This window comes from Ylistrum balloti, unplaced genomic scaffold (genome assembly GCF_031769215.1).
Source record: "Ylistrum balloti isolate Yb309-2 unplaced genomic scaffold, AGI_CSIRO_Ybal_v1 Utg370054, whole genome shotgun sequence".
In the NCBI taxonomy this organism is placed as follows: domain Eukaryota; kingdom Metazoa; phylum Mollusca; class Bivalvia; order Pectinida; family Pectinidae; genus Ylistrum; species Ylistrum balloti.
The window spans coordinates 451,322-595,500 of NW_026782105.1; the positions used below are offsets into that span (position 1 = coordinate 451,322).

A 144,179-nucleotide genomic window follows, 5' to 3' on the forward strand; every position below is an offset into this window, starting at 1 on the left:
ATTGGATAGTAGTGACTGAATTAAATATTGGATAGTAGTAACTGAATTAAATATTGGATAGTAGTGACTGAATTAAATATTGGATAGTAGTGACTGAATTAAATATTGGATAGTAGTGACTGAATTAAATATTGGATAGTAGTGACTGAATTAAATATTGGATAGTAATGACTGAATTAAACATTGGATAGGAGTGACTGAATTAAATATTGGATAGTAGTAACTGAATTAAATATTGGATAGTAGTGACGGAATTAAATATTGGATATCAGTGACTGAATTAAATATTGGATAGTAGTGACTGAATTAAATATTGGATAGTAGTAACTGAATTAAATATTGGATAGTAGTGACTGAATTAAATATTGGATAGTAGTGACTGAATTAAATATTGGATAGTAGTAACTGAATTAAATATTGGATAGTAGTGACTGAATTAAATATTGGATAGTAGTGACTGAATTAAATATTGGATAGTAGTGACTGAATTAAATATTGGATAGTAGTGACTGAATTAAATATTGGATAGTAATGACTGAATTAAACATTGGATAGGAGTGACTGAATTAAATATTGGATAGTAGTAACTGAATTAAATATTGGATAGTAGTGACGGAATTAAATATTGGATATCAGTGACTGAATTAAATATTGGATAGTAGTGGCTGAATTAAATATTGGATAGTAGTTGTTGTCATGTATACACTGCAGTTTAGATAATGAATTTCGGATTTTATTCGAGTGTTACAACGAGAAAATCTTACTTTAATCCCCAGTATACAAACAAAACCAAGCGTATTTTCCCAATTCTAAAACACTTTGGGTCTAAAACGGATGTATAAATTGTCATTTTAACGATATTCAACAAAATTAAAATCTACGCTTTTTTGTTTGAAGCTCAGCACACTTTCCAGTCAATTTGTCGATAGGTTCGGGTCTGAATGTAGGTTAACACATATGGAAATTCTTCAAGTGACTCAACCGTAGTTTCTTTCCAATGTTCTGTTTAGAAACATTTAGTAAAATTAGGAGACAGCACCATGTGATTGTAACATTGATACGTAGATTGTAAGTATAACCTACTTTAGCTGTTATCATATTTTTCGACATTCTGGCATTGCCAACTCAAGTGGAGGCGCAGCAATGTGAATCGGAATATGTCTGTCACAGAGACATCATCATTGAAATCTCCACCGCACATTTCGATGACACAATTTAGCATGTCGTTTTCAAGAAATCAGGAAAAATTGCAGCCATATTTGGAGTAGCGTCAGAATGATGGCAACGATTGGGTAATTCATGAGAATATCGGTTGTTAGATCATGAAAATTATCAAATAAAAATGCGTTACTAACCATTATTTTCAAATTCCCATTTTATTTACTGATAGGGTTTTTCAACATGTTGAAAAACTCCCCATGTTCACCGATTACATGTGTCTCCAGTCGTTGACTTCATTCAGGAATTGTGTTCATACTATGCTTTTAAATACCTAAAATCTGAGTTTTAGATAGATCCAACTATTCAAATCAACGTGATTCCGCGTGCGACATATTTAATAAGAAGCACATAGTTCATAATTGCGATGTGAAGATTTCCCATGTGAAATCAAACATATTGCAACGTCATAATGATACTATTTTATGCTTAGTTTATATCTATCATCACTTTTCCTACGAGTTTTCATATGATCAACTTGCAGTACATGGCCGATTTCGAACTCGTAAGGTGACTAAATTGTCCTTTTAATTCGATACCATAATACCTGTTCGAAGTATCAGTGATTACCTGTAAGCCGCTTACTGACGAAATGTCTATGTGATACTCAGTGTCACTCTGTATTACAAAGAAACCATATCATACTATTGACTTAATCAAAGATGTCAGGGTTTTATCTAGGTGTTGTGTTGCCTTGTTCATATTCGATCAAATAATACTAATTATAATCATTTGGTGACATTTGAAAACAATTGCGAATAATATCTAGTGCCTTTAAGAATGGGAAAATTAGAAAGAATAACGATAAGTATCACTTCAGCAATCCACGGTGCCAAGCCATTGGGGAAAATCCGACACCAACAAGGAGCAATATAGTACTACAAGTGAAATGTATATTGTGAACACGAGACCCAAACGTGGAATCCGGAAAACTGTAATCAGAGATATGCAAGATATGTTCGGTCAGAGTGACACATGATAGACAAATAAATCATTCCACTCTTAATTTCACTCTTCGTTTTATGACGCTCATCTGTTCGAAGTGAAAGTTGCATACAAACTTTTAGTAATACTGCAGCTGATCTCACATCAACCCAAGACATCTCAGAATAATCTTTGCGCTAATCACTGTTTGTTCTTTATTTGATCTTTCAAAGTCACACCTTTATCCTTCTTTGTTTTGTGTTCCCAATCACCGTAAAATTTTTTTTTCAAATAATATTGATAAATATCTTTCACTGTCAAACCCTTTTGCTGTTTTCCTGATCAGAGACTAAAATTAAAATTTAAAAAGGGAACAACAAGGGACCATGGGGTGTCAAAAGTAAAACTGTACAGAAAGGAACCAGTGGGAACAAACACATGACGGTTGAGAATTATCCATCCAGTATTTAGTAATAAATAACTTCGACTGAAAAAATACAAGATGGCTGTCTGTTGACCAAATTGTTTTTTCTATCAGAGTTAAAACTGAGCAGGCACAACTAGGATTCAAGGGCAACATAAACATAGATTTCAAAAATAGATCGTTTCAGTACCTGTCAAGAATAGCGATTACAATCTTCAACTGTCAAAATATTCAACATGATCGCCTGTCGGCCATTTTGTTTCATTGGTCAGACTCAGATCCTAGGAATCACGAGGAACAAACACATTACGTTTTTTCTTTGCCTGTCGTATTCTTAGTTTCATTTCTAATAAGTCTACAGTTTTTACAATGCGTTGGACAGTTTCTCAATTTCGCTTTTCTGTTTGCTCCATTCCTTTGCCTCATATTGTGTCTAAAATCATGTTTCACCCATTTTTATCATTAGATCGTACTATTGTAATCCAATAGGAACACACACTGATATTTGCTTGTTGATAAATTGTTGACGCTTCGTTACTTTTTACATTTACACATTACCTCTTTCTTCGCTCACAAAGCTTTGTCTTCCAATCATATAATTTTGAGAGACGATTATAATGACTTGGTCACCCAGCAATAGGTTGGTTCTACGATATATATGAAGGCTCCATTGTGCCTATATGTCTTCTGTTTACTGTGTCTATGGGTAAACGATGATATATTTCAACCAAACACATATCAGAAGCATTCTTTTGACTTTATTACATAAATAATTGATACATAATAATAACAACCAGGTGACTAAAGTACTTTCAAAAGTTACAAAAATGATATGCACACATAGTTAATACCAAATGATTGATGAAATACTATCAAGAATTGGATGTTGAAACGGTTTTCAGCTCTAAATAAGCTGGTGGGTCCTTTTCATATGTCGGAAGTGATCCTTCCGTGAAAGATCCGTCATAGTATATGTCCGTAAAAGTGTAAGGAGGAGGTGGTTCACTATGTATCGCGTTTTGAATACTTCCTGAGATCGTGGGAACTGTTGGATTGCCTGCAAAAGCATATGTTAATAAGTAATAGAATTATGTTTAACATTAATGTACACAGTAACCAGTAATGTTATGTTTAGTCATTCTGTTTTGACAAAAACGGTGATTTTTATACGATCCGCTAACTTTTCGAATCACAGATACACAATAACAAGTCACATATCAAATGACAGTTGCTGGAATATATATCAAATATCTTGGGAAATGATGGAGTTATGTTACATAACAAACAGTTCAACGACCAAAACAACAACAACACGTTCACCGTAAACATGTAATGGATCGCGTAAACACTGGAGTGTTCTTTTGTTTTCGTTGTTGTGGTAATAGTTGATGTAATGAGATATTGGCATCTGTGTATATATAGTTATAAATAAATCTTACGTCTATCTATAAATAATGACATACCTCTCTTTCTCTTTGCTCTGCATTGTTGTATCAGGTGATTCAGACAGAATAAACATATGAAGAGTACAACAACAGAAATGATGGGCGACATGTAATACAGGGTGGCTTCTGATAGCCCTCTACAAACAAAACAAACACATATTACTAATAGTGTTTGAAAATCTTTTATTTTCCACGTAAAGCATAATTAAAACACAAACAAGCAATAAATATATGTTGCTGTGTGAAGGCCATTGTTTGTTTACGTGTGAGTAGTGATACCTGATAGTGGTAGGATAAACCAAGTATAATGCGTGTTTATAGACAGAAATAGGTTGATGCGTTGATACAGGAGTTATTGCAAAATGCAATCATGTTTAATTTCATATTAATATATGTTTATGGTAACTTTGAAAATACGTTACCAGATTAAAAGTACATGAATTATTTTCAGACCACTCTCAACTGATTTTGCAGTTAAACTGCCCTTCCGTCTTTCAATTCTGATATTCATCACCCGCACCTCAATTTCATTTTTTTTTCACGTAATAAAGCACAGCAAAGTAACAAGATCAATTAGAATTTAGTTACATTTACATTACCCTCATCTGATCTTATTTGAATTAATTGCTAACAAACCATCGTATATGAACAGAGAAGGCATGGTATGTCATATGCTGAAGTTTACTGGACCAGCAATTCAGAGTTGTATATATTTATAAAGGATAGTACATGGATTTTCATTTGATATGAGACTTACAAAAAGGGTACTTAAAGGATATTGAAGGGTTCACGTTTGACACCGATTATCAGATGAAAAATGGCGACATTATTTGTCAAACGAATGAAGTGTATATGACATTTTAAAGAGGAAAAAATGGGATAAGTTCTTTGAGACATAAAACTTTCTGTCTGAAACATTGCGGGAAACATATTTCTTGAAGTCAGATAGTTATGACGTTAATTTAATGACAAGATAGCGATATTTAATATTGCCAACGATATACAATATTGCACTGTTTTCTACATTTTTTTTCTGTTAGCAATCCATACAAAACTTAATGGGGGATATCGATTTATATAAAAAAAAGAAGAACAATACAACACCTAAAAAAACAAAACAAAACAAAAATCGTTAAATTATCTGACGTCAAAGAATATGCTTAGACATTGTATTTCCCGAACTGTCCTGAGCAACGCTTTATTCAAAATTTGCATATTTTTTGTTTTTTGGCTCTATACGCATGCGTCTATGGTCTTCACTGTGACTTCAGAATATGATTTTACACTGCTGAAATCACAATGGGTCCTAAAACATGGGTTCAGACACATGCTTGTACTCACAGAACAACACAGCAATCATTCAATAAAAAATTATATTACCTTTTGTGCATTCATGAAAATATAAAAAAAATTCAACCCCACTCGATAGAATAAAACTGTTACTCAAAAAGGGACAAAGGCTATCATTGATACTAGTTTCAATTTGTCGCTCTGTCTATATTCATGCTCTTTTATTGATTGTCCACTGGATAATATAGTGTTATATTGATGATACAACCCTTCAAATAATTTTACATAAAGTAAATACAACATTTGAAAAAAGTCGAATTATTTGGTTCAGATGAACATCAGTGCAAAACAGTAAAGCGAGTATTTCCTGACATTGAAATGTCTATCTTTACCAGAATTGTCGTTTCGGAAGTATATAATGTACTCCTGTGCTGTGCTGTGATCTGATTTTTTTTTTTTTTTTAAATGAGTAAAGAATATTTCACCGCTCAAAAAATCACGTATGTCTTGTGTAATATGCGGGTGTACCTAGACTGATACAAATTAGGCGTTGCTTGTGAAATTAGTTACTCAAACAAGAGATATCCATGTTCAAATTACGCAGAAGTACTTACTGTCCTGGGGTGGAACTATCAAAGAAGATCGAGGCATGATGAAAATGTTGCGCCAACGCACCTGAAAAGATAAAGTAATACCTGATTAAGAATAAATCCTGTTGTAATTTCACAAATTGATCGTGGATTTCACATCATCATTAAGAAATGTTTTATTGGGGAATATGACATATATTGATATGATAATTCTCGTCCATGGAACACAAAAAAAACTTACATTTTCGATAGCCTTGAGCTTTTTCCTTTCTGCGTTTGCAAGAGTAATTAACAATAGAGTAGAGTCATGTTATTGTCCAGGTAACATGTAACAATTTAAGAGGATAGCATAGTAGTATTGGTTTCATCTTTGCTCATGTCGTTTCTTTCGCAATACTTACCAATCTAAAGAGCCCGTTTCGTTATAACAGAATTATTGATATTACATCGGTATAAGTAAGTAGTTTAGTCTTACAAATATTACCTCTTGGAGGGAGCTAAGAATGCGCTACCATACCACATTCGTGCACCAGTTAAGTATTATCTAAATAATGTTATAACTCACAAAGGTTTGTTGTATAATAAAAACAACAATGGTATGATGTATACAATTTATTACTACTCATATATGAATAAATTCTTGCACTTTCCTGTTGTCTTGATACCTGTATATGTATACCGGTTACTTACATTTAGTTTGTGCATGATCATGACGAGGCAATTTATTCTTTGTGAACAATATCATTTCGTTTCCTCTAAATTTCTATTGAGATGTTCGTGATTCATATGATAAAATTCAAATAGGAAATTTTATAGCCGTTTTATTCAAACACAAAGTTGTATAAGATACACAGCAACTTATGTGAATGTGCATCTAGTTTGCCTATTGACGTAGGTACCCGTAGACAGGTTGCAGTAAGTGTTGTTAGCATGAAATCTCATATTCAGGTAAAAGTTAAAACGCAACAGCGCATTAAATTCCAGAGAAGTATTTTGGCTAATGCACCCCCTGTCTAGATTTTCACTTTACTTTCAATCATATTAGACTTTCCTCAGTCAACTCCGAGGTTTCTTAAATTCTTTAATTAGGTCCTTAGTATGAATACACATGTATTTTAGACCTGAAAGACCAACAACAGAATATTGCCGACAAAATAATATCACTCTTAGTGTAATATAAATGAAGCAGGCAGGTACAAACAGGATATGCAAACACCCACAGCTTAGATCTCATTACGTAACAATACCTATTAAAGCTTAAGTATAGAAATATGAATAAGATCAATTCAGCTAACACAGGTTAACGACGAAAAATTACATACCTGATGGTAATAATAATGTTAATAGCATGGCTTTCATATTCAGGCCAAACATATCGTCTGCTTGAAAATGACACCCGACCATACCCTTCGCTTCTGACTCTTCAAATACTCAGTGAAGCCACTATGTAACTACACATATAAACATTAATCTATTTTGAGACTATTTTCAAGGTCATTGGCAATGGAATATTTCAATGCGATTGGCTAGTATCAAAATGCTCCAGTATTGTGAAAATCATACAACAATTCGACTCAAGTAACCTATGTTCTCGTATATTCTAGTTAGCATGTGTTTGGAGGATGATATTAATTTAGGAGGTGTGTCTTGAATCAGGAAGTAATTTTAATGCAGTATTTTAGGAGTATTTTGGATTGTGAGCCTCTTAAAGAAACGAGTTTTACTATTTCATATGCATGCTTTATAACTTGACACTTCCATTAATAGTTATTAATTCAAATTTCTTATTTTTCCTTATTTTTTTATCCATACTTGTGAGGTAAAAATATATTTCTTTCGACTGATTTTTTCATTTTTTTTTAAATTTAGTGCGAAAGAAGTCTAAATTACAAAATGTGACTTATACGTTATGCCTTCAAGTGTACCTCTGAAATATGAATAAAATGACACTGTGCCAGACTAAAAAGTTCATTGCCTCTGATTTCCAATCATCAACTTAGGTATGCATTACTCCCTGTTTCAATGTCAATGTCAATGTCAAAAGAACTGGCATTGTTACAGCTATAAAAGTTGGTCTCGTGCAGCGGAATTCGGTATAAATTATATGCGTCAATGATGTTTAACGGCCAAACTAAACCTAGGTATGTATCCTACCCTTTCTCAATGTCAATGTGTGAAAAAAATCAACTTGTATTGTGGCGCGTTTGCTATTGTAAACACGCGTTTAAGGTAACATTGTAGCAGTACCAAACGATCTTATTACAATAGTCTGCCCTGATGATGGCATGCAAAAAGAATGCTTCATGTCATTTTATAGTACGTCTATACTCAGAAAAATATCTGTATCCACATTACTAGGCCTTGTAAACATTCAATGCAAAGTAACTGATACCTTTTTGGCTGGCTACGTAAGAAGGGCAAAGTGATGCGAACATGTGTATAATCTTCACGTGTCGTCTGTTTTAGGAATTTATTTTCTTATTGTCGTATCATGTAGGACTTAATTATTACAGTAGTGGGATCGCACAACGTTACACAATATACTATGTGCGTACGATGTCTGCACAATCTATGCACGATGTGCGCTCAATAGGACCAAATAAGCTATCGCACCTTTGTGCTCACGTTGTGTGGTTCTATCTCACAAATGTGTGATTCCATCGTGGCTGATATAAATTTAGAAATGAGTGTATGGTGGGGTTTATTTATTTTCTAAATATATAAGAATACAACGTAGTATATTTCCTAATTAAGTCATTAATATGTAGGGTGGACACTTGTTGATGTATCAGATACACACTGAATAGCTAGATACACTAGTAATTTTAAGTGTTTTGTTTCCAAAGAGCCACATGTGACCAGCCTTAGTGTACGGATACACATTATATATACAATATATATGTAAACATTAAATTGATGACTCTTTAAATCACAGCAATAAATCATTTAAAATCCTATACCGTCAGAAAGGAAATTTTAATTACTTCTGTATTATTCTCATTTGTCATTCATTTTGTAAACAAAAAATATATGATCAGGTAAATAGTAAGTGTTGTGTTTGTTACACTCTTGATCCTGTGTAGGGGCATTGGGAAAAATAGTCATGTCTTTCAGATGTCGTGAGAAACAGTGAGTATATCCATTAAAAAACAAATCATAAAGTCATAGAAAATTGCAATTAGATTAATGCCTGATGTCACCTCTGTCATTATGATTCCCGATGCATTGTGGTATGATATGAAGTAAGATGTGTTGATCTCGTTGCATTGCTGTGTAATATGAAATTAAATGTGAAGATCCCGTTGATTGTTGTGCAATATGAAGTCAGATGTGTTTATTCCTTTGAATTGTTGTTCAATATGAAGTTAAATGTGTTGGTCTCGTTGTAGTGTGATTCGATATAAAAATCAAATGTGTTGCACTCGTTGTCATTTTGTTAAATATGAAGTTAGATGTGTTGAACCCGTTGCCTTGTTGTCTAATATGAAATTAGATTTTAAAGCTTCAGTTTTTTAATTCAAATCTTGTATAAATTTATCATCTTGCTCATAAACAAGTCAATCAAGTATCTAAAATATGTATCAACAATTATTGTGTCGCCCTCACAAGATTATTCACATTCTGATACATTATGCATGTGCTAATTACGTAATATGTTTACAAAGCTAATACATTGTAACTCCCCTATGCGACGCTGGACCTGTGTGAGTTATGTGGTACCCAGCTAGACGTACATTTATAATCTTTTCAATTCGTTATCAGAGGCTCCAATCATAATGTATTGAATTTCTGTATTACGTGCTTTGTAAGAAAAATTGTCTGAAAACGAAAACATATAAACAGCTTAGGAAATGATCCTATTTCATGTGTATTTGATATTCTTTTAATATGTTTATAAACGTTTTAATCAACGATTCCGACATTCAATTTACATAATATAGGGCTTTTAATCATTTCACGGATAAAATGTGCTCTTCTTCTTGGATAAATTTGCTTTTTTCGAACGAGATAAAAACTCGCACGAAGGAGATAAAAGTCGTACGAAAGAGATGTAAGATGGTATGTTCTGGAGTCATTATGATGTTCATCTGTTCCATTGAAATAGTGACGTTACCAGCAGTATTCCAAATTCAACGACCTTGAAATGTCGTTTTCTGATATATGAATGATGTAATGTCTTTAAATAACAAAACAAAATATTGACGACGTCCACCGTATATACCTAATAGAGTTGGAAATCAAGGACATATATTATTCTACATCCGTCATTTACCTAAATCTTTTCCTGAAACGAAAACAACATTGAAATCTTTCTCTATATGACAATTGTGATGATTCCGGTAACCTTGTTCTGAATTTTTCATTTTCGGGTAGAAACACCCTGCATTCTCAACCAAAGACGTTCACATGTTGCATTGATTGGATATTCAAGGACCTTTTTTCCCATTAACGCGATTTCCGTGTTAGAATTCGTCAAACAAAACGCACAAACTCGTAAAATTGGGTTTCAAAAGCAGGTTGATGAAAATTATGAGAAAGATTTACGGTTGTCATAGTGATCTCACTGTGGAATATTCTATTTCTTTGTGCTATATGAAGCTGACGTGTTTGCTGCTTGCTTGTTAGTTTGTATTGATATATATGTCAGTTGAGAACGTGACTTTACTTACTTGGATTGATCATAATTTATATGGCGGGTGTCGCAAAGGACGGTTACACTCCTTGAACACATAATCTTTTTTTTAATGAGTAATCGTGTCTTTCTTTTGTTCATATTTTGCCTAGATCTTAGAGTTTATAAATTGTACTCGTAAGCATGGTTCACTGACACTGCATTTTTTTCTGTTAAGACTTACATGCCCTCCCATATCATAGATAAGATATACATGTACATACATATTCTAAACAAGTCTTAAATGTATTCGTTGGATACTTCAAATGGTTGAAATAAGGACTCCGTAGTGATTTCATAGACTTACGAAGACACACCCATGTTTTAAACACCTGATTTCATGTACAAGTATACTGTATTTTATGTCATTTTTTCCTTGTTCAAAGCCCTATCTTGTTTGCTGCTACACATCATTAATTCTAGTTACAACAAACAATAACATGTCATAGAATTGTTGTTGAAATGGTCACTAATGCCATCAGAATTCAAATGCAGATGCATATTTCAACAACGTAGGACATGCAGGCCTTTTACATTAAAGTATGTGGTATCAATGAAAAGTTACTGACTTGGTTTGTAAATTATCTTTCTGACAGAATGCAAATAGTAAATATTGAAGGGTATTTGTCGCAGTGTAAGAATGTAAATACAGGTGTACCTCAGAGATCTGTACCGAGACTGCTTCTACATCTCCCTTATATTTATGATACCACTACTGTTTCTTCCAGCATTTCTTTTCTGCAGATTTCTCTCTGTGTACCGTAATGGGACATAAAATTTAATCCTAGCAAAATCAATCAGTTTTTTTTTTCAAGAAAACCATACTATTAATCAACTCCTATATTTTTCCAATGTAATCAAATTGCATCTACAACATCACACCACCACCTGGGACTTACAATTCAGGAAGATGCAGCTTACAATAGAGCTAATATTCTTCGTCATATCAAAATTAACGTTAACGAAACGTCATGAATTAAAGTATAAGCAGAATTTAACAGGCCAGTTTTAGAATAAACCGACATATTTCGGTTGATTGTTCACAGCAAGCTAAAGATCTTGAATCAGTACAACTAGAAGCAGCCAGGTTTTCAACAAGAATGATAACAAGGATAAATGAGAAACCATTTAGCCAGCCATTTTATCAAACTAGCTACAAAATGGACATCGGATAGTTGTGAGCTAGAGACTGCACGACATTTTTGGCATGTTGTTTGTCACCACAATTTTATCGACACTGATGACAAGATACCTTTTGGGTCTCTTGCTATACCCCGTCCTAAGGCTCTGAACTGGATAAATTTTAGAAAAAATCAAATATGACAGATTGTGAGCATGCAATTCTGATTCACATTACAATGTACTCTCGTGTGCACTGCTGACTCCTATTTACACTACACTATTGCATGATGTCCTGACCCACATTTACATTACACGATTGCATGATGTCCTGACCCACATTTACACCACACTATTGCATGATGTTCTGACCCACATCTACACTACACCATGGCATGCTGCGCTGATTAACATGTACGATGAACTGTGGCATGCTTCACTGATCTACATTATGTGCTGTGTACCTCACTGATAAAACCGGAAAGATCCAATATCCCGAGAGAAGCAATTATGTGATATATACTCTGCTGATGTTTCCTAATACGGGCATATTGCTTTTGAAAGGTTGATACGAATGTAGTTTTTCACTGCATCAGATTTCCATCAATCCATTTTCTAATATTTTCATTTGATACTCATCTGGAGATGCTGAAGTCGCGGTTCTTATTCTAAAGCTATGACCTATACCGCGGAGGATATCCATATTTGAAAAAAATGTTAAATGAGTTTAAGGCTTTTGGTAAAAAATGAGTAAGTAACTGGAGACATATCTGCTAATTGAAACAAACCATCTGTAGGTATGATTACAGTGTGAACAGGGAAAACCAATTATATTGTATAGCAAGATTTTCAGTAAAGACAGGTTGTAAATCACTATGTTAAAACTTGTAATTTTAGCTATCATACTAGCAATATATAATGAACTGTTCCACTTAAAATTGACATTGTTGACTTGTGAAATTGTGGAAGCAGAACTATTATGGCGAACTGTAAATTCTCCATTTATGAGAAATGCATAAAATGCTAAAATGAACAGACCCCGATAAAATATTCTTTCACACTTTATTTACGCTTTATTTGGCTAAATGATCTTATTCAATATTTCAAGAGTGATTGGCATCTTCTGTCTTAATTACCTTTGTTGCTATTAACACTTTTCAGTAGTGTTTAAAATTACAAAACTATTAGAGGGGTCATATATATTGGGTTTTTTTTTACAAAACATAATTCTGGCTTATGTAAATAAATGTTATAAAATTTAATTTTTACCAAATATAAGTGAGTAACAGGTTTTGTTATGGAAAACTTAGAGTACAGAATGCTACTTTATTTCTTTGTTCCAAAAGATGAAAGTTAGCATAATGTTGAATACCTCACTTTTATAACAACTGATGCATTACAGAATCAAGAAAAACGTTATAACTTTGACTGGAGAGTGATTCAACCAAGGAGTTAACTGGATATCGCACATAAACAAGATCTTTGTTTTGCTGGAAAGTTTTTCTCCTAAGATTCCAATAGCCAATGCTTCTGGTTGTAAGCAGTGGTTTTAGTTTTTCGGTCCTTCTCCAATATACCAGTTACTCCCTTAAGTGCCGGCTTCATCTTATTGGTTCTATGGTGTCTACTGAAAACAACTCTTTAAATAAAAAGGAGGACTTACCTTTGTGACCCTTCAATAACGACAAGCAAGCTAATTTATCGGTCCGCACCTCAGTGTTTAGGTGAGTGAAATGATGTTACCTCTTTATGCTGAGAGTAAGACCTATCAGCCATCTCCGGAAAGCTCTACCTGGTACTATGATAGCACAACCAATACCATGGGTTGTAATGGTTTCGAAGGCATCACATTTTTTCTCATGTTTGATTGGAATTTCCAAGATATTGGCGAGTTCCAAGAAATTCTGACATGAGTTGGAATCCGGAGGTCCCCCAAAAACACAACATCCAGGAGATGAGATATTTGTATGCTTTGTGATGTTGGGACATACTCGACTTAAAAAGGTGTGCTGATGGTTTCGAAAATTTTACAGACTGATGAGCATCCCATTGGCAAGCATTTAACATATTAATACTGGCTTCGTCTTGTAACTCATAGGAACCTGTAACTGGATGAGTGATTAGGGATCAGATGGAGAACGTCCTCGTGCCTGATTTTGCTATAAAGCATCGATAACAAGATTATCGAACTAATGCAATAGCAATACTGTACTCTAGAAAAGAGTTTTAATTGATTTGCCATCTGGATAAATAAGCCAATGAATCAGCTTCTTTTTTTATTGTGCTAACATTTAAAGAGATCAATGAGAGAAAACAAGGATTATGATCAGGCGTTGCTGCGTGCCCCAGTTCTGGTCATCACCCATAATTCATTTGTTGAAAACGATCCCGAGGAGAAAAGTAAATCCTCGAATAGTGTGAAATTGACATATTCATCATGACTCATTGTCAAGCATTAAATTATCTAAACATTTACAAGATACACGCTACTGATTACTCATTGTTGCAAAAATGTTGTACAAATCTATTTAACATAGGGGGATAAGTATACGTGTCTCTACACATATACACACATATATGAAAACAGTACTTTCTTACTGACAATTCGGGATATTCTTTAGTACTAGCAGCTTTTTATGCAGAGTTATGCCAAGTCTAATCACGGTGAAATAATGTGAGTTCGTAATGTTTGCTTTCAGATCAATTCTTTTGTATGTTAAAAAGTTTTGGAACGTTTGTGACAATAAATTGTTCTCGCATCATATTTCACAAATAGCAATCTCAAATTCTCAGATATTTCTCTACTTATTTAATTTCTACACTTTGAGATAGAAAAGTTGAATCCATTGTTGTTTCTTATAACACAAATACAGTGCAAGTATTTCAAAAGCAGCAATTTTTAATAATTTTGTGACTACAATTCTGTTAACAATATGCATAATACAATATTATCGTTTCTTGCTTTAACTCTCGAAAAATGCACTCACTTTCACCTAATGTATAGAATATGCAACATAATTTCTATATTTCTGTTTAAATGATCACTTCCACAACAAATCAGTAATGAACGTGTTTGACCTACCCGCGATCGTTCAGTAGCAACATCTCGGTACCATATCAACTATATCTGTAGTGCGATATCCGAATGATCATATCACCATTTTTGTTTTCTGATGTACGCTTGAGTCTTCTAGAGTACTTTTCTCTACTTGTTTATGCACATATAGTAGTTTAACTCTTAATCTATATAAATGTATAGTCATGAAAATAATTTTCGTGTAGAGTCCATCATCTTCATGTATAATATGTTGTCTGGTTCCTAGTTTGTTGAAAAACTAAATATACGTCACGAGATAATCTGTTTTTGTATGCATTCAACTGTAAAATCACTGTACATGCAATGATCTATGACATTTACATTGTTTATTTCAAATGAAATTTGTCAGCATAGTTTCTATTTCAAACAAAAATCTTTTACACAGAAACAGAAATGTAAAGCATGTTTATCTAAAATAGAACATAAATTGATGTAGGGATGTATGAAACAATTATAACACTATATCTAATCAGCATTATCATCAATCGCTAATTATCACATCATCTTTATGGAAAAGTATATTCTTTGTTACATTTTCACGATCTATATGTCATGTTTATTCTCGAGGACCGACAATCGTTAACAAAAATGACAAACAAATGTGCATTAGCACAAACACATTATCTAAAGCATGTATTTGCCATATGCAATTTCTTATGAAATAGGTAAATCTGTCATTTTAATAGCAAAACCATAGAAATATGAACATATCTGCAGAAAATATAGAAAGGATCACAATAAGATTATAAAAATCAGAGATCTATTGTTATTACACTTAGGTAAATAAGTATTTCAAAACAAACATCTTATTAGAAACAACGACCTACAACTTGTAGCAGGATATTTTAACATAGAAACATTTACGTTTTCGGATTACTTCGTCAGCTTAAAGTTGCAAATTGAAAAATTAACCATCTACATGTGTAAGAATTGAGTTGTTTTATTGTTTTGTGTTGACAGCTTTTTCCATGTTGATTATTCTGGGTCTGGTTTGCGTTAACTATATGTTAGTGACAATAACATTGACAAAGATGATAAAATTCCAATACCCATCTAGGATTGATATATCGAAAATCAAATCATTAGATAAATGCTGTTTCGCGCATTGAGGATCTTACAAGATTATGAAACAAGACTTATCACCACCTACGAATTTGAAAGTTTATCACATAACTTGAATAATTTTCTATTTGTCGAAAAAGCATTTCATTATACCGATACAAAATTTTAAAAATCTGACTGTATATCTCTTTCCATAATGGATCTACTAAGATGTTTTAGAAAATCACAACATTGCCAGGTCCTATTTCACGAACACCAGGACAAAAATGGATGTAAATAGTGTTATGACATTATAGTAGGACAATTATCTGATAAGTGGAGATACCTGGAAACTTATTATACATTTATTGATTAAACACCAATAGCGGGAAGATTATTTCGGACCCTCATTCAGTATAGTCGATAAAGTTTTAATAACAATTAGAAATACAATAACTTATGTAAAATGCATGTACATTATATAACTTTAATCACATACTTCACACTCACGTCAATTCTCGCTATGTTAATTTTGTACGGGGTCACCAGAAAGGACTTTTTACATCAGTTATATTAAATGCAAATTTCATTCCTAATAATAATATCTGAATCATGCATATCTATATTTAAACAAAACTTAAAGCAAATGTTTTCTGAATAGTAGATTTCGTATTGCTGAAAGTTATAGCTTAAACTTTTTACCCTATACTAAGTACATTTACAAGATACTACAAATTAACTCTATGATAAATAGAATACTTCTAAATCAGTACGTATTTGTTATACCGCAAATAGCTGGTTGTAAACAAGGATATATACTTAAATTGTATGTGCCATTATTAATCAGGAATATAAATTATTCACAGAATATATACTCTATTTTATCAATTGATAAAGCGTGTTCAGAACAAGCATAATATATAGTTTATATGAAATTGTATATTCTTAAAAAAGGAATAAGTGTAGCATGCTTATATGGCACCAACAATACGAAAGTGAATTGATTAAATACCTTTTTTGTGGGACTGCTACTGGTGATATTTTTCAAATAGTTCTTTTAAGTTAAAAAAGAACAAGTAAGAAAAGTAGAAATCTCAATGAATTGATCATAATATGAAATGTGTAACAAACGCGAACGCAACCAAGCTTAGGAAGGCAGTCTGCTGATTTCCACTTCCTGTTTCGTTTTCTAGAGTCATATGTTTTGTCCTTGCAGACAACCAGGAAGCGGCGAGTGCGTCATCAGCCAAGAGTGGGCCAATCGTGTCCTGAACTGTTTTATGGTAGGCGTTGATCCAGTTTACCTACAGGAAAGTCATGTCCATGAAATATCAAGTAGATTTATTCAGTATATCATATTGAATTCCTGTAACGTTTGCCTTATCATTACAATCAAACAAATAAATAGGTCAGTTACCTTGTAATTGTATCTATTGTCGATTAGAAATGATATCGGTAACAATGTTTTGTTTAGAGGCAGACAATATACTCATCAGAATAATTATAATCATAATTATGAATTTTTCGTGATGATATAAAAAACGGGATCAGAAATACACAATTTTCTCCATTTAAAAACATAAGACTAACGTTTAAATATCAAAATTTTACACATAGGTTGACAACAAACCTCTTGTTGACTCAACAGCTCTTTGACAATAAGGTGTGGCTCATAAGGTACCATTGTAACGGTTTCAAACGTTAAGAATGTAGTGCCAGGAAATTGGTACTGAAATATTGGAATAAAAATGTTATTAAACATATTTTAAACGAGAAATGATAGTTTGTTCAAGTATCTTCTCTCCAAATAGTAAAGTGAAGAGATAGAAAGTATGCTATAAGGCGTGGTAGAAGGGAAGTAACTCCTAACACTTCCATTATTATATATTGGTTGATAGGGCAAATATTACACCTAAACTCTACATCGCATATAAATTGAATGTCTTCCTGTAAAAACCTAAAAGCATAGTCATGAAGGAAAGGCAATCTATTAATGTTGATTTTCTTAATATATAGGTTTACATTTCCAAAAACCAAATAGTGAAAATGGTCATTAAAAATGTTGATATGTTCTATACCTTAACAAGAGCTCCGAAAAATATAATTAAAAACTGTAGTAAATATCATCACCAAGTCTCAAACAACAATTTAAAGATATACGAATGAAATGTACTGAGTCCAATATAAATCACTGCGGCTTTTTAGTTTTCTCACCACTGGCATTTTCGCTGATAGTTTAAATAGCATTCATTTTACAAAAGCACAATACAAAAAACATATTTTACAATCTACAGACCCACTATACAGATGTGTTTTCCAAACAGAATTGTGATCATATTTTATCACATCAAGTCTGTGTTCTCAACTTCAGACACCAAATGATAGTTACAGCTTTTGTATTACAACAGATTATACTAAACGTGGAATGAACTTATATGCTTTTGGATTGGCTGATATTGTGGCCGAAATGACGCTGCATGCACTCGAGAAAAGTAAGAAATGCATTAAGCTGTTCACAATTTAAAAAAAATTGTAATGAATTTATTAATATACGAATTTCTAAAGAAAAGTTTTAGAATAATATATTCCCTATAAATTAGCCGCATTTCGCTACAGGTCATATCATTAGGCCTTGACTAATACATGTTTAACAAGACACACCTATGCACAGAACAGGTAATTTAATTGATGAAATAACTCATTTATTGTGGTAGAAACATGACAAACAAATTTGAGGTTTTTGTATATGGAATCTCACTCTCGTTAGTTTTTTGTCATAATGTAAAAACACTCGCTAAAGTTCTTGTTTTCTGTACCTTTAACAAAAATCCAGCTGGAGTGAAATAAAAGCTATATACGACAGCTAATTGCTGCTCTCTTTCCAAGTTCAAATCTAATACACTAACTTAACAATAATAGCACGTTTATATGATATATAAATGTGCGCATCGTCAGTTGTACCTTTGTTGTGGCTTTTTTAACCATGACAATGTTTTCTAAACGGATCCCGAATTGTCCATCTTCATAATAGCCTGGCTCTGTACAAAGGTAGAAATACAATCACTAACAATGTATCACAAAAATAACACATTATATAAAACTAAATGGTAATATTTAACAAAAAAAATCGTTGGATTAAATTTTGATTTGCATGGGAATTGATCGCCTTCAACAGACAATATATTGATAAGTTATTTCTAGATCACCGTTCGCGAAATCTTGTATTTGCGAATATGTCTAAATTTAAGTGATTTTAGAAGTACATACAACTCTTTTTGCTTGGTTAACCATTTAATATCGTTTATCATTAGATCGTGTCATGCTGAATAACAGATGGCCCGTCATATAAAATATAATATTGAATTAAAAATAGACATTGCTTTTCACTTCGAAGTATATTTACCATCGGAGAAGAACTGGAATTCATTAAGCGGTTCATCACTGATAAAACTAGAGTGAGATAAAGATATCCGTCCAGGGCCTGCAATTGACAAACAAAATCCCTTTCAGTGTACTGGTATGTCATTCCGCGTATCCAGCGTATAGAAATAAAGGCAAAATATACCGACATGAATCCTGATTAAAAAATATTGAAACGATGGTAAAATATGAACAAAAAAGACAGGAAAAATAGAAAGAGGTCCTAACAAATAACAAGGGAAATATAGGAGCAGGTTTTAAATCAGCACGAACCGGATGGTTCATCGAAGACATCCACCATCTAAGTATAAACACCGTTAACAAAAACATAACAATGAAATTTTCACATTGAAACATGTCATTAGTATCTAATACATTAGAAATCTGATAACCACTTTACTTCGCGTATGTCTAACAATGCGAGGTTCTGAGACACTTACCAACACACACTACCTAAGCTAGGACAGTGACATGTTATCATTGAGACCTACCCTCATGCACACTCAGGTACATGCCGATTCCGTGTCCGGTACCATGTCGATACTGAAGGCCGACATCCCACAAAGGTCGTCTTGCTATTGAGTCAATTTCACGACCTACATAGATGAGAAATGTAATTATATAATCTAAGTATTACATTGAACACCAGTTTCTGTATTAAACTTAAATGTTCGCTGCATTTACTTACTTAATCAATTAATTAATGGTCGGCTGAAATCTTAAACGCTCATAACATACATAACATGAATTAAAAAAAAAACGGAATTCTGTCGTAAAAATTAAGTTTACTATTTCTATGGTTTAAAAAGAGAAATCCATTAAGGAGACCCCAATTGTGAGATACAATACAGTTTTGATCAGCAAACTTTTAATGAGAATGCAAATTATTCAAATTCTGTATCAATTTTTTCAAAAAAGTTAAAACCTTTTATCATGCAGGCGATAAATGTTCAATGTTATATGTTAAATGGGATTTAATATGATATGTTGACAAAAAATGCCAGTGTTAGTACTGTTGATTATAAGTGATATGAAATGATAAGTTCGAAGTGCATTTTTTGATGTTAATATAACTACCATTTGAACTTGATACATGTTATACGAAATCAAATCTTCTCAGTAATTCACATGCTTCGCATTTTTTCTTTTTTTTTTCTCTGAAAACATGTACTTTGAGCTTCCTATATCAGTAGAAGGGATATCAGGTTCAATTACTTGCAAATTGTCCTTCTACAACAAACATCTATATCTACTGCGTAGCAAGCAAATAAACAACCTATATGCAATCCAACCTTCTTAATATATGCACTGGATATAATTAAACTGACATGTAATGCAACAAAGCTTACATTGGCATGCAGTACGTACTAGAAATATACCACTACAACTTACACAAAGAGTAATGAGTATGTCTTGGCTATGATATTAGGGCACGCAATGCATACAGTACAGTTCACGTATGCGACGGTCACACACATGCAATATCCTTCACACATACACTAATCTAAATAATAAATATGCATTCATTTGTATATAATCAATCTAACAAATATACAACATGTGTATGCAAACACAGATCAATTAATGTTTGCATGCTGAGTTGATAGATATACCAGAGAAGAATTGTTAAACTATCAGTTTCATCACAATACAAATGCTAGTAATACATCAACGAACTCACCCAAGTGACCTCCAGTAAATACGAAGTCAGCTAAATCCACGTGACCCATAAGGACACGGGTGTAGCATTCCTAGAGCAAAAATATATCTCGTTATCAAAATGCCTTAAAGTGATAAGGGGATGTCAAGCCATGCGCAAATGCATGGACTCACCAAATGTTCCCCCGACGATGACGACATCAGCGAAGTCGACATGGCCCATAAGGACACGTGTGTAACACTCCTAAAAACAAGCAAACTGACATAATACCAACTTCAAATTATATCCCTGTATATCCTCTGGTTATATAGGGGGATATCTCTGGCCCATCATACCAATATGAATCCTGGTACACCTCGGTATAACGCCAATGACGACACAGTGAAGACAATAATCATCACCTTCCCTGATTTTCTCCTTTATGCTGATATTTAACAACATTATTTTTGCTTCTTCAGTTCACAAACTACCATGGTCATACATGTAATTAATCTGGTACAGGGAAAAATAGTGTACATATTATTCCTATTCTTAATGTCACCTTACTGGTTAAAGGATAGGACAACCCAAGTGAAATTGATAAAAATATAACCATTCTCCTTCCATACTTATTACTCTTTCACACATCACTTAATTGGTTTCCTGTCCTCCAAATTAAATGTTACATCGGAATCCGATGTAATCAGGTACAGGTGGAAATTACACCTGATTTCGATAAGCAATAAGCTGATATATAGTATTATTTATTTGCTATTGACCTTTTCATCACCTAATTAGCTATTGTAAATTAAATTGGTACGTTGAATCTAGACAAGCATCACTTTAAATTAGAATTGCATTTATCGTTGTAAATTCGGATCAAATTTAATCCATTGTTAGTTATTAGTGTTGGACTAAAACAATTTGTAGAAATCGATGACATATTAACATTACCGGTTGTTATTTGTCTGGTAATTACTTTAGACAGTAAGAGAGTTAAAAAAATATCATAATCTTCAAGTGCTTTATCATTTGGAAACCAAACGTTATCAGGAGATGCATGGATAAAACGGAAGAGTGTTTGGTAAGTGTATCAGGATTGGATTACAGAATTTAGTAATAAATCTAAAATTCATGCAATATTTGTTTTCTTATATTTGACTTTTTCATATGAGCAATTAAAGATCGGTGCCAAACAAAATTTCATCTAAGTTCCCATTTCCAATCTCCTTGAAAATACATGGACTATGGATAGAAATATGTTATAACCCTGGTCGCGTGTCGATTTATGGTAAGAACATTCGTACAGTTTGTAAACAGAGAAAAATAACACTTCTACCACTATACATTTTCGTTTAGTTTACTTATACAATTTATGTGGCCATTTTCATAACCCTTGATTGCACGTTCGAAATATGGTATTGTAGACACGATTTCCGAGCAGACAGAATTATTCAATGAGTCTTGCCTTACACGAATAATATCAAACAAACGCTGATACTCCCTCAGTTGATACGTCAATAAATAGAGCCAATCTTTCTCAATTTACAATCTAACCCATCAGTTATCGCACTGATGTCAACATGTTTTGGTGTGTTCTCCAACTTAAATCTAGCAAAGAAATACGATAAAAAGATGAAAAAGCTTATCTTTTGCAGAGAAAAAGTGCACCATACATCAAAAGTTGATCACAAAATATATGTAAAGTATTAACTAGCAATAATGCAGACTGGCAGATATATGAACCGTCACCAAAGAAGGTAAGAAAGGTTCAGAAAGGTTTATGGATAACTCATTTGTTCACTTACCATACAGATTATGTGGCCAAATCAATATGGCCAAGTTCACATGACCTTTTAACACTAGTGTGTAACACTCCTGTAAAATTCATCCAAAATATAAATTGTACCGGTTACATGAAGTAATTAATGACTGGCTTAGAAATGTGAACAGTAATACTCAAGACTAAAGTATAATTCTTGTCTTAATTTATACCCGAGACCAACCAACAACAGTCAAGTAAACTTCTGTGATCGTACATTAGATTACGTTTACACCTTTGTTCTTTCTCCTCTTGTGTTTTTTCTTTGGTGTAAAAGATCAAAAAGACCTTGTAACGTCGTTAAATTTCTCTTTCAGATTTTCAGATATATTGCTGAGAGAGTCATTGACCATGTCCATCGTACATACCTAACATAATTGGAAATAAAGGAAAATACAAAATCAAGATAGACAGTTTTCAAAACAAATACCTGTATGATAATTGTGTTATTTCAATTTCCCTATTGTGAATTTTCCATTCCTTGATAGCGACAGTCCTGCATTCGCAATTGATTGAACATCCAAGGGCCTGTTCACATCATCATGGCTATCGCGCAAGACGTTGTCAACTGACGGACAAACTCGTTACTCAAGATGCAGGTTAATGTAAATTATTGAGTAGTTTAACGGTCGTCATATTGTTTTCATTGATAAATATTTTATTCTTTTGTGTGATATGAATTGTTTGATTCTCGTTTGTTTGCCTATAAGTGCCATTGTTGAATGCCCTGTTCAAACCTTGACTAAGGTTTACATGACGGGTGTTGTTGGTGAAACAGAAGACGCTTACTGTTCCGGAACACCTGGGTTAATTTTCTTTGTTGGTATTTTCTTGTTTTTTTGTTTTTTTGTTTTTTGTTTTTTTGTTTTTTTGTTTTTTTGTTTTTTGTTTAATCTCTTTTTTTTAAAAAAAATTCAGAAACATTCATAGGGATTATGAAATGTATTACGTTTGTACAACCTTACATTTGAAGTGATATCAGTTGTTCAAAAGTCATGACACAATGAGCATGAATATGCTTTACCTTTTCGTAGGCTGTGGGAGTTCCAAAATGGAATGTTCTGGTAACGTCAGTGGTACCATCCCTATGTAACGAATATCGATAATATAACGTACAGATAAATATGCGATGTTCAATGCTAATATTTAAGCTATTTGAAGCTAGCAGAGTATTGATACCAAACTTGATTAGATTAACTATGCAATACTGATACATAAACGCAATTTCTTATTAACATAACCATAGTTTTACGCAAACTCTTACAAGTACATACATATTTTTCCGCAACCCTTTAGAAATATAACCAGTTTTATACAATGACTAATGAACACTATTTAGCAAGGATTTAAATGTACTAAAACTGTATTTGTTACTGTATTTCATGACTTACAGGTACTGGCCGCCTGAATCGAGGAGAAGCATGTCAGATGTTGTGATATCCTTGTCAGTGTCATTGGTGGGGAAGTAATGGATTACTGCTCCGTTAGAACCGGAACCTGCTATGGTGGAGAAGCTGAGGCCACGATTATCCTTAACCGCCCTGTTAGATAAATACCCACGTTATTAGTCCTGAACGTAATTGAAATAAAAACTGACTAGTTTAGGCCAAGAAAGCTAAAACTTTTAATCATAGATTACACTGGAAAGGACATCTTCCCTGTGGTAGTCAATTAAGGCGTTTTTCAAAGTTCAAGTAAATTTGCCTTATTAATTATACAATATGCAAGTAAATATGCATTTCGTGAAAAGTCTTATAAATAAACGTGTCATATCTGACATATCATCAAGACAAAACATAACAAAACTTACATTCTGTGTTTTTTAAGATCCGCTGCGGCTTTCACTTCTGTCCAATGCTTCCCTTCTTTAACCTTTAATAGTGTGAAAAAGAAAACATTACAATATTTTACCATGAAATCGGTCACAAATTGTTTTAAATTAAACGAATTCGTATAATGTCTAACTATTTAGACTTATTTGAAACTTTTGAATTTCCTACGAACAAGTAAACAATCAGTTATAATCATTACATGTTATATCATCAAGCTGATATATATATATATATATATCCTTAATCATTAAAGGTGTGGTACTTAGTTGAATTATAAAAATAATTCATTGATATCATCATTTGTGTATTAGGATTTATTTTAATATTGCCAAACTTACTTCTTTCTCAAGTTTTGCCATGAACTTTATCAGAGCAACCGCATCTCTGATCTGCAATTGAAAACATAGTTTTAAAAAAAGATTAAGACATGATTAACATATAAAATGAGTTTCAGGTAAAACTGAATGCAAGTGTTAACTTACGTGTGAGTTGCGCATTCCTTGTTGTTCTACCGTATTTTTCTGTGCCTTTTGCAGAGCTATTGGAGTGTTGTCTTGAATGACTCTCTGTAATTAATTACAACAAATATACAAACATTGTTTTTAGGCTCGAGACTTAGACATATGTCATATCGAAATATGCGCCAATACTATTTAAATCATAAGTCATGAAACCATGCCATTATAGACGTTGTGATATATCTTAAATAATTGCAAGACCATGTCAGGTGTGAAGATGAGTTATCCTACCTCAATTTTTTTATTTACACAGCCTCACTTGCTGTATCTTACCTCTGCAGTAATGCTGCTGTACACTGCCCGACTACAGCCGAACGACACCCACACGTACCCGGTTGTTGTTGAGACAGCTGAAGAAATATCATTCTGCAACTGCTGGTTGCTATACTCCTTAACCTAGAACAGGATTTCAGACTAGTACCAATATATGTTCTGTAGTCACTTTAAATGCATTATCATTTCAAAGCAATGGAGTAATGCCCAAGTGATGTAGGAACCTGTCAGACTCTATAGGTAACTTACGGTGACACACATGCCCGTTCGCCCGCTGCAAGACCCGCTTGCTCCTGTATTGAGATGTTGTTGCACAGTTTCAGTTGTAGCGGCATCTGTAGGTGAAGCGGTCAGCTTGCTAGTGGCACTCTTTATGTAAAGTCTAAAACATGAAACATTAAAACTTCTTTGTAGTTGTGTACTTAAATATCGATATCTGTCGACCTTAATAATGTCCTCCATTGTAATGTATTTGTCAAACAATATAAATGACGTTAAATATTTGTTAGCTATATATAAAAGATGTATTGTTTCTTTATCATTTTTAAGTATGGCATTGAGGAAAATGATTTAGTCGAGAGAATCCAGAAACTTGCTTTACCCATCAGTCTATACCATCATAGGTTTTTTTTATACTAATACAAACTGGATATATATCTCTATAATATATTGTGTATAAAACATAAACTATGTGTTGGTTATCCATATTCGGTGTGCACTCTGGTCATTGTTTGGTCTACGTCAAAGTAAAAACTCTTGTATGTTATGCGGTAATAAAAATAATTTCAGTATTTGAACCTTGATGGCGTCTGGTGTGTTGTTGTTTAAAACGGCCAGCAGTGCCCCCCACAGACATAAATAATACCATGCTTAACTACCCATATGATTGGAATGGAGGGAAATGTAAAATGTCCGCAATGTGGGCGCGTTTGATAATAAGTTCCGATTACTTCCTTTTCGAGCAGCACGGTCATTATTATCATTACAATTTTAACGTCCCATCAACACATCAAAGGTCTTTAAAAAAAAAAGAAAAAAGTAAAAAAACTAAAAGGTAAAAGACAAATGCTAAAAATCTAAATTGGTTATATTATCACAAAAGATTAAAATTGTCATAGTCGTAGTCTATAATATAGACCAACATCTTTCAGATAACAAAGAATTTTACAATCGCAGTTTCTCAAAAAGGGTCTTTAGACTTGTAGCGTGACGATAATTTTTTTCTCGGGTAGACAGAAGGTCAATGGAGTCCAATAAAAAAACTCTTTTGAAAATGTAGTTTGTATCTCAAGTTATGTTTTAGTTATTTGATTTGGTTTTAGCTGTCAATTCCATGGCTGTTTTTTTATACGGAGTTAAATAAATATAAGATTATTTACTTGTCTATCAATTAACAACAGCACAATAGTCAGAAATAAAATTATTTCGCTTTCACATCTAACAACAGTACGCTTAAAACAACTTTAAAAGTTGCGCATGTCTTTATATAGCTACAGTATGTGTTACCTAACTGTCATATAAAGTCATAATGATTCACAGTTCCTACCCATATTGCTGTCTCTTACAGATTTGTTCTTAATATGATCTGAATTAATTGATTCATTATCGACATTGTAATCAACCAAATTGAACTGCTATTTTGTCACCGAATTGTCGTGATTTCTATGCCAAAGTAAATAATTGTCACTAGATGGCAATTATCATTTAATAAGTGAAATGTCTTTCTGTTTAGTTTATACAATGGCAAATGTGTGTAAAAACTTTACAAATATGCCAATGAAATTAAGTTACTTACATCGTGGTATTGGCGGCTCTGTTCACAATGGCGTACGAGAGAAAAAATGGATTGTAGTCTATGTCAGAAGCTCGGAGGTTGAATAACCCTATAATAGAATAAACATATAGATATCTAAAAATAATATGATTAAAATTATATAACGCTCTAAACTGAGAGTAGTGTCCGTGGAGCATTGCGGTTAATTATTTCCAATAAAAGTATCAAGATATGCATTGAAAATTGATACGATAACTTAATATCAATCATTATTACATCAGGAATTGCTACAAGAGAAATGTACTTTCTTTTAGTATTAAAAGGCATTAACCGTTTTCGATAAATATTTCAATCGCCAACACAGCACATGAAACTATTCGTCAATCAAAGTAAGTAATGCCATGTTCATAGATAAGAACAGGGTTTACAACAACGAACTGTCATGCTAATGAACATCAAACACCAACCGCGGAATATGTAATTAGTTTGAATAAGGTCATCTATAAAATTATCTTCGTATGAGTACAAACGTCCACCAAAAGAGGGACAAACCCGGAAATCTTGGAGTGTATACATAGCATTCCTTGATATTATGTTTTGATTAGTCTTGTGCTGCCACCCAACGCTGAAAAACCAGCATGCGTCTCCACTGCACCTGCTGTACTTTATAATACCACATACAGAATAATTGGACCAAGTTTACACTTACATGCTGTTTCGTCCAGTCCTGTTACAATCATGATATCCGCTTCTTTCTCTGCCATCGCTACGTGCATATTGTTGATCTTATCCTGCCAGGATTTCCCTGATTGAAAACAAAAATATTTCCTCCATTGAAAGAACTTAATTAAATTTACACGTACAAATGCGAGAATTGCGATGTCAAAATCGGGTTCTTGTACATTAAGGAGACTTTTCACAACAATCCCAATTCTTTGAATTTTCCCCTTACGTAACTGGTTTTTCCTGTTCCTATTTCAGAAATTTATGTTGTGATATACAGCAGTGAAATTATATTAGTTCGTTAAAAATGGAACCAAACATGAAGTTAGAATTTTTTTTTCCAAGATCTGACTTCTGTTGCTCAAATGGTTTGTTAAATTTACCAAGTAGTTAGGGAAACCATGTATCGTGTGACGTATTTTTTCATACCTGAGTATTTGAGAGGTAAGGCGTTGATTGGTGAGTTTGGCTGGTCTGGACGGCCACTTGTCCAGATCTGGTCTATAAGATCCGGCGTAACTCCTTTCAACGTAATCCCTTTTTTGGCGAGATCTTTGGACATTTCATCCCATTCAACTGTAATTAAGAATATTTGCGTTTTGTAAGAGTTTAATTAAGAACGTTACAATATCGAAAGTAAATATCTTAAGTAAGTCAAAATGGTCTATGATTTAACATGGTTTAGTAGTCGGCCTACGCGGTAATCAATGAAATATTACTAAAACATCTTCCAGCATTTCGAAAGACGAAGTAATAGCTTATCTTGATTCAGTTTTGATTTTGAAACATATTCCGATTTGCCACGTAAATATTGCATTTCCGTACATCCTAAACATGGATACATATAAAAAATACTTTATTCCTGGTTCGTCAAACCTTGCACTGCCATATTTAAATTTATCAAATCAGGGTGAGACAAATTGTGATGTTGTATTGTCCAGAGATGAACTCATGGTCAACATAATCAGCATAAACTCAAAGAACGTTTGACCATTTATTTGAACATCCTCTTCAATAGGACACTTATTTTGCGGAGCTATAATTTATAATTCCCCGTGCTTAATTCATAATTTTTTTATTTAACTTAAATTGACTTTGTTTTGTTTTAAGACAACAAAACTCTCCGTGTAAATCCATCCTTTGTCAATATTTTCTCCGTCTTTTCTATTTTGAGTTTGATATTGTTACCATTGATGTTCGAAATATCGGTTCTGTTCTTTCGGCACCGAGATCAATGGATATTATATTGTATCTTAAACAATATACCTTCTAATGACAATAATAGAAATAATTATGTGTTCCTTTACACATCATTATTTCTCTATAACTTTACATTACATCACATAATATGAAGAAATGGATAAAGTATTCACACTTGGACATGCATTGAATGACCAATACACTGTAACTTACCGTTTTTAATGAGATATGTGTTGACTCCGAAACTCTGACCATCCATAAGATTTGCTTCTATCCATTCTGTCACGGTAGGCACACCTTCTTCTCCTAAAATTACAATGATACTATTGTATTATTGAATAATTTATCTCATAATCAAACATCTTAGATACCATTCTTAAATTGAGGATTGAAATATATATCAATCAATGGAAAAAGAAATTAATTTAAGACCAAAACAGATTATTTCAACTTAACTTAAGCATTACATTACCTAGCTTCATCAATATCCAGTGGCAATCCAGCTCGTCCTCAGCTTGCAGAAAGTACCGTCCGTCCGCCCATAAAGCAGCCTTGTTCTGCAAAACTACAGCACGACCTGTCCGGGCCGACAAATAAATATCATAACTAGTGTGAGAGCATACCACAAAAACTATAAAAGGTATCAATATGAAACTTTATAGGGAGATAGATCTCTATAGGGAGAAGTGCAGCATATAAGAACTGTAACTCTTTTTGGCATAATCTAGAAGTTATTGATACTTGATATATACGTTTGTCATATTAACAGAACATGCAGTATATCAAATTACGGGCCGGCAACACTTTAGTACACCATTGTTGGCATTGGATTAAATTTTGTGTTCAATAAAGTCGTTAGTTATTGCTTTATGACGGTCCCAGTTGAATTTCTCAATGAATGAGTAAATTTACAAATTACCAGCTGATCCAGACATGCCAGAAATGAACTCTCGTCGAAGGTCATAGTTCGAAGGGTACTCGCTCTAAAATTAGAAATGAAACAGGCAACAACTTTATTATATACTGTAGTTGAAGTTGATTACCCTTGTCAATCTACCTACTGAAACACGTGTTACTCGTTATTCTGTAACATTCCTGTTATCTCAGTACAAAGCTATCTGTTGGCTATCACAAACGTGAGCCCTGTCAGAAATCATAGGAAGCTATGTAAAATGTTCAGTTGAAAGCGGAAAGTGTAATGATGCGGGCTATATGGCATAGTGTAGGAATTCTTAATCTAACGTATTTGATTGACAGCCCCAGATTTGCATAATATGAACAAAAAATATAATTGTCTGTGTCTCTAATGAACATTCTTTGTACTTTCAGTAACTAAACAAAATCCTTTTTGTTCTCTTGGCTGACGGAAAACTAAGTTGATGAAGGCACACCTAATGACTGGAAGCATTGCTGGTTAGTCTTAACAACGAAATTGACCCTATGTCCACTAATATCTGTTAAACATATTCTGCGAAGCAAAAATGGTATTACAACCGTTTTTGATAAAGTTACCACAGAATGACATTTTTTCATAAATGCTTTCTTCATCAAACAAATTCTAAATACGCTTTCTCACCTGATGAGCGTCCTCGGAAGGCACCAGGTAACCATGAATGCCAGCGGCAGTAAAACGGTTGCGAAGATCAGATAGCCGTTCTGTAGTGTCTACCTGGATTTTGGGAGGCGTCTGCAAAATTTAGTGCAAGTACATAGAAAGACATGGAAAGCAAGTGTAGTTCGGTCTTTATCAAGAAGAGACCTTCAACTGTTACGCCTTTAATATCATGTTACATAATTATGATATTAAAGATAAAGCGGTAAAAATATAGTAAATGTACACTTGTTAAGATATACCGGTCAAGTTATGATAAAAAGCCTTAAAGTGTTTCGTCTTACATTTTTCGAAACGTTTTGTATTTTTTTTTTTTTTTTTTTATTTTGTGTGTATGTGTTATCTTTTTTATCTGTTCTCGGAAAAATGTTGGACATTATGAGCGCGAAGGAAATTTAATGCATTTGTTTGAATATGAAATCAACTGAAGTTAGATTTAACTCATTTTTTTCATTTGGAAATTCAATAGACTTTTAATTTAACCCTTTTGCACCTAAATGATTTCAGTATTTCTCGAGTAAGAATATACAGAGATTATACATCACTACGTGACATGTCTGTATGACGAATGCATTATGTTTTTTTTTTTTTTTTTTAATTCAAAGTTTATTGATTTTCAACACATTTATATGACATCACAAAACATGAAATACATATATGAGATATGGATATACAAGAAATGGTAGGAACACAATATCAATGTTGAGTGCCACCAAATATGATTAGTTACAAAAAATTGCTTTCAAAAACAAAATTACGGACTGTCACGAACTATGTATATGTATCAGTCAACATAACACAATCACGAATGCATTATGTTTCTAATTCATCTTTTCTTATTGCAAAACGTTTTGATATTCTGTTTCCATATGTGGGAGGCACGTATTAGACTTAATATTAGAGGTGAATGAATAAAAATATGATACAGATAGGTTAACACAAAATTCATATGAAGTATTTCTAGCTATTGTTTCACAGGCTTGTAAGAACAATAATTACCACGATGAAGTATGCGGCAGAATACATGCCGCGAAACATAGCTTGTGGATGCATGAAGAATACATGACACGTGTGTGTTGATCACAGTCAGGTCCCGTGTATCAATGTTCCGGTCTGATTTTTTTAATATTGTTAATAACATTTAGTTTGTGTACATCAATTGCTTCTAAATACGAAACAAGTAAATTGAACCATGTATTCTAACTGTGTTCCATATATAGATTAGGAGCAAAGCTTCTATTTTGCGGAGTGCTGTAATTTGGAAAACTCCAAGGAAGGTGAAATAAAATCTGTCTTGTCAGTTTGCTTGACAGAAAATGTTTATTCTTTGGGAGTTTTCCAATTTCCGAAATACATAATGTTAATCCCTGCCATTTGATTGTTTTACTTTCTACTTTGCATGTTTACCTAGACCAATAATAACTGTGCTATAGAACGTTGGGTTACGTAAACAACTGTCAAGGAGATGTAATGAATAAACATGACCGGAAGAATATCAAAGACTTTCTTGATGAATGACGTAGTGACCGTCCTTTTGTACTCAAGACTGTCACAGTAATCTTCCTATTAAGGACTTTCAAGTAGACTTATCAGAAATTTGAGTGTATGTCTGACCCTAACATAGAACGTTTATTGTTTTCGCGATACTGAGAGTGTCAGAAGGCATAGATAATCGTACGGATATCACCTCTACTGTCAAACATCAAAGATCACATGGATTGTGACGACTGGAAATGCTTCTAAATGTCTCGATCTATCTTTAATTCAAATACATAGAGGGGAACATAACGTCAGGGTGTCTGCTGTTTCAAATTAAAGATATAAGGTATTTCAGATAAACCATGGCAATGGCGGTCATAAGCTTGAAAGTAGATCATTTATCACGTCAGAACAAAATTAAAACTTCCGGTGGCAAACACCTCAAAACACAATATAGTTGTATTACTTATCTATGGGCAGTGGTAGTCTCCAGCTATTTTAACGTGTATACGTACCACTCCTGGTTGACAGTTTGGTCTGTCTGAGGGGGACATGTTTCTGATCCTTGTCATTTCAGACTCTGAACTCCTTTTAGATCGCATGTGAATTTCATCGTTAACCGTTAAAACTGATGCATCTGAAATGAGAAAGGGAATACTGAAGCTTAATCTTGAAGAATATTCATAAATATTGATAATAAGGCGGTGTGATACTTATATCTTCAAAAGGCTATAGGACAATATAGTAATTTGTGAGCACATTTTACTACTGAACAATTTTTTCAACAATAAGGACCATCGTGAAAATAACGAGTTACAGATTTAGATAATGTCAGGAATGCAGTAACAAAAATATAACGGTGAAATTTCCTGTAAAGGTACATTGTGGTAACATGATTTAGAGACAATTAAATTGCTTCATGCACAAACATGTTTCTTATCGTTGAAATTTCACACTGTTCTTGTTTTATTGATAAAAGATCTTCAGGTAAGTGATAAGGCACTCTCAATGAGTGAAGACCATCCATTCCTGTTTACAGTCTAAAATTTCTTTGACAATAGATTTCAAGAAAAACAATTAAATCGAAATATAATTATTTTTTAACAATTGCGTATTTTCCTTGTCGGTGTTGGAACGCATGGCAGTCTCATTTTTTTAATATTACAGATTTAGGAATTCTCCCATATTCAAAGGTGCAGTCAGGTTTTTGGTATCGAAATGGTAATCTGGTAGGTAGGAAAACTGTAACTTTCAATTTGCACGCGCACATGGAATTTTCAACAAGAAAACATATCAAACCAACAAAGTTTTTGTGTATTTTACATAGCTTCGGAGTTCTTTCACCATATAATGCTAATGCAAAACGTAGACACATCGAGCTTTGGAAGTAAAATCATCACTGACTCCCTTTCAGGTCACCCATACATGATCATTATTTTATCTATTTATTGATTTACTTATCTTTTATATATAAAGAATACATATTGCGCAATGATAGTAATTTTATGACTATTGATATAACTGAAGAAGACAACTGAGCATAAAGTCGGTCTTGTTACGACTGCCAAGTCTTTTCTCCACGCCTAATTTCTTACCCTTCTCAACTCAAAACCAATAAGGGGTGGTGTTAACTTGTAAACAAATAAACAATTACAAGAAGATATAAAATAAAGATAAGTTCTGATGCAGCTGATTACCAGAGTTTGTCAGAGAGTTTGCGAAACCTTATCTTTTGCCAATTTCCCGCAGGCATTTAGCTGTAAGACATAACACATCACTTCAAAGTTGTATTGATGTTCACGGTTTTCAGTTTATCTGTGTGACGATATCTAATACATGACGTTAATGTAATTGATAAGAGACTGCATGCGCTAGTATATTATCTGGTGTAGCTTACTTAACACTATGTTAAGAATTTAGATAATTATGCCAAATAGGAAAATTATCACAATTACAATTGATAACTGTAAATATTTGTTATGTGAAATGACACTCTATTTTTATTACCTTATTTATGACCTTATTCACAAATACCCGGTGATTCGAGTGACGATAAACATATAACATGTTTATAACCATCATGGCGCCTGCTTGTGTCTGTCGGTTAAATATATACCTACTCAAACAGTTTATGATACCAGCTCATTTTCACGGCACCTTGTTTCTCCACATACACTATTTTCGTTATGTTTACATAGACGAATCCTTACGGCATTTTTATACATTTCAGTATTGGTGCAGATACTGCCAGACCTTTGGACAATGTCTAAAATAAGTATGTTTAGGTTACACGAACTTTTATTAAAAAAAAAAGTAAATATATCTATTGCATTAGTATTGTGATCAATGAACTAATAACGACAGTACAGGCAGGTAAATTGTTAAATTTTGGAGGCAATCTTTCTCTTCATCAAGACCCAAAATCTACATCACATACATAGAACATGAAACAAAGCAAAAGTTACAAACTATATATTATCGAGAACGATAGCACGATAATCCCTTCAGCCAATGGACGCCGAATTCGTGCACTCTTTATAAGGATTAAAAAAAAACAATAAAGTAATGTTTGAAAGATTGTGAATTCTTATCATTAGCACTGATAGAGTCAATATAGATACCACTGAAGTATCCGCGGTAAAAGTATAATAGCTGTTTTCAATGTCTTCCAAATTGTTTTAAGTATTTCGGAGCATCAAATTCTTCGGGTTGAAAGAGTTAATAGAATAGCAGTTCACGACCAGTAGAAGTGTAATGTTTCGAACACAACAATGTCACCTTCATGAGACAAATGATCAGCACGAATGCACTAGCCTATGGAATGTACGAGATGCTACCTCAAAATCATATCATTGACTTGGAAAATTTCAAAATAGTCGATAAGTAAAACAATCTGTTCATATGATTAGTGAAAGGAAGCCATCTGGATACGCCAAACTGGGCTAGTAGTAAAAACAGCTGACGAGGAGGGGGATAGGCTCCCGCATATCTATGACCAAGCGTTTAATGTTAAACAAATGTAGTCGCTAATATATTTTACAATGGCCATATATCTTATAAGGTGGTAGTATTGTCATCGAAACGTCACACTTCAATCTTCTATTGGTTGTGTTTAAATAACTTCATTTTATCGTTATACGGTACTTAAGGCATATAAATTTTTATTATTATTGCCAGTGATAGGAATTTGTCAATTTGATAAACACTGTAGTGACGATACCATTTTCCCAGTGTTGTTTTGAGCATTAAAAGCGATGTTGTCGAGTTACTGGATTGGAAGTAGACGATTGTTGTCTTCGGACGCAGAAGACGCGAAGAGGAGGGGGATAAGCTGATTTTCCATCAAATCTTTCATGTACATTTTAAGTTTTAGTTTGTAAGCGGTTGTATGCTAATATTTCTCAAACTACTTTGAACGTCATTTTTTTATTTATTTATTTTTTTTATTTTTTTTTTTTTTTTTTTTTTTGTCTTGTCCACTTCCTGTATCAGTCAATATATTTAAGATATCCAAAAGTTTTAGTTGTTTCACTGGCTGTCAACCATAACACAAGGCATTTTCTTTCCATTTTCATTCATATTTTTACTGTACATTAGAAATGAGTTAATTCTTTAATCAAGAAATCGTCATTAATGTTAATTTCATAAAGTTATTTTATTTCTACAGAAGCATTACTTAACATATCTTATCCACTTTGAACAGAAAACTGCAGATGGCTCATTCATAATGGACAAAACCCTTTAACATATACAATATGTGTTCCGTTTACATTTGGTGCTCTCGGTACCTTGACCTCGATGATCGCCTCTTTACAAAATGAATGAAAGTTGTGCCAGTTTTACGATATACAGAGAGCGGTCAAACGGTCAATGACACTGTTAACCACTTGAGAACCTGGTGCACTCTTCAGACAAAGCTTAAACAATATAATTAAAATAGAACCTACCACTGGAGAACCCGTAACTTCACACGGTATTAGGCTTGTGTGTTTATGCATATAAGTCCCACAAACAAAAGTGATAAAGAAAGGAAAAAGAATAGTATACAATCAACATTAAATCATGATTAGAGAGTTGATCTTTCGGGCATTCTCAGCATTGAAAGGTCACAAGCATTCAATATGGCGATGAAAGAAACCAGAAGACCCTTTAAATTCGCCATTGATAACGTAGATTTTGGCAAGTAATCTTTGTACAATATCCCGGCCGTTTAGTGAGATTTTATAATTTAATCAAGAAATACATACATCGGTTGTTGATAAATCATTACGGTGATCAACATAACTATTTTTATCATAATACCAATTCATATTTAATCACTGCCATTCATCCTTGCCTTGTCGACACGTTTCATGAAAACCGAGGGTCGAATTCAAATGTAACTTGAAAGATATGCGGAGTACTTTCGACTATTCTTTTTTCGATCGGACATCAAATATGGCCGACAGAGGCTCTGATTGGCTCAAAGTTAACAAGCTATGACCCAAAGTTAACAAGGTCAGTGTCCGTCTCTCCAATGTCATAGGTCGTATGAGTCGCTATGCCAATCAATACATTTACAAACATGCAAATAATTCTATTAATACGTTAATCGTAATTCAAACATTTCTTTCCAATTTTTTATTTTAAAATTCAATTTACAAAACTCATGATCACCAGCGGATGTTTGTTAGTAAAGTGTTAAGCCCAGAATCAGAAAGCTGGTACCGAGTGGCTGGTCAACAAATGCTTGACTACTTCCTGTCCATTTAAAATGCAAATTAAATATGAAGGGGATTTAACGGCAATTTATATTCCAGGCACAGCTCCTTTTGCCTCGTTTTATCACTTTAAAGAAAGGTCAGCACTCCGGTATATCACTTAAAATCTTGAAAGTAAACAGAATCATCGTCATAATTGTGTGCCTGGTATTGCTGTTCTTGTAATCATGCACATCTCACGAGGCTAGGTTTTAAAACGTTTTCGATCATTGGTATGAAATTTTAAAAAAATTAAAATATGTATCTAAACATGTATCAATGTTTTAAAATAACTTCATGTCATAATACTATGATGATGCTATGTGTGTTGTAGAACAGTGATATATATGAATGCTGTAATGTCTCTATATACATGTGTTTTGTAACACATTTGAATATCCGTTTACCTCAAAACATTCAGATATGCGTATGTTGTAATACCTCAAGGGGTTTCTGCGTATGGAAGAACATTCAAATACCTGTGTTATGTAGTATATTCAGATACCTGTGTATTGTAGTATATTCAGACACCTGTGTATTGTAGTATATTCAGACACCTGTGTATTGTATTATATTCAGACACCTGTGCATTGTATTACATTAAGATACCTGTGTATTGTAGTATATTCAGATACCTGTGTATTGTAGTATATTCAGATACCTGTGTATCGTAGTATATTCATATACCTGTGTATTGTATTATATTCAGATACCTGTGTATTGTAGTATATTCAGATACCTGTGTTATGTAGTATATTCAGATACCTGTGTATTGTAGTATATTCAGATACCTGTGTATTGTAGTATATTCAGATACCTGTGTATTGTAGTATATTCAGATACCTGTGTATCGTAGTATATTCATATACCTGTGTATTGTATTATATTCAGATACCTGTGTATTGTAGTATATTCAGATACCTGTGTATTGTAGTACATTCAGGTACCTGTGTATCGTAGTATATTCAGATACCTGTGTATTGTATTATATTCAGATACCTGTGTATTGTAGTATATTCAGATACCTGTGTATCGTAGTATATTCAGATACCTGTGTATTGTATTATATTCAGATACCTGTGTATTGTAGTATATTCAGATACCTGTGTATTGTAGTACATTCAGATACCTGTGTATTGTAGTACATTCAGATACCTGTGTATTATAGTATATTTCAATACATCAATAAATCTGTTTAATACCTTGATATATATATGTGTGTGTGTATTGTAGCACTTTATGATATATATGTGTATTTCAGTACATCGATAAGTACACTTGTATGTATACTGTTATACCTCAAAACATATATGTATTGAAGTACCGTAAACTATCGTTGTGAAACATTACCATGATTTATGTTCCATAGTACATGTGTACTCTCTAAGTACCTTAATATATCTGTGTGTAACATTACCATGATGTCTATATTCCATGTTACATGTGTACTCAAACTTAATTTATCTGTGTGTAACATTACGATGATGTCTATGTTCCATGGTACATGTGTACTCTCTAAGTACCTTAATATATTTGTGTGTAACATTACCATGATGTCTATGTTCCATGGCATATGTGTACTCTCTAAGTACCTTAATATATTTGTGTGTAACATTACCATGATGTCTATGTTCCATGGCATATGTGTACTCTCTAAGTACCTTAATATATCTGTGTGTAACATTACCATGATGTCTATGTTCCATGGTACATGTGTACTCTCTAAGTACCTTAATATATCTGTGTGTAACATTACCATGATGTCTATGTTCCATGTTACATGTGTACTCTCTAAGTACCTTAATATATCTGTGTGTAACATTACCATGATGTCCATGTTCCATGGCACATGTGTACTGTCAGTACCTTAATATATCTGTGTGTAACATTACGATGATGTCTATGTTCCATGTTCGATGTTCCATGTGTACTCTCTGTGTACCTTAATATATCTGTGTGAAACATTACCATGATGTCTATGTTCCATGTTCCATGTGTACTCTTTAAGTACCTTAATATATTTGTGTGTAACATTACCATGATGTCCATGTTCCATGGTACATGTGTACTCTCTAAGTACCTTAATATATCTGTGTGTAACATTACCATGATGTCTATGTTCCATGGTACATGTGTACTCTCTGTGTACCTTAATATATCTGTGTGTAACATTACCATGATGTCTATGTTCTATGGTACATGTGTACTGTCAGTACCTTAATCTATCTGTGTGTAACATTACCATGATGTCTATATTCCATGTTACATGTGTACTCTCCAAGTACCTTGATACCTTTCAGGTTCCATATTATCCATATGATATGTGTGTTGTTGAAGGATAGCCGTACAATTAAGATAACTTTCAATCCAGTACCGATATCATCACGACTCCTACGATTTGTTGTTCTTTCATCTACATAACAGAATTTTTAAAACTAAAAAAGCGAACCCCTTTACCTCAACTGTTACACACAGACTGATGTTCAGAGTCTAATGGAGGTTCACAGAATACACTCTAAGTAATCAAGTGAAATGAACTTTAATGGCATGCTAGTAATTAGTTAAAAAGAAACGCTTCAACAAACCTGTGTTACAGCATCTGTTGAGTTGTTAGTGTATCAGAGTATAAAGATACAGACCCACATGATATTAGGACAGTCTTGTATACAAGTATCATCAGGTTTGAAATCCGTACCTTTTTATCATGACCTCGTTACTTTCTATTGCTTTTTGAAAGATGTTAGTTTGTACTAAATAGCTTGGGATCGTGTTTGTCAAGGCTGACAAGTTATCAAAGTACAAACAAAAAAACTTCATTTCTACAAAATGATGGATATATCATGTAACACGTCAACTATATGTTGTTTGATCAGGGTGATGAATGTATATGATGTATTCCATTCCGTCGTTTTCGTCTTTGTCTCCAGATGTTTAGTGCTGATATTAATACAACGGTTTATTGTCAATTTATGACCGATCCCTCCTGGCCTAAACACTCAATTACGCGAATAAAAAATAAACAGTACCATTCGGTAAGACACTACATTTAAAAAAACGAATTTGTACAAATATGTAATAAAATACAGCGGTGGTAAATAGAATGTATTTGAAATCTTATTATATGTACGATTGAGCTCACATTCCTCAAGGTCATACCCGTCCTAGTACGACTATGTACGTAATTTCATGGCCAGCTATCCTGGCATAGACAAGACATCACGAGACACATTGACATGATAAGATACAGTTTATTTCATATCAAACACTTTTAAAATGTAAAACACGTGCCAAAGAATATATCAACGCTACGAAACGTTACCACACGATGTAACACAGATTTCCGCGAGATATACCTTTAAGAGTATTGTCAACTTGACGTATAGCTTACAATATCAGTTATTAGAAGCATTCATTAGAAATTTGACACTATTTTTACTCGCTGGCATTATGGTTTTGCCTTGCAGTCACCCTTTAGACATCACCATCAGGTTTTGAAATGTCATGGTATGAAAAAAAATCATAGCTAAACGCGCAGTGCCCAGTGCCAGTGAATCAAAGTATAGTCAGCTTAATATAATGCAAGGGAATGATTCGTCAACAACATGATTACATCAAGAGGTACAGAAATGTTGTAATTCAACCTCAATAAGCCGAGAGCAAACCATGTACAAAGATATAAGGAGAAGATGACTAGACTGAATAAATTCATCAAAACCGCATTGGTAGATTTAAATGTCACATATGGAATATTTTTTTCATTATTTTTTCTTAATTTCCATAACAGACATTGATTATCCATTTCTCTGAAATTTTTTTGAATATGCTAACTTTGGTGATGGACATTTTTCTATACAATCCCATTTACAAAGACGTAAATAAAATATTGGATTTTTTTTTTTTTTTTTTACGTCACTACTGAACAGGAGATAGGATGGTCTCGATTCATTTAATTTAATGTTCTTATTAGCTCTCTAAAGCATCGGAAAAACCTATTTATGATTTCGTAATCAAGCGTAATTGCAATGAAAGAATGTCAAATTATAAAAATTTTGCACATTAATTGAATAGCACTATGGTAAAAAAAGACTTACTACAATCAGTTGTATTTTTCAACTATAGGAATGTTCAGATGTAATTTTCAAATATAGTATATACTATTGATTCCGTTGTAATGACACAGCATTTGTTTTGTCCCTTTGGATGGACCTATTTCGGATTTTAATATCCTCGCTATGTGAATATAAATATAGCAATGAAATAACAAAGTAAACAAACAACACCAACAATCTTCCAAAGGAAAGATATCAAGGCAAAATGATATTATCGTTTAACTTCGGAATTAGAGAATTTACGTTTGAATTCCAGGTTCTCTAGAGCCCTACTGTTTTATGGACTGTGTTACGATATCGGAATGCTGAACATTTAGTATGTTTACTACTTCATGGAATGCATTAATGAAATAAAAAAAAAATATCATCCTGTCAATCAAAGCCTCGAAGAGACTTTATTTCAATCAAAGTAGATCATAAGAAAAAAGTTAACAAAAGGCAATTACTATATGATATTTCTAATGCTTTCAAATATCTCTCTACACAAACTGTTTACGTAAACAGTACAACAAATTAACCTTGTTTACCTCTAACTTGTTTACTGTCTCAAACCTGACAAGCAGGCATCTCCAATTAAGATTAACGATGGCGTGTGTATTGTATTTCGTTTAAGGGATGCGTATATCATACTTCCGTGAATTATGTGTTTATTTCACATTATAAAATGCTAATAAGACATAATGAATCATTTTTGTCAGAAGGTCGACAGAGATCGTAGTGCAGAAAGGACCATTTGGGATTGTTGTCTGAAGAATTCCTGAAAAGTTTGCACAATTATATTAAATCTATAGTACAATAAAATATTCAAGAAAGAGAAACAAGAGATTACTTACTGCATAATCCAACAAGCCCAAGCAACAGGAACACACCCCTCATGATTGCTTGGAGCGATATATACTCCTAGTATCCTCACTCTGCACAAATACTACTAGACCCCCGAAACATCTGATGCGAGTTCAGGCGCAGGGCTACACATCTACGTCACCTCATTAGTATTCAAGATCAAAAGGTCACAGGCTAGAGTTCGCATATCTGGCTGATATTTACATTCGTTTAACTTTAAATATTCATCTAGGGCAGGTTGATGATCTACAAAGCTACTAATTTTTACATATATGCAAAGATATAGTTTCTGCCAGGTTGATTGGGTGCATTATCTATGAATTTGAACATTGGCATTTATATGAAAAAAATGCGGTGTCGTCTTCGTTATAATAACACCGACAAATCTATTCCTTTAACGACAAGATGTGTGGAAGATTAATCTGAATTATTAACATCTAACCACAACTTTCTATCGTGACATTCCGTAAGTTATTCTGAGTGCATTGTAGTGTGTACAGCTGTGTAGGCATTACTTGTATATTACATCACTACAACCGATAGAAGAGTCTGCCGGAAGGCATTTATAGGGCCACTAATCCACATCCATTAACTGTAAACTAGTAATCTTAACATAGCCCAAACTGTTATCGACAGGAACAAATGCTTTATTGCGTCTTAAGTTATTAGTATCCTTCTACAAAAAATTAACGTTATCATTACAGGTTGATTTTACAACAGCTCAGTCCAGATCACGCAGTCGATATCAGGACAACAATAGAGAGTTGTACGATAAAACAAAAACAGTGTGGAGTCCACGTATAGATAATAATCAGCGCTTTGTTTCTCCAAAGTTTTTATTCTACAAAATGTAACTATTTCTACAATGAGGTCAGTGAACTGACAGAGAAAACTTTAACCGTAATGGAAGGAATACGGAATTTTTTAATGTTACCCGTACTTGATATGGAACCTGAAGTGATGCCAACTGCATGCTACATACAGAACAAGATATGGTCACAACCACCTATCGCATATCATTATACCCGTCATAATGGCACAAACTACAACATGAAACTGGGTTCGAATCTGTCTTTATATTAATGTTTGTGCTGTGATCAAAATATTGAAGGTTTGTGATATCGTGTACCGAAGGAAGGCAAATTCCTTTCATTTTCCAGTTTACAAACGTATGACGGTCTCGAATGAAGACATCAATTAACGCCGTTGATCGCGCATGCCAATTGAACGTAAAATCAAGGACTATACAGACGCTTCAACACTTGTCGCTTACCCCGGTCTTAACTTGCTATGTAGGGCGAAAAAATTCTAGACTGTAATGCCTACGGGAGGAAATGGCCTCGCAGTTTTTTGAGAGAAGATGAAGGTTGTGAGGAACATATACTATTGCCACTAGGATCTAACTTAAATATATCTGATGTGTTTGTTGTTAACATGTTTTTATCGTATCAAATAAATACAATGGAGATCGGACACAAGTTGTCCAACTTTTATTTCACACTCTCCTATCTTGTACAGTGAAATTTGTGAGAGCTATCACATATATTGCATCAATATTCATATTTTTAATTCCAGTGCACAATTTCATTTAGCTGTTACTGTTTTATGTGTAAGAATCGAAATCCTGGGGACACACCTTAGTATGTCATCGATTCTTGCATGAATATAAAGTACGATTTTACAGGATTAAATCTGACTTACGCTCATTGTGTGTATGTAAATTAACTCTATATATTGCAATTTCATTTGATATAAATCGTCAGCTAGGATGTCAAGTTTGTTTTAATAATGTTCGACTACTATTACCAAGTATATATATCGTACATTAAGAAAATAACTGTGACGGATATTCCAACTCTCATACACGGAAACGTATATGATCCATTGTATTTTAATATACATGTTTCTATTACATGTAATACACGTGCTTTTTCATACCACAATGAAATATCTATACGTCCCGGTTGTCAGTGACTTTCTTACTTTCTTAAATATCTTGACGACTTTACCGCATAACCTAAACTGAAAGTCAGTAAAAGGTGTCCTGGTTGTAGAACAGTTCACAAAAACGAACTTAGAATGAAATACGGGGAGGGTTTACTGAATATACTTTCGTAAACTGTGTCACATATATTTTACATATAATCTAAAATTGTTCATTGTTCAAATATTCCTAGATAACATCAGAGGCAATGACAGATTTATGGAAAAGTACCGATCATGAAATTATCATAAATAGTGTATGATCAAAAATAAAGTTGTTTATCAACATGATAACATACATGTTACAGAGGTTGGAATAAGATAACTATGTACTGCCAATATTCGTCATGAAGTGGCAATCATAAATCAATGGTTTCCAAACAGATTTGAGTTATAAAATGTTGTAGGTAATTGACATTGTTCGTTTGTACGTTGATGATAAGAATACGAAGGTAGATTGGAAGTGTGGAGTTTATTTCATCTACTCTTAAGATCAAATATCGCCTGACCAGCGACCATTTTTGTTTACTAGGTAGACATCTAGCAACTTTATTCCTGCAAATTATCACACAATTTAGCTAACTTATGCTATATAAACAAACGCGACACAGAATGTAAGTATTAAGAGTACATAACAGAGGATATATTCACTCTCGTTGTTATGTTTTCAGGTTTTAAAAGATAAAGTTTCAGAAAACAGGCTTCCATTCAACAAAAACATTTGTCCACTTCAGTGTAATTAAGTGTTCGCCAGTCTGTCCATTTTCCTTTTCGTCTTGTATAATGCAAGTTAATTGTCATTAAATATCTGAAATTGTTTCACATCTATTAAAAACAAATGCCCGTATCAACTTGAAGTACCTCACGTAACATTACACATATTTAACGTTTATAATATTCCAGACAGTATCCAGGTGTATTCATCTAAATACATTTGGGAAATCTTCCCCAAGGGGGAGAGTATCTGGTATTTATAAAAGCAAAACTTATTTGACTGGAAATGCGTATGGCTTTGTAGTAGTTACCTCCCTTTAGCTTACAGTTCTTATTTCGTGTATATAAATGCGATAAATACAATATAAAACAATGATTTGGGCTTGAAAATTAACTCATGAACTAAATAAATATTAGGTAGGTAATTTAGATGAAATTTATGCCTAAAACTTACGTTATATCAGTTACATGTTCCACCAGACGGCGTCTCTTTACTCGATAGTGGCCTTTTGTTAGGGCTAGGGGCTGTTTTGATGACTTCCAGTGGTTGTTACGGTCTTCCTGTCAGCTCACTGGCTATATACTTACCAGTTCGATATTCAGATAAAAAGGGTAAAAAAAAGTGCCATAATTAGTTAGAGATAGTTTCTTATAAATCCTAACTATTTATTCTATTCTATATAGCATTCTACTCATATACCACCTTTCCTGTAAAACATTAACGTTGTTTTCATCTGTAGTCTGCTTAGTCAATATAATTCTGGCGAATCCCTAATTCTAGGATGTAAGACCTTACTGAACATCATTTTCAGACCTTGTCGTTTTCATTAGGAATTGTATAGCAATGTTGTGAATTTCATGTCCGTGAGAACTCACAAACACAGAGTTAACCTGATGACTATATCCCGGTCGCCGGTAGGGTATCATTTCCTATATACCAGGTTATTCTAACAGAGAGCTTCCCCGTGACAGCAGTTGTGTTTCAGCCCTCACCGACCGTCGGAGATCACCATAATATATTCCTGTCTTCACCTTAATAATACAGGTAAGCAAAGTTCTAAATACATAAGTTAATCTTTACCCGTTGTTAGTGTAGTAACAATTGATGTAAACGAAATTAAAACTAATGAGTGTGCAAACCATAAGCCAAAGAATATATACATGGAGGTGATACATGTTTAAAAAAACAGCAGAAGAGACTAAGTCCTTCACTTTGAAACATTATATCATTGAAGACAACCGTCATATAAATATTGGCTATCAATTATCGTACATATCTCGGTTCATATCCCACAAGGAAGTAGAACTATGGCATAAAAGAGCATGAATTACGTTGATAAACGTATGTTTTACTTTAGCATGTTAACAGGGAGAATGTCTCGAAATATAGTCTGCATTTATATGTCCTGCTGGGTACTAGGTACTCAAAATAAAGATGTGAAATAAAAATTACATTGTTTGTAGTGTTTGTCATCTAAGTGACATGCATTTATGTCGACATATTGAAAGCCACTGCAGTGTTTAGACAGATGTGATAAATGTTGTAGACATCTAACAATGTTTGTTGTACTGCAGGATGTCTTGGCAGCCTTACGTAGACGAAACTCTCAAAGGAACTGACAAAGACGACTCATACATTGCGGGGATTTTTGGTCTAGATGGAAAACCATTGGCTGTACATCCGTCCACATTTTCTCCCTCTGAAAATGACGTCAAGGCTCTAGCTGAAGTCATTGACGGTAATGACAGAGAAACTGTGCAAGTAAATGGATGCATGTTTCAGCAATGGAAGTATGCTATCGTTAGAAGTGAGGGCAATATGGTCAGTCTACAGAGAAAACGAACGACTGAAAACGAACAACTCTCAGCAGGAGACAAATGGCCTCTATGTATATACAAGACAAAATCTGTCATTATAATTCGGATTTCCAAACTCGGAGTTGAAGCTGGCAGAGACAATACCGGGAAAGTTGGTGGTGTCGGAGATTACCTTAACGCTCATTAGATCATAGAATTTGATTAAAATAATCATTTAAGTTTTTGAAGCCTAATACGTATATTCTAGAATCTTATAACAATAATATTTTTATGACTCTACCATGTTAAATGAAATTCATCAAAAGACCTATTTGGGATCATCCTAGAACATTGTTCCTTGGTCGTTTCTTTTCTACAATTTAAGACACTACAATTAGGAAGTTGTAAAAACACCATTATAGGAGTGTTAATCGGGTTATGTCTTGTATTCACTTACACCTTCTCATGGCAGATGTAACATTACACAAAGTATGCTATTTTATATTCATAATACTAATGACATCAATGTTTTTTCACAAAAGAATGTTCCCAAATCTCAGTGTATCAATGTAGTCAACGTTCTTTTTGTATAATTGTTCAATTTGTAATTCAAATGAATAAAATCAACCATCATTCGATGTTACTTCGTCTACTTATGTGTGTAGTTTTCTCCTTAATTTTAAGGGACACGTTTTATCAAAATATGACATCATGAAATTAATCGAATGAAAATATTTGTGTATCGGTACACTCTAACAGGAAGGTTTGTTCAAAGCGTGATTATTGAAGTTTGTTAGTTCAGGAATGTTTGTTAGTGTTATCATACTTCCTGGTGTTCTCCTTTATCCTGTTTGTCTATTGTAACATATCCTTCGCAAAACGACCAAAAATTTGCTTTTTTTTTCAGCCGGTAGTGAATGTAAATAAACGCGAAGCATTATCACCATTACTTTTTAATGTTTTGGATATTTAAAATAGCAAGCTGGCTGCCTTGGCTGAAACTAAGTGTGAACAAGTATGAAAAATTTACACAAATGTGAAAGTGTAAATCACCTCGGTTTGTATGGAATGAATTTGAAAGTTGTGTGGACGTGCCTTAATACACAGGCACCATTACTGCCCACACTTAACATGCTAAAGTCTATCGGCGTGGTTCTATCCGGTCATTGTTAGATATATCCGTTTAGACATATAAAGACAGAATCTCAGTCGGTGTGAATAGACAAGTATTTCCTTTCTACTTCCTGGAATATAGTTTACAAGTCAATGTGCAAATTTAGTTTTATCGTTATCAATGCAAGTAAATTATGACCCGTACTTATCATCGCTATGGTAACAGTGTTCTTGAGTGTTATACGTGTGATTTTGTCACGTAAATATCATAATTTTCTATCGTGTTAAACTATTAGATAATACATGGTTGTATAAAGTTTACTTTTATTTGCAGCGGTATATCAAAATTTGTTAATTTTTCTGTAATGATGAATTCAGACAACAGACTCCTATCTTGTTTCTTTGTTATCTCATAACTGATAAATGATATGCTGGGAAGGTAACAGAAATCTCGTTATATAAAGGAAAACACGTTGTTTTTCAAACCAACAGCATTCACAACGACAAGGACCCACTATCAAATAATCCTTCTAGGCTTAAATAAAGGTATTCAGCATACCCGAAAACCATATTGCTGAGGTAGAAATCTTCAGCATTCTGTTGTAAAGGGAAAGGTATCCGTTTGCTATGTTTAGCAATGTAACGTGTGACAGTAGGCGTGGTGAATCTCGGGTAGTGTGTTCTGTTACTTACTTGTTTTACTTCCCGGGTCGTTATACACGAAAGTAATAAAGAACGAAAGTTCAGGTAAGTGAGTGCTTTCCTCTAGGTAAAGGTAGAGGCAGGTACATATGTTTCACTCATATATCTCAGGCAGGTCATATTGCGTTATGAGGCTTGGGTTGTGACATTTTGCAATTTTCGGTATCTCCATATACTTTTGAAGGGTCGAATAAAAATATTTTTTTTCTTAAATGCATGTCATGGAATACTTTCCATGTAGTTGTATATGCGTCTAAGATAAATATACATCATGAAATAAGAATATCCTTTGCAAAGTTTTATGATATTCAATATTTTCCTTTCGGTAAAACATCTAACTAAATTAATATGGTCTGATGCTACTTACGCTAAAATGACACGTGACTTCAATTGGAAGCATATACGATGCAAATGAAACGCCCACATTTTCTAATTCTGGAGAACAATATCAATACACCTCCAAGGTATGGTAATTACATGTTACAATTCATTCGCTATTCAAGGGACTGTTCCCATATCCACGATTTTCGTGCAAGAAGTCGTCAACTGACTGACAAACTTGTAACACAAGGGTTCAAAAGATGCAGGTTGACGAAAAGTATGGGGAAGTTTTATGGTCGCCTTAGTGATGTCATTGAGAAATACTCTATTTCTTTGTGTGACATGAAGCTGGACGTATTTGATGCTCGTTAGTTTGCCTGTTGATTCCGCAGTTGCTTACCATGCTCTCGTTTGAGAACGTGACATTACTTATGTGGATGAACCAAGGTTTACAAGGCGGTTGTCATAGATGAAGCAGAAGACATTACTCTTCCGGAACACCTGGTCTTATTCTCCTATTACCATTTCAGGAGTCTCATTGTAAATCTTTCTTTTGTTTATATTTCCCCCTAATTTGATGGAATTGAGTTCGAATTATGATATGTTGCCATGTTGGTATTTTCTGGATGTTTCTTGATATCAATTAAACACCACGTGATTAGCCAACCTACATGCAAAAGCAGGAAGCGTTTTAATAAACATTGTCTCCCTCAACGACACAAAATATGAAATAAAATGTTTGAAATATGGAAAGTGGAACTAATTCAGTCGAATCACTCACATTCGTACGAAATTACTTCAGTGTTTCCTGTTGACTTTTATTGATTTACTTATAACCTGTAGATTATCAGCAGATAATTGGCTTAAGACATGTGATTTAACAACGTGAACATTATCAGCGCCGAAGTAATATATCCGGCCACACTATAACCCTGAGTGATATGCGATGGACATGCATTAAGTTGTAAATAAATTATAGTAAAAGTGTTCCTTGAATACGTAGAAGATATACATACCAACAGGAAAAAGAAATAAAAGAAATCTTATGAGTAATGTGGTAATTTTTGGAGATTCATAACAAATAAGGACTTCATTAGGCAGTCATGAATTAGAACACTGACTGTCCGTAGAGGAATATTATTTCACTTGTCGGTAGATGCGCTGGCAAATTGGCGGAGATTATCTGGGATGTTTGCTCGACTCCGAACTCTTCTGTGTAATTTATCCCACAATGTTCGATTTGGGATGACGTCCTGGGTTGCAAGAAAGTCCCTACAAACTCTTGCACTGTGTGGCCTTGCGTTATCCTGCTGAAAAATTAAAATGCTGCCTTGTAATGAAAGGTACGACATGAGGCTTCAGGATATCATTTCGATGGCGTGCAGTCATTAAATTCCCGTTAATGGTCGCTAAAGATGTCTTCAAATCTCCTTCGCAACCCATAACCGATCCACCCCGAAATTTGTCGTACTCTAAAACACAAAGGTCTGCAAGACGCTCTCGCCGACGCCGGTACACACGTTGATAGCAATCAATAATGTGAATCGCGATTCATCCGTGAAGAGCTAAGACCTCCAATGCCCCATAGGGAAACGCATGGGCACCTGTGCCGTCAACCACTGCATACGATGTGCTCGACGTTGAGGCGTCACTGGCAAATCATCGTAATGGCAACATCGTCGTAAATTTGCCTCTCAGTCTACTTCTCACAGTTTGTTTGTGGATTCGACGGTTTCCATTAACAATGGTATTTCGTAATGTTTCGGCTGCTGTTAATCTCCTGTCACGCAAATTGGCCAAGCCTAATGAACCGCTCTCGACGTCGCAACGTTACAAGTGAACGTCCGGATCTCGGTCTGTCATCAACTTTTTCCGTGGCGTTGAGACGTAAAACCAACCGACTTATTATAGCTGATTTGTGAACTCTGAAGTGAGTATTGCGAAAGCTCGACCTCTGTCAAGTTTGGATGTCGTGGCATATTTGTGAAAACAATTATTTATTGTAGATGTATTGGTGATCACGTATGTTGGTGATAGTCAGTCATTGACACTATTTTGAATGGTAAAGAACGCATGCATTTAGACCCACCGGAGTTTTTGTCACGGATGAAGGATTTTTAACATTTAATGGAGGATTGGGTAAGGTGCCCTAATATTCCTTTCACTTTTTATACGGAAATGTATATTTAATACAAAATAGCTTATGATCAAGAAAGTTGCATTTCTGTTCAGTATATATATAATGTTAATCGAATACACCATTCAGTGTTTGACATCAAGAACAATATATACTGTCCTATATCTTTTGTTTCAGTTTTTATCAAAACGTAACCAACAGGACGAATCCATTTCCTCTGTTGTGAATTTTATTTTCTAGAATGTAACAGCCCCGTTTTACCTACCAACATGTATCACTAACACTTTTCTAAGATGCAAGATTATGAAGTCTATTGGAAAGTTTTATGATCGCCGTCATGACATCCTAGGAAAATTTCACTGTGAACGTAAAAAGTGTATATGTTGTTAAATGTTAGGTTGATATTGTTGGAAAATTCCGCTGTGATGTTAGAAGTATATGCTGTAATTGTTTGCCTGATGGTTTCAGCGTCATTAACCTAGCCGTCTTTTTAGTGGGAATAGTAAAACTAACCTTCATTTAACGTATGAACTAATTTAAATAGTGGCACGGTTCAGGATATATATTTGTACTTGTATGAAATTATGCGATATATGAAAATAAGAACATCTATTAAATTACTAGGTTAGTGAACCTGTCCATATAGATTTTTTTAGCTTTTTTATCACTTTGGTTTTTCCACAGTCGCCTCCTAGGTTTCCATTTTTTATCGCGAAAAAGAAACAGACATGATGAAAAATGCAATGCCGGGCACAAATTGAAAGTAGAAGCCAGTGAAAATTCATTATAGCTATTTCAGGATTCTGTGATTCCTCACCAATTATCAACTGAGATGTCCCCAAACACCAATCTAAGAGTGATCATAATATGGTATCGATATGGAGTTTTGTTACGCTGAACATAAAATCTCTTATATTTGTAACAATAGATAAATATCACATTATCAATTCCTCGCCATCCTTTAATATTTTGAAGTGCTACCAGTGATTAAAATTTGCCAAAGTTGATGATTATTCCGCTAAATGGTTATATTGATATTATAAGATTCAGAATTATCACTGTGACATGCTCCATTACTTCGGTAGATGTATGAAATAAGATTGTACAATATTTCCTCCACACAGAAATTTTTTGTATTTGTAATGATACAGATGGTTATCATATTACTTTTGGGAGTTAATAGCTCTCCGTCATCAAAAAAGTACATCAATAGTGATATCACACACATGAACATCGGAAGTGACGCTTCATTAGAATTATTAATTTCCTTTTATACTTATGAACTGAATTCCTGCTCCTCACGAAATAGACACGGTCGTAAACCCGTCATTTTATATTCACAATAAGCTTATAAACTTTATAGAAAAAATATGTCTTTCATATATGAAAACACATTTGATTAAGAACAGAACGAACACCATCGATACCATGAAGTAAAGGTAAGGTCGAATGTTATCAGAAGGATACATTCTGTACAGACAAATTACCTAACAAAGAGCCCCTCGACCCTCACCACGTGGAAACATAAATCCTTTTTAGAATGTCAGGATTCTAGTAGCACAGTTATTAATGTAAGTTACAGAGATAAATGCAACAGATAATTCCTTTAGCATTTACTGAAAGAAATTTCATCAAATGTGTATCTGACCATGGTTGTGATTTTAGATAACTAGTAACTTAGTGAAAGTGTGCTTATTTACCGGCATTTGTTCCTACAAATTTTCATATTATCATTTACAATTCTGGTAAATGTTATATATTTCCTTTGATAAATTTTTATTTCAGTCGCCCTCCTAGGTTTCAAATTTATGACCCTTAGCCTCACTAACGAGTCCTAGAAGAACGAAACAGCTGTATGATGTAGTATAATCCTTATTTGGCTCTGTTGTGTGCTAGTCACTTGTTCTGGTGAAAGACACTGCTTGTGTTACAGAGGTACAAAGTTCTACTTCACCTGATATATAAAATGGTTCAGAATATACACACGTTGTTGACGTTGTTCGAAAAATATCAGATATATGAACATTTCGGAATTTATTTGATTAAAGCGATAATTCACATCCCCATTTTAATTTTTTTAGAACTTTGAATTTTCCTCACTCGCTGCCTTTGTTTGAAAAAAGAAGTCTTGTGAGAAGGGAAATAACTCGTACTGACTACCATCAATGCACTGAGGAACCGAAGAGGTCCGGTTGTCATCGTGTTTTTAAAAGCTATTTTCTGAAATGGCTGTTATTAGGACAGTATGTACGTCCTAAGACTGAAAATGTCCATACAATAAGGAGTAACTCAAGTCCAAACTTTGGACAATATTGGAACACGTTGCCACAATAATATTGACCAAGTATCTCATCATATTTAAAATCTGACTGCATTTCCGTCATGTTAACATTCGTAAATATTTCAGTCGTCTATATGAATGCCTTATATGAGTGTTCAAACTGTGTAGATTAAGATAAAAAGAACAATGATTCCGAATCATGTTACAAAAGCATTTGACTGTTATGATTTCCGGCGTTCAGATGCATAACAACTTATTATTGTTAACGTATAATCATTTTCTTTCCTTAATTTCTTATTTTTTTCTTCGCCAGTAACCTGAAACACGACATTCAATTACACGGTAAACTTTCATTTCAATGAAAGTCAGCAAACAATGCAACATAAAGTACCTTATCAGACATCAAACCCAATCCCAAACCACACGTCTTGAATGTGAAGCTAACACGTTGACAGAGCGACAGCTGTAGGTTGCCGCCATATTTTCAGCCGAGTAGTAATTTATCACAAGTTAAACTCTCTCAACGTTTTACCGCAAAGTTTGTCTGGTCGTGACATGAATAAGTAACTTTTTCTATGTAGATATAAAAATTGATTTACACTGAAATTTATTTTTGTGTTAACATATTCTTCATGATTTTAAAAAAATGACCAAATTTTCTCGCATGTTGTGAAGTTATAATGAGTGAGTAATGTCTGCGAAAAGCTTAGTAAGTTTTCTCCTTTTAGATCTCTTCTATATATGCCAGTAATTCGGATATTTTCTTTTGAAAATGAAATTGATAGAATATTTAATAGCGTCTCCAGCAATAACAAACATATTTCACTCGTATGTCATTTTTTTTTATCTTTCACTTGTGTTGCGCACTCGTGAAATTTCGACAACATTTGTTAGAGTTATGCCCCTTTATGAATCAATTCTGTTTGGAATGTTGTGTCAAGTGTATTTAATTAAGTAAGTATTGAAGCAATATTTCTCAAACATGACATGCTACATCACTATGATATATAGTTTTGCCCTTTCACTTTTCATTTCAACTCGATCAAATGCTACATCTTATTATAACCTATAATTTGACATATTAGGTGTTTCAAAACCGTTACCATAATAATACTTTGTAGACTTCCGATTGGTCGAAATTAATATATTATCTAATTAAGTTGAAATTGGTATAAAAAGGTTTAGGGAAATGACAATGATATCAACTTCGAAAAAAATAATGTCTCCATTTGGTTGCCAGGAAGACCAAACGAAGACACTTTGGAGGAATCTTGTTGGGACAACCCCTCCACAACTACTGTTGACTGGAGAGCGGGGGCTATCAGTCGGCATCCTTGCGACAGTTCTAGTTAACTTTGGTAATATGTTTTGGAATATCATTTAATTTACGCATACATGTAACGAACGTCCATGTGATTCAGACAGGGCAATACCTAAGCTACGTTGGCGAACCTGTGAGAATATGTAGCTAGTTTTCTTACGAGACAAAACGGGTATAAGACAATTATTGAGCGATAACTTTTTGTCCCGGAATATTTCTTCGGCTGTAGTTTCACCTGAACTTGTAAACAGGATGCACAAAAATAAGAAATAACATCCTGTTCGTACATTTTAAATCTTGATAAATCTACGAAAGGAAAGCATATGATAGCAGTAAGATTACGTACCTCTTACATTTACCCTAGTGTCAGCCATTTTGATAAGAGGCAGAAGTTTGAAAGTGAAAGATGGCTGCAGCGACATGGAATGACAGCCGGAACTAACTGTTTTAATGCATTATCTTCGCATGGCTCGGCAGCGTGTATGACATGTCTCGTCTGTCCTTTGTACAAGCGGATGATCTCAACAAAACATAAAAGATGGGACTACCTCGACCTCTCAATTCATCATCAATTCGAAATATGGCATGAAACCAGAAATTATATGTGTTCCTTCTGTCTGTCATTTTTATGCCCCTATTGAATGTAAAATTAATGTTTTCAATTTTGTTCTGTTTTCAGTCTGACACTTTAGAATTTTGTTAGTAGGAAACTTTCTATGATAAAGAACGTTAATATATTTTCATTCAGGCGTTACTTTGCTTCTTTCAATCACTGAATCAAAGCTTAAAACCATTATTAGGTTATTGTCTCTTTTTAACTCTACTAATTAGCATTCGTTCATTTGGACCCAATAAAATTTGTCTTGTTGAACACTAATATAGTTTGTGTTATTAAATCTAGTGTATTTATGTAATGATCGAAACAAAATTACTTGCAATTTAAAACGCGCCACTAGATAATTCCATCTGTATGACCAACACTGACTGGTAATTTTGACTTGAGCTCAACAAATCATGGATTTGTACATTAGTCCTGCTTGGTGTATTTCTTCCCAAAATAGTCAACTGCTGCTACAGATCGACGGTCGCGTAATTAAAAGCATGTAGTTTGTTTAAGACATGCCTCATAAAATGTAATAAAATCTTCCATTTGAAAAATGTCAATTGCTTGTCCCCTAAACTCCTGAAATGGAAACAGTCCGTTCGTTCGAAGTGTTCCGGTTGATACGAACCATTAGAATAGGCAGGGTCCCTGTTTAGTTCACTTTTGGAACAGCATTGCACACTGCGCGCACAATCTACGTCCTTTGAACGCTTTCAGAGTAATTTGAAACTGAAACAGACACATACATTTACTTTAATGTGATGTGTTTGCCGTTCTATTTCGCTGGTCAGCTCAACTCCGGGGAATTCTCTGGTATAATTTAAAACTATTCATTTTCAATGGATATGAAGGCTTGGACATATCGCCGTGCTTGTTTATCGCCTGTCTCCGACAGTGACATCAGGCGGTCATTGCTGAAATGCATTCTGACGTGATTTGTTTGTGTGAGACAGCAAGTTAGCCAAGCATTAAATCACTTCAATTCCAATATTAGATACGCATCATATATCTACATTGTATCAAAATGACCAAAAACATTTAGCTATTTAAATTTGAATTATAGCAAATTAAAATTGAAACACATCAGTCGTCTCAAGCGTGTCTGGAACTTTTCCTACATTGCAGCATTGAAGTGTGACCAGTTACTGTAATCATTTTAATAACTATTGGTGAACTGCAGTCAGCTGGTTCGTGTTTGTCGTTGAAATAAAGTCTGTTTTGTTTAGACTAAGACTGAGCGACATTCTTCTCGTATCTGTGACCATTGAGGGAAAAGAGTGGGCATGTAAGGCTTATCATTTCGACACTGTGTAGGGGACATAGCTTCGTCACTCGGATATAAAGTGGAGACATTTTATTAGGAAGATTGCTTGAATTAGTCCGAAAATCCAAAATCTGTTTCCGAGGTTCGGCTTGCGAAGTTGCAGCAAATCGGTTAATAAATGATTCCTGAATAGCCATATCGAGATTTAAATCGTGGAGGTAGAGAGATAGGAAGACAATTTCTTAAATATATGACTACATTTGTTATCACGTAAAACAAAATGTTTGTTTAGTGCATGTGTGTATGTCAGACATGGAAATCTATACTCTAATCAACGGCTGTTGTCAGTAGGCTACATGATAAACAGTGATTCAAGCCAGGCAACGGTATCATAGCTTGTCATCGGGGTTTATAATGTTGGGGGACATTTTGTTATTCAAATTAATCACCTTTTATTTTTGGGCAAATGAATTGATAGGATTTTCATTACTGATATGTTCATCTGCGAGCTGAGTAATCCTTCTAGAGCACATTTTTTCACGTTTTCAATACTTCAAAACCACCCTTCAATGTCGTTGTGATGATATGCTGTGTTTAAAATGGCGCATTTATATCAAACCCCTATCTCCGGTGAGGGCTTTTGATGAATTATCATTGTATAATGACCCTTTGTCCATTTAACTTTCACTTCGAAGCTTACCTGTCAGTGCAAAGATATTGTAAGAAAAAAACACAAAACTGAAGAACTTGCAATAGAATTTATTGAGTGGTTGTAGAAGCTTGGACCACTATGTACTAACAGCCCTAGCCTATATTAACATTATAGATACGAAACATTTCTGTGACACTTTGAGCAAGCAGAGGTCAAAGGTCAACCATTTATTGGTGTATAGACAATGAACGGTCCACTACGATGTAACATCTGAGCCTAGCGTCTCTGTGGCCAATCAATCACGTGATACCGACACATATATCTATTTGTCGTATGGATTATACAGAAAGCAGTAGCATGAAAGAGAATACATACATATATACATATATCATCACTTTTTACAGACTGATTTGATACAATCAGATTAAATTGTTTATCATTTACCTTTATCAAAGGAACAGATAGACTGAGAGAAAAAAAACTGTCTATAAGGAAGATTATACGGAGACAACATTTCGAATTTCAGTAGTCGTTATTAATAGTCAATATCGGGAGATCTTCGTCAGTACTAAAATCTGATATGGTAGAGAAAAAAGGAAACATAATCATTGGCCTTGATATAGAATATTCACATGTTATAAATTACTTTATACAGTCATAAACAATGTACATGGGTAAGATTGTGGTGTAACATATATATACTCTGTAATGCACCAAAGGGGCATAACTCGTCAATCATCAAATACACACCTTCCCCCTCTCCCTTAAAAAAATAAACAAAAACAAAAGACGAAAAAATAAAGAATGTCACTCTATCTTATTTGCTTACAATATTTTGTTATTATTTGTCAAATATTACAGGTAAGATGTGAATGAAATCATCGATATATTTCCGATATCTACTTAAGTGACCCAAATGTACAATTTGTAAAATATATATACATGTTCACGGTTGTAATATTCTCGCACATCCACTACATGCATAAATAGGAAAATCTATCTTAAGCGCTAAACTGCTATTATAGCGGAAAACTGCGAAGTAAATAGCAGTGTTTTGTAAAATTAGAGGGTGGGTTAGTCCTTGGTATAATTATGGTGGAACGAGTTCCTGGAATGAAGAGAGCCAGATCTAATTTTTACTTCTGAGATTAAACGACATCAGATCAGCATATCACATGATTACAAACACGCACACTTCTACATATATGATAGACTATGCAGAAGCTAATAACTTAGACTCAACATAAGTACCCAGAAATCGTTTCAAAGTCATATTACTAAATCCTAAGATATGACATGATGGGATGCCATTCAAAACGATGATATTATAACAATGTTCTTAATTCAGGAGCAAACATGACCAATAAAGTGATAAAGGTATGTATCCGGTTAGTCAATCTAATCTTACGACACTTGAATTGTTTCCAGACCCTTCGTGGCTTTTTGAAGACAGTCGATGTCATTCCGAACGGATAAAGCAATGGCGTCGACCGTTTCCTTTTTATCAAGCGGTTGGATAGTCTGTGTGTAGGGATCGTATCTCACTTCAGACCGTCGAGAAATTCCAGCCGCATATTGTCTGGGAAAGAATAAAACAAAGATTTGTTCAGTAAAAATAATCACCACTCTCTTTAGCCATTGCCTAACTGACATGATTAATTCTGATGCACGCGTGTACACTCCGTTTTTTTTTTTTTTTTTTATGTCTTAAAAACATTAAAAAAATAATTGAAGAAAATCCTTTTGATTTAATCAAAGATTCTAATACTTTTGACTTTCACATTATACTCTTTTCATCGTTAATTTCTGAAACTACCTCATTGGTCAACAAAAGTGACGTACAAATTCGCGCCATTTTTTATGTCATGCTGGTGTTAACCTGAAAAATGTCACGACCAATGAAAATGCTTGTTTGGCTGAAGATTTAGCTAAACAAGATGAAAATATCACTAATTTATATTTTACCCTAAGCTTGATATTAAACCCAGTTTCAAATCTTTCTTCGAAAGTTAGAAAATGGAAAATTTGGAAAGAAACAAAATGAACAGCACAAGAACGGTTTTATTTTGAACATGAAAGCATAGAACTCAGACAGTATTTTTTTCAGTTGAAGGTGCGAGTAGAAAAGGAAAATGAAGGCGGAAATAATTTCATGTCCCGTCGTTTCCGTTATGTAAACGTCCCTGATGCCCTGATACTTCTTTCATGTATGACCTTTGTTACACCTGTCGCGTGAGACAACGGTTTCACTATCCAGCATTACCTACACTGACTTAGTCATAAAACGTGAATAAGTGTTCATTCGTTTCCAGGGATGTACCAATTTTCTCAAGAGAAAAAAAAATAATTTAAAAAATCTCTTTGTATTTAATTGCACGGAAAGTCAGTACAAAAGACACAGGCTACAAAATTGACTTTGGAGATAACAAATGAGAGATGTTTAGGGCTGTGTTTGTCAATAGAGCATGTGAATTTATGAGTCTCGGGGCGCGATATCTTAATCAGTTTTGTCTCAAACCTATGTTAGTGATGGTCCGCAACTGTGGAGACAAGAGTCCTGCAAAACAATCACGCACTATTTATGTCATATCGACTCACAATGGCAAACAGGACTCGTCAACCGTGAAAAGGCGGAGGAATATACCAATAACGAAAAATAATCTATCATTAAAACCATTAGACTGACAAACATTTGATAAATGAATCGATTGATGCAGAGTGAACTCGTCCCCGTGGCTTCTACACAGATTATGTAGCTATCACAATATAGAATCGATTGATTTAACACTATGGTTGGCGTCGTTTAATCTATACAATTGATTCAAATTTTAACACAATACAAATGATTTTATTTATGACAGAAACCTATTGGCATTATCATATTTCTATCCATTATTGAATACCTCGTTTGTAATATGACGCCAGGTTTTTTTGGGGGGGTTATTTTTCTATCACGATTTCCAAATGTTAGATGGAATGTGAGTCCTGTTTGATACAGAGTTGACGTGGTGGATTTACACTCTACTGCACTGATGTGGGTAATCAAATAATTGCCATTATAGTATTCAAGGTTAGGTCAAATTTTATGTATTAGATTTCCGACGCCATTCTATACCGAACAATTAACAAGTCGTCAGTAAAATTGGAGTCAATCCAATTTCCGTAATTTAAGATTTCTGGGGTATTATCAGTGCATTTGTTTGTGTCTCTGGTAGTTTTATGTTACGACTTAGACTGACACAAATATATACTAAGTGACAGATATTTTTTCAAGAAACTAGAACTGTTTGTAATATTGCCATTCAAGACCATTCATTATCGAAATTTTAAGCAAATCAATTTTGACCGTCATCACGGGCTATTTATATTAATGAAGTGACAATCTAGTGTCCCAAAAATGACTCTTCATGAATTTTCCAGCCTAACATACCAGGATCTACTTCATTAGTTTTATACACGTTAAGGAATAGTGATGACGGACTGATAATAATGACCAAAGTTATGATAATTTCTCTGTAACAATATTATAGATATTCGTTTGAACCATACAATGCGAAGAACGTACGAAGACTAATTTCTACAATGATGTTTTTGTATTTGTCAAAATAGGTGATGCAATACAGATCTAGGATACCTAAGGATACATTTCTGTGATGAAATTTATTTTCAAATTTTGTCTGTCGTGTTTTCCGGATAACCCTTGTTACTGGTGAAATATTTCATCTATCATACCCAAATCAGCATAGATCGCATGAATGTGTGACTAGTATCCGAGGAGGCATCATGGCGCACTACTTCATGTCATCGAACACTCGACATATCTAGATGAACTTTAATTTGTTCGATGGTGTTCAGAGCAACAGCAGACGATCCGAAGGGAACGGTCATATAACATGCTGTGCACTTTACGATTAGTTTGTACCACGGTGAATCACGTAGGCGACAAATGTTATCATTACCCTTTGAAAAACAATAGCAGGCTTCACAAGCCCTGTAACTCCAGTGAAAAAAAACATACCGTTCAAGTTTATACACTCGTTTAAACGATCAACGGACTTTATATGGACTTATGGCAGTAAGATTCAGGGAAAATAATACGAAATAATTAAAATATATTCAAGAGGATCCAAAACGGACAGACTTCAGCAACAACTTATTTCACATACAAGGATTATACAGACGAAACGATATCACAAATCCTTCTCTGATAAATGCTTAACCTGTATGTAACAGCTACTTTGTCTGGACCAAAAACTTGAAATTATAAAGAAGAAAACATTCGGGCCTTCCAGATCAAAGATATCTAATATCCAAACGTAGGATGGGACAGATGCACCAAACTTACATTTCAATTCTCAATCAATGGAATACCATGGCATTTAGATAACGTAAAACATCACCAATTACGTGCACATGAATCGTTGCTAGAAGTTCAGAGATGTTTTAAGTTGCCATGCAGGGAAAATGTAAACACACACCAACATTCTGTTTAACCACAGTATGATAAAAGAAAGGTATTAGAAAGTGCACAATAAGAAAAACCTTTCGACAAAAATCAAGAAATTGAAACAGAATAGGAAAATTGTGTTTGTAACCAAAATTAACAGTCTGTATTTAAATTTGCGATCGGAATATTGGAACCCAGACAAAGCGTTAGTTTCTGTATCAACTAACAATGTTTTAGAATCACGTCACTCTATAAATGTTTTATTTAATTTAATATGATTTGACGGATGATTACCCGTCATGATTTGTGAAATATGAGGTACATATATAGGGTGTCGTGTTATTTTCATGTAAAAAGAATGATTTAAGCAGCAGTTCACTTATTACCGAAGAATCGATGAAGATTATGAATAAAACACTGGCTGTATATGGTTTAAATTGGTGTTCTCAATATGTGCTGCTCGTTTGTAATAAACAGCTGCCATAAATTTCCCAAACCTACAAACGTGTTATTATCAACGCTATGAAATATTCATCAGTGAATGATTTGTAACGATACAAAAATCTGACACATATTATATAGGGTCAGAAAGCACACGTAGGCCTCCAACCTTGGGCAGAGTTCCAATACGACGTGGTTTTCGTTCTATTGCTCCAAATAATGGTGAGTTGTCATATGAAAGTTTCACTTTAATTTCATAATATTATAGTTATAAGGTGGAAACAGTCTACTTGGTTGAAATTAGATAAGGGAAGTTAGTTTGTTTCTCTATCTAAATTCCAACATTTCGGTCGATTAAAATTTTCTTAACTCGCCTTCAATGTGTTCACAGAATCGACTGCTAAACCAAAGACGAGCCGTAGAATGATAATACATAATGATGTTTATGTTAACATTTGGAGTACCTGTTTCTATTAATTCATCTGCATTGAACTGTTCTTTTCGCTCGTGTGTCTTTTGTACCGCCCTATTTGGACATAACATCACCCATTGCACCAGTAATCACACTAATTGGCAATTGGCAGATTTTCTTGTCTTGTTGGATAATATTTTGATTTTGTTAAAGTCATTATGATGAATGGTTCCTTTCGTTCATTGTCGTTAAGTCCCTTCGCTGAGCGACATTCAGATAGGGCGTAAGGATTGGACCCGCAATTTCACCAATTAATGATCGTAAGAGGGAACCAATTGTGAGGATCTTCGTCTTTGGAATCTTTCCTCAACATTTTACTGCGTCTTGATGTCTCTATTGACACTTCTTAACTCTAACCTTAGTGCATAGCGTCCGAATAAGCGAGAAAAACTATGGTTCTGGCACAGCGGCATGACCGATCGAAGTCATGAAATGGTTCTTTTGTTCTTGGCTCAACGTTGACTTGGATGCGGAGAGATTGATGACATAATGTGGTCGGATATGGTGTAATGATTCTGTGTCCAGGTAGTGACATGAAGACATTATTACAGTGACCATCATGGTCAGTGGCCCGTCATCCATGGACAACGTCTTCATATGACCCTGGCAGTTGCAAGAATATATAACCCAAAAGTCATAAACAAGCCCTTAGCTGACCCATAATGTATTTATTCCAAGTAAAGAATACGGACAGATTACCCCAGCTTACCTCATTTTTTGCATCATGTCGTCAAACGATTCCACGTAGAAGTATATTGGCTGAAGGTCATCGTCTGTGTATTCCTGGACGGCAGTCTTAGCAGGATCGAAAGGACGCTGGTCTGGAGCGTCCGACAGTGCGTGTTGAAGCTCTCCATACGACGATAGTGTTCCTGCTCCATATGCCCGCAATTCGCCATTCTCTTTGCACAGGCCAAACTCTACTGTGAACCAGTACAACTGAAAAATACATCAATATTTTGGAATGTAACGATAGCTTATGTGGTCATAAAAACAACTTAAAGAAATTAAGATCATATTTGTTAATGTTCTTTATCATAAAATGTACCACAGGGCGTTTGTGGTGTTAATCTGACCAATGATATTTGGAACAATACAAATTAAGTGCATTTTTTGTGCCAAGAACTAAATCAATTTTACTTTTGAGAACTATGCTGATTCTGAAAATGAACAACATCTTTCTTGAATTACCCTGACTGAAATGTTACAAAAGGTAAAGATAAAAAGTAATATTTTCGGATGGAAGCGTTTGTGTATAAATCTGTCATTGTAATTTTAATTTATTGTTTAACTTTGTGTATTTAAATTAAGTCTATCTTGATGGAGACCTGCCAAATCGATAAATCATAGCTGTATTAAATTTTTGTTTTACCCGGCGATCGATAAATAAGAACAATGCATTAACTTGTCTTTATTTATATATTGACCAAAGTATTATCACTAAGATTCGTTAGTCTAGCCATTACTATGAAATAGGCACCTGATTGGCTAATACTGTTAAAAACAGACGTTAATTGTCCAACCAAAGAGAAGATGTCCCGACAAATGGATATGGATGAGAGCCGTTATACCGACCAAATGGGTCAAAATAATATTTGATCATTAGCATTAAAGAGGCAATAATCCAGTAGCAATCCACGTGACCTTTGATTTAAGCACTTTGAGGTTTTCTAAGCTACTGTAATTGTTTTAATCAAGCCATTGCAACATGACTAAGCTAAAATTGTTTGTAAACAAGGATATGGGGACTAAGACAGGGACCAGTCCAGATTTCTTAAGCTTGCACTATACCATACGACGATTTAGAAGCTGCTTGGAGCGTGAAATGAATTTTCTACAGCCAAAGTTTGGACCTCTGGAGCTCGTGCTCCATTCTAATGACTTAATCATAATAAAACAACATACCAAATGAACGCAAAACGTATTTTTATTCTAAGGGATCCGTGTCGTTTCGTCCTCCTGTATCAACACTTTTATCTATAAAAGGTTTTCGTAAGTACAAATTATACGTCCGTGACTCGAGCGTTTAAAATGCTTAAGTTAAGATATTATTGAGTGTTCGGTTTGATTTTCTCGTGAAAAAATTAACATCATTATTCTAAAGAAGAAAGGAATTTTAAAGTCTTCTCGCAGAAGTAGTTCGATCAAAGCACTTGAAAGCTGTATCTTTTCTCCAGAAGTCATCCACCTTGATGTATGGCAGATCAAAAGGAACATCATCCCGATCAATATATATCTTGACAATACAATTACCGTGCTCTGTAAAAGTGTGTTTTAGATCAAAAGGTATTTCTGGCCATGCAAATATTTCAAGGTAGTATACCTATCTGAACTAGTACAGGAATATATCACTTTAGACTTGAAACCTGTCTATCCGATTCCCTTTGTTGCCGTATAAAATTCTCTGAAATATGAGGCAATAATATTCGTTCAAAGAGACGGATGCATTTCATTATATGTTCCTCATTTGATCTTACTGTTGCAAATTTCTCAATATCGGCATCCGAGGCTCCAAGTGTAGCGAGACCAATTTCCTGGGAAAACTGGGCAAACTTTGGATCAGCTAACATTGGCACATGTCCTAGAAGTTCATGGATGCAGTCTCTGTAAAATATTATATTTGTATTTCATATGCAACAAAAAACAAAAAACAAACAAAAAATGTGTCATAGCTTTTATCAGTGGTGTAGCAAATGTTTTTAGGGGTGTATGTTTTAAGTAGTATAGTAAAAACAAAAGTGAGATTAAATATTTCAATGAAATTCGAGAGTTTGCTTTAGCATACAAGCATGCATTATTGCTACATCACTGGCTTTTTCGAGGGTTTTTATTTTCGCTAGTTTTGCGGATAAAATGAGATTGCGAATAAACCAGACCAGGCCTGCTTGGGGCCCCTATCGTGTTGGTGTTTGGCATCACGGGAGGGACTCCTATATTGTAATGGTCTCAATAATTTCTGTCATCTAGGTAATTGCTCCCAAGTAAAACTTCGAACAATGTTTGACCGTAAAATTTCTGTCCGCGTGAAATTCGTCAACATGTAGTCTTTTATTGTTAGAAATATGAGATTTTGTGCACCACTTGTATATGTACGCTATTCTAATATCTTTCACTATAAACAAGAAAAACAGCATATGGTATATATATGTGTGTTTTATGAAATCATGCAAATTTTTATTTCAAAACCAATTTAATTTCTCAGCTCTACCATAATGTATTATTTTGTATGATGTAACAAGATGAAACAATACCTATCTTTTAATAAATAATTTTATTGCAGGGATATGTTCACGTTTGTGTAACAAAACACCGATTTCATTCGATTTCACACTGGATGTTTTGTTTAAATATATCATTATTGATTGAGTACTGAGAAAGAAATTTACAAGTCTGTTATTTAAATTTATTTTAAATTTCGCAATTTAAACTCCAAATCAAGAAAGCCATGGACAGTAGAATTTAAGTATCAGCACGAGAGCAGTGACTATACTCTGGTTAGAAGGTAAAAACCTTTGGTAAAATTTCTTATAAAGCGTTCATTCATTGGAAGACGAGGAACAATAGCGGGCACATTGCTATACGTATTATTCTATGTAATTAAGACTTTATCACAACCCAGGTATCACCCTCTGAGATGCTAATGATATCGATTTATATCAATTTATATTGCTTTGATTTCCATTCGTGTATCAGAGCAATCCAAATTAATCAATGAACTACATTTCTGTGCGGAAGTAGTTCCCCATAAATAGTGATTACGTTAAACATTTTCTAATTTCTATATTCAGATACGACAAGTTAATTCTCGTCAAGGACATAACGAATGTAAAATGCGGGCGATATCGAATCCGCTGATGTTAGATAAATATAGTTGTTGACTTACGGTTCTGGAGAGTGGTCAGGCTTTGATCCGTGACGGACATATTGAGTACATTGAAAAACTCGGAAAGCAAGGCTAGCCAAGAAGTCACGCGCAGACAGAAGTCCGGAAACAGGTCGGAGCTGGAACCCGGTCCTTCCTAATTGATTATGATAGAGAGTAAAAAAAATACTTGTTCTAGAGAGACTTTTGAATGTTTTCAGCTTTTTTATAAAAAGGAATTTAAACCAATTGGTTTTGCATCGTTACAAGAATAATAAACATTAGATAGCTTAAAGCGTCACATCTAGCATTTATAAGCAGACATTGAAATCTCTGGAAAAACACATTATTGTAGACTACTTGTGTAAAATGTACATAAAAATGGTTTAAAGCAATATTAATGTCAAACCTGAAACAAACCATTGGAGAAATAATCTATTTATCTCTATGTACAGTCTAGACTTTAAAAAATAATTCTAGAAATTTTTCTTCATCACTTAAAATGTCGTCTCACTTTTCAGATAATTGGAGACATCTTCTAGTTGTGGAATTCTGGTTGGACAGTATCCGCATTCTTTCTCAAGAAGTTCGAAATTGTCCCGATGCTCCTTACACGCATGTGTTGGGAAAAAGCCCTGAAGACGACTGTAAACATGATTCCTGCAATTAAACATTAATATCCATCAGAATCTACTGTTCTGTACTGTATATTTCGACAACGTAAGGTAATGTAGATCACCTCCAATTAGAAAGATGTTTTGACAACTTTCAATAGGCTACCAATCAGACACCTATATGGTAACGATGTATATGCAATGGTATTTGTCACTTGAAATAGAACTTGCTGCAGCTGTAGAACGAAATCTCCTTGCATAAGATTGTGTGTATCAAAACTGTTTATAATGTAAATAAACACTGACCAAGTGAGTTATTATTTGTAATTCTAACTTGTATTCATGTCTCTTAGTATCTTAGATGCAAAGTCAAAGATAGCATTGATATCGGGCTAACGACCATGACATAAGTGTTGAAAATGCTTACATACGGGCTGATAATATGAATGAAAGAACGTCGCACTTATGCTAAGGTTTCTTAGACTAAATTAGCACAGCCACACAAGGAGACTGATAAATATCAATAATAGAAGGGATATCACCATACTAGATTATTATATAATTATCACATAGAATTTATAGTCAAAATTGTCTGGTTTTGACATATTTCATTTTATTGAATATTTCTGCATTCTTTTGACATTCTTAGTTTGTTCAGAGACAATTTGATATGTTAGAACTGGTATCGTTCCATTTACAGCCCTAAATTTTGTACCAATGCTGATAAATCTCTGTGTAAATGCATTACTTTTGATGTAGTTATATTAGTTCTATTGATCAATTGTTCTCAGATTAAGTCTCGCATGATACAGTAGGTCCGTTTTACGTAATAAACCTTTTAACGTCGTTTTCTTACGTAAACTGTTTTTGCTATGTATGACACTGTCTCGAGTCCCAAAGTACAGACTTGCCTGTATTTGGTACAATGTAGCAAAAGAGAGTTATATTTGTCGCCAGTCAATTTAATAACGTTTATTGTGTTATTGTAAATATGCACAATGTACTTTTCAATTAGTTAGGACCTAAAGCTCGCTGTAAACAGGATTTTTGTTATTATTATTATTATCATCATCTATTGTATACCATAATCCACTCACGGCCTAGAAATCATCAATAAACTCATATTTGGACATTACACAACTTCCTTAGAGTCAACATATTTATAAGTATATAAACACGAACACAAAAAGTGTTGTTATAAATGAATCAAAATGCCCCTGACACTTATTACAATATATATATTTTGACATTACTAAAACATTGATAAACATTGGTAATAATGTACTAGTTCGTATTCACGTGACTTGATACAACGTAATATTCTTCATACAAATTAACATATATCTCCTCTAGTCTGGATTAGGGACGATACAACTGTCGGCATTAAGTGTAATTCAATTTACATGAGATCCATCCTTTTCAGCTAATGCTGGAAGTATACTCTTGTGTAGATGGCGTATTTGCAGAACATTATATTTAGGTTTACAACAAAGATAAATGCACCACTTCATTAAGTTTGCAGACGACATTTATCGACTTATCTTCAATGTCAAATATTGCAAGTGCTCAACATCACCTCCGTGACTTTCGTCGATGGATATAAAGAGATTTGGGCTAACAATCGTGTAACGGTCGGGGAAGGACAATCTGATGTTCGAGGTTACAATAATACAGAATGATAGATTCGATCGAACCCATACAATACCGACATTGAAAACTGCCATCTCGTGTAATGAATGCCACGAAAATAAATGGGTGTTTTAGTTAATGTTGTGTCAATAGTGAAATCAGACCAGAGACTTTTTTTCATGATTTATACTTTCATCTCGAAGGGATTTAATTTTGTAACTGATATGAATTAATAATTCAGCAGATTGTATGCTCAGCAGAGTTCAGACAACACGGTGTGACACACACGTCGCTTTAGTCTAGCGCTGTATATTTGTTTATTGATCAAGGTTGATATTTACTTTATCTCGCTCTGTTTGTAGTAATAACATGAATGTAACAATGGCCATTTTACTAACACGGAATATAGTATGGTAAAATTATGTACACCCGAGCAGGAACTTGTAATTGTGGGTGGGTGTATGTATAATCTAGAACAGTAGGACAATTAGATTATTTATTTTGGGTGGCCATATAATCGCATTTTTAGAGTGCTTTAGTCTGTCTATTATGATATTAATGACAATTTGTTTGCACACACAAGCTAATGATTGGAAACAACTTTGTATCCAATGAACAATAGGAAAGTCAATAGTGTCTTTAACTGTTATAATAATTATCGTAATGGTATACCAATATTTTTAGTTAAAGAGTGGAGAAATACTCTATACTCTCTATTCACTATTTACTCAAATTTCTGTTAAATTGTTAAAATTGATTTGGAAAACATTTGAGCATATGTTCAATAATCATTTTTATTATCATTTATTATCATTTAAGAGTATCAATTACAGGCATGTTCTTGCAAGGTGATTATTTTTACCAAGGGAACTCATGAATTTGAGAGTCTAAACATTTTCTAAAAAAAAAGAATATAAAGTTTTGTCTTTAGTTTTTATTATTGATCCGTTTTGACAATACTGTATGGTAAATAAGACCCTTAATGACTACACAAGGACGACTATAAAATCATCATTTACATCAAAAAGTCGTCGGATGCTGAACGTGTCGTTCATGGAGAGCAAAATATAATAGACAACCTCTAAACTAAGGAAACAGATAGAAAGGGGACATACAACAATTTAAATTTTATTGTTTTACATAATTTTAAACCACACGAGAAGATAACAGAAATTGGGAAATTGATTGGTTTTACGTTTAACCTTCACTTTCACGTTGATTAGAATATCAACTTTTTATTAAATAAGGACATGTCCTTGTAAAAGTCGCGTTAAAAAAAGTAAAATTAAAAGAAATAAACATAAAATCGTACACATAGCGAAAAAGAGATGTGCTTATCTAACATTACAATTTTGTGTCAACAATTGATAGGAATAAAGCGTGCTATTTATTGAAGCTACAACAAAGTACAATCAACGAAAAGATGTCCTTGTCAGAAAATGACTAATCTTGTCAATAATTAATTTTAAAAAGACTTACCATGTTCGCGTTTCTTCTTCGTTGTACTCCACTCGCGGGATAGGCTGTCCACTGAAACATAAAAACAAATATTACTTCGTGTGTTATCATTTGAAGTATATCTGGATACTTTGATATCCTCGGTCGCCAATGGTAACGAGATAACAATGTCATACAAAAATGGCCGACATAACCCTTTAAAAAGGGACTAAGAAAACAGGAAAACGACATTTTAACGGTTGTTTGACTGAATGTATACCATATTTTATTTATATCCAGTTTTGTTTTGAATTTGATTTGTTATTCCACATCTAGGCCTAAAATGATATATTTTTATGACTTAAACATTGAAGTGAATATTGAATTTTATATGTAATTCACAATCTGAGTTGCATTCATAAAAACTTATTTTTCATTTTCAAAAAGGGACACAAGCCAAGGGGAGATAAAAAAACAGTCGAACCGGGAAGATGATTTAAGTTCACTCGAATGCCGTATTGATATCTGATAATGTATTCATACACCCACAAGCACTGGCCACCTTTACCCTATGGCTCTCTCCTTTAGGTACCAGCATCTAACTGTTTATTCTTTTTATCTATTTTCTAACAATAACTTCAAAGAGTTGTTTCTTTACAGGCTCTTTAACAAATGGCAAACAAGAAGCGTAGATAAAAAGCAAGGCCATTTACTGAACCAGTGGCCCATTGTGTGATAGATTTATTTGTCGTGCTTTTAAGTTTACATACTTTCTGTATTCAAATGCAATGTCGGCGATCTCCTTCCTCCTTTCACGGTACTTCATGTCCGTAAATCCCTGCAAAAGACCAGAGTCGGAAGTTGCGATAACTCTACAACCATTAGCTAACTACAGCGGCATTAATTAAACTGTAAACTACTTCCGGTCGTTGATAGGGCCAAGATTTATTTTCGAATCTTAAAACATTTCAGGACAATTATCTACATATATACAAATAATATAGAAGACTTTATTACTCTTCCTGACAAGGCAAATGGCACTGTACACTACAGCTAAGGGTTGTCGCTGATTTATAGGGTAGTAGAAAGGTAGTTTCTCTAGCGTTAATGATGAGACTCACGATCGATAAGGTCTGGAAAAGATGTGGGATAATTCATCAGCAGATCGAAAGTGTCCAAGAAAATTATGTATCACTTACCGGATGATCATAATCCAGGTCGGGCTCGAACTTAGTTACCAAATGGGTACAGTTGTCTAACTCCGAAATGTGGCGCGGATACCAACCATCTGAAAGTAGACAGATATCCAAGATTACTTTTGTCAAAACATATATATTTTTACGAACACAGAGGTAGCTCATGTGATGATACAGTAAACAATTGATGATATGGTTATGTTAACAGCACTTTATGAATTTACGGCATCATTTAATGTTAAATGAATATCGACACACGCGTTTGGCATCGTTCATCAACCACCTGTGTCTAAATGTTCTTACATTGTCTCATACGTAAAATTTGTTTCAATATTGTCTTCTTTGTTTTAAAGATATATGCATAATTTATTTATTTATTTATTTATTTATTTATTTATTTATTTCATAGTAGCCACCTTCATTCCAAACTTAATAGTGGGATCCAGTTTATAAGCATCAATAATGAAGTTAATCGTCTGGAAATCGAAGCAAAACTGGTGAGATAAAAATATGTTTAGCCTCTTTCCGTCATCTGCCAAATATCTGAATGTCTGACTAATATTTGCAAATACATATCTTCTATCATCTGAAATCATTATATAGTAGCATATTATATTTTCGAGCGACGACATGCTCAATTTTATATGCAAATATTCTGTTAGTCATTATTAGCTGTCCGACAAAAACAAAATTGTTTAGGGCAAAGTAACAGCATGAAAGAATGCAACATATGGTGGCAGTCCAGAGCTATTCCGTGGTCTGGTCATCCAAGAAATTGCCATGTGACCTCAGAATCATTGAAGATATATTTCTAGATATATATACACAAAGCAAAACAACACGTCGTCCAATCGTGAAGCGTACGATGGTATTAATATTTGATATTTTCACACATTATCAAAGCGAAAAAAAAAACCCAAGCAATTTTCCGTTGAAAGCAAAGAAATTAAAGCACAGCTCCTATATCAGCATGCTTTACAAGATAGGGTTTTAATTTGAATATACCTCTTCTTATAGAAGCATGCTCGCTAGAAGGTGTGATATCCAAATGAGGCGTTCCATTTAATTTTCGGGAGAATCCTCGAAGCTTTTTCGAGACTAACTTTCTTGCTTTGCCTAGAGCTGGGAAAACAAAGCTTGAGGATGCTGTGAGCGCTAAAGATAATCTTGTCCATTGTGAACCAAAGCAGGAATGTGGAATGGGCTCGGGTGTCGCTACTGAAATAAGTGGACGGTAGATAGTCACAGACTTTGGTTCTAAACTTATAAGGAATGCATGAAATATTTAACAGTAAATGGTTAGTGTTTCTTTATTTCCTAATGTTGAATTACTTTGTTGAGTAAAAAGAATGTTTCGTATGATCTAAATATCTGTCCTTCGAAACGTCTATCGTATTCATTTTTTCCGTTTTTGGACACTACCACACACTAGTCCTAAGTTGAGTTATATATTTGGCGTGGTGTATGAGATCATATATGGGTTACTGTTTTCTTTATCCATCTTACTTATTTATTTTATTTGCTGTTTTATGCGATCTTGATTAGAACATAGCCAAGGCTAAAAGGAATAAGTGAGGGTGTATTGGAGATGGATTCGCGAAATCGATTCCTGAGTTACAGTAGCTATGTCGTGCTTAGGGGTACTGCGACCTGTTGACATTTATTGGAATATATTGTGCCCCTGTCTTTGTTACCATATAAAACATGATTTATTGAAGAGTTGATCATGACATGCAAGAAGATTGTCCCTTAAATATCTTTTTCAGGTGTATAAATGGTGTTTAGGAAAAAAATAACTATTGCCTTTCCATACTTAAATCATTAACATTACAAATACTGTTGTGACAACTGCAAATATTTTTCAATATGACCACTACAAACATCGTGCTAAGATACCGCCAATGTGTATAATTTCGACTTCCATGTTGTGAACTTTCCATTATGGGATTGCAACATGCTTATTTCCTCACCTACGGATAATTCCCGTTGAATTCAATATCTTATGAAATCATCTCAATATCATGCTATGAAAAGTAGTGCGTTAAATATTTTTACCGAAAACTAGCACAGTGTATCAACAAATGTAGAACGGGTATGCATAAAGGGTGTCAGACATCCATAACACCGGAAGAATGGACATAAAACACGGACAATACATGCGTATCTACCTTTCTCTGTCGGGTGGGGTTGCTCACTTAGTATCGCAACGTCATTCACTTGTGGACTCTGGCGTAACAGGTTTGTCACAGGCGTCCAGCGTTCACACGTGCTAACAGCTTGTAACAGAATCTCATATTCACACCCTGGTTTCTTGGATTTTCTTGATTCGATATGATCGATGGTTACCTTGGTGTTCTGCAAAGAAACAAATTATATAATTTAGTTAAATTTGATTCAATTAAACTTATTCTGTTTTCTTTTCAACTTTTTCTTCTTGGGATTTTTAATTAAAAGAGTTGAAATGGCCTATTTCATTCTTACACGCATTTGAAGAACAAGCTTTACTTTTACCTTCAAAGTTGTCTTCAGACAAAAAACATTCCACAAATATTTAAGATTTTATTCACTTCTCCTCAAACAAACTACAACAGATATATAACACAGATACCAATTTAGGTCAATAAAACATATACAGAGTAAAAATCAAAACTTTTCCAAAATACATTAATAAAATCTCAACTATGATAATTCCAAAACTACATATCGACCAAAGTACATGTTATTGCGAGTTTTTAGAGAAATATCTTAGATAAAGATATTTTGTTACATGCTGATTCGTTAGGTGTGACTGATGGTTTGTGTTTCGAAACATTTATTTGATAAACAGTATTTCCATATGATGCCACATTTTCAGAACAGTTTTAAACTGATTCAAAATATGTGCGAACACCATGAGAAGAGACCGAAGGTAAACATTTGTGACGAGTTCCATAAATCTGACGTGAGATGGAAAACTGATGGAAGAAGATGAACATCCCATAAGTAAGATGAATAAGAATTTGGCGTCTCATATGACAATGAAGTTTAAAACGGATAACTCTAGAGAAAGTAACTACGATGGAAATGCCAACACCATTTCAAGTCTATTCTCAGCTGCTAGAGTAATCTGAAAGTGTTTCCCATACGATCTGGCGCGAAGTCATGGATCAATAAAAACAAATCTCGCAGAAAATATATGTTTCTAATTGAAGAAAATAAAACAGTTTCAGCTTTTAAATCACTTACGCATTTGGCATAAGATCAAACTCAATATCAAATCAGTACATAGGAAGTCAGTGTTAATTAGTGTAATACAATCATTGATGAACCGTGACGGGTTCTTAAGGCACATAGCATGTTCATCAATAATTAAATGAATACAGCTGACATCATACATGGAAAAGTACAGATGACATGGCCAGTTAATGAGAAAATCTTTACAGAAACAACACGTCCGTACATCAAGCAATCACCCCCGTTTCAACAACTCCAGAGAGGTTGAAAGGCAACAGTAGAGCCAATGCCGCTAGTCCTACCATAGACAATTGTCAATTCAACAGGGCTGATTGTTTTAGCGACTCACACATAACTTATCCGTGAAAAATCGTTGGGAATAGTAACGAATGAGTCTTGTGTATTGATATCACAGTCGGTGTTTCTAGTGTTTCAGTTTCTTTAGAATGCGCTTAACCCATTGCAAAACAAAACTTCACTCTTAATGTACTCGCTTGTAGCATTCTCATAAATCTTTGTTTCAGGTTTGCCTAACTGTATCGATATTGAGTCTGAATTACACGTCCGTTTCTCTTGTTTCTCTTGACAAATCGTGAAAACAATAAACTTATTGCGAAAATATCTCATGACAGCTAATTCTTGAATTTTAATACATTTGTTATATATATCTAGTATTCTTTGAGACCTAACCGAATGATGGTCCATCACAAAAATTGAGTATTTTTTTTATCAGCGAAACGACTGCTATTTTAGAGATAAGAATAAAACATAATTCAGAGATGAACCAAAAATACTTTGTTATTATGTTTCATCTCTTCCTAATTAAAAGTAAGAAATTTGTGCATCTTGTTTGTTAGTTATGAGTTGAAAAAATTCTTATTTCCATGAGTGCTCTGTGTAACTTTGCGAATAACAACTTCCTTGCTAAGCAGGTAATCAATCCATTATTAATTTCCGTTGTACTCTTTAGGATCTATTCATTAAAATAAATCAGTATAACTTCATAGATATAATATTTTGAAATTACAACAGATTGTTATTATGTGATAATTACTATCCTAGTGATGACGAATGTCGTAATATTGCGGACAGATATAAAACATAAAAGTTAAAAGGAAATAGATTGTTATGATATTCGTCTGTCATGTAACAGAAAATGGCGATTTAGCCAATTATGATAATACTTTCATTAGACGCCACTTTCATAAATACCTTTTCTTAGTGACGGAAAATACAAGACAAAAATAAAATTAATTGCTATTACCTTTAGGTTGCCATGGAGAACGTGAGGTTTGTGCGTACTTTGGCAGACACACTTTAAAAGATCACAAATAACGATTTCTCGACTTTTAAAATATCATGAAAAATAATCTTTAAAACCTTTATATGATGAAAGTTGCTTCCTTATTCTATTTGTGTTTTCCCAAGATATAATGAGTGAAATGTTATACAGAGAGAGTGACGTCATGCAAATAGGAATGAATAAACGGAACCCTACAATATTTCATTGAAAGCTTAACAATGTCCTTTAAATATCGGTCGTAGGTATTTGTCACCACTGAATAGATTGCGTACCTATTTTTAGAGTAACATGTGCCCATTCATAAATTTAAAAATACACCCTCTCAAGACCAATCAATCCAAGTGTGCTCCGCTCAGTGTTCCATTGTATACGTTGATACAGGATCCTGTATTGCCGTTGCTACAAGCGATCCAATATTGACTCAGATATAAGAGAACATGTACTTACAATGATGTATTACAATGTGTTCTTTTTTGTAACAGTAAGACTAGACAGTTTCAAATAAATGCCAGGTTGACACATTCGACTAGTAACTCTCTGATTGACTTCATCCCTTCAACTTCACATGGAAATTGATTCCTCTAATAAAACTGCACTGACTTGTTTTTTCAATATATGTACTCTTTTTTATTTAATCAACTCTCATGCAAAATTGAACTCCTCTAATTGATTTTTTAAAAATTACATTGAATCTAAATTAATTGATAATTTCATATTTTCAAATCTTGTAACTTTTGTAAAGAAGCTTTATTATATAATATTCACATCTTTACTATATGTTCAAGCCTTTTATTCGATAAATCAATGAAACGGATACAGAAAATCTTTGACAGGTTTTGGAAATCAATATGGTAAATAAAGAAGGTCTATATAAGTACTTTATATCGTTTACTTTACGGTTTGCACACGAACCATTCATATTCTAAATGATACAATTCTGTAGTTGTAACCATGCAATGGATTGGACCGTGCATTTCGAAAAGAAAAAGACATAAGAATGAACAAAATAGCTGAGATTGATGTTTTTCAAACTTACCTCAAATACTCTGAAAATTTTGGCGAGAGAACTAATGCCATCCTTCAATGTGATGATGATGGTGATATTCACAAGGTTTCCAGTTTCCACCGTGGAGGACACATCCCCATTCTGTATGAACACTTCTTCTTCTTCACTAATCGATCCTGTGGTATTTCCAGATTTTTCTTTGACACTTAAGTGTTTTTCCCGTTTCTGAAACTCTATGTTCGTTACTGTCTCAAACTTGGCATCTTCAATCAAACTCCTCCGTCGCCAAGATCCTCCATGCTGGAATGAAATATCATACAGATATAGACATATGAAATACAGAAATAAGGTATTGTTGAAATTGGTAGGTATCTGCCATACACATTTATTACATATATATTGTAGCATCAATTATGTTGACAGCACTTTGAAAGGAATTACTTAACAAAGACATAAAAATACTAATAATTTAAACTCGAAAACATTTACTGAGAATATTGTTCTCAGACCTTTCTTATGAAGGAAACTATTCCTTTGATTGTTATGCAGTTGCTTTCCATCGTATGAACGAATTGTTCTGCATACGTCCAAATAAAACTTATATAGAGAAACACTATCTATCGTAAAGACAATGTTCTCAAATAAACACATCAACCAGGCCCTCCCCTACTGCTACAAAGACAGACCTTGTTGCCAAGTCTTAACTCACTTGTCATGGATGAGATAGCGATAAATCCGAAATGTCACTTATTCTCTATTATCCTGGACTCCATACAAGCGCAATTTAGCATGTACGGTTGGTATGAATCAATTTTCTTGGTATTTCGATTGATGGAAAAATCAACATGCATGAAACGTATGGCATATTACATCGCTTTGTGCATTCTCAAAAACAAACAAAAATATCCGATCAGACAACACCGATTTAAAAACATATAAGGAACAGTTCCAATTCATGTCAAACCACCATTAACGTCACACGTTTTAATGTTCTAAATTCTTGTAATACATTCACATTATGAAGTTTAAGTAAATTCACCTTCGTTAGAATTGTTATTAATTCCCTCAGTGACATCCTTTTCTGTCTAACTTGTTTGGACTTCCACAAAAAAAAGTGATACTAGGTTAAGAACTGAATATTGTGGTATGAATATCGGTTAAAGACTGTCATCAGTTTTAAGCGAATCATAGGTCAAATTAAGCAAAATGTAAATATAATATTTTATCGATAAGATTCGCCTTAATAAGTTAGCAAAAATAAAACGTCAGTTTATCTAAAGCGTAAAAGTTTTGTGATATTAATCCATGTTATTGGTAAAGTATTATTTTTGCCGATCCAATCTTATAAACAGACGCTTAATATTTTGTTACTATCTCTGTTATGTAACCTCCACTTGCGAAAAAAATAACACCACAGTCAATGTCTATCAGCTTTAGCAGCACAACTCCCGTCTTTTCTAGTTGATCCCTTGAAAAGCTGTCGTTTTATTGGGAGGTTCAGTTGTCAGGAACGCATGGCTTTTAGTAAGACGAATAAATACTTGGTGCGCCTCCAGTGAAATCGTTTGATGATAAAGAAAATGAATCCTTAAATAGAACCAGTCGGAAGTTAAACTCGTTAAAGCATCAACGTCAGCGAAGCGTTTAAACTTACAGACTATTTAGTACGCGATCAATCCTTTAAGTACATGGATATTATGTAAGATATTGACTGACAAGGTGTCCTTTAGCCAATGACATTAGTAAATACATTATCTTGTACCAGTAAAAGTTCGTTGAAGAGGTAATCTTGTATCTTTATATATCTATATACAAACCAAATTATGTTAGAGCATGAGAAGCCATGAGAACTGACAACATCACGGAATCTACGAGTGGATGTTTACATTTCTATTTCATTAAAGATAAGATTATTGTCTGGCTATAGAACAGAAAAATCCAAGTAAAAAGCATTATTTAGCTAAACGAAGTGTGTTTCTCTGTATCTAGTGATTACGGTTAATGTTATGACTGATGCTTGATTACAAAACCTGACAGAAATAAGAGTTTCAATAGTAAAAACAACAACTGTGGAATGAAAACCGAAAACACAACAAAGCCATTGCCACACACATGTTACTTCCAACAACATCAAAAACGATGATATTTAGAAGGATAGTATTGTGATATCAATTTGGAATGTGAAATATACATAACGGATCAAGGAGAAGCATCTAGTTTCATTTCCAGTTAGTTATTATAGTTGTTTTAGTAGTTTTAGATGATTCTAAAATGTTTAAAACCGTTTTGCATCTTGTGTAATAGTTTATACTCAAGGAACTATCGAAGATAACATCAACGATATTTCTTATATCAGTTACTTAGCCATGTCAACTATCGCCACCGATCATTTAACATTTAGGAGAACAAAACGTGTTTTTATTATCTAGAGCTTCAAAAACTGATCAATCAAACATTTTTATCATTTGTGTGAATGCAAAGAAAATACAATGTTCAATTATAGAGCATCAGTGTGGAGACTTTGACGAGAAACAATGCTATAGAATTAATGATTGTATTGAGTACTGAATTGACATCTGATGTCACACTACCGAAGAGTAGTCTGATTCAATATCACGTTTGTATAATTAGACGAACAGTATTGGCGGAGTTATATCCTGTCCGACAAAGATCACGCACGTGGAAGTGTACTGGAGGTAAGGTATGGACAAGAATGGCGTGTCCGTGGACCTATCGTCATTCGGATTTGATCGATAAACAATCCGTGACCAACCTCATTAACAGTGTTGTGCGTTAACGAGTTAAACGCGGACTTAGACCACAGTCATCAAATATATATCGGTAGATAAAGTCAGCTTATTTTTGTCGTCGGTAGATAGTTTAGATAGTCGCTGCTATGAGAAGTCTTAAAAGCCTATCCCTAAATTGCATTTAATTTGATTGGATGATCGATCAATGACACTTGAATCGACTTGTATATATATATATATACATTTGTGAATAACTGCTCCATAAATCCCCATGTTTATGTAATGCAGGCTGATCACAACACATCGATGTTAGAGAAGAAAATACTTTTTATTACTTTTTACCTACGAATTAACCTTATTCCATTTCATGCTGGTTGAATTAGATTAATCAGATCATTAATTAATGAATTAGATACGTTATCCACACCGGATCAAAGCCTCAACACTTCCTAGGAACGGTTTATCGCCCAGCTTTCCTAAATTCAATTTGCCCTGTAAACGCGGCCAAAACGTCGCTTAGCCGTTATCGCCGATGTTGATCAAAACCAATAATTCCAAAATCATTGCTCCAGACCGAGTTTCTTTTTAGTTAGGCTTAACAGCATTATCATTACACGATTTTGCTCTTTAACTTGTAAAGCTAGTAGCGGAAATGGCGAGCTTTCGAACGCGCCGAGGCATGATAAAACACGGTATTTGCGATGCATTACCGCATCGATGTTGCTGTCTCAGCAAGGTAGTTAACATGAAGTCGCATGTTGTTTACCGGCATTTAATGTAACTATTTAACCATAAGAATAAACCTGATGACATTTACAAACTAAATAAGATATTCCACTGCCTTTCATAAAAGTGAAAGATGGCACATTAGATATAGCATTGTGCTTAATTAGGAAATGTGCCATACATCGCGAGCTGTGCTTTTGTCGTTAGAATATCAGAATTCCAGGAAACTCGTTTTGCAAAATCTGCTGAGAAAATCTATCGAAAGAGTTATGACCTCATCTGTTTTTCATGTTGTATTTCAATGATAGTATCATGATATCCAGAACCATAACCTTAAAGTGTGACTGCTATCATCGGACAGTCGTGTCAACAAGTGATCCTATCACATCATCCTAGTATAGTAACCTGACTAAAAAACATATCGGCACCATACATTATACCGTCTCCTGGGAATACCTCGAACATAATGTAAAATTATATTTCACATTGCACAATGTTTATAGAACACGGGATGTCAAAATATGGTAAAATACAGTTAACTGTCTAGAGTTTAAGGTTATTTATATAACGTAGTTATACAGGAATAGTTTCTGCTGGGTCCGTTATATTAGATTTTCTTTATGCTCGTAAGTATGCCCTGTGGTTTCGGGGTTATTAATCTCTTCCTCATTTGTAAAAGTGACATTTGCTATTTTGATTGACCAAGGTTACCATGGCGGTTATAGATGAAGCTGCTTTACCTGGCGGAATTTTACTTTTGAGTCATCAATTTCGAACTCAATTTTTTGTATACATTCTCCAACATGAGAATTCAGCGACCAAATCAAATGGGCTGATACATACGTTTGTAAAATAGCATTTAATTAATACCTGATCAACCAGATGGATCGCTACCGTGTCTTTAAAAGGGAGTTTACTTGAAATTAATGTTTTGTCGAGGATATTTACTTCTCTTTCTTTGGTAGCCACTTATTATTCGCCGTTCTTCCTATAATTTCTAGCACAATACTTCTTCTTGCAGGCTATGAACCCACCAAGCCAGGGTTATCTATCGGACACACTATATCTTTCATAGGATTTGATGTATTATTCGTTTGTTAGGAATATGTATTGAATATGACCTGGAAATGTTTATAAAGCCAAAAGAAAAAAACCTGATGATCTACAATTTCACCAGGATATTGATAAAAATATCTTATTTTTAACCTTAAGGATAATTTAATGCTGCTTGGTTGCTACACTCGCTAGAAGCATAGTGAAAGTTTTGTATGACTCCAAAGCCTACTTGTTACCAGACATTCAGCTTTCTCTGTTTGGATATTTGTTATCAAATTAGTTTTTAAAACGATATTTATTCTAGAGTCAATGTTTCATTTCCTTAATATGTTATTAAGTTGGAATAAACGGCATATGCTTAATTTGTAATTGTATGAAACTATACAAACATTACAGTTTTGTCTAGATATTTACACTCGCCAAATCAAACAGGACGCCTGATGGCGCATTAACTTTACGATCATAAACTAACATGCTTCCCAGTAATTTTTGAGCACCTTTGAATGTAAATCAAGGTTGCGTCAAATAGGCGTCAAATCTTGTGAGATTTATTCTGAATTGTTGCAATATTGATTGAAGCCCGTGACACCAATGAGTAATACTACAGTGTTAACATTTAAATTTGTGTACAATATGTTGACAAGATAGCGACTGAATTGTTCCGGATATTGTTCGGTGAACATGAGAGAATGTGTCCCTTGACACGATCTAACCAATTATTCCAAACTAACAACTCATTTGCAACACAAACATACCACAATTCCAAAACAAACACTTCCCCTTTTATCAGCAACGCGGAGGGATGAAGACAACCTCTCGATGATACACAGGATTGGGAGCTTTATATCTCGAGTACCTTGGAAATCATGAGAATAAATTCGTATAGCGAAGGCGTATTGGGACGGAGATGGCTCTAGTTCGTTCATAGTTGGGATAATTACTCTGATTTTTATTTTCTCTGTCATCACTACGAGATGAAACTATTTACGAATGTCAAATAATATTGATTGTTTTCTGTGTCCTAGAACAGACTTCAATACTCCGAGACATGATCAGCTGAACACATGGAAGTCCCAGTAGACAGAAAAACAACATTCTAGACAGGATTAATGATATTCATCTGATTTATATTTTATGGATTTCTATAAATAACTAATGGAAAATGTATGTGTGAAACATGACTTAGGGCTGTCTGCTCTAACGGACAAGGCGACGAGAATTTTAGAATATTATATGTCTGAGTAATGGACTAACAGTGGATAAATTTTATTCATTCCATACAATAGGATCGATTACAAGTAATATGAGATACGTCTAAACAGATGATCTCATCATTTATACTGTTTTACCTAGTCAAAACAATCCATATCCACTCAGCATGTTTCTCTTGTAGTTTACATGGTTATAAGGTGCTTGATTGCAGCTTTTCATATTTTATCTGCATATGTAAACGCATATCGATGTATATTGGGTTTCTTGGCTTGTATATAACCAATCTGACAGAGGATTTTTACTAACACTGATTTTTTCATGCAAATCTATGTCAAGAAATGTAATGTCATGTTCTCAAAACAAGAGCCATGTTGCTTCAACTGATTGTCATAATGGTGACTATTAAAATTTCCTGTATGAGTCATAAGTCAGCATTAAGAACTACCCGCTCAAGACATCTAATAGTGTTAGAGGACTGAAATACACATAACATGAGACATTAACATGTTTATTTATTTTATAGTCATAGACCGAATGTATTTGATTTGCTATCTAAGACAATCTTAGGTTCTAGTTTCGCTGGCTCTCTCCCATAGCCTTCCAATAAGTACATAAGTATAGTTAGATTTACATTCCATTTGAAGTTTTCTATGGATATGTTGTGCTATTGAGAAAAGCACTCGCTTAAGAACAATGAGAAAATGCTGAAAGTGTCTTGTACTTCGTTATTCAACTATACCAGATGTTACCTGCAATTGAAAAAAATGAACTTTGAGTTGATGTTTGAAAAAGAAGGATACTGCTGTATTACAAGTAGCGTGCAACCTTCGACAAACTGTAGAATAACATCCCATTCTGTATTTGCATCTTCCACTTTCATGAAATGTTGAGTTGCAAGAGGGCATTGGTTAATAATGTAAATAGTAATTTATACACATCTGGAGGAATTTTCTGCGGATATTTCAATGTAATCTAATCTCTGGGATTCCTTTTGTTACCTCTAATAATAATTTTGTATTTCCAATGCAAAACATATTTATGGTTTCTCTTTAAGGCTAGTAACTTATTGGATGATCCATTGCAATTTCTTGCAATGATAAACTTCTTCAATCAGCTACTTAAAATCCTTTTTTATTTTAATTGCCGTTTGCTGTCAGTCGAAATAGTAATCTGCATTTCATTTCTTAAGAGTAAATTCGCCTTCGCAGGCAATAGGATCATCTGAATAGAGCATGCAAACAACAACATAAAACGTCATACAAGAACTTTATGGCAAAATTAAGATAAAATCAGCACCAAGAAAATCACATCTATTTTCATTTCATGGCGTGTAAAATTATCATGGATCAAAAACATGGCGTCCGTTACCTTGGTAATCGGAAATAGAATTATATAGAGATTTTTCGTAAACGTTGTTTTGTAATTTACCAATCTACGATTTGTAGGCCACACTCTCATAAAAGAACGAAGAACATCATCTCATGAAAAGTTTTAAGTGGTTGTAGGCTGTTATCAAGAGAAATAATAAAGCGAAACTTGTTTTGAGTGAACAACCTCGTCGAATGATCGCAACATACCTCCACCTGTACAGTTTATTTAACTACTTTAATGTTGAGCTTATTTACATTAGATAACAATAAGGGGCATGTATTTTATTGATTTAACACTCTTGATATGAATATTGTATAAAAACGTTCAACCCTTCGCTGCATCCTGGTCGTCCTAAGCATACAAATATTTGTCATCGATAATGCACAGAATATAATTCGCTTCTGTCTAAACATTATCAAATTAGTGTCTGCATGTTGGTTCCAAGTTGGTGTTGTACAAAATCACTAATGTCATTACCCTAAGCTGAATTATTGTCAGTGATGAAGCAAACAACATGGATTCATCAAATTGGACCTTGGTGGCAATATTGGACATTGATACCAACAATAAAACTCGCAATTTAACTAGAAATAGTGGGATGGCTGTGTAATACTTTCGTTATCGGAACATTATGACCAGGGAGTCTAATTTGTATTACAATGTTATCATGAATTCAATAGAACCATTAAATAACAAATATTATAAGTAATCATTTCATTTTTTGATATTGATATTGTAATATATTCTCAATAACCAAATTTATGGATATTGTGGGCCGTCTTGTTAATTTCGTTAAGTTTTGAAATCATTCCAAATCATTTCCTTAAACTGGAATTTCCACAAGAAAAAAGAGGAAATCAATTCAGTTTGTCTGCAAACGAGCCCTGCACAGTTTGTCAACTACGTGGTTTTATTGAAGGCACACAACCTGTCGAAATACATTTTAATTCTGTCACTATACATTGCATCGTCTGCTAAAAGAGGAACGGTTCTGAGTGAATTATGTCATCAATTTATTATTGAAATTTCGAGGTCGTCTGCGTCCAATATTTGTTTCAAAGGAATCTTTAAAAAGTAAAACAAAAGTCGAGGAATAATCGGTAATAACTGTCAAGCATCCCTCGTTCCTATTCATGAGTGTCAGACAGTGTTCTATCATAATGAAAAATCAATCCATGTTAAATAAAATATCTTGGCCTTTAAGCACAACGGACCAACAGACATGTTAGGGAGCGACCCTCCACACAGGCTGAGAGCGCCAAGTCTCGAAAGGCTACAGATTCTAGTGAGATTGCGTCTCTTTAGAGTAAATTTCCGGTATTTCGACTTGAAGAGATTGACAGCCATACTGCAGTTTAGTTACTGCCAATATTGATAAGGTCGGCAACCGAATTTGCAGGACAAAGCCGCAATTTCCTCCGTAGCATTTCATCTTTTTTATTCCCTTCTTCAGAAGGATTGGGACACCAGCTGACAATATTTCGGGCAACAGATTGAGATCTCGTTTTAGCTAAATTGACAAAAATAAACGAAATCATCATCTTGTAACAATGGTGGTTAGGTAGCACGGCTTCTGTTATCATAGCCTACTAGTGGAATGTTCGTTACTAATCCTTCATTTGTATTTGATTATTCTGTTTATATTTTGTATTACATATATGTAATATGTATATTTTTGTAGAGCATACGTTTAACTTCTTAACGTTGCTGATGAGTGTTGTTTTAACTTTGATATCTAGGGTTGATATAATTTGATGTTGAGAAAGAACATTCGATTTTGGCGGCTAAGTGTATCCTTTGGTATTTGGTATATGTTGATATAATAATATGTTTATATCATAGTTATGAGGCAATTAAGACCTTAGAATAATAAAGAAATAACATTGTTTGCATTAACCCCATATCCAGTCAATGTAAAAGAATATGGCATGTAGTATCTTTGGATATTTTTTTAAATAAAGTTATAATGTAACAGGTTACGGCAATCCGTGGAGATCAACATTCTCTTAAAGCCTACCATCCAGTGCAGATAGGATAGTATTGGCGATGAAGCAGGACAGGCTTACTCTACCCCTTGTATAAGTTCCAAAGTGTCCGTGTCAATGTCTATTTCATCTTTTGTCCTTCTTTTATCGGCGACGACGTTGTCGTCCAGTCTTGACACACTACTGATATATAATTAAAGGATTTCGACAGAAAGCAAACCAGAATTTTTGATAAGATTGTACAAAAAACACACAAGTAAATAGCACCTTTTAATGCAAATTTAGAGTTAGATACAGTAGAGCCAAACAATGAAATCAAACAAAATTATCAACATGTCATACAATAAGATATTAAACAAAATATATGCTCTTTGACTGGTGTTATCGACGAGACAATAGAGAAACGTGTTTTCTTTTCAAATATTCCTTTTCGGGTTTAGCTAGATTGACCGTACACAAACAAAGGTCTCGAAAGCTTCATGATATATCCTAAGTATGATTTTATAAAACTCGTTTTATTATTGTGTATCATATACTTTTGTCTATAATAGACTTGAAAGATGAGTACCCCATTTACAGACCATTAAATTGTGATGATATTAACAATGTACGTATTTGTGAAACAAGAGACGTTTACGTTACAACACATTATGTGCTGTATGAAATTGACATTTTTATTTTGTTAGAAATGTTTATATTGCTAGATATATTTCTGTAACATTATTTATTTATGATATAGTCTCTTTGTAATATTTTTTTTTCTGATAAACACTGTCACAGCTGGCATCATATATTTCTACATAGTCACGTATACTATATATATGTGTGTGTGTTATTTCATAAAATATCTCATCGATTACAACACAAATATTTATGAAGATATTAGATACTGTTGATAAACATATTTGTTCATTTCAATAATTAATTAAACTGCCTTATAATGAATTGTAACTGATTTGGTGACAGCTGTGCCATCCCTTGATGAGACTGTAAAATATTTGTTCGTCAATAAACAATTTAAAAATATACTATCATGGAAATAGTAGATAATGTACCTTTGTATAGACCATATAGATAGGTCCGGGTATTTTATTGGTAAAACAGATTAGTGTTTTAATGTTGATTGATTGAATATTATTTGTAATTGGAAAAATAAGTAGAAAAATCATTTCCTACCATTAGGATAGGACAGAGAAATCTCTACCCTCGGAGGAGATTCCTGACAGTCTTACCCTCGGCAAAGACTCAATAATCTCCTCATCAGGTAGAGATTTCTCTGCCCTACTCTTAAGCTAGGGAAAGATAATATTATTCTCTAACCCTGGATAGGTATATCCATGCTTTTTACCGGTATGAGATCTCCTTGTCTCAACCATGCGGTTCACTGTCGTCCCATTTATTAAGTCACGTCACGAGGCTTGCCGAGTGTTCGACAGTTGAACAATCTTCCCCCGAAGGTTGAGATCCCCCTAAAGGGATCAATGATTATTTTTTCTCATATTATTTTCCATGTCCGTGTGCAAGACGAAGAGTATTGTGCGAACAAAAACACATGGATGGCGCATGAATAGTGACGAGGCCCATTCCTCATACGTTCCACACATTATGTACATGCCAATTAAACGTCAAATATAATTATACTCTTGATATCATATATACATATTAGTCATCAGTTGTGGATTAAGATAAGTTTCAATTTCGATGATAACAACGGATTTCCGGTTTGATGATAACACAAAATTTCCATAGCAGACTAACTAGTGTTGGTGTATGTGTGACCTCCTAAAAGTAGTTTCAACTCTGGGCTACATTAGTGATGTCACTCAAATTGTTTTCATAACGTGCAAATAGCACGTATAGTTGATCTTAACCCTAAGATGAGACAAGGAAATCTCACACAAGCGTCGGTTAACATGTCAATGGGAAGAGGAAATGTTAGTTCAACTATCTACCTGTCTCATCTCCTAGGAGGTGAACGGCTTTATTATTCTTATAACTGGTAATCCTCCAACTAAGTGCACTTCATTATTGCAAAACCATTTTTTTATATTAGCTTTATTGATATGTCGGTAGAATAAAACAATTAAAGATTCCTATCTTATAGTTTATTGTAGTTCCTAGGTACAATTTCCGTATCACGTTCCAAGCCTTATGCCTTTTTTACTGCATTTTCGCACTGGTAAGTGTTAATTCTATATCAAAATCACGTACTCGGCAACATCTTTAACACCCTCGGGACGATGATAGAGACGAGATGGGAGGAGGGCGGAGTTTGAACTGAACTGAACTTATTACGTTTATAATGATTCCCACATCTAAATCAACATTACAGTTACATTGTGATAATTTTTTTGTTCCACATGAACTTAAACTATCAATAGTCGGATTACTGATATATATTTAGAGTTCATTATAATAACTTAAGTTGCTTTAGCGAGTGTTTCAGTGGCTTCCCAATAGACAACATGTTCAGAGGATTTCAAAGTTGTGCAACATGTGAAAGGACAATCACTGGAGCGATTTACGGACCATGCATCAATAGATTAACTTAAGGTAACTATATCCGTGTTTAGTCTCCTGCAACGAAAAGTTCTTTTCATTTGCTCTAAGAATTACAATACTCAATATTCTGCACCTGTTGTATTAATGATTTTAGTGATGTTTATGGATTGATTCAATTTTTTGTGATTCAAACTAAAATAGTTATTTGATTTCAATCTTAAGACTTCGGTATATGCACATGTTCACCTGTCGCATCAATAATTAGATCATTAGGTTTGTGAACTTATTGCATTTTGTTAATATTCCCGCAAATTGAAAAAAAAACTCGCTACTACAATTACTTTCCTTACTTATTATATGAAAACTTTCTCACGCTAATTTTGAAAATTCAGCTTCTATGGATATTCTTTCTTTAAATCTCTCAATTTTGATAGATTTGAATTGTAATATACGAATGCATATATATATATACTTAGCAAAAAAAGAAAGGTTAACATGTTTCCTTGGCGAATACCTGCAAATGAGTGAAAACAAAATGACGTTTGTGCAATAGTAGAAAATGGTAATGTTTTACATTACAAAATCCAAGGGGGTTACCAAAATCATTCAAGCGTGAAAGTCTGTATTAGCGAAAGAGCTAACGCACCAGCGCACACCAGTCGCGTCAGCAGAACTTTCTTGCAGCAGAATAATGTACAGGTGTTAGATTGGCCATCTAAATCACCTGATTTGTCACCGATTGAACATGTCTGGGACGTTCTTGGGCGACGCGTGAGAGAACGTCAAAATCAGCCCTCAAACTTGCAGGAGCTGGCCCAAGCCTTGATCGCTGAATGGAACAACATCTCTCCTCGAATTATCCGCCGGTTTACGAGTTCCATGCGACGACGCTGCAATGCTGTTTACTTCGCAAAAGGTGGTCATACCCGTTACTAATGGTGTTACCTTTGAAATTGACCCCAAAGTCCTTTACAGTCGAATAAAATCAACTGAACGCAAAGTTATATAATGAACCATGACTGCAGTTTTATCAGAATTGATCAATTACTTTATTCGTACATGATTGGTAAGAATTTATGAAGGGGTTAATTAATTAATCACAGTATAAAGTAGTGTTACCTTTCTTTTTTTGTTTAGTATATATGAATTATAACTCATGAAAAAATCTACATGCATTTCCCCTACCGTAATATACAGTTCTTGATATACAGTTGTTACCGAGATATTTTCGAGTCTTTGTTTACATTACGATCAGCTGGATATTCAACCCTAAATCAAAAGGGCGAATGACTATCCGATTAAAATCAGATCTACATACGCACAGTACTTTTCATTCAAGCACGCTGTCAGTTTCATGTAATTCACTTCATATAACCATTAATCAGCATGATACAAATATAAAGAATCTTAGCTATAGACGTGTGTGTTTTTTCCTGTACGAACACCTAACTGTACAATATCAAATTATATTACAGAAACGATGCTTTATATCATATAATTCTTGGAAGTCAGGAAGTAATTGGCAAATCTTTATTTCTATACACTACACTTATGTGCGTGGCCGTTTTCGTCTTTCAGATGTGGACGTTGAAGCGGCAGGCATGTGTTGAGTGCAAAATCAAATTCGACAATTTCCAATTAGGCGCCATTGCAATGAGTTAAGATAAATAGCAAAATTCCGTTCAGCGACTAGGTGAAAGGAACAGCAATTGTGCGACTCTTTTTTACCTTTGGATTTAAACTTGCTTGTTTTCATCAAACTTTACATAGGATTACACAGTGTGCTTTGAATGGCAAAGAGCTGTTTGTTCTGCTTGGTCAAAAACCAAATGATATCTAGGACGATATTAATGATACTTTAACACCTTTTTACGCTGAAATTGATTACCTGTAATACGTTTCATGGCATGAACTGCAGACAGTAACTGAATACTGACTGGTGCTATTGAGGACGGTTGATAACATCTTCAATGGTTTGTTTCAATGTGTATTAATTATTGATGACGTACATTTCACGACCATTACGTTCGGATGACTTAGTGTATGTCTGGTATTACTATACAATCGTACTAGGGTAACACTATTTTACATACAAAGTCAAACAAAGCACTGCCGATGCGGAATCGAGGCGACACCATTACAGTGCAATGACAGCTTTTGTTGGCGCTGACGCAAATGAAATGTTGCGATACGTTTATGAATTAGATCATGCTTGTAAAACAGTTGTGTGATGCAGGTAAATTCAGGGCTTGATTATGCTGTATATAATGCTATCATTACATTGAAAGGTCTTATCTGATGATAAATTGCAGGGGTAGACACCGCTAGTCTTGTCTTTTGTCTCAGGGGTTTACTCCGTAAAACTTACTTGTTCCCTGACTATTCTGTAAAATATTTCATTGTATGTAATTTTATCGAATTATGTTTATGAGTCCTTTATTCAACTCCATAAAGTCATTCTGAAGGAAAAGTTACGTATAAGAAGCATGCCATGAATTTTTAATATATGAATTTTCGAAGTCATTCTGTCATACTACCAAAAAGTATATGACAGGTTATTTTGAGCAGTAATATTGATTACGGGGCTTGAATAGATTAAAGTTTCATCTAATATATGATAATATGATCTCCGTTTACTTCCGGCAGTTCCTATCCGCTGTGAAATTATTCATAAATATTTCCCTCTCTTATAACTATCGATTATTGAAAATGCCGAGGAAAATCACGTGACTGGAGTGACTAAAATAACTAAAATAAGAGAAAACCTCGGCTTTGAATCTAATTCGAAAGACAAGTATTGTTGTTGTTGACAATAGCTAATTTCGTTGAAGAAAATGTTTACTTATTTATTTTTGCTGGGTCGGTCATCTCAATATTGAAATCAAAACTTCTAGAAAAAAAGAGCATCTGTTTTGGTGTTGCTCAAGCAATGTTCACTAATCAACACGTTAACATGTTAGCCGTTGGTCTTCCTTCTGTATATAGAGAGTGAGGGCACGCAATAGGTTCCAAACATGAGTATCACATACTGCTTTAATACATGGACACTATTCCCGATCTTGCTATGTTGGGTTATTCAAAAGACATAGCATTGACCTGTCTCTCTTTTGCCGTAAAGAGTGAAGACTACCTCGTTTCGTATGTCGCCGACCTCGAACACGGTAATAGCATTCACACTGAAAATTCTTTTTTTCAATTTTGAAGTGAAATATTAAGGATTTGATACCTCCAAAAACTGGAACTATCAACACTTATTCAGATTGAAGGACAAGACTTATTCAGATTGAAGGACAAGACTTATTAAGATTGAAGGACAAGACTTATTAAGATATGAAGTCAACACTCATTCAGATTGGATGTCAACACTTATTCAGATTGAAGGACAAGACTTATTAAGATATGAAGTCAACACTCATTCAGATTGAAAGTCAACACTTATTCAGATTGAAGGACAACACTTATTAAGATTGGAAGTCAACACTTATTCAGATTGAAGGACAAGACTTATTAAGATTGGAAGTCACCACTTATTCAGATTGAAGGACAAGACTTATTAAGATTGGAAGTCAACACTTATTCAGATTGGAAGTCAACACTTATTCAGATTGAAAGTCAACACTCATTCAGATTGGAAGTCAACGCTCATTCAGATTGGAAGTCAACACTTATTCAGATTAAAAGTCAACACTCATTCAGATTGAAAGTCAACACTTATTCAGATTGAAAGTCAACACTTATTCAGATTAAAAGTCAACACTTATTAAGATTGGAAGTCAACACTTATTCAGATTGAAAGTCAACACTTATTCAGATTGAAGGACAACACTTATTAAGATTGGAAGTCAACACTTATTCAGATTGAAGGACAAGACTTATTAAGATTGGAAGTCACCACTTATTCAGATTGAAGGACAAGACTTATTAAGATTGGAAGTCAACACTTATTCAGATTGGAAGTCAACACTTATTCAGATTGAAAGTCAACACTCATTCAGATTGAAAGACAACACTTATTCAGATTGAAAGTCAACACTCATTCAGATTGGAAGTCAACACTTATTCAGATTGAAGGACAAGACTTATTAAGATTGGAAGTCAACACTTATTCAGATTGAAAGTCAACACTTATTCAGATTGTAAGTCAACACTTATTCAGATTGAAAGTCAACACTTATTCAGATTAAAAGTCAACAGATTCAGATTGAAAGTCAACACTTATTCAGATTGAAAGTCAACACTTATTCAGATTGGAAGTCAACACTTATTCAGATTGAAAGTCAACACTCATTCAGATTGAAAGACAACACTTATTCAGATTGAAAGTCAACACTTATTCAGATTAAAAGTCAACACTTATTAAGATTGGAAGTCAACACTTATTCAGATTGAAAGTCAACACTTATTCAGATTAAAAGTCAACACTCATTCAGATTGAAAGTCAACACTTATTCAGATTGAAAGTCAACACTTATTCAGATTGGAAGTCAACACTCATTCAGATTGTAAGTCAACACTTATTCAGATTAAAAGTCAACACTCATTCAGATTGAAAGTCAACACTTATTCAGATTGAAAGTCAACACTTGAAAGTCAACACTTATTCAGATTGAAAGTCAACACTTATTCAGATAGGAAGTCAACACTCATTAAGATTGGATGTCAACACTTATTCAGATTGGAAGTCAACACTCATTCAGATTGGAAGTCAACACTTATTCAGATTAAAAGTCAACACTCATTCAGATTGAAAGTCAACACTTATTCAGATTGAAAGTCAACACTTATTCAGATTGAAAGTCAACACTTATTCAGATTGAAGTCAACACTTATTCAGATTGAAAGTCAACACTTATTCAGATTGAAAGTCAACACTTATTAAGATTGGAAGTCACACACTTATTCAGATTGAAAGTCAACACTTATTCAGATTGGAAGTCAACACTTATTCAGATTGGAAGTCAACACTTATTCAGATTGTAAGTCAACACTCATTCAGATTGGAAGTCAACACTTCATTCAGATTGAAAGTCAACAAAGTCAACACTTATTCAGATTGAAAGTCAACACTTATTCAGATTGAAAGTCAACACTTATTCAGATTGAAAGTCAACACTTATTCAGATTGAAAGTCAACACTTATTATTCAGATTGAAAGTCAACACTTATTCAGATTGAAAGTCAACACTTATTCAGATTGAAAGTCAACACTTATTCAGAAAGATTCAGATTGAAAGTCAACACTTATTCAGATTGAAAGTCAACACTTATTCAGATTGAAAGTCAACACTCATTCAGATTAAAAGTCAACACTTATTCAGATTGAAAGTCAACACTCATTCAGATTGGAAGTCAACACTCATTCAGATTGAAAGTCAACACTTATTCAGATTGAAAGTCAACACTTATTCAGATTGAAAGTCAACACTTATTCAGATTAAAAGTCAACACTCATTCAGATTGAAAGTCAACACTTATTCAGATTGAAAGTCAACACTTATTCAGATTGAAAGTCAACACTTATTCAGATAGGAAGTCAACACTCATTAAGATTGGATGTCAACACTTATTCAGATTGAAAGTCAACACTCATTCAGATTGGAAGTCAACGCTCATTCAGATTGGAAGTCAACGCTCATTCAGATTGGAAGTCAACACTCATTCAGATTGGAAGTCAACAATCATTCAGATTGGAAGTCAACACTCATTCAGATTGAAAGTCAACACTTATTCAGATTGAAAGTCAACACTTATTCAGATAGGAAGTCAACACTTATTCAGATTGAAAGTCAAGACTTATTAAGATTGAAGGACAAGATTTATTAAGATAGGAAGTCAACACTCATTCAGATTGGATGTCAACGCTCATTCAGATTGAAAGTCAACACTCATTCAGATTGGAATTCAACACTCATTCAGATTGAAAGACAACACTTATTCAGATTGAAAGTCAACACTCATTCAGATTGGAAGTCAACACTCATTCAGATTGGAAGTCAACACTCATTCAGATTGAAAGACAACACTTATTCAGATTGAAAGTCAACACTCATTCAGATTGGAAGTCAACACTCATTCAGATTGAAAGACAACACTTATTCAGATTAAAAGTCAACACTCATTCAGATTGAAAGTCAACACTTATTCAGATTAAAAGTCAACACTCATTCAGATTGAAAGTCAACACTTATTCAGATTGAAAGTCAACACTTATTCAGATTAAAAGTCAACACTTATTAAGATTGGAAGTCAACACTTATTCAGATTGAAAGTCAACACTTATTCAGATTAAAAGTCAACACTCATTCAGATTGAAAGTCAACACTTATTCAGATTGAAAGTCAACACTTATTCAGATAGGAAGTCAACACTCATTCAGATTGGAAGTCAACACTTATTCAGATTAAAAGTCAACACTCATTCAGATTGAAAGACAACACTTATTCAGATTGAAAGTCAACACTTATTCAGATAGGAAGTCAACACTTATTAAGATTGGAAGTCAACACTTATTCAGATTGAAAGTCAACACTTATTCAGATTAAAAGTCAACACTCATTCAGATTGAAAGTCAACACTTATTCAGATTGAAAGTCAACACTTATTCAGATAGGAAGTCAACACTCATTCAGATTGGAAGTCAACACTTATTCAGATTAAAAGTCAACACTCATTCAGATTGAAAGTCAACACTTATTCAGATTGAAAGTCAACACTTATTCAGATAGGAAGTCAACACTTATTCAGATTGAAAGTCAACACTTATTCAGATTGAAAGACAAGACTTTTATTCAGATAGGAAGTCAACACTCATTCAGATTGGAATCAGATTAAAAGTCAACACTCATTCAGATTGAAAGTCAACACTTATTCAGATTGAAAGTCAACACTTATTCAGATTGAAAGTCAACACTTATTCAGATAGGAAGTCAACACTCATTAAGATTGGATGTCAACACTTATTCAGATTGGAAGTCAACACTCATTCAGATTGGAAGTCAACACTTATTCAGATTAAAAGTCAACACTCATTCAGATTGGATGTCAACACTTATTCAGATTGAAAGTCAACACTCATTCAGATTGGAAGTCAACGCTCATTCAGATTGGAAGTCAACACTTATTCAGATTAAAAGTCAACACTTATTAAGATTGGAAGTCAACACTTATTCAGATTGAAAGTCAACACTTATTCAGATTAAAAGTCAACACTTATTCAGATTGAAAGTCAAGACTTATTAAGATTGAAGGACAAGATTTATTAAGATAGGAAGTCAACACTCATTCAGATTGGATGTCAACGCTCATTCAGATTGAAAGTCAACACTCATTCAGATTGAAAGACAACACTTATTCAGATTGAAAGTCAACACTCATTCAGATTGGAAGTCAACACTCATTCAGATTGAAAGTCAACACTCATTCAGATTGAAAGTCAACACTCATTCAGATTGGAAGTCAACACTCATTCAGATTGAAAGACAACACTTATTCAGATTGAAAGTCAACACTCATTCAGATTGGAAGTCAACACTCATTCAGATTGAAAGACAACACTTATTCAGATTGAAAGTCAACACTCATTCAGATTGGAAGTCAACACTCATTCAGATTGAAAGACAACACTTATTCAGATAGGATGTCAACGCTCATTCAGATTGGAAGTCAACACTTATTCAGATTGGAAGTCAACACTTATTCAGATTGAAAGTCAACACTATCAGACTTGAAGTCATCACTTATTCATATTGGACATGAATAGATATACCACAGATTTTTGTTGATCACGTGATGGTCAGATGACACTGATTTGACGGATCTGTCTATCACTACATCACTATACTGATTTGTAACGTCGTCAATCTAGGTATTGGCTACCTGTCAAATTAAACGGTAATTCATCAGTTGGTGACATGTGTTTATTTATCAATTGATGGAATCAGTTTTATTATAACAATACGAAATCCTTCACCATACCATAGTTTTAATACCTGTTTTAATTAGATGTCGGATACAATCATCACTACGTAAATAAACTAAAAATCCTAGAATCCTGATTCTCTACTTGTATATTGTGAATGGTTACTTAATTAAACAATACTAAGAGTAAAATCAACTTTACGACAATTATACATAGATTCAATGACTAGTGTTCATCTGCCTATAGAATATCTCATGTTCAATCATTTTTTTCATTTTTGTCTCTGTCTCACCGAATAGGTTGTCATTGGTAGAAACCACATTGTTTTTGTTGGTGTGATAATTCTGACTGTCTATAACGACAAAACAGCTAAATGATGAACTTTGATTTACTATTTTACTCTACTGTATCACATCCTTAAGTTGTTTTAAAATGTGTTATTCATTTGGGTGTCTTTTGCACAATCTTCGAAATTGCAGGTTTAGATACTGCTGATGGACGAGGTTTACCATAAACTGCAAGTCAAGTTTAAATTCATTCGAATGATGTTCACGGTTCAGAATATACACGTGTCTGATGTTTGTTTTACATTATAAGATGTATGAAAATGATCAATTCTTGAATTAAGGACTGTTGCACCTTCAAATTTACGATGTACTTTGGTGATGTGCAAAATAGTTTAGTGTAATGAAGTTCGTGAGAGGCGTGTAAAACAATGTGGTGTTATGATACATTCTAGTAATTGCAAAATAGCTTTGTATTACGAAGTTCATTAGAGGTGTGTTAAAACAGTTTAGTGTTACGAGGTGCTTTGTTGAATGTTTGTCGTTGATGATTTGTAAGCTCTATTAGATTTATGTTATGAAGCACTTTCGAAATACCTAATGCATTGTGCAATGAAGCGAAACGGCATATTGCATCGACGTACCTAAGTGATGAACGATATATCGTAAGCCAACACCAGGAGTCTCTGAAGGTATTCATTAGTGCTCTGTATCATGTGACGTATAGTGATGTTAGCAGGCAATATGGACATGTTGATACTAAATTATCAATTAAACAAAATATTGCCAATGATTTGAAATTACTTTTGCAAATACGTGTTGTGTAACATGTATTGGGAAATGTTATTCACTTTCTAAAGACTATCGTCATCTAAAAGCGTGTATTACACAGCATAATCAACTAGAATACCTAATGAAGAAAACCACAATGCGTCATTACGTCACAGCGTAATCGACTATGGGACTCTACACATTGAAGTGCCATAGAAGCTGGCAAACTATTGTGTGTGGTAACGAATGTGTGTAACTATCCTCGTTCCCTGGAGAAAACTTAACAACGAGGCGAAAATTATAAACGTTTTACAAACGCCATATAAATCGTCATTAGGCTTGAGATTAGAGTGACGCTATTGTAGTTATAGTGTATCCGCTTCCTCAAGGTCAACGATACCATGCCTTTCTATAAAAGCCTATCAATAGACTATGGAAAATGACATTTAGTAGTCATATGCAGAAGAGTCATAAATTGCAACACAGTGACAGCAAATTAATACTTAACAAATGAATATCCTGTTTCCAGAATTAAAGTTGTCCATATCAGTAACACATCGTTACGTGCGGACATCGTTGTTAGCTATGTGTCCTAGGCCTAAGCAAATTTGTAGATGGTTCTACTGATCGAGAACACGAGGTTTCATTCTAACACTCAGGTCCCAACACGTCCCTGTAGAACAAATTGGCATGTTTGTGGATTATTGCGTTAACTGAAGCTAGAATTTTATGAGAAAAAAAATGACAGGTCTTATTTTAGAACAGCGTCGATTAAATAGTACGCGTAGAATTTTTCAACATGATGAGAGCATTAGGAATAAGAAGAATACTTTAGAATAATAAAATGCCTTGGCCTACCAAAAGTATATCATGTGTTTATCTTTTGAGAATTATAAGCACAATTTTGCCAGAATTTTTTCCTATAAAGTGATTGTCACATGGACATGTTTTCTATTACATCGTCAAAAATCAGAGGAAGTATTGCGAAAAGTACCCATTACCAAGACAACAAAAATCCTTTATCTCCAAAATATACCGATTCTCTCATGAAAAAGTCGTGTCAGAAATCAATGATATCTTTGTAATGTAGACGGAAAGATCTCAACCCTTGGGATAGGATTTATTATATTCAGCACCCCGTTTTACATGGATTATTGATTATTTTTCTTCAATATAACTTGGATTTGGACAGTGTGCATAAACCCATTATTTTCGTTTATATAAATTCGCACTTTATCAATAATTATAACAAGTCACTAAATTATTTACAATTGTGGCAACGCCAACCTCACACATCCTGTCCCAAGGAAAGTCCTTGTCTTTGTTTCCAAATAATTTGAATAGGCATTCAAATTTGGTTACATAACTGTACAGAAACACCATTAATATTAAATTGTGTTAGAGAAATATGTTAGTACGTCCTCTCAAATATCAATTCAGTCGTCCTCTATAAAAAAAAATCAAACCAGATAAATTAAGATTTAGATATAAAGTAAATGTATCTTATTATGAATATTGCAAACATACTTTTTATCGAGACTTTCATTTTAGCGGTTTTTCTGCTGAAAGATTTGTTCTAAAATACGTTATTCTTCCTGTCACTTCAGTATATTGTTTATATCAAGGCACTGTTATTAATGGACTGATTCATCTTATCGCTACGTTGCCGAAAAAATGATGCATTAAGATTTGTTTGCATCAAATAAAGTATATTAAGCAGTATCAATCGTATGTCAGACCTAGTATTGTAATATCATATAAAATGTTACCTTCCGTATCTAAAATAATAGAGATGATATCATATCAAAATGTGTATACGTTATATATATTAAACACTGCCACGTTACTTCTATAATTTTGAAATTGTCGTATATTTCAATTTGTTAGCGAAAATGAAACCTTTGTCAGATTAATGATTAGTATGATGTTTGTACAAGGTATTCTAGCCGTAGTCATGAAATCATTCTTATAGGCAAGTATGAACTCTGTGATCAACAAAACTTGCTTTAAATTCGCTGAAATCATGAAAAAAAAACAGGAAAGAAACTAAAACTTTAACATTGTAAAATAAATCTCAGTTGAGATATTTCCGAAATCATTTCAAATCACGGAAAGCTTATTTCTGTGTCAGATTTAACACGAAAATTATTTAACTTTGTGCATAAAATATGATAAATCCCATCAAAAGTATTTGAGCTTGAGCACAAAATGTGTATCTAAGCATGAGTGCGGTTTCATGAATACGGGCTACACGTTAAGTCCTTGTACAATTCGGTAAAATGTATTGAAAAGAAGATATTGTACAAATGTTGGAAAGGCCCCACATAAAAACTGGTTGTGCATTATCAACTAACATACTGATCAATATGATGAAACTGTTGTCACTAATTATCTTTACTGTTTTATCTCTTCTATGGAAATTATTAGTTAGAATCATATTACTGTATCAAGCTGACATAAACTAGGCATTAATTTCAGGAATACATGATATTTCATTATTTTCCAATCTTTCTGTAATATGTTAACCTAATCCCATGGTATGTATCATATTAATATATCATGATCAGATAATTGAGAAATGGGATTGTTTTTTTCAAAAGCCCTTTCATCTTCATTATTGTAATAATTGTTCAGCAAAAAACGGTATATATTCAGCTAATACAAAGCTTTTGTACCCGGCTGTGCGGTCTGAAATGTAACAAAGAGTAAAAGAAGACAAAAGATATGTCAGTAAGTATTGGTCTCAGGTCATTCATATAATATAGGGTCGGTTTGTTGTTCAGTAAGGGTATTATTGACAGAGCACCGTTATCAAATGTGGTTGTCAGAATCATGCCTCACAACCTCCAACAGAACAGGTCTCGGATCAGGAATCAGTATGAGCGTGGCTCGTATTTCCTGATGTCTGGTATCTAAATTGCACGTGTCAATCCCCTTTCCGATATAAAAATTCAAAATTACATTTAAACTCTGTTCTAATGACGATAAAAAATAAAGGATTTGTAAAACCTTGATACAATTAACTGAGATAATAATGGGAGAGCAAGCACGATTTACAAAGAGAAAATAATAGGAAGCTCCGCGATCAGCGATCATCAGTTTGACGTTCAGAAGGAAGTGCGCGACAACTTTGATGTTTTATTGTAGGGAATGCTTTTGAACAGCAAAGGTTTGGTAACCGAACCAAGACTGAAGCCACTACTTGGATCATCCCCGAGAATTCTATAGGGACATAAATAGTTGTTAATGAACAATAAATTCCTTCATTATGATAAAATCACTTAGGGATCGAGATACGCAAAATGGAATGTAATGCTTTCTGTGTTATAAATGCACATCAGTTACCATGGTATCGCTTTGTTCACAAGGGAATTATTGTTTTATTTCCACGATTTAATGAACTTGCAGCTCAACTGCATCGATCATGAGAGATGAACAGATTGTTGCAGTGGAAAAATCACTTGATAGAAAATGATATAGATCATGAGAAAGGATTTGTCACCCACCATACCGACGGGGAAAACAGATTGCTCGAAAAATATGGCTAAAATATGTAAAAATTACATTCAGACATTGAGAGAGGTGAACCAATCGCCACATCACTATGTCTATCACAGGAGACAGACAGATCACCACACAACTATACCTATCACAGGAGACAGACAGATCACCACACAACTATACCTATCACAGGAGACAGACACGTCACCACACAACTGTACCTATCACAGGAGACAAACAGATCACCACACAACTATACCTATAGCAGGAGACAGACAGATCACCACACAACTATACCTATCACAGGAGACAGACAGATTACCTCACAACTATACTTATCACAGGAGACAGACAGATCACCACACAATAACTATACCTATCACAGGAGACAGACAGATCACTACACAATAACTATACCTATCACAGGAGACAGACAGATCACTACACAATAACTATACCTATCACAGGAGACAGACAGATCACCACACAACTATACCTATCACAGGAGACAGACACGTCACCACACAACTGTACCTATCACAGGAGACAGACAGATCACCACACAACTATACCTATAGCAGGAGACAGACACGTTACCACACAACTATACCTATCACAGGAGACAGACACGTCACCACACAACTGTACCTATCACAGGAGACAGACAGATCACCACACAACTATACCTATCACAGGAGACAGACACGTCACCACACACAACAACTTTACCTATCACAGGAGACAAACAGATCACCACACAACTATACCTATAGCAGGAGACAGACACGTCACCACACAATAACTATACCTATCACAGGAGACAGACAGATCACTACACAATAACTATACCTATCACAGGAGACAGACAGATCACTACACAATAACTATACCTATCACAGGAGACAGACAGATCACCACACAACTATACCTATCACAGGAGACAGACACGTCACCACACAACTGTACCTATCACAGGAGACAGACAGATCACCACACAACTATACCTATAGCAGGAGACAGACACGTTACCACACAACTATACCTATCACAGGAGACAGACACGTCACCACACAACTGTACCTATCACAGGAGACAGACAGATCACCACACAACTATACCTATCACAGGAGACAGACACGTCACCACACACAACAACTTTACCTATCACAGGAGACAGACAGATCACCACACAACTTTACCTATCACAGGAGACAGACAGATCACCACACAACAACTATACCTATCACAGGAGACAGACACGTCACCACACAACTGTACCTATCACAGGAGACAGACACGTCACCACACAACTATACCTATCACAGGAGACACACAGATCACCACACAACTATACCTATCACAGGAGACACACAGATCAACACAACAACTATACCTATCACAGGAGAAACACAGATCACCACACAATTGTACCTATCACAAGAGACACACAGATCATCAAACAACTGTACCTATCACAGGAGACTTACTGGAGAGGGAGAGATCACCACACAGCTTTACCGCTTATTGGAGATGGACAGATCACCACACAGCTTTACCGCTTACTGGAGAGGGACATATCGCCACACAGCTTTACCGCTTACTGGGTAAGTACAGATCACCAGACGACTTTAAAGCTTACTGGTGAGAGACATATCACCACACACCTTCACCACAAAAATTTACCGCTTTCTGGAGAGGGACAGATCAACACACAGCTTTACCGCTTACTGGAGGGGGACAGATCACACAACTTTACCACTTACTGGGGATGGACAAATCAACACACAGCTTTACCGCTTACTGGAGAGGGACAGATCACACAACCTTACCGCTTACTGGAGAGGGACAGATCAACACACAGCTTTACCGCTTACTGGAGAGGGACAGATCAACACACAACTTTTCCGCTTACTGGAGAGGGAGGGATCACCACTAAGGTCAGTCTCAGTCACGGGTGTTTAATGTACTTGTTTTGATGCTCTTTATTACATGTGATCAATATACTAAAGCAATGTGTTGAGTTTTCAACATCTAATATACATGTAAATGTATTACTAATCATTAGGCGTGTCACATTACAGATGTTCAGTATGCCTAACATGGCGTGTTTCATTACAAAATATAGATCTCCCGATCATATCATAAATACGGATCACTGACCTGCCTTCTGATGTCCTGAAAACGGAAATTTAATAAAGTTATCCTACTCAGATGTCTAGTGGTATCATATATTAGGGTAATGAATACGGACGATTGTTTTATCTTTGTATTTTAAACCCATGAGTAATCAATTGAAAATCGAATGAAATCAATTTACCAAACCTTAGATGTTATACACATGGGTAATCGGTTCATTTACTGAGTAGTTTTATGTATATACTGTTAATCAGACCACAAATCTACAGGTGTCATACACACGGGTAATCAACTCAGACACCTGGCGGTGTCATACACACAGGTAATCAATTCAGACACCTAGCGGGGTGGTACACACAGGTAATCAATTCAGACACCTAGCGGTGTAATACACACGGGTTATTAATTCAGACACCTGGCGGTGTAATACACACGGGTAATTAATTCAGACACCTGGCGGTGTAACACACACGGGTAATTAATTCAGACACCTGGCGATGTGGCACACATGGGTAATCAATTCAGACACCTGGCGGTGTCATACACATGGGTAATCAATTCAGACACCTAGCGGTGTAACACACACGGGTAATCAATTCAGACACCTAGCGGTGTCGTAGGTTGTGCTACACACAGGTAATCAATTCAGACACCTGGCGGTGTGGTACACACAGGTTATCAATTCAGACACCTAGCGGTGTCATACACAAAGGAAATCAATTCAGATACCTAGTCATAATACGGATGGTGACATACACACGGATAGTGACATACACATAGATAGTGACATACACACGGATAGTGACATACACACAGATAGTGACATACACAGATAGTGACATACACACGGATAGTGACATACACACGGATAGTGACATACACACAGATAGTGACATACACAGATAGTGACATACACATAGATAGTGACATACACAGATAGTGACATACACACGGATAGTGACATACACATAGATAGTGACATACACACGGAGAGTGACATACACATAGATAGGACATACACACAGATAGTGACATACACATATAGTGACATACACACAGATAGTGACATACACACAGACAGTGACATACACACGGATAGTGACATACACACGGATAGTGACATACATAGGAATAGTGACATACACACAGATAGTGACATACACACAGACAGTGACATACACATGGATAGTGACATACACATAGATAGTGACAAACACACACGGATAGTGACATACACACAGATAGTGACATACACATAGATAGTGACATACACACAGATAGTGACATATACACGGAGAGTGACATACACACAGATAGTGACATACACATAGATAGTGACATACACACAGATAGTGACATATACACGGAGAGTGACATACACACAGATAGTGACATACACACGGATAGTGACATACACACAGATAGTGACATACACAGATAGTGACATACACACGGATAGTGACATACACACGGATAGTGACATACACACAGATAGTGACATACACAGATAGTGACATACACACGGATAGTGACATACACACAGATAGTGACATGTTTTCGGATGAGAATATCACAAAAATGTATTTAATTTGCTTTTTGGGCATTAACAAATACCTTCAATAAAATCAATGTTAATATATATTAGACATACGGTAACCGAGACACCACCACCCTGAGAAGGTGTGTCACCATAACTGGGTAACCAATATACAAATGTATATGTTTGATGTACATTTACAATACAGATATAGAGGTATGTTTCGGGAGTCATTCTTATTTTGGTGGTACAAAAACATGCAACTAATGAAAATCTTTTAATTAAGATTACACACCACATCTAACAATTAATTTTCTTTTACAAAATACAGAAGTGTGAACCTTCCTTTACAGCTATGCTTAGTGACACAAAACAAATGGGGATGATTAAGCTATATATGAAATAAAGTACAAATAATTTACACCTAAGCATCGACTTCAGGAAATTAAAATAATTATTAATAGTAATAGATAAGTCGAAGACATGCCATTAAAATATCACTTAATGGCGCAATTTAGGTCAACAGATAAACACCATGAACATGTTGATTATAATCTTATGTAATCACAAATGATTTATAAAAAATGAATGAAACTTGTAAATAGCTACAACAGATTGGGTACATGATAAGAGCTAATAAACCGTCAGTGTCTTCATGGGAGTTGGGTCTGTCCATTCTTACTACCAGGATGAGAGACTATCAATGCATTTATAAAATTAAATGAAATTTAAATAAATAAATATTTCCATTAAAATCAACATTTTAACATTAAATTTTCCTTAAATAAGCATACCGAAAAAAACATACAAAAGACACGAATCTATATTTAGATACAGTAAAGCAAAAAAATTATTTAAACTACACCATACTGCTGTTTCGTCCTAGGACTCCTCAGTGATGCTAAAGGGGTTGACTGAGGAAAATCTAAACCGATCGAAACAGCTGTCAAATTTTAGGCTTAGATGGTACTATAACCCCAAAAATTTGATTGTAAGATAAAAAGACAAATTTCTCATTAAAATATACAAAAAAGAACAAAAGAATAATTGTTATAACTTACATTGTATATGACACATAGGTGTGTATATATACACCAGGCTTAACCTACGATTACTTACTTCTTGACTGTAACTCTTTTGGAAGGCCAGTCTTCGCTTGACCGTTTCTGTGTCCGATGGCATCGGTTTGGTCACCGAATTGTACACACTCGTTGACATACTGATGTTGCACAAATATTTTACTATTTGATGTTTTCAAAGATTTTTTTAGTCAGTTCAAAAAGTTAACAAACTCTTACTAAAAAACTGTTGAAATTAATTTTATGATTAACACACTGGTTTGCTGTGTGTTCACTGTAAACTGAGTTGCTGCTGTAATCAGTCCGGCATTTAAACGTTATTGGTAGAGTAAAAACCGCGCGGTTATTTCTCATAAATTATTCCCAATCGATATGATATTATCGTATGTTAAAACGTGTTCAAAAGAGGCAGGGATAGCGGCGAGGTCTTCTGTCTCTCTCCAGTATTGTTCTCTACCATTGATTGTTTGTAGAGACTTTTAGGACACACAACTCTGACTCGAAACCAAAATCTATAAACACTGATGTGAAATACTACTTTTAAAGTGCAATATAGGTACGTGGCACAGGATTGGTAACACTCCGGGATGGTATTGGGTCTGTGAGAGAGTCAGCGGCTGATGGCGTTGATCTGTGACAGGATTTCACGGAGCATGTCACACTACATTGTGGGCACGGCTCTCCCAACATACCGTTTCGTCAATGTCTTAATAAGCATGTCTTTGACACGGTGGCTAGAGTACGATCTCAAAGTTATGTCTCAGAACGGTTTCTTTATTATCTAATCTGCTAAAATCTGATAAAATAAGATTCTTAAATTAAACCCCCAAATGTTAAATTAAAACACTGTGATTGTTAAACGTGATATACCTCGAAGTTATTCCCCACATCCCTTCGAAATAATGCTACCATTTTGTTGTCATAGATACCCTTAGATGAATTAATTCAGTGACATTTACAGACGTTTGGCAAAATGTTTCCCTCTTCCACAAACTCTATTTTCAGCAAATCCCTGATATTTGTAATCGACTTTGATGCATGACTGGTCTTCTAAGTAACACGTGTTAAACAGGCAGAAGACCTTGTTACCACTTTCGTCCATGTTAATTCTTGATATGAGAAGGATATGTGGTTTTAGAAACACTTAGAGTTTTAATGTCGTTTCACAATAAATGCCAGCTTTTTAAAAAATACTTTTTTTTTAATGTTTGTGGTAATACAGCTGAAGACGCAAAACGTTTGACATTCTGCTTAAGGTTACGGCATTTTGTAGTCTCGTTATAAAATTAGTGATGACTGTTGATTTTCACACGTTTCTGTACACACCTATTAAAACCCTATTCTTCCTGTATTCATTGATGGTGTCTTTACTTTTCATGGCTGATACGATCTTAACGACATTTTTTTATTTACACCATTACTATTTTTGTCATAGAGTTAAATCGTTATGCCAAATGATACATTGTAATATGCTGTATACTTGTCATCGGTATAGTAATTTCTCATCGAGTTGATTTTTTTTTATTATTATTATTCTTAATATTCAATTTCTACTGCACGTGCAAGGTTTTTAATATTCTTAATGTTACGGTTTGACTAAATAGTCAGCAGGAATGAAATAAATGATATAAATTATTTGTCATGTAATTTAGACGGGTTTTTTGCCGTCCATTCAGTATCAGCACGGCCTGGGGATAGGTTTTGTTCCCATAGGAGGGATACCCAGTCCAGGAAAAATAAATAAGTCGATGTTACTTCATAAAAGGTGTTGTCGGTGTAATTACAACTTATAACCAACATGACAACTCCATACATGACTGCAGGTATGAATCGGATATTACACTTGTAATAAACTGATCCTTTAGTATTGTACAACACATAATGTTTAAATTATCTCACAAATAATTCAATTATATCATAAATGGACGAAATAAAGGCCACTTCAGATTCGATCTCGATCAACTCCGTAAGATATCGACCAACTCAGTAAGATATTGTGGAAAGCTGATTGAGGAAATAAGTCAGCTAAAAAAGTCCTGGTCATTCTTTTGTTCGGTTTTTGTCGCTTGACAGAAAATATTCATGGGCTGATACAAAGTTAATGGACGAATGCAGGTGTGTAAAAATTAATGTTTCGTCTCCTTGTGTGATGAGAGAGTAGAACCCTTTACTACTGCCATAACGCACACTGTTCGTTTAAAGTAGTCAAAGGAAAGACAAGTGATAACATTGCACCATCTTCGGAATCCTGTTGTGCAGAAATGATAGAATAAAATACTACTTAAATTTTAGAATGGTATACAAATGGGATTTTTTGAATGCAGTCCTGATAAATCACTGTATTGTATCTGTTGCGTATCTTTGACTATATACTAGTGCTTTACCAATCAAAATTTTAATTTTTTCATAGTAGCGTATATATTTCTTCTTATGGAGGTCCCTAATTAACGAAAAACACGTGTTTTAATAGTATTAGATACAATCCTATAAATAAATTGTGATTGGCAGAAATCTTATTAATGAATATTTTAAAGATTAATCAATAATATCCATAAATAAAATCAATTATGTATTAACCTTGTGTTAATTTACTAGAACATTGTTCATAGATTAACAGAAGGAAAGTATTTAAAAATCAATTATATCAAGATACGTTCAAGGTGCAGAAAGAATGGGCATTTTTTAATCAAAGGCTATAAAGCATAAAATTTCCCTCTGTGTCGAATTGCTGTTCTACAATTATATGCTGCATTTTAAACGACAATTACAAAAGTAAAATTTGTGAACATGGACGGATTTGAAACATGATATTGGAAAAATGATAAAAACAATCAATGAAAGAAAAAAAATATGCGCTTAAATTCGTTGACATTTTGTAATGTAAGCTAGATTAACTCGTTGTCAGATTTGGTCGGAGTGATCGAGCAAGAATCAGGTTTGTTCCAACCGACACTTTCTCGTGAGAGAATTAATTCAATCAGGAGAACCCCAATGTAAAGTAATCTGTTCCTTGATAAAATTAGAAAATAATACTTGTTACAAACAGAGGCTACGATGAAATATAGTTCACACTACAAACGTATTACTAGGTCTGGATCAGAATACGTTTTTAAATGTTTGTGGAAATATGACCATGGCTGCAAAATCTCCAGCATTTCTGCTGCTTCAGCTGACTTCATCTGCTAGTCCATGTATAAAACAAACTATTGTTTTGACATATTACTAGAGACCCATTAAAAGTCTATTATCCTTACCTTTATCCTTACCTATACATTAGCTGTCAAATTTCTCGTACCATACAGAGATTATGAGACATAGCTCATACGACAAATGTATTACTAAACAGTTACTACTGGGCTTACACCCGTCAAACAACGCCAATATTTTACAATAGATATGATGTATCGACTACCTCATTGAATCTACTATGCTAAACCAAACGAAGAAATATTAAATAAGAGCTAAAAGCAAGTGCTATATTTACCGGCCATGATTTACACTCACGCGCGGTATGATGACAGGCTATTTAGTGTATTGTGCTGGTGCTTTCTATGTAGGCGTTAAGTCGTTATAGGAAGAACGAGAGCTTTTGTTTGGTGTGTCGTTATTGATGACCTAACAAATTCAACACGTTAACTGTTGGACTGTTTTAGAACAATATTTGATACTTTCACCTTACTGATTAAGATCAATTGATCATGTGCGTTTATTTTCCTAATGGTATCGTTGAAATTATCGGGTTCATACACAACACTAAAATTTTGGCTTGCTTTTATACATCAATGGAAAGGATTCTTAAAATAGTTACTAGGTTTTTTTTATAATGAAATTTACGTCGTTCTACCATGGATTTTGCATATAGTTTCCTCTGTTTGACGTAACCATGCAACTTGAATCTAAAATATAAGCTAGCATCAGGTTTCTACGCGGTTTCATTTTTCATTTTCTTTTAAATTGTTTTCGGTTTGTGTCACTGAATACTTTAGATACGGGCTCAATATCTTTTCATATCCATAAGCACTGATAGATACTGCACGGTCCTAATATAACAAGCTTCAATTTACATACTGTTTATACTTACCTATTGATAACATAAATATGACTCAAATAGTTACTTGGCTACAACAAGTAGGTAATTGACAAAGATTAACGTGACGGGTGTCGTCGACGAAGCAGAGGAATCTAAATCTTCTGGAGCACCTGGTCTTATTCTCCTTTAACGAGGCCCTCGTGTAATTTTCATTTGTGCCTATATAGCTAGCGATGCTCCAGATTTCAGGGAAACTTACTTTGTCAGAGAACCTCTGGTCAATAGTACGACAATGAAAATAATATCGATGACGTGAGATCAAAGACTGATAAGAACAATACTGTGACAACGTTAGGAAATCCCCCCCCCCTGAATACAGATATACATCTTTTTATAGACAAATAGTTATGGACAGTATATCTAAGTATAAACTTAGGTATAAACACACACAGTGTATGTCTCATAACTGATAATCAATGACCGTATCGTCAGTAATGCCAGGGACCAAAAGTGATAACATAGAGCAATGTTGATGATGATTTACAGTTATATATCTTTAATATGTAAAACAATAATGAAGATAATTGCATGACCCCATTTCCATTAAATTGATACTTCAATTATAGAGGAGACATTTAATAATTTAACATAAAAATACAGTACATACAAGAATCTAAAATGCTTAAAGCTGACAGTATAAGTTAAAAAAAAATACGTGTTGAGATAAAAAAAAATCTAGAATGCTTCTCAGACCTCCCTTCTTTGCTACCGGTGTCTTCCGCCCATTGTATCTAAGGAAGTGGCAGACATTTTAGTCCAAGCCTTGCTTGGAAATGTATACAGGCACCCGAGGGTATAAAAGGCCTGTAACCTGTCAAGCCGATTATTAATTCATCTTTGGATATGTTATGTAAGATAAGAAATAAATAATATTTCTCCAGTTTTTTGGTAAAATGTCAACTTCCGGTTTTCGATAGGGATCAACGTTCAAAGATGAAATTTTCTTAAACAATTTTTAAAACTTATTAATACATATATTACATATTTGATATTTGAGATGTTCAGGACATTGCCTATCAAGTTTGTTGATACAAATGACCTTGACCCATTTTAGGTCACAGAGGCCAATTATGCTATAATCTTTAAATAGTATTTTCTCTATATTCAAGGAGGCACATGGTAAGACAATTTTGTCTGTAATGCACATTGATCAATCGCTATTGAATGTATTTATAAAACCTGGTCTAAAATTCAACTTCCGGTTTTCGATAAGGGGCAATGTTGAAATTGCTGTTTTGGGTAACAAACCTTGAAAAACTTCTTCTCAATTTCTGAAACGTCTAGGGGCTTGATATTTGATGAATAGGAAGATCTGGTCATTGACTATTAAGTTACAATGTACTTACCTTGATCCATTTTGAAGGTCACATAATACAATTATTTTAACAAGTTTAAATAGCATTTTCTTTATAACCAAGAGCCATACGGTGATGAAAGCTTTTCAGTGATCAATCGTTGTTAAATTATATAATCAAACTTGTCTGAAAATTCAACTTTCACAGTTCTCCATTGGGGTCAATGTCCAAAAGTACTGTTTTGGGTTAAAAGCTTTGAAAAACTTCTTCTCAAGTTCCTCAAGATTTAGGGAGCTGATATTTCATACAAAGGAAGCTCTGGTAATTGTCTATCGAAGTTGTTGATAAAAATAACCTTGACCAATCTTCAAGGCTCTTGATACAATTATTTGAAAATCTTTAATTAGCGTTTTCTCAATAACTATGCCCAACAGGACACTGAAATTCTGTCATGAGCATGATGATGTTGCATTGATGTAAAACAATAATCATGATGATGTTGCATTGATGTAAAACAATAATCATGATGATGTTGCATTGATGTAAAACAATAATCATGATGATGTTGCATTGATGTAAAACAATAATCATGATGATGTTGCATTGATGTAAAACAATAATCATGATGATGTTGCATTGATGTAAAACAATAATCATGATGATGTTGCATTGATGTAAAACAATAATCATGATGATGTTGCATTGATGTAAAACAATAATCATGATGATGTTGCATTGATGTAAAACAATAATCATGATGATGTTGCATTGATGTAAAACAATAATCATGATGATGTTGCATTGATGTAAAACAATAATCATGATGATGTTGCATTGATGTAAAACAATAATCATGATGATGTTGCATTGATGTAAAACAATAATCATGATGATGTTGCATTGATGTAAAACAATAATCATGATGATGTTGCATTGATGTAAAACAATAATCATGATGATGTTGCATTGATGTAAAACAATAATCATGATGATGTTGCATTGATGTAAAACAATAATCATGATGATGTTGCATTGATGTAAAACAATAATCATGATGATGTTGCATTGATGTAAAACAATAATCATGATGATGTTGCATTGATGTAAAACAATAATCATGATGATAATTTTTTCAAGGTTCCCATGAGAATAAAAAAAATACGAAGCGACACGTGATATATAATCTTTATAGTCATGCTACAAAAAGGGCATGCTATCGCCATGGATGACTTTGGACGACATAACTGTGTAGAATTCTTCGAGAACGGTAAGTGTCATCGTGTGTGATATGCGGATCCGACTCAATATTTTTAGATTCCGAAACCATTACCGAAAAAGCAGATTTAAAAGTCTATGATATTATCAAAATTATCATTAATAATTTCATTGAAACTGCATTCAGAGGGGCTACACAATGGGCGCTTGTAAAGTTACATAGAGTCGAACACATTTCGAATATAAATGTGACTGAGAAATTTATATTGAATGCTAACAAGTTTAAGTGTCCATTAAATAGCGTTTAGATACTCATGCATTAAACTGCATTGATATTATTTAACAAATAAAAAGAAATTAAGTTTCGTTTCCTATATTGGATACAGAGTCAAAAATAGAAAAAAAGATCTATTTGTAACCCGAACCGAATCCCAACCCCTTCTTCCCTCCCTTCTTCTACTCATGTTTTTTTTCATTTTTGCCGCCTGTTAAGGTTTGATGACGTCACAAACATATAGACGACATTATCTCATGAATATTAATGAGGTGAGCGAAACACATGAAGTAACAGTGATATTTAACTAATGTGTATGTTTATTTTATGTACTGATAAACTCTTAACGAGCAACATGCGGTATCATGATTAATGGTGTACCCTGTTAACATTTCGTTTTCACAACAGAAATTGATGGGACGGAGAAAAACATTTTGCTGATGCGGAAAGCCATGGAGAATGGTAGACTGGGTTATCTGCATTAGTTACAACATTTCTCCGCTAGACCGCGAGCGTTCAAAGTGATGTATTTTTGAAGCGAAGTTTAACTAAGAGTAGAAACACAAAAGCAAGCAACCCAGTCTATAGACAATAGACAATGTTAAATGAAAAATACTATGAGTGCATTTGGACTTTTCTGAATTCGGTTTGACTTTAAATTTTTTTTTACTTAACATAAAGATGATTTTATACAAATAAAATTTGCACAAACTGAATCTTTTTTCATTCCTCCAAGTGCCCGGTGCATAATGCCAACCAATATCATGACGTTATGATGTATACACAAGCACATAAAACGTCAACGTCACAATACGTGAGTGACTTTGACCCTCTGTAGTGCGCTAAATTCTCTTACATAAAGATTACATGGTCAGTGTCTTAAAACGTAAGCTGTATTACGGTAAGGAAGAAGAAAGACAAAAGTTTTTTTTTTTGTACCGAGCCTAAACGCAGCTTATATTTTAAGACACTGAACATGTATTATATTTATTATGCAACATTGACTGAAAATCAGATTATCAAAACTTCAACAGCTTTGTTGTTCAATCTTTGTTTACCTGACATTGACGTTGCTGTGACATTTGCCTGATAACGTACGCCAAAATATTTGCTCCGCGCGGAAATATAGCTCCAAACATTAATGGATGTGCATTTTTATGAATTTTCGTAAATAAACTTGTTCATCACAGCATATCAAATTGCTTATTTCAACAATTGTTATTTTGTTAAACGTATTATTTAAGTAAATTCAAAAACCATTTCTGTGTAATTACCGCACGTGCTGAAATACAGTTGTTTGCGTTACTGTCTGCAAAAATATATGTGGCATGTGTATTCCGACAATGACAGTACCAGCTGCAGAAAAAACTTCTGGAATCACTAAACAGTTAGCTAATATTTCTGTGTGTTTAACTTTTTTTGATACTCTCAACAGAATATCACTCTCGCATATAAGAGTCGCTCTTCCCACGCACTGCCTGACACATAATACGTAAAACGTTTAAAATTATATCGTGCTTTTAAGTTCGAAATATTTTAAAGGAGTGTGAGGAACCAGGGTCGCTTTCCATAAAGCTATTCCTTCCTGGCAACGTTTTCTGACAACGGCGACAATAGCCTAATGGAACGCCATTTGTCGTGTTCTACTGGTGAAGTTTCTAAAAAGCTTATTTCTTACAAAATCACATCTAGTTATTAGATTTAAAATCATTTTGGACAAATATGTTCAAAATTTTGCAATTTTACAATTAAAAACATATTTCCATGACTACGAAGAAACCAGTCGTATCAACCCTATACTATTGGTATCATTACACATCATTGCAAAAGGGTTTTCTTTTTCAAACCGTATCAAGCACATACAGCTCTTGTAACGTTTCCAGTCATTTTTACTGAGTTGTAGAGAAATTCTCTGTCGCCTTGTCGACTTGGGTGAATTATGGGAACAACAACTTCAAAATTCGGTTAATTTTCTTTTTAGCTGAAACCTTTTTTCTCTTAGGTAAGTTGCATCTCCCTACGCCTTACATTTTTCAGCATTACTCAATACCTTTAAATTCTTTCATCAATTTTTTATATCGATTAGTTTTTCACCAGAATAAAATCGACCAGAACCTTTTTCAATGGAAGAATACGATTCCGCATTCGATTTTGAATTAGAAAAATTAAATGAATTAGTATTCATTAGAATTATATGAAAGTATATGACATCTCATAAGAAATAGAATACTTAATGATATCTCAAATTGCTTTTTTTCTAATACCTGAATATGAATGAGTTGATAAAATGTTATCTTTTCTAAGGAGACATCAGATTTCATGTCACGTGTTTATAAATTAGATTCGTGATGAATATTTCTCCCTGCATTACTGATAGTTAAAATTCAATGATTCTTATAGATCATCATACTATCATTCATCTTAGTTGAGCTGTTGCGCTATCGTGAAATATTAGATAAAATTATGCATTCTGCGTTAAAAAAAGGTCACATTCGGATGATAATTTGTATAATCCTGATCATGTCTACTGTCGTTGGTTGCCTCTGATGAAATTTATTCTGCCGGTAACGTAGCCATTGGTTACAGTTTGGCGTCGCTGGTTTTTGCCGGATAACTTGCTCGTTTCATTACGTCCCTTTTGTGTGGCGACGACGGCAATATCGACAACGTCGGCTTGTCGACTAAATGGAAACCGCTCTAGTTTTTTTTATTACTGTTATACTTATTATCGACGCCATTGACGTGATGTGCTTACATGGAAGTTCATGTGTACTGTCACTTGAGAAAATATGTATCAATTAAAACTCGCAATGTATTAATTCATTTATCTTCAAAATTCCTTATGTATTGTTATGTACAGGAGATATCCATGCTGTCATGAACTTATATTAATGATAAGGGAACATAACACTATTTTCACAAATCACGTGATTATTACTTACCTGAATTTCTTCCGTCATCTTCTCTTGGGTTTTCAGAATAGTGCTGCACGTGTTCTCGTTTGGTATGGTGACTTTTTCACCATCTTCAACTCATATAGTGTCATTTCATACTAATAGCAAAAATCTCATTCGTAAGTTTATAAATCGATATGTCTACGTTTTTTTTTTTTTTTTGTTATAGGTGTACATACACTCCACTATTGATGCAGGCATAGTATCAGTAACATCAAAGGAAATCCAATACCGATTTGTCAAAACGATCAAATTCAAAATCAAAATCGATGAAACGAGGGTAAAATATTAACAAAAAAAGGAAAAGCTAAGCGATCCGACGACTCTGGTGAATCTCGGAAAGGGAAGAGATTAATACGTTAGGAGAGTCAGCTTAAATATGTTGAATAGGTCATGCGAAATCAAATAGAAATACTCATACAGCTTTTCGGTCACCTTTATAATCATACCGAGGATATTCTTGCATAATTCTATATATCATTAACTGCATAAATCTTCGCGACTCGTCAGTAAATAACTTCATATTAAACTGATTTTTGTCCAATTCTTCTGCATTCTCAACTAAACCATACTAAAATTCCATAGAGTTGTTTACTATGACTGTGATTAGGTATCAAATGATGTTTTGGATATTCGAAGAAAATACATAGTCAAGGGAAAACCACGTGCTATCATTGGGGGAAAGTCCGTCCTGCATCCATCGTGGAAAGTGGTCTGGGGCTCAATCTTGTAGTCATCACGACTGTCGAGTGTTGTCAGCGCATTACCGATGTACCCATGATCTATTATTTTTGCCATTATTAAAAGGAAGTGGCATTTGTGAAATCATCTTTGATCTCTATTATGATGTCATAATGCAAGCATCGAGTATGTGACGTCATTTTATTTATTTTTTTTCCGGACAATACATTATATTATCTAACACGGTAATCCATGAATGAATTAAACTCACATCAATGCATGATGTTTATCTATTATATTTTCGTTTATTTCGTTCTGTACTTTTTCAGTTAGAATAAACTTTCCAAGAATGCACTCCTCTAATATTTTGACCGGAAGTAAGACATAACTCAATAAAAAACGGATTCCAGCATATTTCCTATGACGTTTGCCTTTTTATATATTTTGTTTAGCATCCTCTTCTTCCATAACTTGTTTATAATTGTTCTATTATCTGTAGTTCCCCAATTCTTGCTTGTTTCAGCTCAGGCATCACACATCATAAAAATGGCAACCCTTTGCAGCAACAAAAGCTGAAATACCTATGTTATACCGAAGATGTTCGTCTCGATCGCTGCATCAGATCTCACCTGTATCACCATACACGATATTGCAAAATATGTTGTGCGTATGTATCCAATGCACTGATATGGTAAACTAATTATAAATCAGTCATGTTTAATTGTTACTGGGCACACCATCAGAATCTTCGTGTAAAAATATTGTTTGTTGAAATCCAAAAATTTCCTTTGTTTCCATTTTCTATAGCTTGTTCACATTTGAGCAGTCTATTTATAGCGTTCCACAGAACTGGTGCATCATGATATTATTTTAGCAATATGATAATAACATGTAGTGATGCTTTTTTAATGAAAAAAATGGGAAAAAAATTCATCTATTCTTCCAATTATACATATAAACTTACTCTATTTTTGTAGGATTTTGATTAATTTAACCGTTGAAAGAGTTATGGCCCTTTCTAAGTTACAGTTTTTAAAGGGAGATAATTCAGCAACTATGAACAAATAAAAATTGTTAATAAATGTATTTTATTTTATTGCATCTGAAATGTCAATGTTTTTTAAACAATTATGCAGACATCATGTTTTTCATAATTCTTCTATCAATGTTTTGATTTCTTTTAATTATTATTTATATGAATACTATGCCTTTTTCTTGATATATAGGCAGTTAAAATTCAGAATATCACAAATGATTATCATTTATTGCTATTTCGCAATATGATTTCATTAGATACATTCAAATTACTTTTATTTCCCTTTGTTATCAAATCTTAACAAAAAAGAAATTTTAAAAATCGATTGCAATTTTTTTGGTAAATGGAGATAATTCAAACCAAAATTTCGAGAAAAAAAGTTTACTGACACATTGTTTTTATTTCATACGAATGATCAGTTATGTTTCATATCTATTTTTGTTGGGTGTAGAATAAAGGTAGCAGAAAAATGGTAGATTTACATTTGAAATAAACGAAATTGCTGTTTTTTGTGATAATTCTATTTGTCATATGTGATATAGATTGTTTAAAAAATACAACTTTTTTCAGAATCTTTGTTTATTTATTAACTTCATGAAAAAAGACCATGTTTTAGAGTAAAACATGTTCTAATTTACGTAAATATTGCTGACATGCCCTGAGAAAACGAACCAACTGACCTATCGTTTTCTTTTCATTTTTGATATCACTGTATTCTCCTCTTTGAAATGAGGTGTGGCTTTCAAAAAGGAAGTCATCAGAAAAATTTGGACTTTTCATGTATCTTCAATTTACGTGCATATGTCGCCACCAGTTGTTTAATCCTTTTAATGATTCGGTGTCAATTTGTCAGTAACAAGGACTAGAGATCGATTTCATCTGATGTTGATAGGATTGTAAGTTCTCTCTCTTTCTCTTTGAATCTCAACCAAAACATGTTACAATTATTTGACCTGATGCTAAATGTATGCCATCTGTCATCGTTCATTAAGTCAAGGATATCGGATTATTGAATGTCTTTGCTGTCCATCCTCAGTGACCTTAAGGCAAAGACAAAGGACAAATATTTAATCACACGTAAATTCTTTACATTAAGTAGTAAGTCGACCCCTTGCAGCTGTATCATATGGAAGTTGTATCACCATTCATTCTGATAGTTTGATCTACATTGTAACAAACTTTGAAAAAGGAAATTATAAGTCATCGAAATCTTTGTAACGCCATGTAGCCATGTTGTACCGGAAGCAGTAGATGACGACACTGGAGCGCCATTGACACTGAAACGCCTATTACACAAAAACATTTCAAGAGCAAGTTTTTAAGCTAATGGTTTTAATCCGTTTATTTTTTTGTTTGGTTTTTTGTAAATAAGTATATCGAAAAGAATTACAACAAAATATTTTATATAATCCTAACATAACTTTTTAATATTTATGGATGTACAAAGTAAACAAACATTGCTTATTTACACACAATATACGTAATGACATGACTGGACAAGCCTAGTCTGATCTCCGTTATATTCATTTGCAACGTAAATATAAGTTTGGTCGGTATATGACTCTACAGGTCATTACTGTTGTATGAAATTAAAGTTGTGTTATCAAAATATTAATAATATCCTTAAGAAATACCAAGAAAAGTTTTCTTTCCATCTGGTGAAAAAATGACTGAAAAATATTTTAATAATTGCGACTTTTTTTCCCCAGATTTGGAGTTACCTCTGTAATATAATGTAATATGTGACTAGAAACCATCTAAAAACGAAAGAAAAAGAGAGACATATCTCCATTGTTCTCAGAAAGTCTGGGAAAGGGTTTGACTCTATCAAATACTCTAATACTGAATCAGATAAATTAGAGAAAGCCCAAAGAGAAGCTGCTCGTATTATAACTGGCCTTCCTTCTTATGCACGTATAGAAAATTTACATTTTGAAACTGGTTTAGATACACTTTCGAATCGTCGAAAACGCAGAAAACTTCAACTTTTATTTAAAATGCATAACAAGCTAACTCCATAGAGATTGTTGCAGATAATAACCGATACAATCTTAGAAATAACAATGATTATCAGAGTTCCTCTATTTGGGCTTTCTCTTACAAACCTCTCTTTTATACCTTCTACACTTCGTAGCTGGAATTTGTTAGATTTCTCTGTACGGTCACTGCCTTCTATAAATTTGTTTAAAACCTCACTTACTTTAAATACACAACAATCCCCACCTATCTATTTTAGTTATGGTGAACGGAAGTTAAACATAATACATACTAAACTTAGACACAGTTGTAGTTCCTTAAATACGATCTTTATCGAGTAAATCTTGCTGAAAATCCAGTTTGCTCCTGTGGACATCCTTGTGAGAATGCCTTTCACTTCTTCTTCGAGTGTCAAACTTTCAGAAATGAAAGACACATTTTGTTTCAAAATTTGGCTGAGTTAGAAGAAGATTTGAATTTAGAGCTTCTTTTATTTGGTAATAACGATCTTTCTGAGGACCTAAACTATTTTGTCGTTACACATGTGCAAAATTTCATTAAATCCAGCAAAAGGTTTTAAAAGATTCTTATACGATGACGTATTTATGTCTGTGTGTGAATGCTTAATATGTATAATTTATGTTTAAGCCTTTCTTTATAAACATGTATTGTATGTTTCCAATAAGTTGTAATAACTTGTGCCCAATTCCCTTGTTCAAATTTATTTTGGCAATAAAATATGTTTAAACTAAACTCTATCTATATACAAATGAGATAAATCTGGTACATTTTTGACCACCAGTTAATTTTTCACATTTTGTTTCTTGCACCTCAATCTCAGAACATGGTGACTCATTATATGGAATTGTAATTTCATTTAGTCAAGGGTTTATATTTCTCGTATTTGTAAAGAGAAAGCAACACATTTGTTGATTGTTATGTATTTGTCTGAATGTTCAATTATAAGATCAGATTTTTTTTAATGACTTTATTCACCGCAATAATCAAATTATCATATTAAATTACATATGAAATATGAAAATAAGGAGCTTTGATTTAAGTTTATCGCCTACTACAGAGAACAGAGAGAAATATGTAGACTTTACCAGGCAAACTTGAGAGTCTCCAATGAATAAGATATAATTGTATTTTTGAATCAGTGTTTGTGTTTTTGTATTCGGACTGGGTGCGTTTTGCTGATCCATTGATATGTGACTCTTGGCGATTGATTTCGTCCATTACATTACCACAATATTCCTAGACCATCATAATATTCATACGCATTTGTAAAAGAAATCGATACGATGACGTCTCTGATACTTAATCGATGATTATAGTTTTCACATTAGAAAGATACCTCGCGGAAATTATAAACAAAAGAATAAGTTTGTCTTCCAATTTTCGAACCCAGACATCTGCCTCGTCTCAGAAAAAACATTGATTGCATAAAAAATCGGGGTTAACTGAATACTGTATTTGCGCTCGCGGCATTTTCCGTATATATTTAGAATGTAGAGACTGAATTGTTAATAAATGAGTTATTCTCATTTGATTTTTTCACTTCATCAAAGATAATCGAAAATCACGAAGTTTTGTGCGGACGAATAGGACTGAATGTATTTCATGTGGCGTTTTATACCTAGGCACAGGAAAAAGTACAAGAATCAACAGCATGTTTGAGACAACTTCAACACGAAAAGTATCATCGATATTGTTAATGATTAAAATTCATTGACTAATAGAGAGCCTTTAAAAACATGTTGTTGTTTTTTCAATCTGTATACGTGACAAATATTTCTTTAAAAAAAAAAAAAAAAAAAAACTTCAAAATTAGCCAGCAGGGGTTATTTGGAACATTTTAACGACACATCGACTTTTAAGATGGTTTGAAGACTTTGTCTGATGTTTTAACACCCGAGCAGAGTTCCAATTTACGATCACCTCCTAGGTTTGAAACCAATTTATGCCCTAATCATCACTGGCGAGTCATAGAAAGTCGACCCAATTGTCTGATGCAGTTTAATTCATTATTTTGCCCTATTTGTATTGAAATGTGCTTTCGATTGTTTATCTTTTTAAAATCTACACGAGAGCAGGTGGTAGACAATGCTGGTGGACTTTAAGTCCCCGAGGTTTGCCGTACCCTGTATGCCGCGTTTAAATTAATTTGAACACCGGCACTGTGCTGAAGGTTTCCAAAACAATTTAGGTCCTTAGCGTCATTGGCGAGTCTAAGAAAGATGAAGTAGCTGTAAAGTGTAGTTTAATTCATTATTTGACTCTACTGTATCTTATTCGACATTTGAAATGAAAGGTGTTATCCCTTTGTTTGTTTTGTAGTAAATAATCGAAAGTATTTGTCATGGTCGTCGTTTATCTATAAAGGATAAATGATACAAATCTTATACACATTACAACATCAAAAACTGCCAATATAACCTAGATTCTGCATTTCAGAGGAGCCGAATTGTCGTACAAAATGTGGGCGTGACAGTATCGGGAATTTCCTACAACAGGAACTAGAATTGTTTCGCTGTCAGTTAAGCATGTTAAAGGAATTAATAATGGATGTAACAGATAAACAGAAGAGGTGGTACAGTTCAGAATGTTGTGAGGTGGACACGATTTACTTGTTAAACGTGATATCTGTTTAAATAATGCATGGTCGCCGATGGCGGATTATGTCTTGTCTAATTTGTTAACGTAGATATGGAGAACCGTGATAGAAACAGTTTTGACTCTAACCATAACAATAGATGTTCAAAGACGTGTAAAACGACCGACTTTGGTTAAATTATTACAACACAGAGACATTTTTCTATACACCGGGTAGTCGTGGACAAAATCATCTTAATAAATACACATTTAAAATGGTATCGTCATCAGCGTAGAGGAAAACCCGATATTGCATGTTATTGATAAGATTATAGTCTTTCGTCAGAATTATAGATCTCTAAACATGACATTATAAGCGTACCTGAGCCATCTCCGTCACCAATTTAAATACCTTGAAATAAATATAAAAATACGGCAATATCAGTTACGAAACTAAACGCAAGGAAAGGCGTATCAACATACAGAAACCTTAATTGGCATACATTGTAATTATCTCGTTAGAATTGTAGCGCAGTATCTTCAGTTCGAAAAAATCTCTGCAGAGTTCATAGATCATATTATTGACAATTACTCTTTGTTGGCTGGCTGTATAACGCGATAGTCTGACATCCATGTATCGATAGAGCCGCAACGAGAGGGGGACAGTCGATTACTGGTGGCTAGATAGGAGGACAGTCGGATTACTGGTGGCTAGATAGGAGGACAGTCGGATTACTGGTGGCTGGTTAGGAGGACAGTCCGATTACTGGTGGCTGAATAAGAGGACAGTCGGATTACTGGTGGCTGGATAGGAGGACAGTCCGATTACTGGTGGCTGAATAAGAGGACACTCGGATTACTGGTGGCTGGACAGGAGGAGAGTCGGATTACTGGTGGCTGGATAGGAGGAGAGTCGGATTACTGGTGGCTGGATAGGAGGACAGTGGGATTACTGGTGGCTGAATAAGAGGACACTCGGATTACTGGTGGCTGGATAGGAGGACAGTCGGATTACTGGTGGCTGGATAGAAGGACAGTCGGATTACTGGTGGCTGGATAGGAGGACAGTCGGATTACTGGTGTCTGGATAGGAGGACAGTCTGATTACTGGTGGCTGGATAGGAGGACAGCCGGATTACTGGTGGCTGGATAGGAGGACAGTCTGATTACTGGTGGCTGGATAGAATGACAGTGGGATTACTGGTGGCTGAATAGGAGGACAATGGGATTACTGATGGCTGGATAGGAGGACAGTCTGATTACTGGTGTCTGGATAGGAGGACAGTCGGATTACTGGTGGCTGGATTGAAGGACAGCCAGATTACTTGTGGCTTGATATAGAGGACAGTCGGATTTTACTGGTGGCTAGATAGGAGGACAGTGAGATTACTGGTGTCTGGATTGGTGGACAGTCGGATTACTGGTGGCTGGATAGGAGGACAGTCTGATTACTGGTGGCTGGATAGGAGGACAGTCTGATTACTGGTGGCTGGATAGGAGGACAGTGGGATTACTGGTGGCTGGATAGGAGGACAGTCGGATTACTGGTGGCTGGATAGGAGGACAGTCTGATTACTGGTGGCTGGATAGGAGGACAGTCTGATTACTGGTGGCTGGATTGGAGGACAGCCAGATTACTTGTGGCTTGATATAGAGGACAGTCTGATTACTGGTGGCTGGATAGGAGGACAGTGGGATTACTGGTGGCTGGATAGGAGGACAGTGGGATTACTGGTGGCTGGATAGGAGGACAGTGGGATTACTGGTGGCTGGATAGGAGGACAGTCGGATTACTGGTGGCTGGATTGGAGGACAGCCAGATTACTTGTGGCTTGATATAGAGGACAGTCTGATTACTGGTGGCTGGATAGGAGGACAGTCTGATTACTGGTGGCTGGATTGGAGGACAGCCGGATTACTGGTGGCTTGATATAGAGGACAGTCTGATTACTGGTGGCTGGATAGAAGGACAGTCTGATTACTGGTGGCTGGATAGGAGGACAGTCTGATTACTGGTGGCTGGATAGGAGGACAGTCTGATTACTGGTGGCTGGATAGGAGGACAGTCTGATTACTGGTGGCTGGATAGGAGGACAGTCGGATTACTGGTGGCTGGATAGGAGGACAGTCTGATTACTGGTGGCTGGATAGGAGGACAGTGGGATTACTGGTGGCTGGATAGGAGGACAGTGGGATTACTGGTGGCTGGATAGGAGGACAGTCGGATTACTGGTGGCTGGATAGGAGGACAGTGGGATTACTGGTGGCTAGATATAGAGGTGGCGATTACCGGTGTTGCTATGACTAGATTAAGATCAATTGAACATTTCTCCAGAAAGTTAACATACAACGTATACACTTAAATATAAGCCTCTACCCTGCAGGGTCTTATCGACTTTCTGAAAAGAAAAGATGTACAAACACATTTCAAAGAATTCAAAATTAGATCAGTCGTCCTCCGGAAACGGAAGTAGTCTGGAGGAAGTTGTTTAGTGGAGCCATCATAGGATGTCAATGTAAATATACATGTCTTACACAACCAGCTTCCTACAGGTCCAGTCAGCACGTTCAAAGTTTTCAATGGTTCAGGGTCACAAATTACGTTTATTTGGTGGTATGAGAGATGTTTTAGCATATCAATTACGTTTATTATACAGATTACCAGGCAAGATCCACTGATAAGTCGAAACAAAATCGGAAGAAAAACATCCAAAACATACAGGCAAGTATGAAAAGGTGATAAATGGAACTGAGGAAACACTGCTACAACCTCGACTATAACCCCATCCCACAAACATCCGATCTTCAGTACTCCCCTATCTACACCACAGTCGGAGAGTTTGGGAACACCCATTGTATAACCGTGATGGATGACTAATGCGGGAACGACATGACTGTAGTTTTTGTCAGTGCCTTGATCTTCTTATCTTCCTCTGAAAACATTGGAATAGATTATATCTTTATTGACAACTCTTACAAGATTGTCGTCTCTTTTTCTATCCTCCTCTCTGACAGTACCTTCATTTCCTTTAGATTGTTCTCACAGTGGGACGGTTATGGATGAAACGAAAACCGTTACTCTACAACTGATCTTCAGTTCTTAACGAGAGATAGTAAGGACAGGTAAACCGGCTGTTGGTATAAGGGACAGCATTTACCATGTCCAGTCTTAATATGTGACTACTGTTATGTAAAATCGAAAATTAACGTGGTCCTGAAATAGTCACACTTAAATGATGTAATACATTAAACTACAAACAAAGGGATACAAAACGCGATCTCTTAAAATAAGCATTGATTATTTGATATCAATAATATTACAATCTAGATCAATGCTAATTTTTGCTCTGAGTTCATGAATACTAACGTGACAAGTTGACATCAGTATATATAAAACTAACAATATAACATGACCAGCTCGAATAATCTGCTTAACAAATCTATGAGATACGGACCAGAATCTCTCTCCTAATTGGCAGAAGATTGTTCCGCATCGTCAGTTCACTATCGTGAGGAAGAATCATTTGATTATGAAAACAACACCTTATGAGTATGCATTCTAAAACACGTGTAAGACAGGACAGGTAGAGCATCTCCGGCTCATGTGTGGGTATATACCATGTGTGGATATGTGTCATGTGTGAGTATGTGTCATGTGTGGATATGTACCATGTGTGGATATGTGTCATATGTGAGTATGTGTCATGTGTGAGTATGTGTCATGTGTGGATATGTACCATGTGTGGATATGTGTCATATGTGAGTATGTGTCATGTGTGAGTATGTGTCATGTGTGGATATGTACCATGTGTGGATATGTGTCATGTGCGAGTATGTGTCATGTGTGGATATGTGCCATGAGTGGATATGTGTCATGTGTGAGTATGTGCCATGTGTGGATATGTGTCATGTGTGGATATGTGCCATGTGTGGATATGTGTGATGTGTGAGTATGTGCCATGTGTGGATATGTGTCATGTGTGGATATGTGCCATGTGTGGATATGTGTCATGTGTAAATATGTGCCATGTGTTGATATGTGTCATGTGTGGATATGTGTCATGTATGGATATGTGTCATGTGTGAGTATGTGCCATGTGTGGATATGTGTGATGTGTAAGTATGTACCATGTGTGGATATGTGTCATGTGTGGATATGTGCCATGTGTGGATATGTGTCATGTGTATGTGTCATGTGTGAGTATGTGTCATGTATGAATATGTGTAATGTATGGATATGTACCATGTATGGATATGTGTCATGTGTGGATATGTGTCATGTATGGATATGTACCATGTGTGGATATATTTCATGTGTGGATATGTGTCATGTGTGAATATGTGTCATGCATGGATATGTGTCATGTGTGAGTATGTGCCATGTGTGGATATGTGTCATGTGTGAGTATGTGCCATGTGTGGATATGTGTGATGTGTGAGTATGTACCATGTGTGGATATGTGTCATGTGTGAGTATGTACCATGTGTGGATATGTGTGATGTGTGGATATGTGCCATGTGTGGATATGTATCATGTGTGGTAATTTGCCATGTGTGAGTATGTTGACTTTGAGTCATGTGTGGGTATGTGCCAGGTGTGGGTATGTGTCATGTGCTGGTATGTTGAGTATGTGTTATGTGTGGGCATGTGCCAAGTGTGGGTATGTGTCATATGTTGGTATATTGAATATGTGTCAGGTGTGGGTATGTTGAGTATGTGTCATGAGTGGGTATGTGTCATGTGTGGGGAGGTGTTACATGTGTGTATGTTGAGTATGTGTCATGTGTGGGTATGTTGAGTATGTGTTATGTGTATGTGTGCCAAGTGTGTGTGTATTGAGTAGTATGTGTCATGTGTGGGTATGTGTCATGTTTGGTATGTGTAACGTGTGGGTATGTGTAACGTGTGGGTATGTGTAACGTGTGGGTATAGAGTTCGTGTCATGTGTTGTAATGTGTCATGTGTGAGTGTACCATGTGAGGGAATGTGTCATGTATGCTGAATATGTGTCATGTGTGAGTATATTGAGTATGTGCCATGTGTGGATATGTGCCAAGTGTGGGTATGTGTCATGTGTGGGGAGGTGTTATATGTGTGTATGATGAGTAGATGTCATGTGTGGATGTGTCATGTGTGGGTGTGCCATGTGTGGGTGTGTCATGTGTGGGTGTGTCATGTGTGGGTGTGTCATGTGTGGGTGTGTCATGTGTGGGTGTGTCATGTGTGGGTGTGCCATGTGTGGATATGTTTTTTTCGATTACTTTATATTTCCTATGATCTCCTCCAAGACTTCAAAATTTAGACCCCTAGCATCACTGACGATTCCTAGAAGTCCTGTGTCTAACCCGTAATTTGAATTAAAAGGTGCGATTCACTTTTGTGTCTTTTGTACAAATTTCTGGTTGTCGAAAGCCGTGTTGATATACGGTTGTGGTATATTTCACTGGAGTTTTAGTCTTCATGTTTCATTTTCTGTTTGCTTATCTGAATGTCTTTGTGTTCATTGTTCTTTGTAGATGGCATATTGAACCTAACTGAACTGATGCAATTCCAGTGTAATATAGTTTCGTTCCTGTATCGAAAGATATGGAGCATTTGTGTAGTGGAAGGGACGTTGTTCGACATGTTGACACTCCTTTTGTAAATCTTTTGTTGAAAGCAGTTGTAACTTTAGGAAATCTTTGATATCATAAGTAGGTTTGAACCACTGTTTAATATGTGCGATAATCAAATAAGCTATTCCAAACGTCGATATTTTTATTCCTAAGCTCTTTTAATAGACACCCACGCACACTTCAGCGAAATGCGTCAATCATACACACAGAATTCCTCACTTTCCTTCTTCAATAGGCGTACTAAGGGCAGTTCTTTCCCCCCACCACGTCGCTATTGATACCCAGCATGTTGATATTCAATATTTCATTTTTTTTTAAGTATTATCATTATTTTATCTCCAGATCCATAGCCTAGAAACCCACTCCATCTCGTAACTATACTGATTCTTCAGAAATATTTCTTACAGTTCTCATGGATTTCCTCCCTGTAAACCTGGATTTTGTAACAGATCCACATCTCCCTAATGTACCCCGCCCGGTCCAAATCCTTCTCCCAGGATATTTTGTTCTTATTAATCCCACTTGTCGATTGAAGAAAATAAAATGCTTCAATAACCTTACCCTATTAGTTTTCCATTGGATAAAACAGCCATTCGGATGACTGAAGCACTTTCGGCGCCATCTGCACAACATTCCACAATGGTGGTCGATGGCTTCCGGAAATTCCGCATAGAACACAGAAACCATTCTAATATTGTGGGTTTTCTCCATTAAGTAAAAGTTAACATAAATACTTGATTAACATACTACCAGTCTACGTTAAGTGTTAGGGTAACGATTTCCTAGCGAGGACATTTATGTGTTTATACAATACCGGTATTCGTTTAATTAAATGTATATTACTCTGTGGGAGTTGGTGTGTCGTAGTTTAATCAAACAAAACCTTACTCGGACAACATCGTGATAATCAGGACCATGAAATATCTGCCGTGTGAAGGGATGCATTGCTACTTTAATGAAATGTCAGCACATGTTATTGTGAAAGGTCTGTATTCCCGACAGAACTGTATGGGTCCAAAGCGACAAAATATTTTCTGTCAAAATCAATCGTGCCAAACACAAATATCTCGAACGAACAACGTATTTCGATCGTCAAGACTTTTAAAAAATCGTGACGATGCGTGTTTCATACTAGATCGTTGAAAATTGTTCCTCTGAATCCAATAATCAAGGAAAGCACAACGGTATCAAACGAGGAAGTAATTTACTTACTGTATTACTAATATCAGGAATGATTGCGAATTCTTGAAGCCATGGATTTGTATGTACTACAAGTGAGAAATTCTGTACCCAAAATATATACAAAATACTCAAAAATCACACTACTTGAAAATTAGTCCGAAGGATTTTAGACTTTCTACAATACATTTTGTCCGTGTCAGAATTTTTCCCTATACATCTCGGCAACCCATGAAAGGGTTGAAATTCAGCCCATGTTCTGCTTCATCAAACGCTTGATACGATCGAATTATGTATCAATAGAGAAATAAATACACTACTAACAGACCCATATATAAAATTCCCTCAAGGTCATCTATCAAAATTTCGTCAAAGTTTACTTAAATTCTCGAAACTTATTAAGACGACACAAATAAATTCATATCAAGAGACATAGCCAGACCCCTCTCGTCTACTGGAAAAAGTTCTAATATAAAACATCATCTTCCAATATGTTAAATATATTCCATCTGCATGAAACATCAGTTTTGTTTGTTGGTACCCAGGTGGTGGATGTTTGCATATCAGCAGACCATATATGGTCATGTGTGGATAAAAGACATTTCTCTGTCAACATCTCAGTTTACACGCTTCAATTACTCCCATAGTGCCATTGTTCAGGATATACACATTTACTCGACGGTCTTTAGAATTATACAATATTTCAAATTTCAAACTATGTTAAAAGTTTGGGTTAGTGACCTCCCCCATCATGCTATCCCATTTTTTCATCAATTTTGTTTTTCCGCAGTTGCCTTCCAGGTAACAAATTTTAGGTCTGGGATCCTAGAAGAACGAAACACACGTGTGATGAAGCATAATATACCATTCTAATATATCTAATTCTGAATTTATATAAATTGGTGGTATTCACTTTTGTTTCTTGTTTAAAAGTGTACCATAAACAAAGCTTCCGTTGTAGACATATATTCTCCGTCGTGCATATTATGAGTGGAGCTCGCTACTGCATCCTGTGTCTGTAAGGTTTCAAAGTAAAACTGTACCACAGTTTAAACATTCAAATAAATCATTTTTCAAATACGAAACGAAAAAGAAGTAGCCAGCAACTGATAGTACATCACGGCAAAACAACTAGAAAGTTCATAAAATGTCGAGAAAACTGGTGTTTCCACTAGCACCGTCTGCATGTCGGAAAGGTCGAAAAAACGGGTATCTTCACTGGCTTCGCTTGCATGTCTGAAAAGTCGAGAAGATGTGTGTTTCCTGTGGCTTCGCTTGCATGTCTGAAAAGTCGAGAAGATGTGTGTTTCTGGTGGCTTCGCTTGTATGTCGGAAATGTCGAGAAAACGGGTATCTTCACTGGCTTCGCTTGCATGACTGAAAAGTCGAGAAAACTAATATTTCCACTAGCATCCTTTGCAGGCATGAAAAGCAAATGGGTGATGGCGTTATCAGCTAGCTATTGCAAGTGCAGAGTAGAAAGCGATTAGTGAATGTTCATAAATTGATACCCGGGTAATGACTAAAAGTACCTGCCACACCAGTAGAAACCAGGGATAAATAGTACGTTTTGATATTCACAACAGACTCTGGAGTATGACGTATAAAATGCAAGTAAAGAAGGCAATGAAAAGTAACATGGAGGAATTACACCATATTAATGAATACTGTATGGTTGTTAAATTTCGCGAGGCTTATATTTCGCGGTCGTTCCAGGTTGGGCCATTTCATAGTGATCAAATTTCGCGCGTGTCTATATATTGGTATCTTTACACGGGTATATAACATCGGTTTCCTTTGTATTTTGATTTATGTTAAATATTTGCTGGTTATTAAATGATATCCTGAATGTAGCGAACTTCAATCCGCTACGAATATGACAACTACACAGAAGTTTTTATGAATTCATCGTGAAATCCTGATGTTAAATTTTGTTCTAATTTTTGACACGACGTTAAATAATTAATTTACATGGCTGTTAATGAAAGTCAACTGACAAAACAAAAGATTTAAATAAAAATAATTCTAATATTTCTAGTACTATCAGGGTAAATTCTAGTCATTTTTCACTTGTATCACGAAAGCGAAAAATCTGTCAACATAGGAACGTCACTGATCCACTTCAAAAATATGGTATTCATCTGGAGTATAAAGGGGAGCAACTCGTTTAGCATCGTCGCCCTCTCTGGACATGGGCCTTGCTTTGGAATTAATTTCATGAAATGAAACAAGAACTCCATTACACAAATATATCAGCGCCCATTTTATTTATTTGCAAATAATAACTCCACAAAAATGATACAAATTCTACAAAAGCATACAGTAAAATTAGTAGATAATCTGTTTGTATATGTGACAGTTTATACGTGAAAATAAACAATGGTATTACGATATACAGTAACGGTAATATGAAGTTATCCTTTATTAACGAGGACAAAAAATCATATTTATATTTAAGGCATGAATAAGGCAAATAGGAATCTTAAACATTCCTTCCACTCAGCTGTCATAAATCAATGATAGAAAGATAAGTAAATACAACAATACTACGGTGGAATTTTCGTTCACAATCTTAAACAAGCATTAGAAATTCTCTACAATTAGTAAATGGAACCAACGTAATTCTACACACGTTGTATGTACATAAAACATCTGTTAACTTTAATGTCTGTTAAACCTTGAGACTATGTAGTATTGGTATATCTATACATTTGAAGTATATATGTGTTCTCTCTGAAATGTACACTTAAATACAAGAACACATTTTCCACAACACACTTATATAAAAACGTAACATTGTCTATTTATAGGAAGCGTGTCCTGTACTGCCATCATTTTCATGGTTTCACATAAATCACTCACTGTTAACAGTTCGAGATTTCCCAACTTTCTTCAGCGCATCCTCGAGAAGATTCATATCACCTGTAACACATACAGAGGGTACCGCCAACATTCACAGCGGTAACATAATCTAGCGATTTTCACGCTGAAAGTATTGCGATGAAAATGTAACTTTGAAAACGCCGAATTACTCACATATACAATAGATATTCAAAGTTCATGAATATTGGTTACTATAACAATTATAATGGGTGTTTGTAATGACTTATGTTCCACGGTGGTCTTTGCATACGTCCAATATTTTTTCTTTTAAACCAAAGTCAAATAGTCAGTTCTGACGTGATCGAAGAAAAACTATAAAAGTAAAAAAAAAACACGTGGAACCTGTGTAGCGAATCATTTTAGGTATCAATGTTCATAAACGAGTATCAGAAATCATGTTCAATTTAATTTGATTCAATATTTTCTTGCTGTTTCAAAATCACAAAGTAATTTGAGGGCCACTTAAAAAAATTCAAGTAAGAAACATCAATGTTCACAATTTTAAGGATTTATCTAGATTATATTTTATCAACACCTGCCAACTTATTGGTAAACATTGTTTTAACTGAACATCACGTCAAGCTTTTCACACATAATATACTAAAAACTTATTTAACTTAACATAGTTGAGCTTAGAAAAAATATATGAGCGTAAATTAATTTTCATGTTTATTATACATTGTATAATATATTATAATATATCATATGTTATACTATATCATATATTGTCTTAGTCGACATTGTCTGAAGCCTTAATTACTATCGACAAGGTATTAACTTTTAAGTTTGAATGTTCTCAAGACTACCTCGACGAATAAATTACCATTCATTTGTCATTACCTTTCATCGCCCGTGTTAAGTTCAGGAGCTGACTGTGAGTGTTGATGAGTTCCACAGACTGGATGTAGGGGTTGTACATAACACTGAATGGCCGGGGGATCGTGTCCGCGTATGCTCTGAAAGTGTAAACAAGTCATGTGATTAATTTATTAATATCGTCACAGCCATACAATATGGGGAGGAATTGTCACTCGAATATCAAATGATTGTCATAGTCGTCATAACATCAATGATGTCATAATGTTCTACTGTCGTAATCATTTAACACTACTTAGCAATGGCGTGTGATTTATTTCCGGAAACTTTTCTCACGTTAATCAAAAACTAAAACTAAACAATACGAAATGTCATTCATCAATTGATACAACAGCAAAACAGGCAACCTAGACCGACATTAAAACAAGAGCGGATAACTCATAAAAAATTACCTTATCTTGTCTTTTGCTTCCTCAAAGCTGGCCGATACAAAGTACACGGGCTGAAACTCGGATAAAGGATATTCTTGTTCCGCAGTCTTGGAAGGCTCGAATTCCTTCACAACTGCCTTATCCGACAAACAATACTACGAAAAGACAAGGAACTAAGATCACTTTAAGAAACATGCATTATTGTGTAACTCAAATGTCATCTTTTTTAAAAATCTTTTAAATCGTAGCCGAGGAATACATAAACATGCCAATGTTTTGGCAGTTTATCGATTCGAGGACATGTGAATTCGTTAATCAAGCATTCTCACGAAATTAACAAAATAATCATAATGATGCTTTAGATGTTAGTAAACAATGTGGTAGACGTTACTTAGTAGCTAAATGGTAGTGCAGTTGAAATGCAATGTCAAAGAACTCTAAGGACACTACGAAGAGGGTGCAGTGCTACATATCAACATACATTACCTACTTCTGAACAGTAATGCTTTTGTGATTCTTCCAATAGTTAATATTTTATATCAAACCTGAAGTTCACCAAAGGATGATAGAAGACCAGCTCCGAAAGCCTTTATCTCTCCATCCTGGCGACACAGTCCGAATTCAACCGTAAACCAGTAGCACTGTTGACATACAAACATTCTATTCTAGATATTTATCGTGATTTGAACAACCTTAGAAATAATTTAAAACTAAATATAAAGATGAACCTGGAAACTATGCAAACGGTCTCACAAAGCATGGGCACAACTGTGTTGTATAGATATGTACTTCAATTATCAAACAAAGGATGCTACAAATGTTATTAGTCATTGCTTAAAGAATGTACTGTTTACAATTGTGAGTAAATAACAATTCATAACTGTTACAAACACGTGTTCAAACCATTTAAAACAATGGAGAAGATATTGTCATGTCAACAAGAACTGAATTCTAACTCAAATTCGATGAATCGAGTGCAAAATATGAAAAACACTAATATCAACACGAATACTTCTACAAATGTACAAGAAGGATGAGACAAGATATTTCAGAGTGCTAAACGCTTTCTGTGGTATCGGCGACCACGCCATGTAAATCTAAGGTTAATCCAATTAAGTAATGTCACGTTCTCAAATGAGGACAAGGTTAACCATTACGGTACAACCAGACCCACTAACGAACATCACACGCTTCCAACTTCATATCACACACTTTTCAAATCATCGATGAAGAATTTCTTTAACTGACTATTTTGCTATTGTCCGTAAACATTTAAAATCACACTGATGACATTTTTCATGCTTCCAAACAAATAACGATGAAAAAAGTTCACGCGCTTATACTTACAATTCTATTTCGTTGTTTGCGCGGACTGTTGAAGGGAAGTGACCAATGAACATACATTCTTCAGTGTACGCAACATAATAGACAATAAATCCTTATATTTACATGGCCCATTTGAAACAAAACCGCCACTCGAATGCACTCTCAGTAAACCTGATAATACAGTGAAGTGTTGCTTGGTAACATTGTTTCAATTATTGTATATATCTGCACACATAAAGTAAAGCTGCCTCCCCGTTTCATTCGTCACCATGCAACAAAATATAGCTCTCAAAACATGATTTAATAACTAGATACAGATATTCTAAAATCAGGCATTTTAAAATTTCACTTTAATTATCAATGAATTTAATTAAGCTATTTATAATGAACTACTCTCGAATGTGTCCATTAGCCCGGATTGTGCAGCAGTAACTTGTGATTAGTGTCTTGGAAGGAACGGGGTACCGATCTGGCTGAAGCAGTCACAACCATGGTTTCAATATTAGACTACTGGTTAAAAGGCACCATGACCCCTTATGAACATCACTTGTTAGTGTACTAACGAACTCCAACAGACAAACCATTTTTACAAAATATCTGGTATAGTGTCTATAGTAAGCTATGAGAAAATGATGCTCGCGGGAGTGTGTTGTCAGATCGTGCGCTTTTAATCTGTCTACGTTATACAGGTATTTTCCACGGACATATAAAACAGATGTTTTACCTTTGATCAATAGACATATACAGCAATGCTGTAAAATGATTCATCATTGCATCTTTTCTCCCAGAATAATACTACGCAACCAACTTTTATATCGGAAAACGAAGAAGTAGTCGGAGTTCCATTGTGATAGAGCTAAATCGTTATGCGGATATTTAGTGTAATCAACGATTTATGCTATCTTTTTGGCAAGTCCTCTACAGAGTTAATGTTACGACATCGCCTTACCGTACTGAGTTTCTTGATGTATTCTTCAGGGGCGCCCAAACTTGCCATACCGATCTCCTGAGAGAACCGCGCAAATGAAGGATCTGCCAGGAGAGGCACGTGACCAATGAGCTCGTGACAAACATCCCTGGAAAAATAGGGACGAAATCAGGATAAGTGATCACATATTTTAGGTACCCAGTACATACGTTGGAAATGAGGAATACTATCATATTGATCTTGCTATCTGATAGACAGGTTTTTAATGCTCTTGTAGTGAAAGGGAATTATTTCGAGAGTTCTGTCCGTGTTATGGCAATAGTCTGGCGATATTTCATACAGACTTACGCTTGTTCCATACTGGCGATAACACCTAGAAAACAGGTATAATTGGTTGAAAAGGAAAACTTTTTTCAAACATAATCCATTAATAGAGATATGTAAGACACCTGAAATGAAATAATTGAAATATTTTTTTCTAATTAATGAGAGATTTAACACTTTCATTAGTGTTTTATTAACCATTCATATTGCGTATTTAATCTTAAAATCAAATAAGACATAAGCTTATTAGCTATGAAAGCGATATCAAACTGTCAAGTACAGGCACGCATTGTTAATATATAGCTCATGTAATTGGTGATATATAGGTTCCAATACAGAATACTGAAAGAAGAGTTTATCTGTTTGAATTGCAGAGTATGTTGGTAATTATACACAACATATCACGCGCTTCATGATCAAAAGAGTTCCTAGCATTCTAGGAAATATGGAAATATCTTTTACAAAAATTTCTTTTTCGATTCGGTTGATGATGAGAGAGTTCTTAACCAAACATCTTCATATCGTCAATGACACCTAATCAATACCTAGAGAAATGACAATTTTTATATCATCAATTACAGTTGAGACGAGTGTATATGGCAAACTGACGTAAACTTGTATAATATATTGTCTTTCGAAGGCACCTACGGTTCAGGGGTGTACATAGGTTTCGAGCTATGTCGAATGTATTGCGTGGCATGGATCACACGGTTTGCCAGTCCTGATAGAAAATCACGTGGTGACAAAAGGCCAGCAACGGGACGAATTCTGAAACCGGACCGGTCTGAAACAATAAAACATTTTGGCAATTTGGTAAAAAAAAGGGGGGGGAATTAAACAATATGATTCAGAAGATATGAAGTCGGACAGCGTGTTCGTTATCCTAAATATTAGATAAAATACCGAACATAGTGCAAACGTTAACTGGCTCTCCTAACCTTCTTGAAGGAATTTAAACATGATACCATTTATACATTGATTAAATAATGATTCATGAAGATTTTATTTCCCAATGCTTTTAACATTGCCACGACAAAAAGCTAATCTCAAAGGATGCGAGTCCTTTTAGAATATCGCATATAAATAAATATATCTTCCAAATTCTAGGATAAGAGACCTGTTTTAATTATACATTTAACATTTATCCCGGTCTTGTAAGGGACTTGGTGCACATTGATAAGAAAGTGAAGGTTAGCATGTGACAGATATTGCACGTTACCTTGCAGAAACTTTGAGACGTCCTCAAGCTGAGGGATGTTGTCTCTTCGGTAGCCGCATTTCTCTTTCAGAAGTTGGAATATATGGTTAAACTCCCGACAAGCATGTGTTGGATACAGTGATGTCAGCTTGTCATATATCGTTGTCCTTAGACACAGATTAGAGATGTAAAACGCTTTATATTATACTTTTCTCATTCATAACTCGATAAGATAGATTAAACATTACCAGGAATTAAACAGATCTACGTTGATGATATAGTTGACATTATTCTGGAATCTCGTTCGTATTTAAATGCTTCAAGCGCAAAAACAACGAAGAAAATACCTATATGTCATCAGAATGTTTATCAATACTCAAATACGATAACATTCGGACAAAACATGAGCTAAAGAAAGATTTAAACATCTACCCCTTAAAAGTACAACTACAATAAGACCATGCATTTCGGAAGGGCAAAAGTCTTCTTCATCATCGATGACATAATCCATATAAGTAATATCCCATTACCAGAAGAAAAAATATATTGATTTTTTCATTAATTACTTCCTTTGTAAATATAGAATCGAATGGAATCGAATCAACATTTATGAGGAATGAAAAAACTTAAAATTGCAAGACTAGAAGGGTTTTTAAAAATGTTATTGTAAGGGAATAGCTTCTGCAAACTTTATCGTATATTTCCTTGCCGAAAACTATAGCCGGGATGATTAACGTTCTAATTATCAAGCGAGAACCTACCCTTTCAATAGAGTCATCAATTTATTGTGAGTTTTAAAAATCGTCGCAAATTAAGACTATGACCTGTAAAACTTTTCATAATCACATCAGTTAGTGTTGGAATGATTTATCATTTTGTAGCCCGCATTTTGCCTTTTAATTATCTAACATTACACTCACGAGACAATACAGTAACATCTGGTCAAAATCCGCCTTGGTTAAATATTTGGCATGAAGCCAGAACCAACCGCTGTCTCATAACCAGCGATTAGGGGGAACGAGGAGGTAAAATAACACGTGCCCTGCTAATACGATATCATCAACTGTATCTGGTAATATTTTTCGTTATCAAAAGTTGTATGACATACTTTAAAACTAATGTTCTACCAATAGAAATAGTGTCGTGCTAATTCCAGGACAAAGTTAAAACAACAACGCAATCAGTTGTCTAATTACAAATGGAATTCATTCTAAGGGCTATACGTAAGCTATGATATACTAATGTTCACATAATGAGGAAACACATCAAAGCGCGCTGTTGGCGCTATAAAAGATTATTAAGTCAGAAATAGAACTACACTTTGATATTTGCTAACTGCCGATAGATATTATATGTAATTTTTGCTTCATTCATGTAATATGGCTTTAAAAACCCCTCAACGTAGCGTGAAATGACACCAACATGCACCAAGTCTTACTTTTAAATTATTCATCTGGTTTTGCTCTAGTTGATTCCGTATTCCAAGGTCGACTGCAAGGTTATAGAAACGAAAGTTCGATTTTCAAATTCACTTTAAAACATTACACTATATCATAAATGTAGCACCTACCATGTTTGAATTTCCTCTGGTGTATATGTGACTCGCGGTATAACGTCTCCACTGAAATACAAATGCTCATTTAAATTTGATTGGTACACCAGTAATTAAGTATCTGCTGTTTATCATTATATCAATATAAAATGTATTACCATTGACTGTGTATTTATTATATATATATATTACTTTTTACCAGGACTAAGTCAGATTATCGCCTGCACAACTATAGGTACAGAAATGTATTCTTTATATATTTACTGTTTGTAATTAAAGGCTATGTCAGCAAATTCTTTCCTCCTCACTCTGTAAACACTGTCGGTAAATCCCTGCAAACCAAGAAGAAATACCTAGTAGTGTTCGTGCGCTTACATAGTACATACATCTCATCGAACGGACGAACATGATAAAACTATCGTAACTTTGTTTGCATTTCAGGAAGTTTGAGGCAAACTATGCAATATATCAATATAGATGTAAATACCAAATTAACTCTAGAAAAAAGTGCTTTATTTCATCATCGAGGTATAAAACTTCCTTGACCTACCGGATGATCTGAGTTCAACTCTGAGCCGTAGCTAAGGATCTTTGTTGCAAATTTGTCCAACTCGCTGAGCTTTCTTGGAAACCATGGAACTATTCCAATTGAAAAACAGTTGAACATGAAATCTTAGTTATGGAATTAATTTCCTTTTAAACTAAATGACTGATATACAATTATCGCTGTCTTTGAAATCGGATTTAAGTATCTTAATGTGTCCTGTGTATTTACAATATGCATACCTGGTCCTGGTTTCCCTTCAGCGCTGTCGTCAGTTATGATTTTTAACTTTGTTGTAAAAGTGCGAAGTTCGTCCATCATTGTCTCAAATGTTGTACTGTGACGAGATTCACAGTTCATAAAGAAGTCATAATTGCCTTTTCCATTCTTGCACTGACTATATTCGATATGAGAGAGATTTACCTTGTGTTTCTGTAACAATGTAATTATTAAACATGTTTAGGACGAAATGCTTTCATGCATTTTCATCTTCAATTGTATATACCCACCAAAATTGGAAACACGACAGAATCTTTTACATGAGCTGCTTTTCTCGAATTGTTTCGTTCAACGAAACCAACATGGACCGCTTCCCATCAAGCTGTATGATAAGAGTGATGACCTCAATTTTGCTATTGTGAATTTCCCATTTCAGGACAGTAAAATCTCTGCGTCCCCAACCTATCGTATTTTCATATAGCAGTTGAATCGGTATTCAAAGGCCTGTTCCTATTTTTATGATTTTAATGTAAGAAGTCGTCGACGTACAGACTCGTAACACAGGGTTTCGAAAGAAGCAGGTTGATGAAAACTTTATAGTCATCATAGTTTTTCCACCGAGACATATTCTGAAGTAGAAGAAGCTTACTCTTTCGGAACACCTAGTCTTATTCTTCTTTTGACTTATTTCGGAACCTTTATTTTGTCTTAGTTTTACTGAGTTTAGGTTTAGATTGTGATTATCTTGACATGTTGTTTCTTGACACTTCAAATATGCCTCATATATTTATATACTTTTATAGGTTACGTGATTGACATAGACTATGACGCACTGATTTCTTATCTACTTATCCTTTGCTTTGATCCAGACATGGGACAAAACTACTTTGGCGTGATAGTTAAAACATTGATTTCATAATTACCATACATGTAATACAATTGTTTCAACAGTTAAGACCTCCAAAGAGACGACTGAAAACCTGACATTTTACCTCGACATTGCAGTGAATGAAGACTATTGGATATATAAATGCTACCTTAGTCTACGGATATTGACACTTTCTATCAATACTTTTGGAGCTGTAAATCATTTACCTCTACCTAACCTTCTAACTTTACCTCGGCCTAAGACTTTTGACTCTGTTTTAGGGTGGTTATCGTTTAGGTATTGTACCTTGAAGACTTGGAAACAGTCAGCCAGTGCTCCAACCTCATCCTTTGTAGAGAAGAGAAGGCTAACACTGTTTTTATTATCGTCCGTAGGTATGGAGTCAAGAGAAGTACTAAGATCACCGTCTTCCTACAGGGAATCATAAATGTTGGTAGGAAAGGTTATCACGGGATTATACTCAGTTGTAGGAATAGTTTTTGAATAGACACCAAGTTATATAAAGATCCTATCAAAAATGTCTGTTATGAATTTTGAGAATATAAATATTATACGCAGGTTAGATATAGATTTTTAAAAAGTATCGATTTGTCTTTGATATATTTGAAACTTTAAATATGTGGAAAATGCAGTATTTTTGTCTATCAAACAATATCTGAGCAGGGTTGATTTTTTTTCGTTTACTCAATGTTTTCCACAATAACTATATAGAGTTTTAAAGAAACTTTTAAACTAAAACAAATTACGCTTTTCCAATGGGAAAAAATCATGTTAAAGAATTTTGAGGTTTAGTCGGGACATTGTCTTACATAGACTTACTTACCAATGTACCGCTGTCGTTTCTTTCCACTGGTCCAGGGTTAATTCCACCATCCATGTTTCGTTGTCAAACATACAATAAAATCTGGCTACAGTGCATCCCCATAAAGGCTTCTATAAGGCACGAACAGGGGAGTGGTTGATTGGTCGATAACAATCCTAAACAATCTACTATTGTCTGTTACCTAACTGATCACGTGATAATGCTAACACACCTGTAGATGACATGACGATGACAGAAAACAATAAACGTTCTGAAACACGGTTTCGCTCCATCCTATATTCAACAAGAGTAATAGGTGAATTCTCTAAAAAGAATACGGCACGATTTTAAAGATTGTACACAGGTGAACAGCACAATGTAATAGAATTTAGATAAGATTAAGTAGCGTTAAACAATGAATTAATCATCATACATAATACCTCTGTTTCGTCCTACTTGGACTCGTCAGTTTTGCTAAGAGCCTAAATGTTGAAGCCTAGGAGGTGACTGAGGAAAATCTTAAGTAATCGAAAGAAAATTCAAAATTTAGACGAGGAGGTGCACTTTTCATATATTAAATAATTTTAGAACAACGTAAAATACATGTGTATATTCTGAACCGTGCCACTATTCGAATGAAGCAAAACGTGACACGCAGTTTCGGCAAAGCCCGGGGACTTAGAGTCCACCAGCAGTATCCATGGGATGTTCAAGGACGCAAAGTAAGGTAAACAAGCAAGGAGCAGTAAAAGTTACCTTCGTTATGAAACTGTTTGCCTGTTTGGAATCCCAGAACTTTCCTTTAAAATATGTGTACATACAGGACTTCCTATGTGTACAAGGACGCAAAGTAAGGTAAACAAGCGAGGAGCAGTAAAAGTACCGTTATGAAATTAGAACTTTCCTTAAAAATATGTGTACATACAGGACTTCCTATGTGAGTACCGATTAGATATATGTTTGAAAAGCATGTAGTCGTCAACATCTTGAAATTCAAAGACACTTTGTTCTCTGCAAAGTCCGATACTGCATACAACTTTTATCTTGTCATAATGAAGATTTTGCTGTTGAAGAATGCATGCCCAACTCCATCTATGATTCTTAAAGCATCCTACATTTGTATAGGATTTGCAAAACGCAGAAGTGATTAGGGAAGCATATTTTTTTAAATAAAAATTCAAATTAAGAGAGATTTCTTCATCTTAGACCTGTAAATACATTAACATCTGAAATAGAGAAATTAATATCTCATTATTTTAATAACTGCGAATAAGACAGGGCAGTCGTCTCTGGTCTATTTTTTAACACATGCAGTGTTGAATCATAACGTTTTTAACCAGGGCTCATATTCATGAAACCATTCTCATGCTCAAGCATAGATTTTGTGCTCAAGCAAACTTTTTTATTATTCACCTAAATCATATAAAATAATACAAATGTCAAATATAAACATTGAATATAACTTTGACTTGAAGTTCTTTCAAATTGTTTTAAATCTTCGGCAAAATCAGCCTTATTTGTTAATATTAAGCTTAAACAAGGCATGAGGCTTGAACACAAAATCCATGCTTGAGCATGAGAACGCTTTTATGAATACGGGACCAGGTGTTGTTCATTTGCCCATCGATCTTTCCCTTGACTGTTTTGCCTGCGATTTTGACGCAAGATATTTTACGTGATGCGGGTAATGAAATAATGTATCATTCAAAAGCCGTTTTTTAATCTATATCAATATTTCCATTGGATAAAACCACAGAAGGTCAATGCCTCAAAATTGTTGATGCAACCCAGTATATAGAGTTCAAGGTAACTTAGTATGCATGATTCATTAAAACGATGGAAATTGTTATGGTTACTTTACGGAAAATAATTATATTGATCATATATATAACCATGGAGAAAGTTACGTCTTGTTTATTTCTCTTTCCAAAACACGATCCACCTGGTCTCTATATCACTTTCTCCATATTTGCTAAACTTTTAAAATTCATAAAAGTAATTCAATAGTGATGGGAACTTCAAGATTGAATCCATGTTTTGCTTTTCAGCGATCTACATTTAGTATCCACCTTGTAGTGATACGGTCTTTTCAATTTAACTCTGATCTATCGACTCATGGAACAGACTCATCTAAAGCTGCATGTCTCCCATGTCGGGTTCAACCACAAAACGCATTTATTTTCTTTTTATCATAAAAGTAGGTCAGTAAAATTCCCAATAATATTAAAGATATTATTAGAAATGCATAAAATCGCTTCTGTCAATCTGTCAATATATAATTAGCGTTAACACATTGATGTCATTTTTTATTTGCTATTATACTGAAACTTAATTGACATTGTCTATACATTATCAAAATGTTTAGAGTATATTTGAATTGATAAACTATGTTGGTTTCATAGAGATTATTTTACTGATGACCTCAAATCGTTTCGTGTAAATCTACAGAATGCGATGTATAGTTACTAGTAATATCATTTAAAAGTACCCGAATTCGGTCGAAAATTAGTGAGACACACAACCTTATCAATGTGTCATGCTAGTACTTGATTTGAGGTGTCAAGGGAAGTAACTCGTTCGTATCACAAACAAAGTATCTCAAAAACCTAAAACCCGCATGGTCTATATTTATACTGAAAACATGCATAGTCTATATTTATACTAAAAACCTGCATGGTCTTTATTTATACTGAAAACCTGCATGGTCTTTATTTATACTGAAAACATGCATGGTCTATATTTATGTTTACACTTTAAATCTTCATGGTATATGTTCATGTTTATACTTAGCAATCTATATTTAGTCTATATTTATACTGCAAACATGCATGGTCTATATTTATGTTTACACTTTAAATCTTCATGGTATATGTTCATGTTTATACTTAGCAATCATGTGAACTTCTCTGAACACACAAGTCTCCTGAGATTAAATCAGGCTACAAAGGAGGTGGATAAAGTGAAATAAAAGAATATGACTTAAGCACTCCATGCATTTTACTCTTTATTTTAAAATGGAAATCCCACAAGTGTGTTATACTTAATTAAAAAACCATTGAAGAAATCAAATATATACAAACACCGTTTATGTATATGAAAAAAACATGATTAATATACTAGCTGATACATTATAGCAATATCCTCTAATCGGATAACTAAAAATTTCTAAACTTAATATGCAAGAAGTTTACAAATGCGAATAGGTACTTAGTCAGACCAACATTTTTCCCTATATACACGTCAAAACTTTTGTTTTGATGAGAATCGATCCTTACTTCAGATGACACTGCCATGATCCGTATCTTGTGGAAAAGTGTATTGTCAATAATTACCAAACTGGACAAAATGTCAAAACTTTGTCTTTCTTTGTGTGACAAATATTTACACTAAATAATTTCAGCATCCAACAGTAAGACGCCCCAATGACAATATGTATTTAAAATATTATGCGACTTTAAGTTTCTTTAAGACGATTTCATCAAATGATTTGCTCGGTGTATTGAATGACTTTAAAATGAAATTTGAAACCAAAATTTATATTGTAAGCAAAGAAAAACTATATTTGTTAAAGCTATACAACAACATGATTTCAGTGATTTCATATCTTATACACATAAGTACACATCAAAATCATATCTGTGTGTTCAACGTAAGTAGATATATAAAGTATGTTGTTTAACAACAGTATAACAATTAAACTATATGTCAATATTAACAGCGCTTCAATTCAAAGAAAACTAATATATCTCCACATATGTACAAAATATACAATTTTGTTTCATGCTTAATGCAGACAGAATTTCTGAAATAACTAGTTAAAGTGTACATAATCTTAGGCTTTAGGCTTTCCTGAAATATGTTTAGCACTTTGTTTAAAATGTTTACAAAATTATTACTTTCTGCTTCCTAGAATACGATGCTATATTCTTCCGCATTTTTCATTTATTTTAATAAATTGATCAAGAAAACATATTCTATTCTACTTTGTTCATTAGCATTTCACTTCACCCAACAAAATGTTCCAGTTTATCACCTGCTATTTGAATACTCAAAAACTAATCCTCTATTTGCGATTGACCTTAACTCTCAATTTCGAAAATATGGCATGTAATCTTAAGCATACAACTTCAGCAACAACCGGTAATAATAATAATAATACTATCCAAATTTGACTAGAAAATAAATGACGTCAGGATCTTGCATCTGTGACAACGA

The 144,179-nt window shown here is 34.4% G+C and overlaps 5 protein-coding genes across 7 annotated transcripts in view; 1 reads left to right on the forward strand and 4 right to left on the reverse strand.

Moving 5' to 3' along the window:
* Positions 1–14,563: 14,563 nt before the first annotated feature.
* On the reverse strand, positions 14,564–41,851 carry LOC132549329 (xaa-Pro aminopeptidase 1-like). Of its 3 annotated transcripts, none has more exons than XM_060213254.1 (22): positions 41,794–41,851; positions 32,628–32,749; positions 30,598–30,708; positions 29,941–30,004; positions 29,494–29,598; positions 29,235–29,327; positions 28,251–28,397; positions 27,808–27,903; positions 27,120–27,207; positions 25,574–25,706; positions 25,325–25,447; positions 25,016–25,099; positions 24,872–24,922; positions 24,512–24,573; positions 24,093–24,242; positions 23,726–23,786; positions 20,922–20,991; positions 19,732–19,836; positions 19,224–19,301; positions 18,782–18,858; positions 17,451–17,549; positions 14,564–17,124 (listed from the first exon to the last, which is right to left on the reverse strand). In XM_060213254.1, exons 1-22 carry the CDS (start codon positions 41,834–41,836, stop codon positions 16,927–16,929), a joined length of 2,160 nt encoding a protein of 719 aa, XP_060069237.1. In that variant the 5' UTR covers positions 41,837–41,851; the 3' UTR covers positions 14,564–16,926. The 3 variants fall into 3 exon arrangements, with proteins under 3 accessions (XP_060069237.1, XP_060069238.1, XP_060069236.1); XM_060213255.1 differs by lacking the exon at positions 20,922–20,991 and adding an exon at positions 21,074–21,143; XM_060213253.1 differs by lacking the exon at positions 20,922–20,991 and adding an exon at positions 22,688–22,757.
* A 3,662-nt stretch (positions 41,852–45,513) lies between these two features.
* On the forward strand, positions 45,514–46,808 carry LOC132549343 (uncharacterized). Its single transcript, XM_060213272.1, has 2 exons — positions 45,514–45,545; positions 46,076–46,808. Exon 2 carries the CDS (start codon positions 46,077–46,079, stop codon positions 46,503–46,505), a length of 429 nt encoding a protein of 142 aa, XP_060069255.1. The 5' UTR covers positions 45,514–45,545; position 46,076; the 3' UTR covers positions 46,506–46,808.
* Positions 46,809–58,096: 11,288 nt separating this feature from the next.
* On the reverse strand, positions 58,097–105,279 carry LOC132549338 (tyrosine 3-monooxygenase-like). The gene is made up of 12 exons (XM_060213269.1): positions 105,181–105,279; positions 76,343–76,612; positions 72,959–73,145; positions 71,796–72,008; positions 70,794–70,882; positions 70,365–70,432; positions 69,637–69,687; positions 66,429–66,574; positions 65,936–66,071; positions 64,530–64,656; positions 62,762–62,991; positions 58,097–58,271 (listed from the first exon to the last, which is right to left on the reverse strand). Exons 1-12 carry the CDS (start codon positions 105,277–105,279, stop codon positions 58,097–58,099), a joined length of 1,791 nt encoding a protein of 596 aa, XP_060069252.1.
* Positions 105,280–130,906: 25,627 nt separating this feature from the next.
* On the reverse strand, positions 130,907–140,039 carry LOC132549322 (phenylalanine-4-hydroxylase-like). Its single transcript, XM_060213246.1, has 13 exons — positions 139,986–140,039; positions 139,448–139,573; positions 138,297–138,486; positions 138,061–138,149; positions 137,775–137,842; positions 137,529–137,579; positions 135,980–136,125; positions 135,409–135,544; positions 134,458–134,584; positions 132,728–132,823; positions 132,204–132,337; positions 131,776–131,891; positions 130,907–130,974 (listed from the first exon to the last, which is right to left on the reverse strand). Exons 1-13 carry the CDS (start codon positions 140,037–140,039, stop codon positions 130,907–130,909), a joined length of 1,401 nt encoding a protein of 466 aa, XP_060069229.1.
* A 2,988-nt stretch (positions 140,040–143,027) lies between these two features.
* Positions 143,028–144,179, reverse strand: part of LOC132549330 (phenylalanine-4-hydroxylase-like) — a 14,272-nt gene continuing 13,120 nt past the window's right edge. Inside the window, exon 14 of the mRNA XM_060213256.1 lies at positions 143,028–144,179. This exon is cut by the window's right edge and continues 529 nt beyond it. The gene's annotated coding sequence lies outside the window, so the exon portion shown is untranslated.

What these genes read in the sequence shown, in the direction of transcription:
- LOC132549329 (XM_060213254.1), bottom strand. Translation starts at nt 41,836, where the DNA reads ATGAGGGGTGTGTTCCTGTTGCTTGGGCTTGTTGGATTATGCA. An exon ending in TGGCATGTCTGGATCAGCTG is followed by an intron (nt 29,599 to 29,940) that starts GTAATTTGTAAA and finishes CGGCCCGGACAG; the next exon opens with GTCGTGCTGTAGTTTTGCAG. An exon ending in GATTCAGGCGGCCAGTACCT is followed by an intron (nt 23,787 to 24,092) that starts GTAAGTCATGAA and finishes TTCGTTACATAG; the next exon opens with GGATGGTACCACTGACGTTA.
- LOC132549343 (XM_060213272.1), top strand. Translation starts at nt 46,077, where the DNA reads ATGTCTTGGCAGCCTTACGTAGACGAAACTCTCAAAGGAACTGACAAA.
- LOC132549338 (XM_060213269.1), bottom strand. Translation starts at nt 105,279, where the DNA reads ATGTCAACGAGTGTGTACAATTCGGTGACCAAACCGATGCCATCGGAC. An exon ending in AAAAGAGTTACAGTCAAGAA is followed by an intron (nt 76,613 to 105,180) that starts GTAAGTAATCGT and finishes ATTTCATTCCAG; the next exon opens with CATGGAGGATCTTGGCGACG. An exon ending in ACCCCACCCGACAGAGAAAG is followed by an intron (nt 72,009 to 72,958) that starts GTAGATACGCAT and finishes CACTTATTTCAG; the next exon opens with TAGCGACACCCGAGCCCATT.
- LOC132549322 (XM_060213246.1), bottom strand. Translation starts at nt 140,039, where the DNA reads ATGGATGGTGGAATTAACCCTGGACCAGTGGAAAGAAACGACAGCGGT. An exon ending in TGAAGGGAAACCAGGACCAG is followed by an intron (nt 138,150 to 138,296) that starts GTATGCATATTG and finishes CAATTGGAATAG; the next exon opens with TTCCATGGTTTCCAAGAAAG. An exon ending in ACATCAAGAAACTCAGTACG is followed by an intron (nt 132,824 to 134,457) that starts GTAAGGCGATGT and finishes GTATGTCAACAG; the next exon opens with TGCTACTGGTTTACGGTTGA.